The 144179-nt window shown below is 36.0% G+C and overlaps 5 protein-coding genes across 9 annotated transcripts; 3 read left to right on the forward strand and 2 right to left on the reverse strand.

The window, feature by feature from the left end:
- Positions 1-2757: 2757 nt before the first annotated feature.
- Positions 2758-36824, reverse strand: LOC128027335 (proton-coupled amino acid transporter 1). 3 transcript variants are annotated; one of them, XM_052614872.1, is made up of 12 exons: positions 36781-36824; positions 34993-35102; positions 33881-33992; positions 33712-33802; positions 32001-32089; positions 30577-30666; positions 30144-30228; positions 29510-29728; positions 27879-27977; positions 27609-27775; positions 24144-24313; positions 2758-4442 (listed from the first exon to the last, which is right to left on the reverse strand). In XM_052614872.1, exons 2-12 carry the CDS (start codon positions 35018-35020, stop codon positions 4174-4176), a joined length of 1419 nt encoding a protein of 472 aa, XP_052470832.1. In that variant the 5' UTR covers positions 35021-35102; positions 36781-36824; the 3' UTR covers positions 2758-4173. The 3 variants fall into 3 exon arrangements, with proteins under 3 accessions (XP_052470832.1, XP_052470833.1, XP_052470834.1); XM_052614873.1 differs by having other exon boundaries at positions 36649-36798; XM_052614874.1 differs by lacking the exon at positions 36781-36824 and adding an exon at positions 36649-36769 and having other exon boundaries at positions 34993-35108.
- A 1665-nt stretch (positions 36825-38489) lies between these two features.
- On the forward strand, positions 38490-40452 carry atox1 (antioxidant 1 copper chaperone). Its single transcript, XM_052614430.1, has 4 exons — positions 38490-38606; positions 38795-38867; positions 39601-39736; positions 40207-40452. Exons 1-3 carry the CDS (start codon positions 38601-38603, stop codon positions 39723-39725), a joined length of 204 nt encoding a protein of 67 aa, XP_052470390.1. The 5' UTR covers positions 38490-38600; the 3' UTR covers positions 39726-39736; positions 40207-40452.
- Positions 40453-48279: 7827 nt separating this feature from the next.
- On the forward strand, positions 48280-57885 carry sparc (secreted protein, acidic, cysteine-rich (osteonectin)). Its single transcript, XM_052614875.1, has 10 exons — positions 48280-48377; positions 52862-52931; positions 53274-53300; positions 53684-53771; positions 54566-54687; positions 54888-55008; positions 55481-55614; positions 56941-57089; positions 57202-57350; positions 57433-57885. The coding sequence occupies exons 2-10, from the start codon at positions 52875-52877 to the stop codon at positions 57459-57461; spliced, it is 876 nt and encodes a 291-aa protein (XP_052470835.1). The 5' UTR covers positions 48280-48377; positions 52862-52874; the 3' UTR covers positions 57462-57885.
- Positions 57886-61819: 3934 nt separating this feature from the next.
- On the forward strand, positions 61820-68455 carry LOC128027337 (ras GTPase-activating protein-binding protein 1). Of its 2 annotated transcripts, none has more exons than XM_052614876.1 (12): positions 61820-62000; positions 63128-63244; positions 63361-63442; positions 63525-63698; positions 64658-64748; positions 64854-64944; positions 65186-65396; positions 65517-65618; positions 66895-67012; positions 67321-67449; positions 67549-67658; positions 67744-68455. In XM_052614876.1, exons 2-12 carry the CDS (start codon positions 63150-63152, stop codon positions 67972-67974), a joined length of 1434 nt encoding a protein of 477 aa, XP_052470836.1. In that variant the 5' UTR covers positions 61820-62000; positions 63128-63149; the 3' UTR covers positions 67975-68455. The 2 variants fall into 2 exon arrangements, with proteins under 2 accessions (XP_052470836.1, XP_052470837.1); XM_052614877.1 differs by having other exon boundaries at positions 61844-62000; positions 63115-63244.
- A 6742-nt stretch (positions 68456-75197) lies between these two features.
- LOC128027014 (glycine receptor subunit alphaZ1-like) lies at positions 75198-120425 on the reverse strand. 2 transcript variants are annotated; one of them, XM_052614336.1, is made up of 10 exons: positions 119645-120425; positions 113882-114006; positions 107427-107465; positions 100566-100633; positions 98327-98550; positions 94829-94911; positions 93156-93293; positions 88284-88498; positions 86190-86336; positions 75198-78609 (listed from the first exon to the last, which is right to left on the reverse strand). In XM_052614336.1, the coding sequence occupies exons 1-10, from the start codon at positions 119689-119691 to the stop codon at positions 78322-78324; spliced, it is 1374 nt and encodes a 457-aa protein (XP_052470296.1). In that variant the 5' UTR covers positions 119692-120425; the 3' UTR covers positions 75198-78321. The 2 variants fall into 2 exon arrangements, with proteins under 2 accessions (XP_052470296.1, XP_052470297.1); XM_052614337.1 differs by lacking the exon at positions 107427-107465.
- Positions 120426-144179: the final 23754 nt, after the last annotated feature.

Raw genomic sequence — 144179 nt, forward strand, 5'->3', positions numbered from 1 at the left:
TGAGGACAAATAGCTTGTAGACGGGGATTTATGCCTCAGGGGTTGAGAACAAAACAGGAAAATGTCACACAGATGCTGAGACTCAAATCACAGTAAACGTTAGCTTATAACACTGCTTAAATTATGCTCAAAAGAAAGTCTTTCAGGAAGAGCTATGTTCAGACATGCTTGTTAATGATAAAGGATTGTTCCAGGTCTAATGTAAGTTAAGCTATTGACAGTACAATACCTTTACAACAGAAAATCATTTAACATGGATTGCATTTACAGTGGAAATCTATGGGGGCTTCATGAAGCTTTGAAATTTTAGCATTTTTTTAAAAACAACAACAGTGATTCATGCATGCATCCAAACTACCCTTATGCCATAAGAGTTTCAACATTTTAATAGTTGGCAACTAGGGGCTATCTATGTGAACCCACACACCAGTTTTTACCTGATCTCGAACCAAATTTGTAGACAGTTTTTATTAAGCAAAGCTTTGTTTAACCAAAATGAAGAAAGGTAGTCTCTTATTGGCCAGATAAAAAAATAATGTTATTTTATTAATTTTCAAATTAATGAAATAACATATTATGCAGACACTTCATTTTTGGTATTAGAGGACGTCACTTGCATTTGGTTTGCAACAGGTGTTTTTAATGCATTTACAAGCTGATTTTTTCATTGCAACTCCACTGTTCTGACCATCACTATGTTGAGTGCTTTGAAAAAGTCAATTATTTTGCAGAGCATTTGGTTCAAGTGATTTAAAGTTTCAAAAAGTCGGTAACACTTTAATAAATAATTGTTATGCATGTTACGCATGCTTATTAGCATGCATAACACTAGCATATTGGCTGTTTATTAGTACTTACCAATGCACATAGCAATACTTTGCTCTGCATGACCATATTTTAGATCCCTTAATCATACCCCACTAATTTAACCTACTACCTTACTAACTATTAATAAGTAGCAAATTAGGAGTTTATTGAAGAAAAAGTCATAGTTAATTAGTTAATAATGAGAGTTCAACCTTAAAATAAAGTGTGACCAAAAAGTTTCTCCCATTATGATATGTTATAATAACACAAGTTTGATTGGATATAATCGCTTATTACAGGGTTCTCTCCAAAATCTGATTGGTCATTAACTTCATTCAGAGGTCAGATATTTCCAAATATTCAACATCGACTATGGCAGCGCTTCATAGTCAGAATGAGCTCAGAGAACTAGATTATTAATATTACTGACATTATTGAATAATCAAAGAGAAATGATGGAAGAGTTTCAGAAACCATTCTGAATAGTTCAAGGCAGAACAGAGATTTCAAGGTATAGAGAAAGCCTTGAAGAAACTCTGTTTTGTTGTTGGTGTTACTTATTAACCTTGTTCACAGCTGGTAGACCCTGCGACATGCTTCACATTTTGTTGATGTCAAAACGTACAAAATTCATCTGTCTCTTGGTAGATATTAGCCAAATTACACAGACTATATTAAATACAGCTTCACTTGCTGCGAGTATAAATATGGTTTGTGCCATCCACAATATGTTCTGTGTGGTGAATTTCTGCCTGCCGAGAGCATGAAACCGTGCAATTGCACAATAAACCATTTCTGTGTTGGGTCTCCACTTGATGTTCATCGTAAAAGCTGGGTTTGGAAGCTAAATCAGTTGATAATGTGACTCCTCAAATAACACTCACTATTGCATGGAAGAATGTCAAGAATTTGACAAAAATACGAGTCCCAATTGTTACTTTAAACTTAGACGAATACCTTTTCCCATGGCTCTCCAAAGTTACTGTGCATTGTAATGGACAGCATGGCACAGACGCTGTCAGTACAGCTTAACTTGCAATGTTGATGCAAGTCAGATATTACTCGACCTTCATTACTTCCTACAAACTGTTAGAAATTGGAGTTTCTTTTGTTGTTGTTTTGTAAAAACGAGCAGCTGGGGGGAAAAAAATCAAAGACATTCGAGGCCGAAACTACATGAGAGAACATGGTGAAAACTTGACTTTCGTCCACACTGTATTTTTTCCATTATAAATAATGACAGCCTACCATAGCAATTTCCTTCTGATCTGTCGAAGTACGAAACACTGTTACTGCAATCAGTGACACAGTATTGAAGATGTCAGCCTTTACCACACCAACCAATCAAAGGTTTGACACGATGCAACTTCAGTGAAAGAGTTGCAGATTATACAAATCAACATTCTCAGCAGAAGTCTTATTAGAAGAAAGGTGGTCAAAGTACAATGAACAAATAATCAAAGCTATAATTCACACAAACTGTTCATAAATGTCTGTAGTAGGCAAACACAGGTTATCACAGCTATGCTGATATTCAGTGATGAAATCTGCATTTTATTTCTTATTTATTTTTGCTCACGATAAGCCATATTCTATTGGTATACGTCACAGACAAGCTCCTACAGAGCCACTGATGAGAGCTAGATGAATGACTGCATGCGTTAAATTCATGAGCTTTTCACAGACACAAACATGGTTTGATTTTCTGTTCTGTCTATATACAGTAAACCGGCAACCAAGCAGTACCTTTACAAATGCACTTCTTGAAATGTTGCCCTTTCAAAAAACTTTTTACTAATGCAACATTTCAAAATACCTTCACCCTTAACAAAGCTAAATCTTCCCAGGTACCCTTGAAGCAAGCATATATACCCTTAGTTGGAAAACACTGCTTTGCAACAAAAGACTCAGTGAGAAAAATCACATGTGATGAAGAGTCAGAAGAATACAGACGGGCTATCGGTTCTTTAATTAAAACACACCGAGCACAGAGCAGCTCTCAAGGCCTGCGGATTTAAATCAACTAGAGAGACACAAAGAGGCAACTCAACAGCTGGACCATGAAACTCATTCTGATGATCAATAATAAATGAACTGTTTTTAGAATCAATATCAAATATTTGTAAGTTTTAAAATAGAGATATGTTCATTTTCCACAAGGTCAGCATGAATTAAAGACCTACAGCATGTGTACATCAAGGCGGAAATCCATGAAATCACAAAAAGTCAAATCACATATTACAGCAATTATGAAAGCTGCAGTTGAGTGAAAATAGAAAAAAAATACAGTAAATGATAAAACGGTCAATAACTTTGGCACTGCCATCAATATATATAGAGAATTCATACAACTAAAAATCAAAAAATAAAATTCAAGTACCCCAGTAAAAAGTGTTTGACACAGTACAAGTGTTTTAAAATTAAAGTTACTCAACGTACATGCACTTAACTCCTGTTGCTTAGCCTGAACTTGAAGTGTTTTGTGTGCTAAACATCATGAGATCTGGAGCCTGTTTTAAAACCATTATATACTGCACGCATCTGGATAAGAGAACTGGCCATGTGTGGATACTGAAATAAATATATCAACAGATTTCTCTGTAAGATGACTCACTGATGGCACCTGCTGATTATAAACGACTGTTTGATGAGCGAGATGGCACTATTAACAGAATAAACCTATGAAACATTACTTAAATATGTAAATCAATTTAAAAAAAAAAGACTAAAACAGCAGACACTGTGCAGATAAAATAGTTTCAAGACCACTGAATTGAGTGTTTTATGACTCAGTGAGACTGAGAGGTATTGGGTATTGTGTAATTGTGCAAACATAAAGCATTCTGTAGCTCGAATGGATTTTCCACATATTTCCAATCAAGTCTAGGTTGAGTCTGTGAGTAATACGCAGAAGTAAATAACTCGCTTTTGGTCATGAAACAAACACAAATACACAGTTCCAAGCAGAAATCACTGTTCACGTCACTTCTTTTCAATTTCAGCATGTAGAAACACTCAGAATGAGTAATCAACACATGAACCTGATCAGTCGAAATGAATGTGAAAAAACACTATAAACAAAACATTCAAATGAGCAACATTATTCCATTAATATTCACCGTACTGTTTGAATAAAAGGCTTCGGCCCCAAAAAGTTTGTAAAAATGAGTTTTCTGAAACCAGTGTAACTTGGGATACGAGGAGACTTCAGTGCAGCAAAAACCGAAGGACAAAAACACATAAAAAATCCATGAGCTAGGGACGTTCTGTAAGAGGAATCCCAAGCGGAATTCAGCAGAAATCAAAGGAGCATGTAGTAAGTAAATGATTCAGTGGGTCTGCATTTATTCTGTCGCTCGGTCAGCATCACAGCAGCTGCAGGTGTGTGCCGTTGTGTCTGCTGCTGTTCCGGGCCACAATCTCCTGGATGGAGATGTACGTCCCCGCCACAAAGCCCACAAAGCCAATGAGACTGATGCCGATGTCCTTGACCATCACCCAGCGCTTCATGTCTTCATTATGGAAGGTGATGATCTGAAGCAGGGGAGGGATGATGAGGGCCAGAGCGCTGCTGCTCACCGAGCCCACCAGAGAGATGACCAGGTCAAGCTCTGGGATCAGTACGGCCAGGGCACCTGCGGAGAGACAGCAGAGGAACATCAGGTTTGACCGTGACCACTTTCGCCTGCTCGGGAGAGTGTGAGCGCTCCTCATGCGGTTTAGATTGTAATGTTGTAGACGTTCGTAAGAGTGCATGTTTTATCCTCACAGGTTTACAATGAGCAGACGGTGACAGTAAAGCATAGACTTTTCATTTAACCTGTATCATGCATTGTAAAGAAATTCTTTTCTTGATATTTTAAGTAATTTTACTTCTCAAGTCCAAAATACCAAGTCTTGTTTTCTCTAAAATGTATACACATGCAGATGTTTATAATGTGTATTTGTACATAAGTATGTACGGATATTGTATGTTTCTGTGTATATATGCACTTATACATATGTATACATAGGTATTTATCATTATTGTTTTATTTTTTATTTTTTTACTTATTTGCTGGCATGGGGTGGGGGGTTCTGTAAAAATGTGGAAAGCTTTGAAAAAAAAATCTTAATTCATAGAGAACGCAAAATTATTTTTATTGCCCCACTGTCAGATATATTTTCTGGTTTTAAGCTAAAAAATATTATTATTATTATTATTATTATTATTATTATTATTATTTTCCAGAAAACAAGAATTCAAGTAATTTTGCTTCTCAAGTAAATGTATCTTGATTTAACAATGTTTAGATATTTTTAATGGAAAACAAGAAAAAATACTAAATTAGAAAATCTTTTTTTTTCCTCTTCATGTTTATTATTGCCATTTTGGTTACAGAACACATGGTTTAATTAATATATTTAATATATAAATTTGATTGAATGTAAACTCTTTTAGCTTCTGTTTCTTGTAGCCCGTCACAAGAAGGAAAGCGAATAACTAGCTCTGACCCCTAATAGTTGACTACACATTGGTTAATGAAAAGAGGCTTAGTCGACCATATTTAAATTAGTTAGTTGGCTGCAGAAAAAATTAAATAAAAATAAAAATCTCAACAGGAAATAGTGAAGTCACAGAATAATCTTTAACATGGCTGATAAATATTAATTTATTCATTTTTATGTAATGTAGTCTATAGAGCTTATGTTGCTCCGCCCCTTTTTTAGCACTGTGCTAAAAAGTCATTGACTGCATTCAGGTGAAGTCTTATGAATTTATGAATGAACTGCTCATTTTATAATCTTCCCGGTCTACTGACATTTGTTATGACATACACTTCATACATTAAATTACACATAACTTTTGTTAACTCTGCAATAAATAAATCTACTTCACCAGCTAATTTCTCTTCAACAGCGATGCTGTAGAGCTACAGAAAAAAAACAACAACAGAAATTCAAAGAAAATAAATTATAAGTCTACATTCTAAATGACTGTGCACTTGTTTCTCAGTCATAATGTGTATAGGCCTAATAATAATTCATAAAGAGTTTGAAGCAGAAATGTTTTAAAACCTAGCATAAGTTTTGTATTTTAATCAATAAAAAAAAATCCTTGTGACGGTCTCCTTGCATCCCTTTATAAAGGAAAAAAAACACATTATTTGATGCATTTTTACAGTGCCTCTAATGTTCCTTAATGCGCTCCTTGGGAAATAAGTAAGCGTTAAGCCCTGGAGAAGGAAAAAAGTAAAAAGCCAGAAGTCGAATGTAATGCTGATGAGTGCACTGGATGTTAAGGAGTGGACAGTGGTCATGCCGTGCGCTGCTTTGGGAACGAGTTATCTTGATCTGTCACTGAAGGGATTGAAGTGGGCATAGAAAAGCACTGTTCTCCACCAAACAAGCCGTCTCTGATGTCTGACGCTCTTCTCCTAACGCTCTGTGCACGGCGGGAACACCACAGCTTTTAAATCTTCAAACACTCACACTGCAAATTACTGTCTGTTACACATGAACACACACATTCGAGCACACACCCACTTCCTGTCACTTATTATTTTGTAGGGGTTGTCAGCTGTTTACTTTCTTCTCAGTTGACACACTATTCTTTTTGAACCAGGATATCTGATAAATCGAGATTGAAAGACTGATCTTTTGAACGCTGTGCCATAATGCATGCTCTCGAAGGCCTTGGAGAGTGAACCGAACCGAACTGAACCGAACTGGATGGCATGCTTTGTGATATGATGTTTTAAGAGGCCAAATTTTAAGCCCAAAGAAGACACGGACCAAAGAGGCTGAGATGTAGGTCACTTTGAAGATTTGAGCTGCAAACATCAAACAGATGAAGCAGACCCATGTGACAGATTCCCCCCGGGGACTGAGAGCAGAACAAGGCTTTAAAAGCTATTGCAAAGTAAATTCACATTAAGGACAAGTGCTGGATCAATTGATGGATCCTACTAAGCTCGGCTTTTCCAAAAAGCTAAATTGTAGAGGCCTCCATGAGTCCTCGGCCGGTGACTCGTGATGATAGAGAACATACATTAGTAGAAAGATTAGAAACACATTACAGAAAGACTATTGTATGGGTCAATGACTTGATGCTAACTGTTTTAATCAGGAACACTTTAAAAATGCAGTTTATACATCCGGGATTACAATGACTTGAATGAACTTCTATTAAGAGCATTACAATAGATTTAAATTAGGATTCATTTAAGATTTTGTTGTTGTTGTTACACCACATGACATTTTTGAGTCAGCAAATGCAAATATTTCTTGAAAATGGTATAAAAGTTTACAAAACAATTTGAAGACATCATAAAAAGTAAATTTTTTTAAATAATGTGTTTTAGGCTAGACTGCACACTCTCAAATGTGTTAATTATCAAAGCCAATCGGCTTTAGTAATATTGAGAAAATAGACCTGACGAGGTTCGAGATCCTCTGCACTGAACAGGTTGCAGTTGCCATCATTCAGTCAGAAAGATTTCACAGAGCACGTGTTTTGGACAACAGCTGGAGCTCTACTGCCACATCCTCACCTCTCTGCTCAGTGTTTAGTAATTCATGTCATTTCCCAAATTTCAGAGATCAAGGCCAGCGCTGTTTCGGAGACAGCTGCCATCTGTTCCTCTGTACTCAACCAGCCACGTCCACAGTCCTGTAACACTGGCTTCACATCCTAAACAAACCGTCCCTCACAAAATACACTCCCTTTCAAACGTTTGGGATCAGTACGATCGGTACGAGCCTCAGGCTCATCAAGGCTGTATTCATTTGATCAAAAATACAGAAAATACTGTGAAAATCGTATTGCAATTTAAAACATAATTTATTCTTGTGATCAAAGCTGAATTTTCAGCATTACTCCAGTCTTCATTGTCACATGACCCTTCAGAAATCATTCTTTATCAATGATTTTATCAATTTATTATCAATGTTTGAATCAGTTGTGCTGCTTAATAGCATTTGGATCCTAACTTTTTTCAGGATTCTTAAATGGACAAAAAGTACAAAAAGAATAGCATTTATGCAAAATGTCAATATTTTTTTACAACTATACACTATCATTCCAAATGTTTGGGGTCAAAAGTTTTTTATTTATTTAAAGAAATTAAAAAGTGTTAAATTGATCAAATGTGCTAGTGAAGACTTACTGTTAAAAATTATTTCTACTTTGAATAAGTGCTGATCTTTTTAATGTTATATTTATCAAAGAACGCTGAAAAAAGTATTAAGGTTCCAAAAATATTAAGCAGCATTTCTGAAGGATCAGTTGACACTGAAGACTGAAGAATAAATTACTTTATTATGTATTTTTGATCAAATAAATTCAGCCTTGATGTGAATAAGAGATTTGTACTGATCCCAATCTTTTGAACAGTGCAGAGAAATGGTATTTGATCAGACAGGCCCATCCTTCGGTCTGAGCGAGAGTCCCTCATCCATTTCAGGACTCACCTCTGGCTCACCTTGACAGGTCACTGAAGCCACATCTGCAGTCAGCACATTACTCCTCTTGGAAAAGAAAACGGCTATGCCTTGCCAATTGAAAGGCTTCTAAATTAATGAGGTCTGCCACTTTATTAAAGCTATTTTTATAAAGGCAATTCTCACACAGCAAGTATTTGATTTGCACACACAGCAACTTTGACATCTGTGCTTAGAGGCAACTTGATTTATGTATGGAAGAACATGAGAGAAGCCTACTATCAGACCTTTAGAGAAACTCAAAAAGTGTCAAGTGGAAAAGGTGTCAAACTACAGAGGATATAAAGCTGTTGGCAACGTAGATCATTTTCTATTAATCATATTTAACCCCAGAGCACGGTTTTACAGACTCAGCACAATATGAAAATCATTATCAGATCCAATCGACTTTTACTCTTGCTGAAGAAAACGTGAATGTGCACATGTAACCCGCCATGATGCTTTGATCACGTCTATTTTTCCTGTTTAAAAAAAAAAAAGTGAATCACAAAATCCCAGAAATCAATACAGATCACTTTTTTTTTTTTTTTAAATAACAATTAATAGGTCTTAACTGCAAATTATTAGACTACTAATACTATAAAAATGGTTTGACTTTCATTCTAAAGTTTGGGGTTAATATGTTTTTTTTTTTACTGTAAACTGTAACATTATGAAATATTATTATTATAATTTAAAATAACTCTTCAATACTCTAGCATCATTACTCCAGTCTTCAGTGTTACATGATCCTTTAAGAAATCATTTTAATATTGCTGCTCAAGAAACATTTACTATTATTGTCAATGTTGTGCTTCTAAAGATATTTGTGGAATACACACTACCGGTATATAAAGTTAAAACTAACAGCAACATAAATATATATATATATATATATATATATATAAAAAACATCTTTATTGTGACTTAAAATCTCTAGTCTTATATAACTTTGCCTTTATTTATTTCTTCTAAAAATAACTCCAGATGACGCATTTGTTAAAAACAGGATTGATTCCCTTGAAACAACATCATTATTGACAGTACTAAACAATATTTCAGGATGTATTTCTTTATACTCATAACCACATTTAGAGAAGGCAATAAACCACCAACAGCCTGTCTGGTGATTATTAGCCTTGGAGGTAACATTACGAGATCCAACAACGCAAACATCACCACTGGACCAGGGATGAGCTAAAATCAGTCTCAAGGCAACAATATCCAAGGCTATATAAATGTTATATATCCATAGTCTCTTAATTACCAAATGCAGTGAACCTCAGGGACACATTTCACAATTGTAAACAGAAGACATATGGTCATATCTGCACTCCCCAGACTCATCTGGTCAGAGCGAGGGAGTCCACATTTAAGCATTTTGCTTTTCACATCACATCTCTTCCCATCTCTGACGACCAGAACATTGGTTAGATGAATTTGGAGCATGGCCAGGCTTATTTGTTTATTTTATGCTTTAAAAGTTTCAGCGTATTCAGACCACACAAGTGAGATAATTTAATAACAATCCAATTTACATTTGTACACAGGGCAAATCCCCTTCGGCCATGTGAAGATTTCTAGGGGCGGACTGTGACAAAACTACAGAGGGGAGCGCAGACGCTGTGACAAATTACCCATTATCCCCTTGTGAACAATTCTTGACTGTCAGACAATGACTGTTTGAAATATAAATAGAGGCTCATCATGGGCTCATTGTCAGGAGACGGATGAAGCAGCCTGTATTTGAGCAGTAATGAATGTTTGCATCGATAAAAAGTAAATTGAAAACACTTGAAGTGCACTACGAATCTCCTTGGAAGAAATATCGTAAAAAATTTAACTATTTATACATTTCTGTCTTCTGAAGATCACAAAGCGCAACAACACAAACAGCAGGCAGCTGTTGTTTGACGCAACACAGGCCGGCATCTCTAATGAAAGTTTGATGCTGGCGATGTGATCGATGCATCCGGATGATTCACTGCTTACACTTCACACGAGAAGTCAGAATAATGTTTTAAAGGGGTCATATGATGCAATTTCAAGTTTTACTTTCTCTTTGGAGTGTTACAAGCTCTTGGTGCATAAAGAAGATCTGTAAAGTTGCAAAGACTAATAAATCTCAAATCCAAAGATATTCTTTATAAAGGTTGAGACTTGTCCACACCCTCCTAAAACGGCTCATTCTAACACGCCCCCACATCTCCACATCACTATGTGGGAATATTTGCATAACACCGCCCAAATGTTCATGCAAAAGAAAGAAGCCGTACCTTTTATTCTTGCTGTTGCCGCTGGCACCATGTTGTGGAGACAATGTTTTGTTGTGAAAGCGAAAATACTTCCAAAGTGGCCTTCCAAAAGAGGACACAACTAGATATCAGTGGTTAGTTGTAGTTACAACTTGAGTTTTTTTTTTCCTTAAACTGCATAAACACATTTAATTACACCGAATGCACAAAGTAATTTTCTTTTTAACAACATCATATGAGCCCTTTAACATGTGATCCTCAAAAACATGAGCCAGCGTTTATATAAATCATGCTGTTGTGTATTACGCCTCAAAAGCAAATAAACAGTTGCCTATTACGTTATTACAGACTGGCTGCAAAAAGATATCAGATTAATGTGAGGAAAATGTATTCCAAGGCTTTTGCCCATTCTTGCAAAAATGAATAGATAAATAAATGCATGCATATTGCCAGTAACAAGTCCATTGAGATGTTCTCAATGGATGTTTTCAGTCCATTAAGAAGGCCCGTTGTCAGTGGCCATTATACAAAATTAATAATTTCACCTCAGACATAGCAACCACAAAATAGCTATTTATTTCTCAGTAGAATTTAAAAATGAGCAACTATTACACTGTCAGAGGGACAGAGAAGCACATGGAATATGCTGTTCGGAATAAAAGAGCCTTCAAAGATGGGAGGGAACACCACATACCCACTCATTACAACGTCTAGGAAAGTTAGTGTCATGAACACTGTCATATTAGCCATGAAAAATTATGCGTTTCGGCCTCTCCTATAGCAGAGAAGAAAATAACTATGGTCAGAATGAGGAGACATAATGAAGCTGAGAGTATAATGTCATTATAAATTAAAATATGAGTTGTATCTTAGCTCCAAAAATACTCCAGGAAGGGAATGGCAGGTCTGCATGTACCATCTCATCAATGCATGCATCAATGTATATGCATAACAGCTGGAAAAAAAATCTTATAATTAGAATGTGTTTAGTGAATGTTGGGGGTTATATGTTTGTTCAGATTATTTGATTCAGATTTTTTTGTAAGGCAAAGTGTAACGGAGAGTTTGCAAAGAAACTTTTGTTGACATGAAGCAGTAAGTTGGACTGGATCTGACAGCAGCTGCATTACAAAACGTAAGTAAATAATTTCGTAATGCTTTGTCTGTAAATGATGGATGGTTGTATATGAATAATGTTTTAGAAACATTTACTCAAATGCAGCAGTGTTGATACTCCGGGCTGCCCCCCTAATAGTTGACTAAATGTCAGTCGACGAGAAGAGGCTTAGTCTACTAAAATTGTATTCGTTGGTTAGTCGCAGAAAAAATCAGACAGACTGTTAATGGCTGCTCCTTGAGGTAGTTACAGTATATTGGGTAGAAAATCCAAACATTCGCCTATCATTCGTCAACCTCAAATTTAACTTCTAATTGAAACATGTAAGTAGTAGCAAGTTTACATGACCAATAACTCTAATGTAAACTAGATACACTAACCATCCAAGTACTTGTACAGCATGTTATTAGCATGCTACTGCATGACATGACGGCGCGATCACTGGCATTTTTCCTTACACAAGTATAAACAAAATAAGCCATAATTGTTTTGCACATGCAGATAAGAGTAATGTATCATTCAAAACTGCCAAGGGTTTACTTGTATTTGTGTAGACTCATAACAACAACTAGACGTTGTGCTTTTGTAAAATAAAGAAAACAAACAGCATGTGCGTTCTGCCGTCTCAGTCTCGCTGAACTAGTGCAACTCACAAAAATGAACCCAAACTCAGTATGTAGGTTACTGGCCTCACAATATACCGTATATGTACAGGAAGCTTGAAATTTCTACTTTAAAATGAACAAATTCTAATCGAAAACAAATAGATTACCTTCTGATTCTGTAATCCGTATGAAAGGTGCATTTCTCTCTGAAGGCACGTCCACGGTGTTGAGTCAGCATCATCAGCTTCATCTTTGATTAGTCAACTAAGCACACGGTTAATCAGCTGTTATGATTCGCCCCTTAAAAAGGTCCAGAATGAGGATTAAAAATTATTGTTTCCTAATATAATATATACTGTGTATACTTCGTTCTTAAACATTAGGCTTGTGTTTGCAGCTCCTATGTTCACAGTAAATGTTACTCCACATGAGATAAGGTTGTTTTAACACTCATCTGAGAATGCAACATGCGCATAATAACCTAAAATCTGACTGTACATTATCCCTCACCTACCAGGGGAAGAATGTTAAATACAAATATATACATAAAAAGGTCAGATGTAAGGAACGGTAAGTGGGTCTCTAAATGATTAAAGGTCAAATTGAGCACAGTATCACGCGAGTTCATATAAGTAGTTCTGAAGACCTTCACTCTTTACTGGATGCCATTTTCAGAGACCTTTGGAGTCACATGGTTCAGGTGCATCCTTTTGTTTCAGCAGGACCGAAGGAAGCATGTTTGGAGCCTCCCTGGAGCTGCAGGAGGTCAATTTCAGCAGCTCCTGAGGTAAAGTAGAGGAATACGGCGCAGTCAGAATGCCCTGGTGCTCATGTGTCAGCATGCTGTCAATGGTAGCACTGCACTCCCGGAAAAAGCACAGGGCCAGAGGGGGCTCACGCACTGTCCATTCCACTTTCCATTAAGAGTGCACCCGGGCACGCTCGAAACCCTTGGAAACACAGTCATCCTGCTCTCATCATTTCCGAGCTTTGATGTGCTCTTCTGTGAAGTTGATTTGGAACAGGCACTCCACTGTGAGAATGGAGGATTTATAGGAAGCACAAATGGTTTGATTGTTAATTTGTGTCACACGCCCACTTCATTCCTACAGCTTTCTTCAGGAGATATTCCGAACTGAACCATTGGGGAGCAAAGCAAACAGAGGAACTTTCTGTACTTGATTCATCCAAACATGATTCACGCAGAGGGGATTCTTTGCAAAGTCTTACACAAATGAAAGAGAGACAGCTTGCTCACCTCGATAAATCAAAGCAAGACACAACACTGTGACACTTACAGAATTAAACAACTCAGAACCCTAAGCTCTAACCATACTCCAACAATGCTGTTTGAATGCAAAATGCGACCCCTGGCATTTACAAATGCACTCTGGACTTTTTTGAAAACACTGTTTACTCCGTAGGATTATAATTATAAATGTATAATGTATAAATTATTATAATGTAAAACAGATGCTGGCAGCTTAAAAAAAGACGCCTAACTTGTATGTGCCTGCCTCATACAAACCAAGTGTTTGTAAAGACTAGACAGGAACAATAATGTCACATCTTACAAGTTGCATATGCATGCTTGCTGTCATACACAAGAAGATTTTGTTTTTGTTTCTTTTTGACATTTAGGAATCTCTGCAGCTTTTAAACAGGACACTTTATGCTTTATTCAACCCCTCCATAAAGTGGAATTTACAGGTGATTTACAAAAAGTGCAAAGTTAAACAAACGGTGAAATGCATGTTTTGACAAATCGCATGCTAATATTAATCAGATAAATGCAGAAGCTAGGCAACATAAAGTTATGTTTTAAATGTGGCTCTGTTCTAAATCCTAAATTCTGTCTAGACAAAATTAGTCAGAAGGGCATCATAGGCTCCTTAAAGGAATAGTTCACACAAAAGTGAAAATTGTGTCATCATTTACTTGCATTCTTTCGCATGAAAGAAGTTATGAGAAATGTTTTAATGCTTTTCTATAAAAAGAAACTGGTTTTGGAGGCCACTGATTTACAATGTTTCCATAAAAAACATTTTTTTACTAAACCCACACATCACATGAATTAACTAAATTAAAATGATGCAACAGATTAGTACAAAATGGTTACAATTTACCTAAACAAGGGAGAAAATTTATAATTACAATCAATTTTTTCTTCCGCATATCACATGTGGAGCCTCATGTGGAGCCTCATAGCACACCTTGACATCATTTGAGGGCTTAAATGCTAGGCGAAAAACTGAAGCTATGCTTCACTTTATAGAATTTAATGCATTGACTAAAGCTGACACAAGCCATTGGGAAGTACACTACCCAATCAATTCCCGAAGGACGAAATCTAGTACTGCCCTCTCATTAAAAATACTGTTTCACTCAGATAGATGTCACAGTAGAGAAAAAAAGACTTGCTTCTTCCATTTCATGCCGACTGTGTTTGAACACAGTTGTGTGGATGCAGTGTGTCAAAAGAACCAGCCTATAATGGTAAATATCCACCCAGTCATTTTTTTATAATCCCAATAAATCATAAACAGTCTCTCCAAACAAGCGGTTCCAGATTTCTCCCTATAATGACGTCATGCTCGGGAAAGTCCCGTCCATTTGTGCTGCTCTCTGCCTTTTTAGCATAGACCCTGCCTTGAATGAGAAGCAGTGGTCCCCCATTACTGTGTACTTGCTGTAGCTGCTGGAAATATAATGTCAGCACCAAAGAGGCATTATAAGTGTTATGTTTCGAGATGCACCAACGAACTTTTTTTTTTTTTTTTTTTTTTTTTTTTTTCAAAGGGAAATGTACCAGAAAAAATATGAAAAGTCTTAAATGTTATATTTTAATACTACCTCACAAATGAGGCTCAGTTGTGCAAAGGTTGCTTCTGAAAGAGATACCAACATTTTGTGCGCAAACGACCAGACAAAGTATGCATCACAAGTCTTTTTATTTTTCCAAAAGAGCTTATTGGCTCTTTATAAGCCTAATGTTGCTAATGCTACCATTTCCTCTGCCTTTTTTCATTGATGATGCCTTTACGTGCTACCAGAATGATCGTAAATAGAAATGTGGTAGTTAAAAATCGCATTTGGAGACAAATCTGACGTCCACCAGTAAAACCGTAACACCGGTGGTATGCCTGCGAGCATGAAGCTCCACCCTCTTCTGAAAAGGGAGGCGGGAGCACCAGCTCATTTGCATTTAAAGAGACAAACACAAAAACAGTGCGCTTTGCCTCATACCTTAAAAGTGGCAATTTCAACAAGCTATTAAAATGTGTGGGCTATTTTGCGCTAAAACTTTACATAGACACTCTGGGGACATCAGAGAGTTATTTTACATTTGTAAAAAGGGGCTTAATAGGGCAACTTTAAGTCTGCTATGTGTGTTTTTAATGCAAGTTGTTTCAGTGAGGATGTAGACAGCAGACCATGTAACAGTGTTTTGTACCATTCATAATAGCTTGGTTGCATGATCTAATGTCTACACACTGTGCTCTTTTCTTCAACCTCAATAAAGGAAAAACATTAATTAGGCTCACAACAGATGAACAGGACAACAACTTTCATAAGACCTCATTAATCTGAAAGCAAACAGCATGAACACTTTACACAGCTAGGTCACTGATCTTGAGCCAAAGGACGAGGTAAACTAGGGATTTTAACTTCGTTAACATCCTCAGGCCAAATGCTAGATAAATCAAAATTTCTCAACATATTCTTGTTTCCTTAAATATAGCAGGATCTCATTTCTTAGGGACTTTTAGAGGGTGCATGATACCTTTATCTTTATGATACACACATCTGTTTTTGTAGAGTGACTGATGTTCTTAAAAGATTTAGTTATTTCAAGAACCACCACTTAACTGCTGCATGTTTTATAACCGCAGTCGGATCAAGTATCCTTCAGTTGAGACACTGGCAAACATAGATGGAGTGCATCATGGCCATGGTCTCTTCTCAGTCTGATAGTTTTAAACTGGATTGACTTCTAAGCGGTGACGTGACGAACAGCGTGCTGCTTTTTTATCTCCTGCTGTGCATTTCCTTGGCCTATGGTGTTCATCTAAGTACTGTATACAGCTGGGGTGATGGAGGAGTGTGGAGGGATGTGCAGATCTAGAAGCTCACTCATCTGGAGAGATTCAACTATACAGTCCCTACTGACACACCAATTACAGCCCAGCCTCAACTTCAAAAGACCTTGAGAAGCTCTCATTAGTTCCTAAGGTGAACAAGTTGATTGACAGTTTCAAGCTTTCAGAAAGAGGCCATATGAGGAGAGGGAAGTATAAGTTACTTCGCTTTAGTATGTTTTGCTGGGCACTACAGGCAAAATGAGCCTGATCATTTAATAAATGCTCATCTAACAAGCTAATGAAATGTCACATGCAACTCTACAAGAATAAAAATTTCTATTAATTGATGTTTCTATTAAAAATAAATAAAACCACTATTATGCTCTTTTCAAACTTGGCACTTTAACTTTGCTAATTCTAACTTGATTATTAGACAATGGGAAGAAAATTAACATGATGCATAACAGGATTTATACTACTGTAAAAAAAAAAAAAAAAAAAACGCCTGTGACGCCTGTGCTTCCCGGTCAGACAGCACCTGTCCATCAAAAGCTCACTATCCAATCAGAGTAGATCACTGTTAACCCCGCCCCCACGAGAGGTTTGTCAAAACTCCAAACGAAAAACTGCGAAGCAAAAGCAAAATCTGTGGCAATGCATTCAGAATCCACGATCAGCGAAAACGAATCTTTGAAAAACATTAACAAAAATTAAGCATATTTGAAGAGCCTGTTACATTTGTGCAACTGTGTTAATTTTTTTCATTTTCATTGTGTTTTTCTTATTTTGTAATGACCTATGTTTGATAGTTTCTGAAAACGTTACGTTCAGTTTTATAAAGTTACGTTCATTATTATTATTGAACTAAATGTAATTCCATAGTAAATGATGTCACTTCCTGAAGGATGATGACATTAAAGAAAAAGGACTTCAGGTAGTTAAAGGGGTATTAGAAAAGAGCGGTTCATGCCAAATACAATAAGTTGTTATCGTTTCAGTTTAATTGTTATAATTCTATGACCAAAAAAAAACCACACAGGAACAATATTTTTGGAAACACTTACAAAACGATTTTTAACAGCTAATGAACAGCAACAATAATAAAAAAAACTACTTCATGTTGTTCCAAATCTGTACGACGAAGATCATTTGAAGAATGTGTGTAACCAAACAGTTGACGGTAGCCATTGACCTCCATAGACAATGGCTACTGTTTGGTTACCAACATTCTATTTTTGAGTTTAACAGAAGAATTTCATACAGGTTTGGAACAACATGAGGGTGAGTAAATGATGACAGAAATTTCATTTTTGAGTGAACTATCCCTTTAAAAAAATGCAATTGCAAACTGCAAGTATGGCACCACTCAAACCATAGTAATGAAATGGTTTGAAATTCATCAATACGTTAACAATTAAAATATAATCAAATAATTGTAAAACTATTAATTAAAAGGATTCAACTTTTCTTCACAAATTTCCCCTTTTATGGAAAGAGTGAAGAATCATTTTATTCAACAAAGAATAAGCATTTTGGGAAATCTGTTTGAAATCTATCGTCGGCCTATAAATCAGCCTAATTTGCAGGACAAATTAGCCAATGCAGATTAATTTAAAAAAATCAGACGATTAATTGGCCGGCCGATCAGTCGGTTGACCTCTAACATCTGTCCCAACTGAAATACACACAGCCAGAATCAAACTATTCAGCTTTAAGAGGGATGAACAGACAATAAATGCTCCTGCTGCCCTTAACATCAATATTTCAGCAACTGTTCTCGTTCTGGTGAACGTGGAGGAGACTTCATTTAGCTATTGTCTCAGAGAATCGGTCTTGGTGTCACTTACTCTCACTGAAATGGAAAACACACTTTTCCTTTGAATCTGCATGTCAATTGAATCAAATTGTAAAGAATGATAGAGCCTAAAAGAGGAATTAGGAGAAAAGAGGAAAGCAGCATTTGCAAAGCATTTATGTATTGGCAAGCTGGTGTTTGTTCCTTTGAAGTCTGGTTTGATCAAATCACAACATGAGAGCCTGAGAAATGGCAAATAAGTCTTTAATCCGTTTTCAGTTTTCTGTACACCAAAACTAAGCACAGAGAGGAAAATAAAACATCAGATCAGACAGGAACAGTTTCCAGACAGTCCAAAATTAGTTTTAAGAGATTATCAGAAATTCTGAAGCAATTAAACTTGTTTAAAAAGAATATCGCAACACAAACTCATGAATTTATAAGAACTGATATAGCATGCAAAATAAACTTTATCAGTGTGTTTCAGATGATTTTTAAAGTGAATTGGGATTTTACACTCTGCTTACTGTATCCCTTTAAGGCATTTAAATCTTTAAACTGCTTGATTAGAAGCAATGAGCAATCCGTCCCATTTCTGCAGCGTTTGAACTGAACAAACCAGGACAGTTTCCCACAACGCTGAAGAATCTCTCATTTAAACAAAGACTGTCATTCTTTTGTGTTGTTAAAAGAATAGTTCACCCAAAAAAGTTAAACTTCTGTGAGAAATTACTCACTCTCATGTCGTCCCAAGCCTGTATGACTTACTTTTGCGAAACATACACAGAAGTGTGACGAGCTCTTTACTCATAGACACAAGTCGTGTGAATTATTGTGATGTTTTTATCAGCTGTTTGGACTATCATTCTGACGGCACCTATCCATTTATGAACAAGTCATGTCATGCTACATTTCTTTAATTCTGATGAAGAAACAAACAATCTTGGATGGAGCAAATTTTCATTTTTGAGTAATCTATTTCTTTAAAACATGTGAAAATCTTTAAATAAAGTCCTTGTGACAACTTTCCATAGGTACAACTAACCCCAAAATCAACTGATTTGGATTTTGTATAAACACGTGTTTCTGGCATGTATATATGTGTACGTTCTGGAACCAATCACTACTTTTGAAGTGACGCCACTCTTTTGCACGAGCAGCTCTATAAACTAATTCTGTATGCCAACTATATGTCAGTCAGCAGTGAAGCCCTTGAAGCACAAAGGATCAGTCCTCCTGCCAAACACAGTGTCTTATCTTCTGACGTTATTCTCTGCGACACATGCTTATTGCATCCGCACTATCAGCACAGCTCAGCCACCGCTGGCCTTTGATGGATTCTCCATACACTTGTGATCATACGAGGAGAAAGAGGAGCATCAGCTCTGCGCACTAGATGAAGCCCTCTAGCTACTCTCTGGAGATCTTTGAATCAGATGTCAGATGCTATACACTCTTGGTCTCTCTTCATCTACAAGACAAAGGCACTGTCAACTACATCCTGTCCGACCTCAATGAGCCAAAGCAGAGTGTTTGATTTTGAATTCAGAATTAAAAAAGAAGGAACTGACTTAAGACTCTATGCTAGAGAATGAATATTGATGCAAATTGCTGAGCAGACAGAAGAAGGCTGTACTTTATTCTATGCTTACACTGAGATCATCCAATGGACTGAAAACCGGGACAAAGGTTGGAAAACACAAAGACTGAGGTATCGAGAGGTGGATGCAATATGAAAGCTTAAGATATAGCACATATTACACACATTTTTATCCAGTTTTCTAGTAAAAAGTAAAATCTACACAACCTTAAAGCAAGTAAAAATTTGCATATTAATAACTGTGTGGATGTCTATATCTTGAATTAAGTTTGTTGTTTTTCCCCCAGTGATTGGGGAAAAGATTGTTCTTGTTTCAGGCATAATCCTCAAGAAACGCTGTTGCATTTATGTCTCAATGACCCATTAAAAACATAGCATTCATGATAAAAAAGGCAAAAACCTTTTTAAAATCTAATTTAATTATAGAAAAAAAAGAATAATAATCCTTGTCGTATTTATGTTTCATATGTAATATTTTAAATATGTCCAGTGATTTAATCTGAAAGTAAACACTCATTTTTAATGTACACTACCATTTAAAAGTTTGGGGTCTGCAAGATTTTAAACAACTCACCAAATTTTTATTTATTGAATCAAAAAATGCATTTAAAACAGTAATATTATGAAATAATAAAAATTACTGTTTTCTAATCCAATTTATTTTTAAATGTAATTTCTTCCTGAGATCAAAGCTGTATTTTCAGCATCATTCCTCCAGTCTTCAGTGTCACATGATCTTCAGAAATCATTCTAACATATTGATTTGCTGCTCAGGAAACTTTTCTGATTATTATCAGTGTTCAAACAGTTATTTTTCTGGAAACTGTGATGCATTTTTTAGGATCCTCAGATTAATCTTTTGCAAGATTAGAAATTTCACTTTTGGTTCACTGAATGCATCATTGCTGAATAAAATACTAGTTTAATTCAAAATTAAGAATCTAAGTTTCATTTTTTTTAAATTATTTTTTAAAAACAAAATCACGATTAAAATGTTACTATAAAAAAAAAAAAAACATTTGTATGCAGTTTTGCTTTTCAAGTACCTATAACATATGTTTAAAAACAAGACACAACAACAAAAAAATCTGACTTTGTCATCTGTGAGAGAAAGGACTGTCAACTTAGCTGTATTTGTTGGCTCCACAGTTTTGACCCGAAGTCAGTGACATTCAAATGGAGGGCATGATGAATGGCTAGCTGAAGACGTCTGAACTAAATGGTTAGTGGAGCGTCCAACACTCTGTCAAAGTATCATTCTGAGGAAATGACAACAGATTGCCGTCGGCACAAGCTTCGATGAGGTTCTCCTGGACATGCCCATTTGTAACCGCCTGATGTAAAGCGTGATGAACTGTGAAGGGGCTTTGATGGCATCTTCACCTCAGAGATGCACATCCCGTGTGAATCGGTGTGATTAATATTCAGAAAGCTGACCAACCCACAGTCAACCCTTACACCCTGTAACTGATCCGGAAAAAGAGCTGCACACAAACTTACCCAAAAATGGAAATTTGGTCATCATTTACTCACCCTCGAGCTGTTTTTTATGTTATTGTACTTTAGTAATATCCACTACTATGATAATCACACGTGTTCACACTGGGTCATGTATGAAAAAAAAAAAACATTCAGGAGATAAACATGCATTACATTTCACATCACATCTAATGCATCACATGACATTTTCATTCACTTCTATTGTCAAAAAGCCAAATAATAACATCAAGCACAATGCCTTGGGCGATTTACACTCAAAAAGGCCCCTCCCTGGTATCACATGGGAGATTGGAAAAAAACTATGTTTACAATGCTCAATTTAACTAATAACCAAATATAACCTCACATCTGCACATCCGACTCCATGCCAACCCCACAATGCTGATGTTTTTCCTCCACGCTTGAGTCATTCACATGACCGCGAAACTGCTTTAATGTTTCTGCTTTAAACCGGTTCAAAGCTACTAGGTTGACACAAGCAACAACACAGAAAAATGTAGCATATTGATTTCTCCAGTCCTTTATAGAGTCCTTTTCAAACCATTGACAAATTATTATTATTTTTTTTCAGACATGTTACACATGGTCAGATAATAGATGTACAAAGCGAATTTCCCAAAACCTGTCAAGAACATGTTTGAGTCGTATTTTACTCCAAAAATCGAACAAAATAATATATATATATATATATATATATATATATATATATATATATATATATATATATATATATAAACTGCACTTTTGTTCAAAAGTTTGGGTTTTACCATGATAACCGTGATGTTAAAGACCAGAGTAATTCTATGGAAGAATGTTTGTGCCACAGATAAAAAAAAAAAAAAATTGGTTTGTTGACATTTTCTCAGAATTTTTATAAAAAAAATAAAAATAAATTAGAATTGGGAGATATACATAAAGAGCCTTTTTTATTTTTATATTCTATATAATTCAGCTTAGCCTTGACAGTAATAAATTATATTTTTAAACCAAAAATAGAAGACTTGTTTTAAGTGCAACAATATGCCACAGTATTCCTGTTTTTACTTTAATTTAAATAAAAAAAATGCAGCCTTGGTGAGTATGAGAATCATATATGAATGTATTCTTCCATCTAAAGGATTTGTCCATATTTTTAAAATATATGTTCTTAACAGACGTTTTTCTCAAAACAGTAAGACAGAAAAGTGGTGTAAAGAAATATTGGGTAAATGATAAATAATAAAAATGAAACCTAGCAGTAACATGCATTAATATGTAATCTACATATATGGTCGTCATGTGACACCTGAGATTAAGGCTGCGGATGTAAGTGGGAGAAGGCATGATTTCTTTCATTTACAGATAAAGAGGGACACATTCAGGTTCACTACCCAACCACCCCTTGTGAGACCCACTTACATCATGCAATCAAAACACAAACCTCATTTCCAACACCCCGTCTGAACATCTATTGCACGGCTGAGTCACACGCGGAAAACATTCGCTGCTGTGTTCAAGGTCCGGCTTATTTCAGAAAGAGTGACAAAAGGTAAAAATAGACTTCTAACAATGACAAATGCTCTGTAAAGTGGCTGAACAACCTTGAGCCACAATTCGACACGCGCATGAACGCGTGCAGAAGTAAATGAGCCGTTGAAAACACTCCCGACTTTTGACGCAAGCGACTAAACGGCTGATGGTTTTAACTGAAAGACTGCTGGAGTGGAGAGGTTTTTGGTTGTTTTAAAGGGGGAGGGGGGGGGGTGAAATGCTTGTTTTCACTCAATATCCTGTTAATCTTGAGTACCTATAGAGTAGCACTGCATCCTTCATAACTCCAAAAAGTCTTTATTTTTATTATATTCATAAGAGAAAGATAGTCTGTACCGATTTTTCCCGGAAAAACACGACCGTCTGGAGGCGTAACGTGTGGGCGGAGCTAAAGAATCACGAGCGCCAGTAGGCTTTTGGGTTGAGATCGTTTGGAAGCTGTGACATTACCGTGAGGAAAAAAACATCCAAAACAAACCATGACTAACAGTCAGATTCAGCCATTTATTTATGATCCAGAATCAGATCCAGAGGCTGAAATTTAACAAGAGCAGCATCAACAACAGCGTCTCTATGTGGTATGTACTGAAACTGTATATATTTGCTTAGCGGTTTTGGAAAATGACTAAGTTCCACTTTATGTCGTCTTTTTTTTTTTTTTTTAAGCTGTAACGTTTCATGTGGAAAATGCAGTTTGATGACAACATCGCATGTTGTTTACTTGATGTGCTTACGCGCTGATAGCTAAGTTAACAACACAGAGATATTTGAAGCAGTTTTACTCACCGCATGCGGTTCCAACACACGATCGTGACCCTTTTTCGTTGGGACTGCATTATCCTTAAGAAATAAACGATGTGCAAATCCAGCGTCAAACTGGGCTTTGTTTGTAAAACAAGCATCTTCGGAATGCAGGGAACAAACAAAAACACTTGCACAACTCCGTTGATGCTCTGTAAAAATAAACTCCATCCACTGGTCCCTTAATGCGGTTTTTTTTTTGGTAATCTGTGCAGGGTTGTCTTGCCCTGGCAACCAAAAACACACTTCTTTTGTGAAAAATTTGGTCTCTCGCTCTGATCAGTGAATGCCTGTGCTCTCAGTGCTCTGCTATACGGGAGCGTGCGCTCTTCCGGCAGAAGTGCCTCAGGACCCATATAAGGAAATTCCGCTCCATCTAAAGTCACACAGAGCCATACTCGAAAAAAACTTTCCGAAACTTGTGATGAAACTTTTGTTCCAAAAATACTCCTTCAAACGTACAACTTAATTTTTGAAACTTTGTCCATGTTTAGCATGGGAATCCAGCTCTTTAACAGTCTAAAAAACTCAGTATGCATGAAATAGCATTTCACCCACCCTTTAAGGTGTTTTGTTGCAGTACGACTTACATGTGAGGCCTACGAGAGCCACGCGGATGCTGAGGTCCACCATCAACGCCCATCTGGGACCGCAGCGTGCCACCGCCGGAGGGATCAGGATCTCTGCTGACACGTAGAACTGCAGCGCATACGTGATGTAGATCCCAAAAGAGTAAAGCAGCTTCACGCTCTGATATAACCTACAGAACAGAATATAAACCACTTAGACTAGTCTTAAAAAGTTAGTCGTCTAAGACTGGTCATAACATTTTAAAGTCAGTTATAAAAAGGGAGAATGGTCTAATTTGGAAACTGGCAAATTAAAGGGATCAGGGCATCAATCTGGCAACCTGTGTGTGCGTCAAGTCAGAGGAGGAGGGGGCGTGTGAAAAAAAACTTTCTCCAATATTTTAAATTTGGTCTGCAATACCTAGTTCAACCACTCAGTGTCAATCATACATACAGCACCTTAAAATCTGACAATGCATCTGTAATATGGCTTTTTAAACATAACAACACACAAAACAGACAGAGTTTGGTTAATAGATGTCTCTGTCGATGGATATGCATTCTGGCTTCCCAAAACATCACAACAACATTTACAAAAAAAAAAACCACATGGACAAACCAGTCACTCATTGTCTACTTTGTTACCAAGTCAGTTATGCCATCATCACCCGAGTGTTGATATCATGTGTGCACGGGTGAGATCTGAACAGCACACGTTGCTATCTGTGTTTAAACTCATTAAGCCTTGCCAGATTAAGTAATCAAGAGCCAGAAGATGCAAATGAGAATTTGCATGTACAGTGAGAAGATTTGTGTGTGCGCTCATCCGAAGTGACAAACCAGTGTCTCAGAGAGTGTGCAAATACAGAGTCTAGTGCTTGAGCGAACAAATAGACAAAAATGATAACATGCCTGTCTTGGTGAGGATCCTAGAAGACAGCTGAACGTTCAGTATCAGTGTACTGGATCCATGCATTGACTTAAAGCTGCAGTAGGTAACTTTTGTAAAAATATATTTATTAAACCTGTCATTATGTCCTGACAGTAGAATATGAGACAGATAATCTGAGAAAAAATCAAGCTCCTCTGGCTCCTCCCAGTGCTCCTATTGCCATTTGCAGAAAGTCATCCGCTCCCGGTAAGAAACAACCAATCAGAGCTGCGGTCCGTAACTTTGTTTGTGTTCAAAATGTAGAAAAATGTATATAATAAGCGAGTACACCATGAATCCATTTTCCAAACCGTGTTTTTAGCTTGTCCTGAATCACTAGGGTGCACCTATAATAAGTGTTTATATTCAGACTATTTTAGATTGCTTCGGGGATACCGCGGCGGAGTAACCCAGTACCTTTGTGATTCTTCATAGACATAAACAGAGAGAAGTAGTTCCGGCTACAATGATCTTCCGCAAGACGCAAGCAGTTCTGTTTATTAACCGCTAGAGCGTCAAAAGTTACCAACCGCAGCTTTAAAGTTTTTAATGTTAGTCAAACCGAGAAAAGACAAGGAAATCACTCACTGCTGACACTCGACTGTTATTTAACTTTTGATTACTTTATTAAATTTCTGTACCTAAAAACTAATGGTAGACCCACCTAAAAAACAGAAAAGCACTGTTCATTTTATTTGTATCTTTGCTCTATTGTATTTATTTGTGTTGTTGCTTGAATTTAAATTATTAAATTATAGTCCTTTTTTCCCTAAACACAGCAATAACCCTATATGATAAATGACGCGCATCTTGTCAGTAAAGGCAGCTCTGTAATCAGCGGTAAATCTCCATCACATGCATGCTTTACATGCAGCAGCATTTACTACACAGAGCCGTTGTTCACTGCGCAAAGCCGTGATCATATATGAATGTGGTTTTGCACAGCTGTACAGCTAAACAGTTGTACTTTGCAGTCATTGAGTCGATCTTCTGCACTTCTATAAACAAATCAGACCTTAAAGTCCCCAGCGGAGACTCCAGACTGCTGAGCCAAGCACTGGCACAACCCTCCCCGCTCTCCAAGAACTGCACTCATCCAGAGTGAGCAAAAGAGCTGACAAAATCATCCTGGATCATCCCTCACACCCATGCCACTTCCTCTTCCTGCAGCTGTCTGTTCTGCGCTACAGAGAACTGAGCACCAGATTGGACAGGCATTTGAACAGTTTCGTCCCTTAGGAAATCCATCTCATGAACACTTAACTTGGTAATAACGTGTAATACACAACACTATCTATACATCTCTTTTTATATTTCCTTGCATTTGTTCATAAAACACCTGTAACCACAAACACCATCTATTGTCTACTTTGCATATTGTTTTTTTTTCTTCTTCTGTATATTCCTATTTCATATTTACTCATCATATTTCTATTCTTTTTATTATCTGTATCTTGTCAGTGTCATTCTGTTTGTGTAAACGTAGCTAGCATTGAAGCTCTTTCTGTTTCTGATTCTGATTCTGAAAGAGCATTTGTCTCTGGAGTGACACATCTATCACTAAAGTGTAATAGCAAAACAAGACGGACACTTCTGCAATTCAGCAATTCAGTCACAGCTTCTCCTTTGCACCCGGGTTTGTCGGCAGGAAATGATGTCAATGGGTGTATTTGGGTCTGTTCCCAGTTCCTTAGTAGTTTCAGTCAGCTTTTTTGTCACCTGAGCTCAGTGACCTGTTTATAATGTTTTCTTTGTATTCGCATGAAGTGAATAAACTTTATTTATTGAAAGGCTAGGTCTCGCTTGGTGTGAATAGATTTGGTACATAAAAAAATCCATATAAAAATACTATAAATATTATTACAATGTTTATTCTTGTGCACTTTTATAACTTACACTATTACAATATTTTTTATCAAAATATTAATTTAGTAAAAATACAGTAAAAGAAGTAATATTGTGAAATATTATTAATATTTAAAATATTTATTTACGTTTATTCATTTAAAAAAAAAAAACATTTTTTTGCATCAACACTCCAGTCTTCAGTAAAACAGAAATAAAAACAGTAATCTTGTGAAATATTATTACAGTTTAAAATAACAGTTTTCTACTTGAATATTTTTTATAATGCAATTTATTTCTGTGATGACAAAGCTGAATTTTCAGCATTATTACTCCAGTCTTCAGTGCGACATGACCCTTCAGAAATCATTCTAATATGCTAATATTAATAAATATTTATTATTATGATCAATGCTGAAAACAGTTGTGCTGCTTCATATGTTGGTGGAAACGTTTTTTTTTACGTTTTTTTTTTAAATAAAAACAAAATGTGCATGATAGTGCATGGATATTAGTCTCATGTCCATCCTAAAAATCAGGATAGCTTTTATGCATTATATTTTTATAATATCTTGTATAATTTCTGTTTTAACTTTTTCATAATAATCATCATATTCATCATGGTAAAAAAAAAAAAAAAAAAAAAAAAATCGATAAAACAATAAATAAATAAACAAACAAACAAAGATGAAAGCTCTCCAGGCACTCACCAGCACAATGGTAAGTTTAAAGTGATGCTGCCCCGGATATGCTCTCCGAAGCCAATGTAGCCGATGGTGCCCAGAGAGATGTAGAGGGTGGTGACGATGCCCATGCCCAGATACAGGACCCTGGGGAAGTCTCTGGGATTCTGCATCTTATTCTCAAGTGGGAGCACCTGATGAAGATTGAGTATGACACCTTTTTAAAATCAACTTTTTTCACTTTAAAGATTTTTTCTGTGGTGGCAAACAAAATATCAGAGCAAAAGAAAAACGTACAACTCCAATTCCCTCAAAGGCGAATATTGCTGTTCCAAAGAAGAGAGGATAGTCAACTCCTCTTCCTGCCAGCGGGAGGTTGATAGGGTATGGGATATTCTGACGAAGCAAAGAAACAGAAAAAACATTTTAAATGTTAAAATTTTATATATATATATATATATATATATATATATATATATATATATATATATATATATATATATATATATAAGTAAAGATTACATGGATATATAGTGGACTCCCAAAGTCTGAGATTATGAAAATGCTTCTTTTTTACATTTTATATTTTTTTCTGCTGCATTTACTTGATCAAAATTACAGTAATAATTGTGAAATATTATTGTTGTTTAAAATAACCAGTTTCTATTTGAATATATTTGAAAATGTAATTTATTCCTGTGATCATAGCTGTATTTTCAGCATTATTACTCCAGGCTTCAGAATCAAGTTCCTTCAGAAATCATTTTAATATGCTGATTTGCTGCTCAAGAAACATTTCAATGTATTATCAATTATTATCAATGTTGAAAACAGTTGTGCTTTCATATTTTTCGGTAAACCATGATACTTTTTTTTTTATTCAGGATTTATTAATGAATCAAAACTTTAATTAATAAAACAGCAAATATTAAAATAGAAATATTAATAAAATTATAGAAAGTCTTTATTGTCATTTGATAAATTCAAAGCACCTTTAAAATATTTTATATATATAAATATATAATAATCTTAATGACCCCAACGTTTGTACGGTATTGTTAAAACGTCATAATATTAAATATAAATATTTTTTATTAATTATTCATGCAAATATTTATTTACATGTCAAATTTTGTTATAAAAATATTATATAATAGAAATATAATATTTAAAAAGTCTCAAATACTTTGAACACATTGCATAAATCAGATCTTTAAAAAATATTTGGAGCAGAAATGTTGACTATAATTCACAGTATTAATTTACAGTGATTGTATGTGTTGATTCAAGATGCATTTAGAGGAAATGCTTTATGTCCAGCCATGTAAGCATTTTGGAAACCCTTGACTCTTCAATTCAGTCAATCTCAAACCAGCTGGACAAAGAAAAACTAATTTCTTTCCTCACTGAAACATTCTGTTACCTTCTTGCTAGTTTCTCAGCTCAGCTGGCTTGCAGATTACAGGAGGAGGGTCCGATTTAAAGCATTTAAAGCTGTTCAATATAAAAAGGGCTCTAAAAAACAACACTGAAACCTGTCATCGACACTTAACTCTTCATCAATAACCTCTGAGACTCAATCAGCGGCCCGGGGAGAGCCCTTGGTCCTGAGGACTGCTTTTAGCAAAGTATCTATTGTTGTATCATTTCAAATCTAACAAACTTTTTTTAAACATTCCGTTTGAAAAGTGCATCTGTGCTACATGCTACTAATATTTTGTTTTCTAATGCATATATAGTGTTTTATATATTATATATGAATACACTATAGGCTATTCATTTATAGTGTGACTTTTTGTTCCACTCAGGATGATACAGAATTATACCTGACACTAATCACTATAAATAATGATGCAATATATGAAACGTAACTTGTTAGTAATTCAGGCCACACACTGAAAGCCTTTACCAGTTGAAGTGTGTCTTACCGTCAGACAGTAGTAGTATATGAAGACCAGGCTGGCGCACATGGAAATGTTTGCTACAAACGACAGAGGAGCCAAGTACTTGAGGTTGCGGATGAACACCAACACGATGATAAAGGGCAGGAAGAAGAGCATGTAGAGGCGAGAGTCGTAGCCGGGGACAATCACTGCGGTTTCGTTGTTGTGACAGTTCCCGGTCGTCCCGTTTGCGGTTTCAACCACCTACAACATGCAAGGAAAAGAAAAGATTATTTAATGGAAGTAACAATGCTCTTTTAACACCCGAACAGAGAATTGTACTTATGTGTAAATTCAAATTATAGAAAGGAAGAACATGTTTTTGTTGCACTAAAGCGCAATGCTGCCCTCTTGTGGTGAGTTAAGACAGTTGCATTTACTGATCTAAAAGAAACATATACTACTACTCTTTTAAAGTTAATGTCCACTGTGAATCAAATCTAGCAAATTGTATGTTCGACCTATGTGAACACTACTGCTTTATCTGGATTTTATTTTTTTAATATGACAGTAAAGGACATTATGCTGTGTGCGATTCACACAGAGTATTATTTGAATGTGAGCAAAGCCTTGATTGAAATCTGAAAAAAAGTCTCTTCTGTATTTCTAGCTCTCTTACCTGTTTGACATTGTCGCTGAGGAACACAAAGTAAACGCAGCAGAAGCCCAGCTGGGTTATGTTGAGGAACAGATTCACAATACGCCTGAAAGCCAAAAACAACACACAAATCACTGTTCAGCTACAACTCAAACTATTATTTTGGGTAATTACACAGTCTAAACGTCACAAATCCTGCCCTCTAATCACACATACATTAATTAATAATACTTAATAACATCTTCAGATTATCAGATGCATGGGTGATGTATCATCATGTGCAAGATGTGAAACGGTGACGTAGCACAGAGATCAGGTGACGAGAGAGTCATGTGACAAATGGTTAAAGATCATGCTGATAACAGCAGAAAGTGTTAAGTCAACTTTAACATACTGCTGAACTTAAAAACTGCTCTGTTAGCGCTGGAAACAGACAGCCGTTGAGTTACTGTACCTTCCCCACAGAGAGTGTCTGCTCAGCCACGACACGTTCTCCATGCCATACTCCACCGCATCTCCGTAGGAAAGAAAGGGCTTCCCCATCCTTAACAGACAGTATTTCATTAAAACTAATGTGTGCTTTAACAGTCTACTGCCTACAGAAACACAAGAATTTATTATTTCCAATAAACATTTTTTTTTTCCTGAACAATCAAATACATAAATTAATGAATAGAACCTGGGGGAATGTATAAATAAATGTATATGTATATATACATATATAAATACATATATGTATACACATATATGTGTGTGTGTACATATATACAGTACAGACCAAAAGTTTGGAAACATTACTATTTTTAATGTTTTTGAAAGAAGTTTCTTCTGCTCATCAAGCCTGCATTTATTTGATCAAAAATATAGAAAAAAAACTGTAATATTGTGAAATATTATTACAACTTAAAATAATAGTTTTCTATTTGAATATACTTTTAAAAAATAATATATTCCTGTGATGCAAAGCTGAATTATTTTCAGCATCATTCCTCCAGCCTTCAGTGTCACATGTAACATCCAGTCGATCACATGATCATTTAGAAATCATTCTAATATTCTGATTTATTATGAGTGTTGGAAACAGTTCTGCTGCTTGATATATTTGATGAATAAAAGGTTAAAAAGACCTGCATTTATTCAAAATAAAAATAAAAATTCTAATAATATATATTCTAATAATACATTTCTTTACTATCACTTTTTATCAATTTAACACATCCTTGCTGAATAAAAGTATTGATTTTATTTAAGAAAAAAAAGAAAGAAAAAAAACGGACCCCAACCAGTAGTATATATTGTTGTTGCAAAATATTTATATTTTAAAAACATAGCTTCTTTTTTATTATTATTATTCATCAAAGTATCCTAAAAAAGTATCACATGTTCTGAAAAAATATTAAGCAGCAGAACTGTTTCCAACTTTGATAATGAATCATCATATTAGAATGATTTCTAAAGGATCATGTGATAATGATCCTAAAAATCCAGCTTTGCATCACAGAAATAAATGATAATTTAAAGTATAATACATTTAAAAACAATTATTTTAAATTTTAATAATATTTCACAATATTAAATTTTGTTCTATATTTTTGATCAAATAAATGCAGGCTTGCTGAGCAGAAGAAACTTCTTTCAAGAACATTAAAAATAGTAATGTTTCCAAACTTTTGGTCTGTACTGTATATCTGAATGGATAGATAAATACACATACAAATAAACAGATAGATAAATGAACAGAGATGAATAAATATCTCCATATAACTATGTAGGCCTAATGCAAAAGAATAAAGGAACCTACACTAAAATTGACCGTGACAGAATAAAAACAAAAAACAGATGTTAGGTATCAAAAACATTCAAGCTGTTTATTCTTACTTTGCGCTTAGATGATGTGCACATTTGACGAGGAGGTTCATGCAGTGAACAGCCACAATCCCCATAACCAGAAGACTCAAAGGCCCCAGCTGCAGAAAGAGAGGAGACAGAGAGCATCAGACCACTGAGAAAGCATTTAATCAACTACTACATGAAGTCTTTTAAAGAACGTGGATGTCAAACACAGCCCACCAGGAACAGTCTGAAATCTTGTGCTTTAACATGGCACTCAACATGTCGGTCATGACTCTTCTACTGATTATAACTGATCTAATTCTCTCATTTAAAGTGTAATCATTCCTGTGATGCACAGCTGTATTTTCAGCATCATTACTCCAGTCTTCAGTGTCACATGATCTTCAGAAATCATTCTGATATGATGATTTGCTGCTCAAGAAACATTTCTATTATTATCAGTGTTCAAACCGTTGTGTGGTCTTCAGAGGCTGAAAATAATGACACAAGCATATCTTAATGCTGCAGCTGTGCCATACACACAGACAGGAGACAAAGAAAGTGATCGCTTTCAAAAACAAAACAAAAACACGTCAGATGCTAGTAATGTTTAAGGCTCAGACCTATAGTTAGGGACTTAAACATTACTCTGCTATAATCATGAATGAGGCCCCCTCAAAAAAAAGAGGACTGTTGAGAAAGGGCATGCTGTTACTCTTACATGTGACCATAAAATGGAAAGAATAAAATCTACATTTACTTCTGTTCAAAGTTTGGGGTCAGTAATATATTTTCTAAGAAATAAATACATTATACACAAAGAAGGGCATATCGATATGATCTGAAGTTACAATAAAAACATTTATAATGACACAAAATATTAATATTTTATATAAATGCTGTTCTTTTGGACTTTCTATTCATCAAAGAATCCTGGAGAGAAAAAAAGTATCATGCTTTTCACAACACTTTGAAGCAAACCAACCGTTTTCAACATTAATAATAATAAAAAAAAATGTTTCTTGAGCAGCAAATCATCATATCAGAATGATTTCTGAAGATCACGTGACACTGAAGCCTGGAGGAATGATGCTGAAAATACAGCTTTGATCACAGGAATAAATTACATTTTAAAATATATTAAAATAGAAAAATGTCATTTTAAATAGTAATAATATTTCACATTAGATAAAAACAGCCTTGGTGATCATAAGACAAAAAAATCTTGCAAAATCTTGAGAAGAGAAAATAAAATATTAAATTATTTAGAATTAAAAATCGAAGTAATCCTTAAACTTTTTTGTTTCTTTAAACTGCAACAAGACAGCACTTGTATTTACTCATCAATTCTTAATTGTTCGTGGAAAGTGTTAATTCTGCACCCTGACTGTAGCTTTTCTATATTATTAATGAATGCATGTACTGTATGTGCTGCTCCTGTGAGCGCTACATCACACATGAACGAACACATTCTCTCTTCAGAAACCAAAACCTGTCCTAGGTGTGCAAGTTCTTAAAAATCACAAGACTTACGGGAAACCTGAGAGAAACGAAAATGAAAGGCTGACATGATACTGACAAAATCAGATCATGTTCAGATAAGTACATACAATTATAAAACAGCAATCTCAAAGAGAAGCGTACGTGCAGCGATACACATTTTAAAGCAATTATTCTGATTTTATTAAAGGTAACCAGAACATTCGAGAACATAACATCATGAGCGTTTATCTCCAAATTAAATGTTCTGTCCTACCACGAGTCCTGCATTCTTGACAGCCAGAGGCAAGCCGAGGAGTCCCGTACCGATATTTCCTTTAAGTAAATGAATTAAGGTCTGAAGAAACCTAAACAAAAAACATATTAACTCAAAATTAAAGCAGGCCTATGAACATGAAGGTTTAAAAGGTGATCACAGTGCTTACGAGGATCCTGTTCTTCCTCCGATTCGTTCGTATTCTGTCTGTCGTGGGGAACCGGGGGAATGGATGGGCTCATCTTCAGCGGGACTCTCATCTCTTCTGGAAAAGTCTGGGCCTAGGGTCAACACATAAATATAGCTTTCACATAATCTTAAACAATGAACAAAAAACACTTCTGCTGCTCTTCAAACCTTTATGAAAAAGTCTCGTGTTCTTCAAAGCTGCATTTATTTGATCAAAAATAGTGTGAAAACAGTAATATTATTACAATTTCAAATAACTGATTTCCATTTTAATATATTTTCATAAGTAATTTATTTGTGGGATGCAAAGCTGAATTTTAAGCATCTTTACTCGGGTCTTCAGTGCAACGTTATTTTAGTTAACTATATAGACACATAAAAAAATAAAAAAAATTACTAAAACTTCATTTAAATGAAAAGATGAAAAGTAAAAATAAAAAAGATTTTCAATTCAATTCAATTCAAGTTTATTTGTATAGCGCTTTTTACAAAATAAATCGTTACAAAGCAACTTTACAGAAAATTATGTTTCTACAATATTTAGTAGTAGCTAGTAGTTTGTGCACATTTGACAGGATTTTAGAAAAAATAATAATAATAATACAAGACGTAGTCAGCTAGACGATGAACTATCAATATTATTAAGTTATTATATGATTCAGTCATACATTTAGCAATAATTGTTAGTTCTGTAGATTAGCATCTCATTCATACATATAGAAATCATTCTAATATACTGATTTGCAGTGGAAGAAATATTTTAATGGATACCATGATACTTTTTGATCACATTTGTTTAATGTCTTTGAAAAATAATCATTAAATGTTTGTTAATTTATTTATGGCATTTTTTTAAAAGCTTAGCCACAAAACAAAGTAAAATAAAACAAAATAAAATAAGTTAATAAAATAAAATAAAAATAATAAAAAAAAATAAAAAATAAATAAATAAATTAAATTAAATTCTAAAATAAAACAAAAACAAGATAAAAATAAATAAATAAATAAAAATTTATAAAAATAAAATATAATAAAATATAATAAAATAAAGGTCACCATCAGTGTCACATAATGAAAAGGAAATTGGTTTACCATCCTGATAGTTGATATCAGAAGCCATGCTTGATTTGGTGGGGTGTAATTTGCCACTGATAGCTTCACTGATCAAAAGCTTCCCTGAGGAGACGCTGCATCTACAGGCTCTGTGACTGCAGACAAATGAACAGTTAATAGCCCTCCCAGAACACACCAATGACGCACAATGTGCCCTTTCTGCGTCATTATATTCTCTATCATCTCCTGGGGCTAAAAACAATATGAGGATATTTTATATCTAAAACAGCTGCGAGGATTTCACAGAGCTACTTCATCATTCACAGCCTCCATCTGTATTATTACGCATGCAGAATAAACGATTATGAATTATATTGTCAAATATGCTTTTTATGTCAGCTGTGAACACTAGCTATATGTTTTTGGTGCTGAAGACAGGGTGCTCACATGAGGGTGAAATACACCAGCTGTATGAGTCAAAAAGATGTTTCAACTATTCCAAACCACATACGTGCAGAACCATCTGATCCAATACAGCCACTGAACAGTAAACGCTAACTAACATTAACACACAACAACAAAAAGACTTGGCTTTTACAAACACGCAACTCCACCAGTACACAATGTAGTGATAAACTGAAGCAGTGAATAAGTTAAAAAAGAAAGCTTGATTATTTTGCTAGTTATGTGTGTGCATAAGATAATGCAAAGCAGCTCTATTCAATTCTGTCAAATCTAAAATCAATGTTTGACTTTGGAGTGGCCGCTGCTTTGCCTTCAACACATTTCCCATAGACTACTTAATGTCTCGGGTATGTAAAAGTCAAATCAATAGAAATACAGGTCAATGGAAAAGAAAAGCCTTCCATGACCATGCAGTTCACTTGCTATTTAATAAACATGCTGCATATAAAAACATGCTTTAAACAGAAGTCTTTATCAACAAAGTAAAACTACATTTCTTAGCTGTAACTGTTTGTGCAGCTTAAGATTTCAGAAAGGACACTGACAAGCTGGACATGCAAAGTTGTTTTACTAACTATCGTAACATATTGCATTAAAAAAAAACGTGCTTTAAACAGAAGTCTTAATCAACAATAAAAAAACATGCTTAAAAATTATAAATAATAAAAAAGGCAATAAAAAACATGCAATAAATAAGATCCCATTTGTTTATTAAAACATGCATTAGCTAGCATGACCTAACTAATTTCTTAAAACATTTCTTAATATTTATAAATGTCAGCAACGTTAAACTGTTCTATGCTTGTTTCATGCAGTTCATTCAATTAGTGTATTAACTAAAAACAATGTTTGCTTTTAACAATATATATTGGTAGGCCTACAAACTGCAATTCACACTAATATTAATAAAGGGTTTAGAAGTATTGTTAATCCGTGTAAACTGATTTTAAGTAACGCTAACATTAACAAATGAAAGCTTACGGTAAGATTACCAAGCATAACAGGTAAATATAGTACAGAAGAGCCATATACTGAATACCTGGATACTGTATAATAACTGACATGCATGTTTACATCGATCACGACAATAACCCGTAAAGAGTAAACTCATAAATAGCAATAATTTCATAAATAGCCAGTGATATGTCCTTTAGACGTCGACAGTCAGTGGTGTCACAATAACAACAACAACAACAGCTGTGCTACATGAAATGGCAGATTTGTACTTACAGTAAGCACAGTTAAATGATGTACACATACTATATAGACCTCATAAAGTCCATATCTGAACCCGGACGTGCTGTGACAGCTCAGAAGTGCACAGATGAGCTGAAATGCTATGATTTGAAAAGGCACTCCTACCGAGATTGTGTTTATCCGCGTCTCCAGTCACATGACCATCGACGACGTGTCGGTCAGCTGATCTCACTTCTGTTCAGCAAACCTACAAACATTTCTCATAATTGTGTTTCTGATCCTACAATTAAGAATTTAACGTTTAAAGTGTATGTAAATGCAGTGTTGCGACCTTGATAAAAATTAAACCATCGTAAATAATAATTAAAACAAATGGAATCTGTTGTAATACCTCGATCCACACTTATTTTATCGTATATTTTATTTTGTTGTTATGTTTAATTTGATTTAAATGCATTGTTTTATTTTCTGGCAGCAGAAGTCGTTTCGAAAAAAAGGGAACGTCTAAAAATGAAGTATTTTAATTACTCCCTTTTTTATGTATAATGGTTATGTCTGTGTATCATTTTTGTGTCAGAATGATAACATCTGAGCTCTTGTAATGTAAAATTTGACAGTATCAGCTCTTTAAACTGCATTAATTATATGTCACAAGGTAAATTCATGCATTATGCAGTTTTATTTATGATTTAGAGCTTTTTCGCATTTGGCTTCCAAACTCTGGAATAGCCTTCCTTATAATGTTCGGGGTTCAGACACACTCTCTAAGTTTAAATCTAGATCTCTTTGGTCAAGCATTCAAATAATGCATCTCATAATTTGTGACTGCAGTTGTATCTGATCAAATCCGCATTCTTATTCTTTAGCCTTGGTTAAACAAATTAATTTTACTTGGTTGGAACAGCAGCTACTCTAATTATATCTCTATTTGTTTCTCTGTTTTGCCATAACCAGGATTTACAAAAGCTCCAGTCTGGATCCAGAGATGATGCCAACTCTGAAACAATTGTACATAACTAACAAATTTTGCTATAAGTGTGATTTGCATCATATAATTATTCCTGTTAATAGTGTTCATCATCTGTTTGACTATGTCTTTGATTAATTTTTCAGAAAGTTTCTGCCATATGCACATAAACTGACACCACAGATAAGCTACTACTAAGTATTTTAGAAACATAACTTTCTGTAAAGTTGCTTTGCAATGATTTGTATCGTAAAAAGCACGATACAAATAAACTTGAATTGAATTGAATTTATGTAGAACTACACAGTTCACTATCGTCACTGGAACACAATCATCATCAGCATCATTAAATCATATATCACTCGTATCATTGTTGTGTTAAAATATTTGCATGCAATTCGTATCCCAAATCTGTGTGTTCATCCATTGATCAGAGACCAACCTCAGCCTGGAGGTCAGCATTCACTGACTGTGTCAAGTGTTCAGCCCCAACGGTCATTCAAAAGACAAAGTAATACATTATTAAATAACCAATGAGTGATTATTAAAATAAACGTTAACATGTTCATCAGTAGTTAAAGCAAAATTTAAATACCTGAAATGATTTTTATAAATCTAGTGGTCAAATGCTGTATATCCACCTGACTAACTGTCCACAAAATTAAAAGACTTTCTGAATGTATATAAATGACAGGCTTATTTAAAAAGAAACATTTAAATGACAAAAAATTAGGGAATTAGGGAGAAAGAAAATAATGTATGAATAATTTATTGGCATTGTGTGAATAATATGCAATCAAGTAATCAACAAAAAGTAACTGTAGTTTGATTACGAGTATTGTGAAATGTAATTTTTAAACTATTTACTGTACGTTTACTTAGTTCCAATGAACTCTTTGTAAGAAAAAAGTAATTTAGAGATGGTCCCTTAATTGAACAGCGCGTCATCTGACTGAACAGCAACAGTGCCGCAGAAGCCATTCATTTGAGCTTGCAGCGACAATCAATCTGATCGATCATGACGGTATTTCCACATTTTATCTACAATATAACTCATAAAGATATGTTTATAGATATGTTTATATTTTTCTTGCAAATTTATGGGCATCCAAAATCACTTTTTGTTTAGCATAACTCCCCAGACACTTAGCTTTGTAGCTAGCTGGTGAATGAAGATTGGTTCCTGTTAGATGTTTTCTTTTCTCATGACAGACTCACGAGTTTTTTGTTGACATGACATGTGAAGGATGCTCTGGTGCGGTCACTCGAGTGCTTCAAAAACTGGGTATGCTTTTTATTTTTCAGATTTCACACAGCTTCCAACACAGTCCTCCTGTAAGACATTTTAACTTTTTTTTATTAATTAAGTGAAACTATTTTGGTTAAACGCATCAAAGTAAACAAAAATAGTGCTGTCAAAATGATTAATCGCATCCAAAATAAAAGTTTTTGTTTACATAATATATGTGTGTATGCTGTGTATATTTATTATGTATATATAAAATCACACACATACAGTATATATTCAGAAAATATTAGCATGTATATATTTATATTCATATAATTTATATTACATATATATATATATATATATATATATATATATATATATATATATATATATTATATATAAACATTGCATATTTTTCTTAAATATATTCACGCATGTGTTTGTGTTTACATGTACATAATAAATATACACAATACACACTCATATATTGTGTTAACAAAACTTTTATTTTGGATGCGATTAATCGCGATTAATCATTTGAAAGCACTACTAAAAATATATTATATATTATATTACATTTAAATATATTTAATATATAGACATTGCATATACATTGCATATACATTGCACATTGCATATCATATGTGAACAAGACTTTTATTTTGGATGCGATTAATTACGATTAATCGGTTGACAGCACTACTATATATATATATATATATATATATATATATATATTGTAGATGTGCTTTGCCATAGTTCTTTGTTCAGCTGTGTTTCTAAACAGATGTCAAGTTTGAGATTGATCTGCCCAACAAGAAGGTCTTCATTGAGTCAGACAAAGGCACGGATGTCCTTCTAGAAACACTGAAAAAGACTGGGAAAACTGTGACCTACATCGGTATGAAATGAAACATTCTAAGGTGAGAAGCAGCTGTTTAATACAAATAAGACAATTAATACATTTGTTGTTAACTGAAGCATTACCTCAAATAAATATCTTTTGGTCCGATATCAGAGAAGTTTCATTTGAACAGCCCTGAAGTTTTCGGTTTTTGATCAGTTTTTGTGTTGTTGTTTTTTTTTTTATGTTACATTGTAACATAATGGTTTCATGATCAGTTTCCATCCTGCTGATAAGCTCGCACAAGTAAATTGTGTCTCTGCTTTTGTATATTTAAATACCCTTACCCGGATATATTTGTTTTTACGAGTGCATGGCCTTTTTTTTGCTTTCAGGTAGTGAAGATTTTAGTTTTTCTTTAATTGTCATTTTTCTTCTGATCCTACTTCTCATGGTGAAGATCCTGCAACACACAAACACAGCATTTGAAATGACCTAAAGTGGACTTGTGTTAAGCTCTACTTTAATCTTTGAACTGTGTTTTAATAGGTTTGAAAATGATGCCGCGGGACTCCCTGATTGGACAAATTATTACATATCTTCGGGACCACTGAAGGAAATCGGTTCAGCAGGGCCTAATGAAGAGCAGCTACCAGGCTTTATATCATCTGTATTATGAGAATGTTGTAATATAACCGTTTACAATGTAGTTGTTTTCCTGCCACACATACTTGTAATTGTATAAGTGTCTAGAACTTAAAATAAAGGTTCCTGTATTCAGGAAAGAAAACTGTGTGTTTGGCTATAGCTAGTGTTATTATAGTTTAAATTAAAATGCTACTATAGTTATTATTCATATTTTGATTTTATTTTATATTGCTTTATTAATTTTAATTTCAATTTTAGTTATTTTAATACATCAAGTTAAACTAATAACTGTTATTAGTTAAACTAACTGTTATATAAATTCAGTGTCATGGAGTCCTTCAGAAATCATTAAAATATGCTGATTTATCAACTGGAAACAGTTGTGCAGCATTTATTTAGAATATAATATTTTCTAACAATATAAGTCTTTATCTCTTTTTATCAATTTAACTAATATTTGCGGAATAAAATCATTAATTTCTTTAAATAAATAAATAAATACTGAACCCAAACTTTTGAATGGTAGTGTATATTGTTACAAAAGATTTATATTTTGAATAAATGTTGTTCTTTTTATTCATCAAATTATATATCCATCTAAAGAGTCCACAGCAAAACTGTAATAAATCAGCACTCAATAATTATTTCTGAAGGATCATGGAGACTGGAGTAATGATGCTGATGAAAATTCAGCTCTGCATCACAGGAATAAATTACATTTTAAAGTATATTAAAATAGAAATCCATTATTTTAAAATGAAATAATATTTCACAATTTTACAGGTTTTTTTCTGCAACTTTGATGCACCGAAGAAAAACTTTTTGAAATAATTTTCAGCTTCAGTTCTAAGGCTCCTACTGGAGTAATATACCTACAGTGAAGAAGTACATTTTGTGAACTGGACGTCACTGAACTGGGCTTAGATTTTAAATTGCCCTCAGTTCGCCAGTAGGGGGCAATGATACCCTGTCAACAAAACAAAGCTATTTCTCCAAGCAGCATTCTTTAAATCTGCTATCTGCCTGTTTTTTCAGGCCAAGGACAGAGCTGTACAGAGATATATTAATATCATTACTGTTGTACAATATACTTTTGTACACATTTGAATGTGGGAGAGACAATTAAACACTATATAAGTTTTAGCTTTCAAACTTGAAGTTACCTTACATTGCATTCTCTTTTAATGCATAATTAAAAAAATAATAATGAAAAATGATGAAAATAAAAATGTGTTCTCATTGCAGTTAAAGATTTCTCTTAAATGTAAACTGGACATACTCCACATCTAAGAAGGCAAAAAGCATGAAAAAAATAAAAACAACAACCGCTGTACATCTACTTTATGGTGTTTGTTGGATACCAATACCAGTTTTGTGTATTATCAGCACCGTCTAGTGTGTGGAATACAGATCCACAAAAATAACAGTGAGTGTAATAATTGTTCTCATTGATGCAGAACAGGTTCGTACCTGAACAGAATCTGAAAGAGTGAACCAGAGGCTTGCTTTCTATTGTTCAAGCTGGTATCATTGCTAAGGGAGTAGCTTATAAAAGCACAAGGCATGCTGACAGATAATGCAGCTGTACTGAACCAGGGCCGTCATCAGGGGTAAAAAAAAAAAAAAACACTGTCATGAGGGGCTCTTTGAGGTCCTTTATGAATTTTAGCAACTGCACTGTATATAGAAGATAATTATTTATTTACTGATGAAACAATGCCATTTAATTCCACAAAAAGATTCCAGTCTGGATAGAATGCAGCAATATTGCAGTTGTATATCACTGAACAATTAACCGAAAGACGATTAAAAGCGTCTTCTGCCATTCTTTACACTTTGCCATGGAAACTCACTCATGCTACTGTGGTGTCAACACAACTGATCTTTTGTTTTTTGTGGAATGGCTTGTGAAAAGAGTAAACCTTGCTTGCTAGGAGGAGCTTTGTCTCAAGCCCATTCATTTCTCTGAGGTAATGAATCACTGTTAGAGACTGACTGTGTTTTCAGTGTGATGCTGCAGATCACAAATAGAGGCCATTAGCAAGTTATTACTGGAATCTTTGTTTGTTTGATTAGACCTAATTTTAAATAAGAAGCTTTTTTTTTTAAAGTCTTTCTCTAAGTCCAAGTCTGTGGTTTTCCTGCAGAATTGGGATACTTTAACACTGTTGATGTGGGTTGTTTTTCATTCCCGCGTGTTTGAAGCGACTCCAATAACATGATGTTTATCCCCTGTAATGTGAATTTTAGCAGGTGGATCCCTCCAACAAAATGTGTATTTTAACCCCCAGAACACAAGGGACCCCCTCGAATGGCAATTGGGCTAGTTTTGAGCAGCGATTGGGTGGGTTTTCTTGTGAAAACCTGGCAACCCAGACTTCAATCATAACGTTATATAGTTCCTTTCCACGTATGTGACTTAGCTATGTGGGCAAATGTTAAATTAATCTAAACCAACCATATTTTAGGCTTTATTTCAGAAATCTGTTTTTTAATATCCACTTTTTAGTATCCAATCAGTTTCTATTGGACAAAAGTCGAGCGATATATTTTTGCAACTAACCAATCCAGCAACTATTTACAACCTGAATATGCAAGGCTTCCGGTGATGCTTGCAAAGTTATCTGTCTGTACAAAAACAATGCATTATGCTGCTTTATCTTATCTTTATACAACACATTATCAAGAATCACAAACACAACACAAGCAACACAAGTTACGTAATCAGATTACTTTTTTCACGTTATTTGTTTGTAAAATAATTAATGCCATTTACTTTGTTTTACTATTTATTGATTTTAAAAGTAACTTTCCCAAACACTGCACAGTGGTTTGTAGCGCATTTATTGATTTACAGTTTACTGCACTTTTTATTCAGGCGCTAATGCATCGGAAGTCTTGCGCATTCAAAGAAAATAGCCAACTAATTTACTTCCATGATGCAAAATAAAATAGATATTACATTCATAAATATATCAAATTACTTAAGTAAGATGCAAACAGCAATTCACACACTTACTAATAAGACAGCAGGTAGAGTAGAGCTGCTACAGAAAATGTGAACATGACAGTAGTTCTCAGACAGCCTGACCAAATCCAGTCACAAGCGACAGCTGCTTGATAGAATATTTGGACTTTTCGCCTTGGTGCTACTGAAAACAGTAAAACATTTTTGCAAAGAATAAAATCTGCAGATAAATGTCAAATGGGGCATTGAAAAGAATTCCTTCTTTTCTCAAGATTTTGAGCCTGAAAGACGTGACTAAAGGGAGATGCCATGCATGTAGAGACAAGTGCAATCATGCACTCATCAAGGTAAGAAGCATCCAATGTAGCAGAAGCACAGCAGTACAGCACAGCCTGTTACAATTCATCTGCAGACTTCAGAATGCCCAGCGTTTTCAAAAATAAGAAAAAATAATAATTATAAACAGATTTATGAACAACTTATGCACTTTATTGTGTACCCAAAGCTCTTTACAATCATATGGGTCTGTTTCTCTCCTCAATCACCACCAGCTTTAAATGTTTATGCTTAAAACAACTGTGCTGGGGTGTGTTTCCCTTAAGCATCATTAGTTGACTATAGTCTGTTGTTACCAACATAGTCCAACCTCTAAAAGTGTAACCTATAAAACCGTAGTTCAAGTGAACATTTGCGAACTGCATCTCAAGCATATGTGGTTGGAGCTCTCCACCTGTCGTTGGAAGCATATAATATAGCACAAGTTTTGTACAAATGTGCCAGAGCTGGTTTTCATACAGTAACCCTGGGTGAAAAGCAGTGCTAACCATATTTCTAAATTATGAATATGAACATACCTTTACCCACAGATACAAGTGGGGTTTGGATGACGATGACCCAGAGTTAAGCTCAGTGTTATAATGAAAATGATTATGAAAAATCACCCTGTGATGCCAAAATGATTATTTTTAATGACAGCCTGTTATCCAAGCCCTGTGCATGTGCTTGTTTGATTTTTATGAATTTAAATACAACCTGGGGCCGGTTGCATAAAAGCTTAAGATCAGTCTTAAAAGTTAGTCAGCTATTTATTTATTTCTTTAAATCCAAAAATTAGACTGATTTCCCTTTGGCTAACTGTTAGCTGGTCAAACTTTCACTGACTTACGTATAGAGGCTAAGTTTATACAAATGGCCCCTGAACATAATTCCTAAGCTTTATCCAGCTTTTAGCCTCTCGTCACCAGGTCACTGTAACCAGCAGATCTGGACCAAGACCTAACAACCCAATCATCACACAATCCCAGCCTGCTCACTATCAGTCCATTTGCTCCATCTGTCAGCTCACCATCTTCCTGATGTTTTCCATCCATGTCTATCCGTCCATCTGTGGAGGAAAAGATCAAAGGGATACAAAGGAAGCGCTATTGTATTTTGTCTAGTACGCATTTCTGCCTTCTGCTTCTTCACCCATACAGAGTTCTCACCACAACACGGTTTTCTTTAATACCTCAGCATCTCTTCACTGTCAGATAAAATGGACACTTTATAGTCACAGATTCAATCTAATCTTACATGCAAATGGATTTGTGGCATCACTGACAGTGCTGTTAAATCCATATGGAGCTTAACCATAAAACCATATGGAGATTAATAACGCATGTACACTCCACAGGCAACACAAAGAAATTACAATTGCAAAAAAAAATAATAATAATAATAAAAATATTGGGCATTTAATAAATTAACACTTAATTGTTTTTACAACTTTATTTGTGGACCTCATCCGAGTAACTGAAACTGGCACTACTTTTATGTCTCTATTTTCATACAATTACAATTTATTTTAATATTTTATATACAGTGTGTGTGTGTGTGTGAGTGAGTGTGTGTATTAATTCTGTAATATAGTGTTCATCTTAATGCAAGGCACATCAATGTCACACACTGTAATGGATATTTTGTCTTAAAGGAATGTTTAAGACAATGAACAGTCAAGATTTCAAAGCAATGTCAACCTTGAATATGTAGGATTTTTTTTTTTTTTACATGCTGCTTGCTAAAAACCGAGCCATAAACTAAAAATTCCCAGGGTGTTCATTTTTATTATCAACTCTTCAATTTTCACTATAGTTAAAATGATCTTTCTTGATTTCAGGGACTGAAATTTTACTACTAAAAATTCAATTCCTGATATCAAGAATTCCAATTGTTCCTAGTGAAAATTCCATTCATGATATTAAGAGTTATCACTTTATCAAGTGAAATTCGAATCGTTGATATCAAAGATTCATACCCTGGGAATGATTCAGTCAGAAGGGCTTGCCACAGCCAGGGTTTATTTTGGGGATAGTAACAGGATGGCCGTACATTAGTCCCTATATAAATCATGCATACATCTTACAGTCGAGAGTAGTTCTGTGTAGAGGACACTTAGGTTTTATGTTTTGAATCAAGGAAGTTAATTAGCAAAAACCACTGTGCCATTAAGCAAGCGAACCTGTCCTCAAAGTCTACTTCTAGACTGAAGCTGAATTGAGTGTCTTTATACTGTAATATTATGCACTTGAATCTCATAAATAGTGTGTGTGTGTGTTTTGTGGCAGTAGTTTACACAGTAGCCACACTGACAAAAATGATAGGGTCTATTTCCAAATGACAGAGCAGCTCTTGAGACAATGAGATGGTTCACTGTGAAAAGACACATTCAGTTTGTGTGGGCTTCTTTCAGCTGACGTAATGACAACGACAGATTTCTCTTGCCAAACACATTCTGTCATTGCATTTGCCATCACAACTTTTTCTGAGGATGAAAACGCATTGCTTTACTTACTGATGTTATAAGTTACATAATCCTGTATGCTGGACTCTAGCAGTTTTAATTCTATTTCAGCTCTATGACCTCTGACCTGTAAAGTATATGATTTATGCACACATCATCCAGTGTAGATGAACAGTAAACTAAGGTGTGATGATATTCCTGTCCAGCGTTGATGTTATTAGCTGATTCAGTTTATTAGGATTCAGGAATTAGGATGAAAAGAAACCTTACTCCTAATTATTTAAGTTCAATTACAAAATATTTGCACATTTCTAGTAATATTTTTATGATAATACTAAAAATCTGATATGTTTTCTTTTTACTGTGTATGTACACACACACACACACACACACATAGGTTTAGTTTTTTTTCTCTCTATTTTATATTCTTAGTAATACAAATGTGTTTCAAATCCTGTTATAAGTTTCAAGGAGTCTGTGACCCTCTGTGATCTTCTTAGATCCCACAGACAGCGCCACGTCTGCAGTGTATAAAATAATTACACCTCCTCCGTGGCCCTGCTTTCGGTGTCTGCAGAGGCCAGAATGGAAAATGCCACGTTGCAGAGAAACTATTTTTTTCCAGCGTTGTCTCATCCAGATGTTTCTCTGCTTACTGTTCTGTACACTCAGAAAGTACAGACATTAGCAATCTATAGCAGAGTGAATCTCTTCAGCTGTGTACTTCATGTGACGTCTCACGGGTGGAATGAAACGGCAGGCGTGATTAGTTTAGTCTGCTGGTCACACAAAACTAAGAGAATGGGCCCCTGGAATCTCAGACAGGATTTTTTTTAGAGGATTCAATGATGTTGACACTCTCTGTCCAAAAAAAGAAGAAGAAGAAGAAAAAAGTTATTCCAATCTGAAATGCATGCTACATTTGCAGTCAGCCACTATAGACTGTGATGACAAGTTTCAATGGCCATCATCATTGTAAATCCTCCAAAGTTTTTGTGTTTATTTATTTTTGTTATTATTATTTTTTTGCATCAAATAACACACATGCACAAACCTAGTTAAAGATAATACAAGGGTGCTTCTAATACAGCGTTTATGGATGTGACAGTAAATTTGACATCGATCTCTCACACTGGCTGCCTTCATCAGTCTCTATTTTTTCCCCCTTTTTTTGAAAGTCATGAAAACGTTATCATGGACCTTTAGCTATTTGAGAAAATGTGATTGCAAAAATTATATTTATGGTAGTCTCCCATTCACTACTGTAAAAGTTTACCCAACTATGAGAACTTCTGCTGCTGAGAAACCTGGAAATATGAAAAAGGTCAATAGATTATTTGTGCACCATTGTCGGATCATTAATGAGTTTACTTAAGAGTGAATCAGTCAATTGAACTTAATGAGTGAACACCAGAGAGGTTCTACCAGGTCTTTTTGTTTTCCCTTTTAATGAAACAAAGATGATGAAGTGCATATAGCGTATAATAACACATAGGAATAATACATTAAATATATTGTGCAACAGATTTATACAATGATTAATAAATGTTATCTTTCGATCACGTAAAACAAGTGCAGTTGTATGTACAGTATACTGGTTCTAATTATATCGGTGCATTTAATATGTATTTTAAATGTTAAGGCATTTCATTTATGTATTTTTTAATTGGTGCATCTGTAACTAAATAAGGACATTTATATGAATAGTTTTAACCTAATTTTGCCTAGTACTAAGTCTAACTAAAGCAATGATACATTTAGGGTATTTTTAGTTTTAACAAAAGAATAAAAGGCAGATCCGGGCAAACAAACCCAAACCAGTTTTCCTTGTTATTCAGTCTTGTCTTGCTTCAGCACATGATCTGACATGAAGCTTAATTCAATAATACTTCGCTGGAAGGAAGAGTTTTTGTAGATCAGGCACAAATCATGATCTGGACTGTTATGCTATAGCTTATGTTCACGTCAATTAAAAGCACTTAAATATATTACAACTATTTTAGTTTTAGTCTTTTTAGCAATAAAATGTTATGAGATAAACCAGTTAGTTTTCCTAAACTATTGGACCAAGTAATGTTTAATACTTTGAGATGATGAATATAGTGGTCTAAAGTTCAAACAGGAGTGTGGTGGAGAGTATAGATTGAGTATAACGCTCCACATGAGTTGGATGCACAGAGTTAACTGTGGGACGTCCCACCCTAACCGAGAAGGGGGTTGACCGGATCTGCCCACAGCAAATGTCTTCTGAGTGAACTGTTAGATAGTTTCAGACCCTTTCACCAGCTGACTTCTCCTCTGGCTTCTCTGTTAGACGGACAGAAGGTAAGATCATTCATTCGTGTCCTCTTCTCATTCTTACATAGACTGAATAATCAAAACGAATAAAGTCTCACAGTCAAGTGTTGATTTACTAATAGCATACTTTTCAAGCCATCACCAAAACAAGTCTTTCTAACAGTAGCTTGATTTTAGTTTTTGTTCTACTACTAGCTTGTTAAAACGATTACAAGGTTTTAAAGATCACATTCCCATGTGCATGTGATGAAAGCACAGATTTATTTAAAGCTCTGGCTTTGCTCTGAAACTTCCATTGGAAGCAGGTGTCTGTTGTTTTATGTGAACTTTGTGTGCTGCTTATTTATTAATGATGAAATCATTGTATAATGAATGCAAACTGATTATTTACCAAGCTAATGTTCTTATTCAAAGTTTGAACCTAAACCGTGCAGTCTATGGCTCAGAGCAACACAATATTGAGGTATTGTGTGCCACATATGCAGCAGGAGGGGTGAAGACGGAGTCTGGGATGGAGGGGGAGGGGAGACAGTCGGCGATAGGCCCCTCCCCTTCCAATCACTCCCATCAAAAGGCGATTTTTCACCAGCTGTTTAAGGCCATGTTGCTGCTGTAGACAAACAAGAATCGTTTGAACTGTCATCCTACAGCTACTGGAAGGGCCCGTATATCTCTATAAAGATGAGAGAAAACTTTACTGGAAAAAGTTGGAAAATCCTTTTTTTTTTTTTTTTTTTTTATAAAACTTTATTGCTAAATTTACCATACCAACTGCGTTATCTTACAATATTTTATAAGTAATGTGTGCACCAATATGGATAATATTTTTCCCCTGGTCTGCCGAAAAGATTTCCACAAGAGCGAGATGACATAAACATTTTATTGAAACTCAGAAAGTTTTGATGTGCCTTTGGGTGAAACAGAAAAGGTTAAATGTGTGTGTGTGTGTTGTTGTTTTTTTCATCAATTCTGTGTGCCTTATATTTCCAATGCATATGGATTAGAGAATCGAAGAAAGAAACAAAATTGAAAACAGTGAAGTTGTAGAAACTGCAAAGAGCAACGAATCAGGTTAAGAATGTGGATCTGGTTTTAACCTCATTTTTTACTCGGCGGTTCGTGACTCGCTCTCACCTTGAGGATCAGATGTGGAATATAAATATAAATGAGTCATATTTTCTCGGCCACAGATAAGGTCTTTTCAAGGTGATACGCTCATATTTATAGGATGGAATTCATTTCCTTTCTCACAGACAGTTGCTCTTTGCACTGAATAAAGGAGAGAGCTTTAACAGAGTGGTTTAACTTACAAACAGCGGCGAGGGGGAAGGGCGGGCGACTTAAAAAGGTCAGGTGATTGTTAACTCGGGTTACATGGATCCTTTTATGCTCAGTCACTCTCTTGTGACTGTCTTTTGTCTTCTTCAGAGGACCCTGTACTCCCTTTCAGCAGAGGATGAAATTTCCTCTTCCCTCCCACCTCGTTTCTGGACACAAGCTTCAGCTTTGTAATAGCGATTCCTCAGTACTACTACGAAAAACAAGATTGGGTTCCAGAGAGATGAGTTTTAATTTCCTGTGAAACAAAACCTCGGGATTAAAACGTGTTGCTTTGGCACATTTCGGCATTAGCATGTCAATGCAGATTTGTTTTGAAACCTCACTTTTTGTCACGTTAACTCAAAGTGCTGGCAGGTTCACTGTTTGTTTCAAGTTGCTTTCAGTAAGAAGGGGTCTGTTTTTCTGCTTAGCGCTGAACGTCACACAGATGCAAGCATGTAATTGTGCAATAATGGACAGGTGGCTCATGCAGAGGTCTAGTGCTCCTGCCAAGTGGTTTCCTGCGCCATAAATCAAGCACGGCCACAACGCCACTATCTCAGCGTTGGGCACTGATAATGATATTTTGTGTGTGTTTAACATGCTAAGGCTACATCGGATGATATTAGAGTAAGCAAACCAAAGGTATGTTTGTTAGAGAAATCATATGCCATGTATTGTGTAGTATTTAAATGAGCAAGACGTGCATTGGCATCAAGTCAAATGTTGTGGATCTAGTTTTGTTTATGTAGAGATTGAACCACCTGTTCTGTCACTCTGGAGAGAGGGAAGGAGAAAAGTCTTTCTGCAGAGCTTCTGGAAAATGACTCTTTGGGAAAAAAGGCAGAGTACTGAGCTGCTGTTTTCCTCCCGGTTTACGCCCCACAACCTGCTTACCTAACTAAACTCTAAATTAAATATTGGGTTGAAAAGGGATCCTTTATACCGCTGACTTTGCTTCAGTTCAGGCGTGTTTGATTTTGAATGCGACCTTCCAAATAAAATAAGTTGTTTTGCTCTAAAGTGACTCCACCAGAGTAATAGACTTATACTTCAGCCAAAAAATGACATGCCAAGACGTGTCCTGAAATGAACAGAGTGCACCTCCAAATTAAAATGAATTAATTCATCCTATGACTCACATAGCCTCAGGCAGTAAAAAAAAGGGATGTTTTTTTTTTAGTTGACGGAAAGCAAAAAGATTCTTTGTCTGCCACATTAAAAGACGTCAACATTTGACGAAGGTGACAAAGTCTCTGTAGTTTTCCACGATTAAGTCTGGAGATGTGGGGTGTCCTTTCTTTTCCTTTCCCAAAGAAAACATTGAAGGGCTATTGAAGGGTTCACACACCTGCTAACATGGTTGTTATGTGCTGAAAACAAGAGATTGTGTCGTGCACTCAACAAAAACAGCTCTTTGGTGAAACTATCAACAATATTTCCTCAAAAATCAATTCTAATGTAGGACCTATGGATCTCCATGACATATTTGAAAATTATTTGAAACCTAAAACCATTTGGCAACACTTAATGTGGTCAATCAGAGCCAAAATGTGCATCCAACTCATTTTGTATCCAATGTAAGATGGTGTTGTATCCATTAGTTGTTGATGGGATAGAAGCAGATCTGAATGCAAACTTGAGATCCATTGTAAGAAATGAACAGGGTTTAAGAAGACAAAATGATTTGAGTCCGGTACATGTCACCAGAGAAAATTCTGTCATGTTATGAAATTTTGATTAATAATTACAAACTAAAAATTAATAGATAGATAGAAAAATAGATGGATAGACAGAATTTCTCAACCTTGAACAATAAGCCAAGGGGAATTTCAGCAGTTGCTGGGCAAATTATATTCAGGTCACTGGTTTCAAGAAGACCCCTTAACTCCCATAGGAATTCTACAACACTGCTAATTATAAATGCACAGAAATTATGCAGCATTATCCACTAATGCACAAATGCACAGCTTGAGGGGTAGGACTTAACTTTGATTTCAATCGCTTACAAAGTCAAACACAAAATATGTCGCGATGCATCTTCATCATACTCACAACAAGAATTTGGCTGATGGATACTCCATCAGTAACCAATATCTTTCATAACCACACATAGTCATAACAGTTTTTCTGCAACATTAGCATCTCAAATGCATAACATTCAAAAAGGCCCTTTTATATTCAGAACTGGATATCTGTTGTTATGTGGCTGGTGTCTTTAGTGCTTTTGTGTTTTTTTAGAGAAACAATAGTGTCTGGCTTTGATCGTTAGTGCACCAAAAATGCAAGTTTGATAGAATCACCCACTGATGGTCTACCTGTGGCTGCTTTGAACTTCCCAGCCATAAACAAAATATATCTATATTGAAACAGAGAGATAAGGAAGAGGGATCTTTGGTACAGAGAAAATGGACTAGAGAATGAGTGCTTTCAGACGAACAGCCCCTATCTCCCCGCAGGAGAGTGTCGTTTCTCAACAAGAGCATATCACATCAGTCAGTCTTCCGGATGCCCTTTAAGTGAGAGGCAAGCAGAACAAATACAGACTGAGCTCTTATCTCAGTCAGCTTCTGTCTGGAGAGACTGACTTCTGTAGGTTAGCTATCCGTCGTAGAGCATACAGAGCAGGTTTGGTGGCCCGAACGCGTGTGGTTCAGCACCTGAGGTCTTGAACTGATGTGCTATTGATCTCAAGCCACCGGTGAGAGACCCCAGTAGCATGCACGTGTGTCATTCTGATGTCTACAATTTTCCTACTCCATGAAAATACACATTACATGCATGATACCAAAGACTGTAGAACTTGTCACTCGTATAGTTTTGAATGGGGAAAAATGCAATGCTCCAATCGCTAATCTGTAAAGTCTTCATGTCACTGCAGCTGCCGATAGAAGTCCCGTCTGCTATAGAAACGGTCAGCGTTCAGAGACACGCACTTTATATGCTACTGAGCAAAGGAAACAACATTTATGAGACAGCTGTTGAGGGATTTCATAGGTGATTTCAAATATGAAATGCAATCTTAAGCTTGGCGAAGAGTTTTGGAGAATTTGATGTTTCCCCATTCCACTTTCAAGGAACTTTGATAATACTTACATGATAATGTGATGCAGTGTAAGTCTTAATCAGATTACCTTCAGTTTTTGGTGTTGTAGATATAGAGGATGATGTGAGTTTTTATTTTTGCTTAGGCTGAAACTCAAGATGAGGGTTTGGATCTTCTTCTTGTTCTGCCTCGCTGGCAAGACTTTTGCTGCTCCAGTAAGTAAACCTGTAAAGAAAAAAAAAAAAAATATATATATTTAGATTATTAGTAATAAAAAAAGAAAAATCTAATATATATATATATATATATATATATATATATATATATATATATATATATATATATATATATATATATATATATATATATATATTAGATTTTTCTATATTTATTTTTTTATTACTAAATTGATATTTAGAAATATAATACAATTGCATGAATAGGGGAAAAAAAGTAAAACAAGATTTTAAAATTCAAAACCAGAGAGCATTTACCCTTTTTAATGCCACTTTGTGACTAAACTTTTTTCTAAATTCTATATAAATTTCATTTTTCAGACTGAAGAGGAGCCAGTTGTTGAAGAGGTATGCTGTATTAAATACATTTTAAAAATCTCTTAGCTTAAGGCCAAACTGCATTTTAAGCAGACTTTGACGAACCCATCACTGGACAAAAATAGAAAACGCGCCCCCATTATGGGACCAGATGTGTTTACATATGCAGCTTCCTGTTACATTCCCCCGGGGGACTGAAATCCATAAAGTTTGAAAATATATCTGAAAGGGACTAATTACAATTCACTGGTTCCCCACATGAGCAAACAGATGCCAGTTGTGTTGGACACAAAAGCAAAACTCTTGTTGTGGCTGTGCAGTAAAGTCTCCTCACACAAAAGAAGAAAGCGGTGTTTAAACTGGACTTGATTGTACAGGCCATACCCGTAATACTTTTCTGTCTCATAATTCAGGAGCTGGAAGTGGGAGCCAACCCAGTCCAGGTGGAGACCGGAGAGTTTGACGAGGCCATTGAAGTCGTGGAGGATGTTATTGCTGAGAGTGAGTTTAATGGCTTTTCCACACCTCAAACTATTTGCCATTGTTTAGAGGCTGTGTTTCATGCACTAAAGTTACAGATTTATTTCCTTTTGAGAGATTTATCTGCTGTTTGCATCATGTGTTCTGTCCCTGTGCACACAAGTGAAGTTGTGTTGACGTGTGTAGATTATGTAGATGTACATTGTAGAAGTACACAAGGCTGTGGGTAATAACAGGCTGCAGCTAAGTCAAAAGTAGACAGCTGTAATTATAGGACTAAGTTGATTCCAGTGCCAGTCTTCCAGCCACATGCCTACCACAAAACATCTAGGAAGAGCGAAGGGGTAAGAAATGTAAACCCATTGGTGAAAAACATTTTTGAATATGTGCCCTTAAAAGCAATCAAACAAAATCAAATAAAAATAAAAAAAATTGACAAAAAAGAAAAAAAAAATCCTTTAAATCTATTGGAGAATATTTTTTATTAGATTCCCTTTAAAGCAATGACATAAAATATAAATTAATAACAAAACAAATATAAATAATTAAAATATAATGCAGAAGGAATAAATTAAAGTAAAATGTAAAATATAAATAACACAATAAAATAAAATAATTTAAAATACATTGTAGATAAACTTGTTTGAATATTAGCCCTGTAAACGAATAAAAGTTAATAATATAAAATATATATTAATAACATAATGTAAAAAAACATTTTGAGTATTAAATAAAAAATATTAAATATATACTAGAAATTATTTAAAAAAAAATTATTATAATTATTTTTTGTCTTTAATGCATTTTCTTTACAGACCCCTGCCTAAACCATCACTGCAAGAAGGGCAAAGTGTGTGAGGTTGATGACAGCAACCAGCCCATGTGTGTGTGCCAGGACCCTCTGACATGCCCCGCCCCAATCGGAGATTTCGAGCATGTGCGTGTCTTTAGTCATTTCCTTCATTTCACGTCTGTCTCATGTCTCTGCATGTGTAGTGACAGAAGTCCCTAGAAGCATATGTGCACCCTGTGAGCAGATTGATTGAAATGTTGGTTTATGCATTTGGCATTAGCATGACACCGTGGGGAAATCAAACCTGACAATGGTTGCTCATATTTATGGCTTTTATTTCGCAGGTCTGTGGCACTGACAACAAGACCTACGAGTCCTCCTGCCACTTCTTTGCCACTAAATGCGCCCTGGAGGGCACCAAGAAGGGCCACAAGCTGCACCTGGACTACATCGGACCCTGCAAATGTGAGCACATAACAGTGAAGTAAAAAAGGCAGACTTTGAAAGTAGACAACTCACAAACTCAGCCGTGAATGTAAGTGGAATTGAGTGCTCTGGAATGATTGATGGCTTGTAGCTTTGAGGCGACCCTGTGCCCCTTCAAACACTGAGCACAGGACGAGTCTGAGCTTGTCAGTGCTGCTCCACAAAGCAGACCCAATCCCTCTCAATCTTCCTCATCCACAGCCGTGGTGCGCCTGATGGGATGAGTCAGGAGTGAAGGGCTCAAATGGAGCTCCTGCTGTGGTGTGGTCTCATCGCTGAGCAGGGTGTCTCAGTCAGAGACTCGGCATAAACGAATTAGATCCTAACAGCTATGACACTAATATTAGCCAGAGGGCTGCAATTTGGCCCCTTTATGATACGATAGGTGCATGCTGTTAGTGTTTATTATTTTTTTCAAAACAAATGTGTTAATGTTTGAATGTTTCCCCAGACATCGCCGCCTGCTTGGACAACGAGCTGAACGAGTTTCCCCTGCGCATGAGGGACTGGCTGAAGAACGTGCTGGTGACCCTGTATGAGCGTGATGAAGACAATAACCTGCTCACCGAGAAGCAGAAACTCAGGGTCAGTTCACCTGTTTGCTCTTTATAGTCTGAAAAACCTCTGAAAATATTCTAGTACAAAAAAAAAAAAAAGAAAAGAAAACTTATGCAATTATTTATTTCTAAGCATACTATAAAGTATATTTCAAATCCATTAACATTTATTGACATAAGACTCAATGATATAAAATTATAATAAAACTTTATTTGGAGTATTACTTTATTGCACAATGCACATTTCTTAATATTATGCTTAATATGTGTTTTAATATCATTATTAAAAAGGTTCCACTTTAGCATGATCAGATATACTGAAGTATTTTAGCTGGACCTCAGCACTACTTCCACACAATTAAAGCGCATTAAGTGCAAAATTAGTTGTTAAAATACCAGTTCAGTATACTAAAAGTATACTTTTTTATTTTTATTTTTTTTATAAAGCACATAAAATTTAAATGTATTTGTAGTATACTTAGCACAAAATAAATGTATTTCAAACCCCCCCCCCAACCCCCCTTTTTTTTTTACTAAGGTAGGTCAATTGGAAAAAAAGTGCCTCTACCTACATTTTCGCTCTAAACTCTGAAAACATATATATTCAATTAACTGAAGTTTCCAGCTGAACACTAGAGGCAATAAAACACCAACAACCTTTATTACTTTCAACACTAATTATGATTACAGGTGCAGATTATTATTATTATTTGTTAACTAATATATTTTCATGATTGTATCGCATAACCAGCTCCATATGTATGTCTTGTCTTACATAGTAAACTTGCTCTGTAGCTCACCCGGTACAGACCTGTGATATAACGATAAAAAAAAAAACTAAGACATATACAGTAAAATCATGCTAAAAGTGCATGGCTGCTTTAGTTAATGCATTTTTAACATTATCGGTTATGTCTTGTGTTGGTGGCACAGACAACATTTTTGTACAACCCACCAGACAGTTTGTTTCTGAACTGCTGCCATGTTTACAATAACCAATGTTAATGTAATACAACTTTGCCAGATTTATGTTCATCCAGGAACTCCCTGGAAATTTCACTTTCTACGTACTGTGAAACATGCAAGAAGCAACATAATATAATTCAGCAGAAATGCCGCCAGCAGCACGTTTTTCCAATGAGCCTGGGTCACAAAATGCTTTTTTTGGCCTACTGAACACTCCATTGTCCTCTACATAACAATGTAAACAACATTTGAACTAAAGAGAAGTTCGACAGCAGCCTTATCTTAGGGAAGGAAAAAGAAAAGGAGTGTAAGCATAACTGAACAATATATTCATACCCAGATGGCAAAGACTTCTGAAATGCCTGCAAACTTTATTCTGTGTTTGTAGGTGAAGAAGATTTACGAGAATGAGAAGAGGCTGGAGGCTGGTGATCATTCTCTGGACCTTCTGGCCCTGGACTTTGAGAAGAACTACAACATGTACATCTTCCCCGTTCACTGGCAGTTTGGCCAGCTTGACCAGCACCCCGTCGATGGGTATGTTAACTCATTTTCACAGCTATCAACACTCTGCCTATCTGCTGTTAGCTTTTATGACAATAATACGAGATAACAATTGTAATGTGCACGTGTTTGTGTGTTATATCAGCTTCCTGTCCCACACTGAGCTGGCTCCTCTGCGCGCTCCTCTCATCCCAATGGAGCACTGCACCACCAGCTTCTTTGAGCAGTGCGATGCTGACCAAGACAAGTACATCGCTCTCGAGGAGTGGGCCAACTGCTTTGGAATCAAAGAGCGTGAGTTTTTCACCATGCCGTTTATATATTTATTATGCTCGGTTGATTTGATTTGCTAACTTTAGCTGTTTTCTGCTTTCAGAGGACATCGACAACGACCTTGTCATCTAAGCACGTCTACCATTGACGCTTCCTAGTTACTATCGGGGCGAGGTGCTAACCCTTAAGTTAAAATCAAAGTAAAGGTGCTAATTGCGATTTCTTAAACAACCTGCATATACCACTAAACATTCATTATGTTTAAAAAAGATATAAGTGCGCAATCCACACAGTAACTATCACAATGAGTGACTGAACACTATGGTTTTTAAGTTGGCCAAGCAGCTGTTGCACAGGCTATATTAAAGAGAGTTGAATATAATGAACAATGTATGTTGCAAGATACACCTTTTTTTGTTTTGGAAATGGATCCGCAAATGTTTTTTACACTCGGAATCAGGGCTTGAATTGTAAGTTTGGAGTTTTGATGGTGAAAATGTACAAAAACAGAATAAAGTTTCCAAATAAATGTTCTTTCTGCTTGCTTTATAAACTTTTTGATTTGTTTGGTGGTGGATTTATTGTTTTGATTTCTTTATTAAATTTGAATTTGAGCCCTGAGTATCTGCAGGCTGATGTTTTTATTTGCATATTGTTTCCTGTCAGAAACCAGGGCCAAATGTTGAGTGTTTTAAAAGTTGAAATATTACTTGAATTCAAGAGGACAGAATCTCGCAGGATGAGAGGATTTTTTTTTTCTCCCTCTAACATGTTCACATACATTTGAGGTATTTGCCACAATGTGAGCACTCTGAATCTCTTTACATGAATAAAAGCTACTGAAATTTCCAAACTCAATCTTTGCATGCATTTCTCCATTTATCTTGATCTGTTTCCCCCATGTATATAATTGCATAACCCATTTATACTTTAATGCTTGCCATGGGCAAAATGAAAAACATTGTCAAACATGATGTTTGCAGATCATTTGTTTTATTCAGGCACCCAAATTAACTTTAGCATTGAAGTAAATATGAATTTGACTACATAAACACTGTATATGTGCAAAGGAAACAATGCTGCAATGGTCAATGAGGCAAAAAATCTGGAGCACATATGTTAGTAGTTTCTTTGAGGGTGGAGTGAATGTTTACGTAATTTCCTTTTTGCCTTTTTTTCAGGACCCTGTATTTATTTATTTCAGGACCCTGTATTTAAAGGATTATTTTTAAGCCTACGTGCCAATGTGGCTTCTGGACTGAACAGTTAAATGCTGAAAAACAAGAAACGGTCCTTTCAACAAGCATGCATTTATAGATTCGTGATAATCCTTTAGGCTAAGAACAGAGGTCTCATGTAGAGAACATTTTGGATTATTCTAGATTCAGAAAGCAGGGAAATTATGACAGTCTTAATGTTTGTTTTTGTGTGCTGTAATGTTTCTATTTATTCATATGCTATGTTCATACTTCTAAACTCTCAGTCAGGCTCTATACTATTGTTCAAACTAAAGCAGATTTACATTTGAAGTATGTTGCATGTGCTGCACTGCATGAAGCAGTGGGGAAAACAGTGTATGGTCTCAGTGGGGATAGCCAGTCACGGGAAAGCAGAGCTAGAGAGAGCAGGATTTACCCCGTCTCCAGGCTTACCCTTCCAGCCAGACTCTCGCGTCAGGAATCTCAAACAATGGCAGAGCTCCAGCCAGAACACTGCGCTGCAGTCCAGCCCTCTTCTGCACCGGGGAGGGGGAAAAACACTCTTCTCCACTGCTTCTTAACCCTAAAAACAGATCACAAAAAAATTAAACATTACCAACCCAAGCCCTAAAGTCCCAGCATGAATCATTAGACATAAATCCCATCCTATTTCAGTTGATTTTCACTTTATTTGATCAAAATTATGACATATATGGTCACTCACTAGTCACTACTACAATTACTGAGAGAGATTTTTTTTTTTTATGTTTTAAAGTCGATTTCATTGTTTTTATCCAAAGAACTTTCAGTATGCTACACATTCATCATCATTAATTAACTTTTAAATACAGAAATCCATCACAGATCTGGAATAAAAGGTGTGAAATGTGGCATTTCTGCCCTGCGTCTTCTTTAATTTGGAACTAGTTCACTACTCATAAAACAACCTGTGCTCTGACAATACTACATATAGCCCATATTATACACTTGAATTAAAATATAAGCATGTCTTATTGAAAGAAGCAAGTGGTGTGTTTAAAACAAATGTGTCTAATTTCTGTTAAAACATCAGATATTTATACAAACCTTTTTCCACTTACCTGTAGATCTGCTGATGTTTAAAGTAAGTATATGACACATTATATTATATCAGACAGAATTTGTGCATATTTAATGATAGGAAGGATCATTCCAGCACTGGTGAATACCGCAGAACATGTTGAACAGATTAATACAAAATTATTTATTTATTTATTTAGTTTGCATAATTTTTTTCCGCCCAGTTGTTGTTGGTAGATATTCTTTAAAACATTTTAAAACGTATGTATTTTTTTCAACTTAAAATTGTTGCTTGTATGAGAAGCGTGTCGCCCCCTAATGGACATTTTATTATGTCACTGTATTAACATTTACAAAATAAAATTGTATACAATTTCTAATGCAGTTCTGCGTGTGACAGGATTTAGACTAAATTAATGTTAAGGATATAAATATGTTATAAATAAAACAATGTTATAAATTGTTATAAAATTATATCTGTGGTGTATTTGTATGTTAAATGTAGCAATAATATTGTTAAAATGTGTCAAGAATATTTTTTATTTGAAGCAATCTTTATCATCCCACTTTAGAAAAGGAATTTTCAAACATGTTTTGACTATCAATATAATGTTATTAAATTTATAAAATGTGTATTAATAAAGTTTAATGCTATACATGCATTTATGATACACTTTTGGGCTTTTAATGCAGAAACATTATTAGTTTTAAGATCCAGATTCAACCAGAATTTAGAGACTAGAGGAAAATGGGATCCTGAACCACGATGAGTCCATGACTGGTAAGGACTGTTTATTACTGTTATGAAGTGTTTTTATCATTTCAATTTGCTTGAAGGGATAGTTGACCGTCAGTTGCAGATCTCTATTGACTATTGGCACAGTGTTTCTTTTTTCCATACTATGGAGATCAATGGGAAGAATCACTATTCTTACCATGCACTGAGTAACAGCTTTGAAGACATTCCATGTTCCATAGTGTATTTTTTTTATCATATTTTAATTTATTTTGCTTTTTTAGTCCAGTTTTACATTTTGACATAATAACATGGTTATTATTGCTACTTTAAATAGGATATGATTTCTGCGATTTAAAATTTCACATGTGAATGTATAGGATACTAGTTTTTTAGACAGCAAACACACTTTAGGCCTGCTAAATTAATTAACCAAACATAAGCACATTTAACCAGGAGTGATAATGTGAAGATTGCGTTGTAAAAAATACATAATTTCTAATTCTAACCCAGAACATAGTGTCCCAGATTTGAGCACAAGCTGAAAATTCACATAATTGAATTCTTAAATTGTCACAAGGAGCACTAATCGATTTGCCATTTCCCCTTTAAGTACAATATCTGAAAAAAATTCTTCTGATTTTAAAAGCGAACATCTTGGGGATTTCATAAAGATAGAAGATTTTGATGTATAGTTTTGGCTTCATGTGGAAAAATGATTGAAATTATGATTCAAAATTGCAAAAAGTGTCCCACATTGTTCTAATCTGCAGTAAAGCAATTGTTAGCCAAATGAATATAACAGAGCATAAATTAAAGTCTGTAAAACAAATATTAACATGATATATAAACAGATCTAGGGGCAGATACTTCAATTGAAATTATTCTCAAATTTCGGTAAATAAAGTGCTTTTGAAATGTATTATTATTATTACTATTATCATCTAGTATTTTAATAAAAAGAAAGAGGTAAATGTTTAGTTGTAATAAAACTAATATCACACACACACACACACAAAAGGTTAATGTTGTTTAAAAAAGGGCTTGGTTTAATTTTTTTTTAAAAATGTATTTTGATTTTTGAAGTAAATAAGACTTGCACTGCACATCTCATTCACACGCGTCCTAAGCATCACCTAACCACGCTCTTTCTTCATTTTAACGTTTTCTCTCATGACTAAGAATGCAAGTTGAATGTTTGTGTTGCACAGTTTCTATTATACATAAACATCACCTGGCAACTCGTTCGTTTGGCAAACAAAAATGCTCAAAGCAAAAACAACACGACCAGCTGCTGCGTAAAACTATTATTCTCCACATCGATTGTTCACGTCCGTGGTTACTGCGCGCCTAACAACCTTGTTCTGAGCCTTCATCCGTCCTTTCACTCCCGTTTTTAATTGGTTGCGAGAGGTCCGTGTAGTTGACGTTAATTGGTTGATTTGGGGGGCTCTGCGAGAGTTCAAATGCTGATAGGATGCGCCAATCCACTGCGTCGATCTGATTGGCTGTCGGGTTCTGTTCAGTAGTAAGTAGTGAAACCGGCGTTTCTCCGCCACACGCGCTCGCGCTGTTTGCCAGTGTCTGAGCTGAACGTCTCACAGCTACCGGGGCAGGAGCTGCTACAGTCAAATCCCTACAAATTCAACCCCAACACACCTTACTGATTCTCTCTCGGTAAGTTTATGTATTGGATTTAATTTTGTATTTAAAAATAAATATATCGGAAGTCTTTTTTGTGTATGTTGTAACGTTAGCGGTTACGCAGCTAGCAAATAGCATGTGCCTTAAGTGCGAAATTATTTAATGTAACGCTACGATTTTGCCGGTTGCCATCATAAAACCTCCCGGATGGTAAACGTCAAACTTTAATCGAGGTTTGAAGCGGTAAAACACACCGTTAGGCCGCTGATTGGGTTTTCGTCGGTCGACGCTCTGAGGATTGTTAGCTTTAGCTGCGTTTCCCTGACGTTTCCGTTAAAGAGAGGTCCCGCGTTTAACTTTACTGGGCTAATGAAGTACGTTACCCGTCTTTTATGAGGCGTATTCCTCCTTTAAGATCACTTAAATTCATTTCCGTGTATAATTTGGCTATTTACTTTAGATAACGATCATCTCATCCGAGCTAATGCGACAAAGTGCTGTGCACGTGCCTTATTCATTAACGACGATTTCAAGAATCAAGGGTTTGGCTTAAATTGTGAACGTAACGTTACCTTAAATTGTTTATTAGTTATATATAACATAATGTCTCAGTGTTATCTCAAAGGAAACGGGTTTATGATAGTAACGGGGCGTGTGGCGGTCGGGCCTAACGTCACGTTAACTTCAGTCCATTTCGCAATGGATCCGTCTCATTAACCTCAGTTTTCCATTGGCAGAAATGTCCCACCCTACACGAGCAACTAAACCAGCAGATCTGTGAGGATTCAAATGTTCTTCGTATAAGGGTGTGACGTTATTTCCCATAAATAGAAATTAAACAAACCGTCTCAGCCTCGTTGCGACTCGATCTTGATGGGCTTAACAAAGGGATTTGTTTCAGTTTCACTTGAACGGTCTGTCCTGGGTTTCCCTCATCACATGTAGTTTACCTCGATAGCAGCTGAAGTGTTAAAAAACAGGAATGTGAATTGTCATACCTATCATGTTCAAACCCATAATATGAGTTTTTGAGGAACACAAAAGGAGTGGTTCCCTTTGTGTTCATCAGGAGAAATTCATATGGGTTAGGAACAACATAGGGTTATAAAAAGGCAATTTTCTACTTTTAGAGTTGATTTTTAAGCAGTCTTTTGTTTTAGTTGAAACCAGTTGACCAAAGAAATGGTGATGGAGAAGCCAAGTGCCCAGCTTGTCGGGCGGGAGTTTGTCCGACAGTATTACACCCTTCTGAACCAGGCTCCTGATTACCTGCACAGGTCAGAATTTGCAGTTGTGTTCAGATTTCCTTTGACATGAGTCAAGTGAGTTTGCAGAAATCCCTTTCATGTGGTACTTAACTGCAGTACAGCTGAACATTTCTGTTGTCTTTCAGGTTTTATGGCAAGAACTCGTCTTATGTGCACGGTGGTCTGGACAACAATGGCAAACCGGTTGAAGCGGTCTATGGGCAGTCTGTGAGTTTGAATACAAGTGTTGTGAATTCTGTTTTTGACTGGGTGCAGTGGCTAAATGCAATATTTATTTTGTTCTGAACAGGAAATCCATAAGAAGGTGATGGCTATGAGCTTCCGTGACTGTCACACTAAGATCAGGCATGTCGATGCTCACGCCACTCTGAACGAGGGAGTTGTGGTGCAAGTGTTGGGGGAGCTGTCCAATAACATGCAGCCCATGAGGAAGTTCATGCAGACATTTGTTCTGGCACCTGAGGTATGGACATCTCTTCATAAACGTGCCATCAGATCGAATTGTTAACATGACCTTGGGTGATTTTTAAATGGATGTCTTTGAGCATATGCCAGTGCAGATGTAGATCATTTTAAATGTGAGGTTGCACAGTGCAAAGCCTGAATTCCAAAGACCTGCAAAGTGAGTTGTTAGGTGTCATTGTAGGATTAATTGGAAACAATAGTCATGGAAATATATGAAAGTCTGCTTGAATTGGAAATTACAAGCCATTTCTGAAACTGAATAGTGAATGAGAAAAATAAAGAGAACTTGGCACCCCTTCATCACCTATAACTTTAGACTTATTTAAGGATGTCCTCCCTGTCCAAGCCATCAAATTGAGGCCAATTGAAGGAATGCCATTCCAGAGGGAAAACATTTTAGAAAGGCAAATGTTTTCTTTCAGTTAAAACCGATGAATTGTTCACCACGAGACTGGTAATGTGCACTAACAAAGTGAATGGGATCGATCTGTGATTTCATGTTGACTTAAAGAAAAAAAATCATTGGTTAGATGTTGATCCCGTGAGGAGTAAAGCATCCTTGCAAGCTGTAGCGTCCAGTTTTTACACACTCCATTTCCACATTGAGTCTTCTCCATTCATTGACTCAATTGAGCTTGTACATATTGATCTGGGTGATTTTATTAGCATCGGTTTGAGTTCAAATAATGAATAGTCCCTGACTAGTATACTCGCATGACTAAAAATGTTAGACATTCAGAGGCTGACCATTGTGGTAACCTCGGCCTTAAACCTTTTAAGTTGGTTTTTAAGATCCATATTTTCTAGGATTCTATGGAATCATCAGTTTGTTCTGATGTTTAATATTTGATTAGTGCAAGCAGTAGCTCAATGTGTAGGCCAAAAAAGTATGTTTATCCTTCACACTAACACAAAATGTTTCCTTTCACATAATTATTCTTTGCTGTAATTTTTTAGGGAACAGTTGCAAACAAGTTCTACGTACACAATGATATCTTCCGGTACCAAGATGAAGTGTTTGGGGACTCCGACTCAGAACCTCCCGAGGGTGAGCAGCTGATATTTTTGGTGTATTTCATGGATCTTCCCAGTAATGTCTCTCAGTTGCTCCTGCTGTGAGCAGATGACTTCATTTATCTCCTGTTGTTCACAGAGTCTGAGGAGGATGTGGAGGAGCTGGAGCGGGTGCACTCGCCTGAAGTGGTCCAGGAGGAGTCTACTGGGTACTACGAACAGCCGCCTTGGTAACTAGCATTCGTTTTTCGGCTCATTTAATCTAGTTGTTTGGTAGTCATTAGAGTAAGGCGGGATGCAAACTATGCAGGTGTGGTGTAGGTCAAATACCATACACATTTTATTTTTGATCGGTCATTACATAAGAAACACTTCAGTAACCTGTAGTTTGTCAAGTTGCCATTCAATATGATGCCCTCAAGAAAGAGGGGTGACAGTTTGCAGGTTTCATACAAGTTTGTGCGTTTACAGTGTGGAGCCCGAGGGGCAGCAAGAAGAGGTGTCCGTAACCCCAGAGCCCCAGCCTGAACCAGAAGCAGAGGTGGAGCCTGAGCCAGCAGCTGTGGAGCTGAAACCAGAGCCTGTCAGCGAGCCTGAGGTTCACATTGAGGAACCGATTCAGAGATCTCCCCCTTCACCCACACCTGCTGACACAGCACCTGCCATGCCAGAGGACAACAGGGTAAGACCACCCTCATTCATCACTGTCTCTTGTCAGAAGACCTGTATTTGTGAAGATGTACACTCATCACAAACCGGATAAATGAGATCACCTGTGAAGTCAATTGCTTTTAATTTTCAGCCGTCGTCTTGGGCTTCAGTCACTAGCAAGAATCTCCCACCAGGAGGAGTGGTCCCCATCACAGGAGTCCCTCCGCATGTTGTCCGAGTCCCATCTGCACAGGTAGATGCAGTTAGGGGTTTAATCAATCTCTAGCTGGCTGGCAGCACAAGCCACTGGCAAGTCACCTGAGCTGCCAGCGGTCAGTGGCACCTGGAAGTCTGATAGTCCACTTCCTTTGCAAGTGTCAGGGACCATTGATTTATGGCAGACTTTGTGTTTTGCTCTCCTTTCATTCTAGCTCCGGGAATAATAATATTTTGGTAACACTTTACAATAAGTTTCCATTAGTTAATGTAAGTCGATGCATTAACAAACGATGAACAATAAAATAAAAGTAAAGTTTAATTCACAATGCATTTAAGCACAACGTTTGATTTTAGTGCATTAGTAAATGTTGAAATTAACATTAGCTAACATTTAATAAATGCTGTAGAAGTATTGTTCATGCTTAGTTCGTTAACTAAAGAACCTTATTGTAAATTCATATTTATAATAATGAAACGAATGTATTTCCTTGCATTAGGGAACACGTTATACTCGCTGCTCAGTAAGCAACCAGTTGGGATCACTGCTATCTGACTGTTTTCGATCAACGATCATATTCTCTAAAACATCAATCAACTCATGTAAAATAATATATCCGCAGATGCACAATAATAAATTAATGAAGTTTGGTAGAAACACACAAAACAAAATCTCCCACAGATCAATGGTTGCTGAGACTTGCCATGGTGGCCTGACGGTTCACATGACCTGCCAGAATCAGACCCCAGCTGTCATGTGACCTGTCAGGCGGCTCCTGCCAGACAGCTCAAGATAGATCCCCCACTCGGTAGATTTTCACAACCAACTCTTTCACACTCGAGGAATATTATAAGGTTATCCTGGCTTTTAGACTGGAAATTAGCTTTTTCTTTTATATTAAGTGTTTTTATTGACTGCTCTGCTTTTAATGCAAGTAGATGACGATTTTAAGGCCTCTTAACAATTTTGTCTTTAAAATATCATCACTTTCAATATTGTAGGTTTATTGTTAGGTTTTATCTTTTCTTTTATACAAAAAACTCCTATGACCATCTGTTTTTAAGTCCTCAGCAATTGGCAAAATCAATGGGAGCAGTGTCTAAACAAACTGTATGAACTACTGTGGGTAAAAGTGTTTTTCAGTCAATGATCAGACCCCAAATTTCTATTACTTGCGTTAGGCTATATTGCTTTTCTATAAACTAATGCTGCTACATTAAAACTTGCTGTAGGTTGTAGATTTAAATTTTTTGCATGAAACCACTATATAGTTTTATTGCATTAGGTGATTAACTGTATTTGTGATCTGTAGTCGCGTGTGGAGGTGAAAGCAGAAACACAGACCACAGCACAGAGACCCCAGAGAGACCAGAGACCACGCGATCAAAGACCAGGACCCTCTCCAGCCAACAGAACACCAAGGCCAGGAGGTGTGCAAAAGTGTAATCAATCTAGTATGAGTGCATATCAACGTTTAGATGTATTTTAATTTTTTTTACGGAAGACCTGATTTGTTGATTTATCAAAATCTCATTGGCTCTGGAAAACTTCTAAAGGCTGCCTGAGCTATTTAATGAACCTCATGTCTGCATATAAATAGCATCTCCCACAAAATCGAAAGTTAAATTATGCTTTTAAATTAAAAGCACAAATCATGGCTGGTCCACTAGCAACCTGAAAGGACATGCATCATATGCAGATGGCAGCGTCATTCATCTAATGTTTAATCTCTGGTTAGCACCGCGGGAGGGTGAGAGCGGGGAGACAGAGGTGCGGAGAACAGTCCGCTATCCTGACAGCCACCAACTCTTTGTGGGAAACGTACCTCACGACGTGGATAAGAACGAGCTCAAGGAATTCTTTGAACGTAAGTGATACAAGCATCATTTTTTTTCAACTCGTACTGAATTTAAAATGTAGATCAAATCCCGCCGCATTGACCTGCCTGCTTATTTCTCCCGCACAGAGTTTGGCACTGTCCTCGAGCTGAGAATCAACAGCGGCGGAAAGCTGCCTAACTTTGGATTCGTGGTGTTTGACGACGCTGAGCCCGTGCAGAAGATCCTCAGCAGTCGGGTATGTGTGGCTTCCAGATGTTGAGCAGTACAGGATGTTCTGACTAATGCAGGATCATCAGAATGACCTTTTATTTATTCCTTAGCCTATTAAACTGCGAGGAGATGTTCGGCTGAATGTAGAGGAGAAGAAGACCCGCTCGGCCCGTGAAGGTGACCGGCGGGACATCCGCCCCAGAGGTCCGGGGGGACCACGTGACAGGGTAGGCGGGTCAAGGGGACCGCCCACCCGTGGAGGCATGGCTCAGAAACCCAGTTTTGGAGCCGGTCGAGGCACAGGACCCAGCGAGGGCCGCTATGCTGGACCACGTCAGTGAGGCAGCTCCCACATCATTCACTGCTGATGCAAGTCACCCTGGTTAACACCGATGGCTTCCCTGTTCCCCGTCTCCATCCTTCACTCCAGGACCCAGGAGTTGTGATTTATTCTTCTTTATCTGGACTCTTCCTTTTATTTCTGAGATTGAACTTGAATTTGTTGTAGAAAAACAAAACTACTTGAATTGGGGAAAGGAGAAACCTGTCATTTGGTTTTAGCGTTCTCTCCCTGTTTCTTAAAGGAACGTGTTTTTACTGCTTGGGCAATCCTGTGTATTGCTAGCACCCGCTTTCAGGTCAAGTGCAAGTATGGTTTTATTTGGATTTGTTGCCAAGTCAAATCATGGTTGTGTGTGAGTGACTATCTAGCATGTAAAGAATCCTGTTTGCCTTCTACTGTTGCACTTCATCAAGAATGACAACATATTTTAACAACTCCACTGTTGAGAGAACAAAATAAACTCTATGTACTATTTTGAAGCATGGGTGTGTCTTGACTGGGGGAGGAAAAATTCATTTTTAAATGTTGATTATTATTGAAAATTTGACACGGGGGGAAAATCTAAACATTTCTTATATTTAAGTGTTTTTAAGAGCAGTTAAAGTATTGTGTGCCCACATATAGGAGAATATCTCTTTGGTTAAAATTGCTCAAAGTTGATTTTAAAATGCTTAAGCAGGAGTACCGAATAATATAAGTCAAGGAAACTGCAGGTGTTTTCATTAGTAAAGTACTAATTAAGTTTTCCACCTTAAGAAATTGTGAAGAGTCATCTGAATTGTCATTGAAATCATGTGATTAATGCTTCATTGAAAGAGGCTCTAGTAGCATAGTGTTTGGTAATGCAAAGAACTAAAAAAATAATTACTGTGCTAATTTACTATTCCTTTTTTTTTTATATCAACATTTCAAAATCATGTAATCCATAAAGTAACTCATTTTATGAATGTTTTAAAAAATGCAATATACTCTAATTACAAGTATTTAATGTATTAGATAATCCAGATTGCGTGTAATCCGTTACTACCCAGCACTGGTTTTAAACAATATATAAAAATATATGATGCTGATCCGCTTTAATAGATGGCAGTGCAACGTCAAACACCTTTTTGGTTTTGTTACTTAAAGTATCACTAGCCGAAGAACTACTGAATGCATCTTTAATTGACCAAAAGTTGGGGAACCCTTGGATAATATATATATATATAGTTAGGCTCAATCTTTTCTTCCATTACTGCTGGGGAGTGCTGGTCATAACAGAAAAGTCAAGTTTGCACTTACAGACATCCATCAGCCAGCCACCAGAATTATGAAATTAAGCAATATTGTGCTGCCACTCTCATCAATATGTAATACTGTCCCAGCAGTTTTCTTTATGGATACCTTATCCTGAGGCACACACCGGCCAATCATATTACTATTTTCTCAGTGTGATTGCATTGCTGAGATTACTGGGCCTAATTGTGAATTCATGTGCTTGCGTCAGATTGAAACTCACGACTGGATTAACCGTGAGTATGATTAGCTGTAGCCGATGTAGGGGATGCCAGCAGGTGGCCCAGCATTAATATTCATGAGAAGGAAAGTGCAGAGTCTCTCCGCCAATTTATTTTGAAGCCCCATGACCCACCTGAGCTTAAGATGTCCTCCTCCAGCAGGCAAAAACCCACCAAACGTACGGCCCCCAGCTGGACCCTCACAAAACCTTGGGCTTTGAACAGTGCTGAGGAGCGCTATCTTGACCCCCTCTCAAATGTTCAGCCCCTGTTAGTTTGTCAGGTTGTCAAGGAGGGGTCAAGTGTCAGATGCCTCCAATCCTGTGATTGGTCAATAGAAGATCGAAACGCTTGATTGTCACGTGATTCAAATAAGACTTCAGATAGTTCCAGAAAGTTCATTGAAGTCAATCGGATACTTTAGAGAGACAGAACTGCGATTTTCTTGTAATTAGTAGACTATAAATCCATTTATTTTTTTAATATTTATAAAATACATTGACATTAATCAAATAACTGTCGTTAGGTAAACATCAGGTTCTAACTAACAAACGTTACCTGCCTTGTTGACATGTTTTAGGCTAAAGTTACCTTGGTTAAAAACTGTTTGCTATTGTTTTGAATTATATATATATATATATATATATATATATCTATATGTGTGTGTGTGTGTGTGTGTATATATATATATATATATATATACACACACACACACACACACACACACACACACACACACACACACACACACACACACACATATATATATATATATATATATATATATATATATATATATACACACACACACACACACACACACACACACACATATATATATACAGGGGTGGTTCTAGGGTGAGTGGAGATGCGGGGCTTAGCCCAGAAAAATCCATGTATGTGACTTGTGTATGTAATAAATCAGAAAGATTTACCTTGTTTAAAATATACAAAAACAAAAACAAATGTAAAACATTTGATTTAAAGTATTGAGGAAAATAGATTTGCTTTTTGCAAACAAAAATTAAGAATTGCAAAACAAATGAAACAGCGCGAAAGCAATGATTTTGCAATACATATTTTCCATGGTCATATCTATTAATTTATTTGCAACGCTGCTTTTATTTTGCGTGTCAGTCTAGTTCGAGCTTGCGATACCATTTTTCCTTTGCTCTTCACTTTTCTGCACGACTCTCTTTGTGGCAGTGTTTTGACGTGGGGGCGGAGTCAATGGACGGGGGCGTGTACAACACATAGACAGTAAAAGAAACATGCCTCCATGGAAGTGACGTCATCGGCCCGAGACGCAGCTCACTGATCCAGGTCCTGTCATGATGAGCAGAGACTTTCGAGTGGATCATTTATTTTTATTCAGTAGCATTAAACATTCATGTTTTCTTTTATTATTAACAAATGTATGTGTATTAGCAGCGTTGGCTCAAGTTAAAGAAGTTGTTAACATGAACATCTCCTGTTTATGTCTCTCCATGTGCACATTTATATAGCATTATGTGATCGCAAATCATGTGAGTCAGTTCGGGAGTTCATAGCGGGTTCGCGAATCATTTGAATAAGTTCGGGAGTTCGTAGCAGGATCGCGAATTACTTGAGTCAGTTCGGGAGTTCGTAGCGGGAACGCGAATCATTTGAGTCAGTTTGAGGATCGCGAATCATTTGAATCAGTTCGGGAGTTCGTAGCGAGTTCGCGAATCATTAGAGTCAGTTCGGGAGTTCGGAGCGGAATCGCTAAACATTTGAGTCAATTTGGGGATCGCGAATCATTTGAATCAGTTCGGGAGTTCGTAGCGGGATCGCGAATCATTTGAGTCAATTTGGGGATCGCGAATCATTTGAGTCAGTTCGGGAGTTCGTAGCGGGATCGCGAATCATTTGAGTCAGTTTGAGGATCGCAAATCATTTGAGTCAGCATATTCAAAACTAAACAAATCATGCCTAATAAGTGCATGCATCGCGTGTGCATTTTTAGTGCGTTCTTTCACTGCATTATTCGGTGTATTCAAATGCATTTATGAATGCATGTGAATGATCACAAAATTCAAGATATGAACCCTTTGTGCCAAAAGGGTTCTTTCTTGTCATTATAGAACCTTTTTAGCATAAAAGGTTCTTTGGAGTTGAGTAAAGAACCCTATGGTTCTATATAGAACCCCAATGATCCCTTTCGTCTAGGCCGGGTGTCAAAATTACTCAACCCCCTAGAGACTGCAGTACTTCACAAATACAAGCTTTTCTGAAGATCCAGGATAAAATAAAAATGTATCTATAACAGTTCACTGGAATATTAAAAGTGATATTGTCAATATATAATGTAATACTTTTGAGTTATGAGATTTTTTAATAATACTGCTATGTCATAATTATTAAACCCCTATTCAACATTGCTGTTTTTAAATCACTTATTTGCATGGTGGGGAATAAAACACAATTAAGCTTTTAGAAACTCTATTAAAAACAGAATTAGCTTGAGCCGTTACACATACAGTTAGCCCATGCATGTGTTGAAGTTAAGTAGCAAATATATCAACAGAGATCACACAAAAAGCTAAAGAGAATAAATATTGTATTACTTTAGAAAGGCTAAGGCTATATGAAGATTTCCAAGACATTGAAAGTTCCTAGAAACAGCTCTCAGCCTTATTCCTTAGCTTTAAGTGTAATTTACCAGAAAACATTTGAGGTTGTGGAAGAAAAAGCACAATATCATAAAATGTTTAATCAGCGCAACTGAGAAAAATCTGCAATGTTAAGCCAAAGACTTGCAAGATGACCCAATGAAAGGAGGAAAACCATTTCAAAGCAGTGTGTAAGAAGAACACTAGACAAGTATTGCCTTTATGTCGAGACATCTTGCAGAATACCACTCTTGATCAAGAAGAACAAAGGACAACTTGAACTTGATAAAATACATTTGTGTAGACTGGTGGAGCTCTGGAGGAATGTTATATGGAGTGATGTGACCAAACTGGAACTTTCTGTACCCATGGATCAGCGGTATGTCTGCTGCAAAAGAGGCAAAGCTCATAAGCAGAAGAACACCATCTCCATCCTCAAACTTGGTGGTGGATCAGTCCTGTTATGGGGTTTCTCTACTGTAGAAGGAAGTGGAAATCATGACTGTTTGAAGGACATCATGGATTCTTTAAAGTATCAGGCCATTTTGACAAGAATTGTGATGCATTTGGTGCAAAAACTGAAGCTGATGATCAATGGACTTTCCTGCAGGACAGTCATCCCAAAGTACACATCCAAATCTACCTCTGCTTGGTTCAGAGAACAGTCATAGAATGTACTTGAGTGACCTGTTCAGTCTCCAGGCTTAATTCTCATTTCAAATATCTGGTTGAATTTGAAGAAAGCAGTGGCAGTGTGAAAACCAAAGATTATCAGTGATCTGGAAGCTCTTTCAGGCGTGGAATGGGCCAAAACTGTAGTAGAGAGGTGACAGAAGCTTCTAAACACTTACAGACAGCGTTTATTGGTGATTTTAAAGAATAAAATATTCTGCACAAAGGGGGTTGAATAATTTTGAACATGAATGTTTAGAGCCAATTCAAATTTTATCATGATTCATCAATGTTCCAATCTCAGAATCACTCAAAAGTGTATTAACAAACTTTCTCTAATACTTTACTGATGCCTTTGTTAAATTGATTTCATAAAATGTTATCCTGCGCAACAAATTGTCTTGCAAGTCAAGGGGGTTGAATAATTTTGATTGCAACTGTATATATATATATATATATATATATATATATATATATATATATATATATATATATATAAATTTATACTATATTCAAATCTAAAACAACTTAAAACGTTGCACATTTAATCATATATTTTATGTATGTTGACTTATGCACTTATTTACAGCAATGGATTATTATATGTATAAGCTGAAAAGCACGTCGTCCTTGTATAGTCTCTGTCATGGATTGATGTGCTGCTTGGGAATGCTCCAGTCACTCATGATTGTATGCTTTCCCTACTGAGGAGGAAAAAAAATTATGCATCAAATTTGATTCATTCACATTTTTTTAATAGCACGTTTTATTATACACATTGTTTCAAATCAGCTTTACAGAGCATTGGGCAGTTTTGTGTGCTTATTCAGAGTTGGCATCCTCTGAAATCCTCTCAAGGGCTGGTTTTGGGTCACCTGAAGTCTTCGTAAGAGGCAGGATATAGTCAGCAGGAGCAATCTAAATGTAGCTATAGGTTACAAAATTGTATTCTTACCTTTTAAAAGTTTATCACAGCACAGGTGTTTCACATTTTATATCTGTTCCTTATATTCTAAAGCAAAGATGTATTTCTGTTGCCATGTTTTTTGTACATGATTAATAATAATAAAAAACAAACAAACAAATACTAATATATATATATATATATATATATATATATATATATATATATATATATTAATCGCCATCCAGTTCACCCAAAATAAAAACCCTGCCGTTAATTAATCACCCTCAAATTGTTCCGAATTGTATAATTTAAAAGTACATTTTGAAGAACTGCATTGGTTGCTTTTGTCCTTGCAATTAGGTTAGTCCCCAAGGGTGCTGACGCTTAAAAAAAGAAAAGAAGAATATATATATATATATATATATATATATATATATATATATATATATATATATATATATATATATATATATATATATTATACGAGTCTTCTGAAGCATTAGATTAGAAAATTAGAGTCATTACTCAATGGGAATCATTCATTTCTTTCCCGGTCCTTTCAGATGTCTGAGCACTGATATATAAGCCATTAAGTGAATGTAAACAGCTCAGAAACAAACAGATACAGAAGCTGAAATTATTAAATTCCCATGTAAAAGAGTGACCTTCACATTCTTCATTATGCATCCATTTGTGTTCCACGAACACATCGATGCAAACTTGGATCAACATGATGGTGAGCAAATAATGACCGATTTCATTCCATTTTTGACTGAGCTATCCCTTTAAATACATTTTACCCCCAGAGTTTTTATCGTATTGCAAAGTTGCTAATAAAACAAAATGCTCAAAATTCCCAGCTCAGACTGAAAATATTCATTTCTCATATATTGAAGGAAAAAGCATTCTGTCAAAGCCTTCATGATTCACTGGCTTCAGGCCCCGCGGCGGTTTTCAGTGTCAGCTGTAATGTAATTCCAGTCCCACTGTAAAGTGTGGGCCGAGGCAGTCAGAGGGGTCGGGTGGTCCTGAGATGGGGGAGGGGGGCTCCTCCAGACGACTCAAACCAGGGAAAAAATTGACTGAGCCTTTGTGGTTCATAATCCACTTGTATAATTTAAAAGCCTGAGCGAGGATGGCCATAAGGCCGAGTATGGATGGATTTAAATGCAGCTATACAGGGCCTCTGGGAAATTTGTGCAAAGTGAGTGTACTTTCCAGTGCCTGAATCTGCTTAATAGACTTTCCTCTAAAACTAGAGGGGGAAAATAACAATTCCAAACAAAAAACAAATGCTTCAAACTAAGATTATTATCATTACAGCAACCCTGTCGTTTTTTACATACATTCCCCACAGAAACATAAAAAATGATTTTAATTGAGAAGTTGAAAACATGTTCATCATAGAAGAGGTGAATTCAAGTCATCGTAGGTGTGGAATGGTTTTCTTGGAATAAAAGAAATTTAACACGTCACTGAAACAGGTCGAGGTGATTCACAAACCCTTCAGATGTTTTAGTTCAGAAAACCTTTAATAGTAGAATTCGATTTAGCATTATGACATATTTCAATAAATATCGTGTTATATACAGATATAGCAGAAATGGTACATTCCTTTTTTTTCTTCAAATTGCTCACATTTCTGTACAAGCCAAAAAATATCTGCCATTTAAATTTGATTCATGCAAAATTCCATGTTTTAGTATTGGAACATAAAAATAAGAATTTGCTGTTCTTTTCACTGCTTGGAAGTGCGCTCGGATTATGACAAGAAGCAAATGAAGAGATGCACTTTGTGCCAATACACAATAAATAGAAGCAAATAAACTTCCCAAAAATTAAGGCCATACCAACTTGTGCAAAAATAAAATTTTACCCACAGTTTTGCGTACAAGTTACATATGATCGCCATGTCCATCGTCACTCAGAGATCAACATTTCCAATGTGGCATTAATCAAAATAAAAGAATAAATGAATGCTAAAAAAAATAAATAATCATGCCTCCAATTAAAAAACAATAAATTGATATTTTCATGATTATTTAGCCAAAGAACAAATCGTATTTGCATATAGCACGTTTCACATCACACTGTCTTTATGTTCCCGAGCCAGTGTAATTATTAGTTATACGTTGTCTTGTATATTGCGTTTAGCATGTGGTGTGTGTAAAGGCCCGGGGCATCACTGCTGTCATTTACACACGGTCATCGTGAATAGCCTTAAGAAATCGGTCATTAACAGCGACATGAAGCTGAACATACTTCTACAAATGTTCTCTAAGTGTGTTTTTGACTACATATTTGAGTTTCGAGAATGAGCACATCAAATGTATAAGCAACTCGATCACTTTCCACACTGTGATGTATATTATACATCGTGTGCCTCTATCAGTCTCACAGATGAAGTGTTAGCTGCTGGAAGAATGACTCGTTTGGCGACTAGTTGAAATAAGGATGATTCATATTGTTTGTAATGTCACAAATCCGCTCGTGAACGCTCCTTTCAGCACAACTGATCGTGTGTGAACATCCGAATGATGTGTGAAATGTGCTCTTGCTACATTGTGCTGCCCGTGGAGGTAAGCGTGTGGATAGCGTTTCACATTACAATGTTCTTCCTGCTCGAGCACAATTCAGCTTCTGCTTAATGTATCGTACAGCGAGCTCTAATATATCGTGTAAAATCCAGTGTCTTCATCGGTGAGGTGTAAACCAGTTTTTTACAGCACTGTAAATAAAAGCCAATTCATTTGAGGGAGAAGATTTGACATTAATAATCAAAAATAGCCCTTCAAATTTAACATGGTGCATGGTCATTTTGATGAAATTTAAATTAAATTGATAAAAAAATTTTTTTATACATTTTTAAATTATATATATATATATATATATTTAATATTAAATAAAATGTTTCCATCAATAAACTATTTACTTCAAGCTTCACTGTTGACCAAAATTATACATGTGCAACAAAACATTATACCATTATTTAGATCTAAATTAAAGTTTGTGTTTCTTGTTATTTTACTGTCACAAAATGACTGACTAGTTGATGTATAAAGACATACATTTGTAGGTAAATACATGTTTGAAAAACTGAATAAATTACAAATGTTACAGGTCGTACAAAATCTGTAAATGTCCACAATGTCACATCAAACTGGATGAAATGAAGACAAAAAAAAAAAGGGTAACATTTGAAAACCTGAAAGGCAATGACAATAGAGTAACAAAACTGCTCTTTGGTTTTAAACAAACAACACATACACATAAACACAAAAAAGTATGTTACGCATGGCAAAATCTTGCATATCCTGCACAGAGCATCGATCACACAGCCTGACACATGCTCACTTTATATAATGGTGTTTCTCTTCAGTTCGGCAGTCAAACAAAACATTACAAAAGTAACAAATGACATCTAAATCATCTGCGCCACAAAACCTAGCCATGCATAGACAGCAAATGAGCATGACTGTAAGAGAGAATTGAACATGTACGAAATAGCATTTTTTGAGGGGCCTCCAGAATAAAATGTCCATATTCAACAAGATGAACACTGAAAATAATTGCATATCCGGTTATTGCATAGAGAAGCCAGATGAAGATGCATCCTAAATTTCATAAACTAAACCTTTGTGCATTGTTTATTCTGCTGCACAATGCAGTGTTTTTACATATAGATTGAAAAATCACTGTAACATACATTTGGTTGGAAATATAGATCTATTATCATGGCACTGGCTGTACTGCTAAACCACGCTTAGAAAAATAACACTGTATGAAATATGAATTATGAAAGATCCCTTCGCTTTTCTTTCTGCCCATGATGAAAATGGAAAAATTAAGAACAAAAAAATATGCTAAGATTTAAAAGTATATTTTATTTACATATATTTATCGTTATTGTTCACACCCCTATATATTTTAGCTTTAGTTTATTTCGGTTATATATATCAAAAGGTGAACGCATGAATAAATCAATGGAATTGTGGAGTCATTTTTTGGTGATGTTTGGCACATGAGTAGAACATAATCTGATGTTTTAAACAAAGATTAAGAAACCTGAAAATGAGCACAGATAGAGGAACACATTGACCACAGCTCGAATAAATATATATATTTTTTCACCGGCACTCATCAAGATCCATTAATAATCGATATCAGAATGAAACATCATGAGACCACAGGACACATGTACCAAAGCACATTTTCATTGTGTATTCATGGAAGCCCCAAACTGCCTGGAGACGCCCGAAAATGTTTCATTTTCAATGGCTGAAGTATTATCATTTAAATATATGATATATTACAGCAGTAACGTTTTTCCGTATTCTCGCAATGCAGTACGTCTTCAAGTTGCAAAAAAAGTTTGACAAGTATTCCTCTCGGATTCCCAGTCATGAGTTCAGAAGTTCTTAAGTTGAATATTTACTTTGAGTCATTTTCATTTTTTTAGTAAATATATTGCCACATTCATATATCATGCATTTTACTGCATTGCTATTGCACAGGTCCGGATTATTCAGGAGGACGGGAGAGAAAGAGATGAAAAAAAGGAATAAATACCTCTGCTGGGGACTCGAGTGAGAGGAAGGCGGCGTGGTGGGACGTGGGGAGGGGGTATTCGCATCTCTTTACTGCTTGTGAACATCCTCGCTGCGTACGATCTTGTAAATGATCCAGTAAAAAATGTTAAAAATGAGGAAGACCAGTGGAAAGGCAACGCGCGACACCGTGTCGATCCGTTTGGCGCGGCTGATGAAGAGCTTGCGCATTTCGTCCACGGTCTTCTCAGGGGGGTTGGCGGAGGTGGGCGCGTTGTTGTTGTTACCCTTGATGGCCATGCCGTCTTTGGCCTGGAGGCACGCCGGACCCATGCCATAGCCGGCGAAGTTAAATCGGCCGTCTCCCGCTTCGTCCTCCTGTCAATCGGTCAAGAAACCAATTAATCACACACCTCATGCACTGTTTTAAAGCAACCTTAGTTTCTTTACCTTAAAATATCATTTTACCATTCTGATGATAAACTGAGGTTTTAATTAGGTTTCTTTCCCACGATTTCCCCCCAGAAAGTTGATAAAGCAAATAAAGTTGGGGACAGGCACAAGTCAGGAGATGGATACAAAAACCAAAAACAAATCAAAAGCTTTATCAATGCCTAGAAGCACAGTGAAGTTATTATTAGGAAAGTGGAAGGTGTTTGGTAAAACACAGACCCTCCCTGGATCAGGATGTCACTCCAAACTGGATGAAAGAGGCGACAATGAGGCCTACAGCCACTCTGAAGCAGCTGCAGGAGTCTATGACAAAGAGTGGTCACTGTGTGCATGTTCTCATCAATTCTTCTCAAATGTGGCTTGCATGAGAGGGTTGCAAGAAAAAAGCCACTCCTTTCACATGAAGTCACGACTGAGCGTTGAAGATTGTGAGGCAGATGAGACTCAAGTATGAGATATTTGGCCTCAACACCAAACAATGGGTCTCGAAGAAATCCAATCCAGCAAACAGCATTGCTCCAGTAAAGCACAGATTTGGTGATGTTCTTTAATGGGGTGTTTCTCTGCAGCAGGGGCTAGAGAACATGTTAAGATAGAGGCAAAAATGGCTCTAAATATAAGAGTACCACTTGGGTCAAACGATCCGGGTACGGGCTTCAGTGTAAAGCCTGTTCAGACCTCTAGCTCCAACACACTTGCCTGGAAGTTTCTCCTGGTCTTAAGACCTTGATATCTTTAGCTCAAGTGTGTTTAGTTGGAGTTGGCACTGAAATGTGCAGGACAGTGGCCCTACAGTAAAAGGTTTGGACACCCCTGCTATAAATCATCATTTCAGGCCAACTGTCATCCATGGGTTCATTAGTTACACAAAAACAGCAGCATATTGTGCACCATGGAGGACGTGCATTGTTAACAGCTACAGGGGTGTTAAACACTTATTTTTCTCACCCACCTATTACTTTTTTTCTATCAACCTTTGGGTTACCATCCTTGGATTTTTCTTAAAAAAAATAAAAACATCTTCATTCATGTTCCATCTAAAGAAAGAAACTCTAAACTATATATATATATATATATCTGGGATGGCATGAGGGTGATAGAATTTCAATTTTGTGGAGGAGTACCCTTTAAAATCCTTCAGTCTTGTTGGATGGATTACATGTGTGTATTGACATATGTGAGCTAGACGGGCACAGGGTGAAGTCAGAGGTCACAATATCTCACACAAGGTAATGGACTGACCTTGCCCTGCTCCCCGCCTCCACACACTCTTCAGATGGACTCGATCGTACACGTTAATGAAAACAGCCAAAATAACCACCCCAGTTAATTACATTTCAGTGCGGGTAGATATTTCACCGTGATTGTGTCTGTTTAAACACAAAACGCCGATGCGAAACAGGATCATTATGTTCATAATGCATGTTTCCAATTTGCAGGTGCAAACATCTAGCGCGGGGAACTATCCCGCACGCTTTTCCTGAAAGATCAGCCATTTTCTATGCAGGACTCCATTTTTAGACACTTAGTCCTCCTCCTGTCCTTGTCTTTCAGCCATCCCATTTATAACTGGTAATGTGTGTCGGGGTAAATGGAAGAGCACGCGAGGATGTGTGTGTGTGTGAGGGGTGATGTTATTCCACTGCCTCTTTGTTTTTGTATACGACGCTATCTTTGATGCCAGGGTGCTACGACCTTTCCTTGTCCTTCAGTTGCACTGGCTCACCATTTGTAAGTATTACAGATGCTCGGCTTTATTTCTGCTGCCATATGATTAATGTGGTGGCTCCGAGACGTGACGTGGAGCTGTAAAGAGAAGCCAGGCTGCAGCACCGCTGTGTCCTGCGTCACTTTCCCTCCCGGCCCGGCCCCTGCCAGATTCATTACCCTCCCTTCCTAATTAAAAATCCACCATTACTGCATTAGTCGTGCCAGCCGTGTTCCCAGTCCGACTGTTAGAGGGGAGGGAAAAAACAAGTCCACAAGGTTTACAGCGGAGTGCAATATTATGGCCGCACATCGGAATGCAGCTCACGCTAGCGTTTGCAAATCAGGGGTGTGGCCTCCACCGCTATATACAGGACCTCTCGGCTCCTTCATCAATCAAAGCCCGGAGATCTGACTGATGCTTTTATTGGGATGTAGTGATAAATGCTAGAAAGTGAAATAGCTGTAAGAAAGCAGCCCAAAACCTTTATCTTATATATATTTAAAATATTTAGCATCAGATGTACATTGCATTTACATATGTCTGCTGTTTTATCACCTATGGGTGAGCTGGAATTAACATTTTATGAATTGCGTGTGAAACCGATTCAGGCATTATACTGACGTGCCCAATGGTTATGAGTCTCAAATGAATATATGTTTACAAAAAATTAGATTTTTCTCCAATAAACATCTGTGCCCTCATAAATGCTGGGAATTTAAATGAGAAGCTGACAAACAGCATTTGCTTGGTGTATATCATGCAAGCATAATTATGCCTTTCAGGTTTTCTTTAATGGGCAGAATCATTTTCAGACCTGTTTCGAAACAGTCTCTGAAATCAGCTATAACAGGTCCAACCATATCTAAAAATCTCCATTCCTGTCGCCCTGTGCAGTGACCTCCAGTTTAATGAGGACCGCTGGCTCCAGAGCGACATTTCAAGCCAAGCATTGATTCTAACTATGCTTACTAAATGAACACTTCCCTTTTGCATTAATAGTGCTATGTATTTAGCCTTGTGCATTTTCTTAGAACAAAGAATTTGCCAAAATAAAACAAACAAACAAGGAAAATGCAAATGCTTGCCACTGCAAAAGTTACCACCTCAATTGAGGTCACTATAGGAATGTGTCCTAAAATCCAAAATCAATGTGTTTTTTAAATGGTTTTTTTGGTTAAATGCCTGAAATAAGGTCTGTAGGTAACACAAGCTCAAAATATTTAATGTTTTATTCTACCACATGAAATACATCAATAATATTCCATAATTATTTTTTTTTTACACATTTGCACAAGTCTTGCTGATGATCGGCTAAATTGGACTGTAGAAGATGTCAGGGACTTTTTTATTTTTATTTAATTGTTCTGCACGGATATCACATGGATACAGTACAAGGAGGGGAACGAAACCCAATTGGGTTTATACGGAGTTCCACTCCACTTGCATGAATAAACAGAAAAAGGCACTTTAAATATTACGCTGAACAGGTAAAGTCATCTACACACTAGTCTTTACAGCCTCATTAATAATTGCACTCTAGCTCAAACTTTTAAATTCGTAGATTATAAATAAAGACTAAAAGAGTTAAAGGGGTCATCAGATGCCCATTTTCCACAAGTTGATATGATTCTTTAGGGTCTTAATGAAAAGTCTTTAACATAGTTCGGTTGAAAGTTACTGAACACTACTAAATTATTAGCTTGTTATCAAATCATAAAACCCCTGCAGTTCTTTCATTTACCCCAGTCTGGGAAACCTGGAGTGATGCAATGTCAAAAGCGATCAGTTGCCCTGGTCGATGGACATTATTCAAAACTACCTGACATCTGAATGATTTGACTGAACAATAGGAATCAAGAATTCCAGAGTGTGGCGTAATAAGCAACAAGAAAAGACTGCAGTAGTTTGCAGCACGCTAAGAGTCCAGTGCCAAGTCCACTCAACACCTCTGGCTCTGTTAAACACTCCAGCACTCTGAGTTTCACTATAATTCAGGCTGCACCAAACGAATCCAAACAAGACCGGTCAGCCTTGCTCTGCACCTTTACCCACCCAACTCAGGACAGCAAGCCAGAGGAGCGCGACACTGGTTTACTTATCAGCTCATGCTTATTTGCACAGACAATCTCCCGTCATATGAACAGCAGCTGCAATGTTCAGAGCTTCACCCTGCATCACAATCAACCCTAACGAGGTGATTACTCTCCATCAATAGGCTAGTACTCGCTAATATACTCTTGTCATTATTAGGCAAAGCAAAGACATCTGCAGTCCTGAGGTCACACTGCTTCACCCAGTTATCAACACAGCTCGACCAGCCCATGCATTCTGGTAGTCTACTCAGGTTAAACCTGCATGGTGTAGCATTAAACTGGACTGGTTCCAGCAAATAATCAAACTATTAGTCAAACGCTTTTAAAGTACATTTCATTAAAGAATGAGAACTAAATTACAGTCTATTTATGCAAATGAGCTTGTTCTTGAGTAGTACATTTTTAAGATTAAACAGTGGGAATTGGGCTTGCATTTTCGTTTGAACTCTAAAGGCGCTGCATGCAATAATGATAAATCATATTTACATGTTTTATTTAGTTTTGCCTTTGTTCATTGACTGGTGTATTTTGCACATCAAACTGGAATATTTTTTCAGTAGTAATTTACATTAACAGTTAGTATATTAATTAGTACTAATAATTATTAGTTAGTACATTAGTAATTCATACTAATCACATTAGTAATTAGTTTCTTTCATATCTTTATGTGCTACTCAGAATTCAGCTTTTTATTCTTGATTTAACATCCTTCACTGTGATTGGTTGAAATAATTCATAGGTAAAACCTGAATGGCTGACTTTTGGGAGTAAACACACTTTTTTTTTTTTTTTTTTTGCTATTCTCTAACTGGAGGAGATTTCTGTGTTGAATCGTGGATTTTGTTATTTATTTTTTGTCACTGGAAATTCCATGATTGAACATAATTATTTAAAAAATAAGTTGAAATAACGCAGGCTGATGGCTTCAACAAAAGCATTGATTAATAATCTCATAGCTCACAGTAGGTCTGTCTTTAATGGTTTGTAAGTTAAAATCAGTTTCCTCGTAGTTAAGATTAATGGGATTTTTACTTCCGGAATCCAACTAGGGACTCTATGGACACTTTACTATCCCATGGGGCTACAGGAGAGGATTTGTGAAGGACGATAAATGCAGCACATCCAGATTTCATTCATACTATCTAGAACATTTTTTTTAATGATTGCAAATGACATACTTACTCAACAGAAGTACCTACACAGAAAATACAATTTTGGAAGCAGCCTAAGAGTTTGAGGCAAAAATAGGGTGATGGTGACACAAGCCAGATTCAGGTTACCCAATGTGCACTCCCTGGCAGGACTCAATACTTCATTTTAATACCAGTTTCGATATTTAAATATTAACACATATTCAGGTATTCCTCTGGGGTCAGTCCCTTCACTGCTGAGCACACATCTCTGCTTTGTCCAGCAGGGGGAATCCTCTTTCTACACCCGACGCCAGCTGCCTTTCAGAGGCACATGCAGGAGGAGGAGGAGGTGGATAAGCTCCTGTGGTGATGCCGTGGAGTTGTTTTATTGTGTAGTGCAGGGAGGTGACAGCTCCGGGCTGCAGTGCAGAGAGCAGGCACTGACTGATAGCCCCAGTGAGGCAGAATGAAGGGCTGAACCCCAGCCGTGGATCACTGTGGCCGGGGAATTTCATTAACCAGTGGGTGATAATGATAATGCAGCAAACCTACTGCTGAGCTGCGCCTCCAGAAATGAAAACACTACATATACACGCTAATATTTAAGCATGCAGCCATGGTCACGTGAGCTTCGTGAGAGCTGAGAGCATTCCCTTTAGCAACTATCCAAAGCCATGACGTCAAAAACAAAATGGAGAAACCGTTTTAATCAGCAAGGATGCATTAAATTAATCAAAAAAACACAGTGAAGACTTAAACTGTTACAAAAAGTCAGCTATTTGGTGTAGTTATCTGCACCATGCTAACCATCCAAACACTAGCTGCTTGGGTTGCACATCTATTGGATGGAAATCTGTGGCATTTATACCGAACAGCTGGATTTGCAGTTTGCACCATTTGCCCTTGGCGTCTGAATGGTGGAAGACTTGCTATCAGCGAGGGCTGTGTAGACCGTCTCTGTGGATTTACCTGTATTGGGCTAAGAGAACCAGAGACTAATCTCACTGCACCTATTACAAGCAGCCCAGAGGCAAACGGAGGATTACAACAGTGCGATTCAGGATTTATTCTGAGCTTTCTCAGCCACTTGAAAGATCTCACCATGCCAACTCACATTACTCTATGAATGGAAGGAGCCTTAATGTTTCAACTTCCATTCGCATTATGTTGGTTCAGTCTTAGCTTGCTAAGGTCAGGAGAGGAGATCAAACTGGCACTTCCAAATATCAAGATTTCATAATGGAAGACCCCTTTATAAAAATATTATGGCAATACACTACCATTCAAAAGTTTGAGGTCAGTGAGATTTTATTTTAAATAAATTAATACAATTATGCATGAACTGATCATAAGTGACATTAAATGCATTTATAATGCTACAAAAATATATATATATTTCAAATAAATGCTGTTTTTTTTACTTTATTTATTATTTATCAAAGAATTCTGAAAAAGGTAACATGGTTTCCAAAAATTAAAAAAATTAAAAAAATTAAAAAAAATTCCAGGATTAACAATTAGAAGAATTGTTTCTTGAGCAGCAAATCAGCATATTAGAATGATTTCTTTTTTTCTTTTATGCCAAAAATCATTAGTATGTAAGGATCATGTTCCATGAAGATATTTTGTAAATTTCCTACTGTAAACATATGAAAACTGAAGTTTCGATGAGTAATATGCATTGCTAAGAAATCATTTGGTTAACTTTAAAGCTGATTTTCTCAGTATTTTTGACACCCTCAGATTCCAGATTTTCAAATAGTTGTATCTCGACCAAATATTGTCAGATCCTAACAAACCATACATCAATGGAAAGATGATTTATTATGCAGAAAATGTATAAATCTCAATTTCCATCCAATGGCAATACACTACCATTCAAAAGTTTGGGGTCAGTGAGATTTTATTTTAAATAAATTAATACAATGATGCATGAACTGATCATAAGTGACATTAAATCCATTTATAATGCTACAAATATATATATATATATTTATTCAGCTTGCAGAAAATGTATAAATCTCAATTTCGAAAAATTTACTGGTTTTGTGGTGCAGGGTCACATACATAAACCACTATGTGAAATATTAATCTTAAATTAAACATAATAAAGACAAGTATTTTTTCTAAAAATACATGAAATAGTGGCATATATTATTATTTTATTAAAGCAATTTAAACAAAATGTTGAACTATTATATTTATTTTCAGCAATATTTATCAATTCTGTTAAATGTGTTAAACATATTTAATTAAGATGTTAGCAATAACCATCCCCTTAAGAACACTAGTTTGACTAGTATACTAGTGAATCTAGCTTGTGATTTGTATGTTCATCAGCAATAATGCACACGTTTTGAAAGCCCAATATGTGACATCATGTCATTTTTCATCAGCATCTGTTCTACGATGCCCTGATGAAATTTTTACTATATATTCTGAGTCCGAATGCAACCATGAGAACACTAAAGGTTTGAATCTCCAACACAGTGAATATTCCTCACAGTGCAATATTACCTCCGCAGGGCTTATACTGTAGATGAAGTGTGTTTGGACTGTAGGGCTCACCTTAAGATGCCTTCTCCTCCTATGGAAGCGCAGCAGCTCCTTGTGTTGGCGTGCAATGAAGTTGACCGCCGCATACTCCAGCAGTGCAGAGAAGACAAAGAGAAGGCACACTGCCATCCAAATGTCAATGGCTTTCACATACGAGACCTGCAGCGAGACGAAACCAACAGGACTTGCAATAAGCAACGAAGAAGAGTCGATTTTAAGAATTTAGACTCCACATTTACAGTCTTTATGCACATTTGTGTGACCGAGAAAGTGTACTCAAGGAGACACGCTGAGAGCTACTTCTTTGGCTTGGAAAAGAGCTCGGCTACCGGCCCGACAGCTTGGCTGAGACTCACTAAATTTGACAAACCAGTGACCAAAGTGGTTGTGGAGTTTGGGTGGCATTACAGAGCGCACGGTTCACAAAGCCCTGATGAAATACTCCACTCTGATCTTCAACGCTAATGCACTTACTGAAACGTTTCTCCTTTGTTAATTGAAACTTTAATAAGTATTCGCATCAATAACACCTACTATCAAAACCTAGTTGTCTTTTGAGCCTTATCCAAAAGACAAAGCCGTATCGATAAATGCAGCTGGATATAGCGGAGGTTCATCAAGCCAAAGACATGGTTGAGTGCTGCCACTAAAAACATGCGTGATCATTACTGTATGTACTATTGAGATTATCCAGACTGGAACAAGCCACTGATGTCTGTTGCACAATTTAAAACACAGTATTGCATTAAGCAATAAGTTGTGGAAATGGTTATTAAAACCTGAGTCACTACTAACACTATGCAGTCAAGAGCAGTAAGGGATTTTTTCATCTTTCGCAGTTTAATCTGCTTTTAATAGCAGTCACGTTTAATGATTTGACTGATTTGGATGTTAAGTTTAAGTGCATTTAAGGTCACAAATAGAGATTTTTGAAAAGATGGACATAATTTCTGTTCTGTTATAAAGTAATAAAATGTCAACAACCAGAATTAAAAATGAAATAAGCTGAATCAAAAAAAAAAGGTCAATAATAGAAGTTCATTGAAAAATCATCAACACAAACAGCTATCAATGCAAAGCATGAATGAATAATGAATCAGCTGTACATCCCAATGCCGCAGGCTAAATAGGTATAAAAGGACTTATTATTCTTCTTCTTATGATTATTCTTTATGAATTCCCAGGATTTTTTATTTTTCAGAGGCAGTCCCTTTGTCCCTTTTGAACACCGAACAACCATTTCAGTCCTACAGTGGGAATTTTGCAGTAGCCTCATATAGAAGTATTAAAAAATATGTGTTTAGAAATTATAAAATGTACTTGATGTTTCATTTTACTTTCTTACATGGCTGTACGATGATTGTGTTTTCTGTGCTTGTTTGTACTGTGCAGTCTAGCCTATTATTATTAATAATAATACATAAAGTAAATAAAAGAAAATATTAAAAAATGTTACTTTATTATTCTTTTGAACATTAACTAAATAAAAATATACAAATTACTAAATATAAAAAATACTATAGCAATCTCACTGTAAAATACAAATAGAGTATTTTAAAAAATGTAATAGAAGAAGAAGAAAATATTATATATATATTGTTTTTCATTTGTAATGGGAAACTGCATATCAACCAAAAACTCATTAGTTTGGCAATCTCTTCTCATTACAAGTATGTGAAGAAGGCTGGCACATGTTAAAGTGACCCAAACAGAAAAGATGCAGAGACAGAGTTTGTGTGGAGCAGCATTTACAAAAAAAATAAATAAATAAATAAAATTGATAATTGCACAAGTCATGTTAAATTTTACTTGATTAATGGTGCAGCCCTACTTTCTTTTCTATCTCAGTGTGGAAAGATACAAAGATGCATTATTTTCTAGCATGTGTGTGATTGTAAACAAAGCTGCTGCCTATTACGAGCATCTCAAAACTATTTACGAGGTTCCAGCATGGTCAGAATGAATGTTTATGTCGACAGCAATTGAACCTAGTACAGTCTATGACATACTGCAGTGGTACATCAATAATATACTTCTGAACAGAGGGAACGTTACACAATCAGGGATTTGTATTGTTGGGATGAGGATGACGGAGACCCTACTGACCTTAGGAAGAGAAGCTCTCGATCCTGAGCTCTGGGTGGTCATGGTCAGCACAGTAGTGATGCCCAAACCTACACGGGCAGGAGCAGCGTCCATGTTGATCCAGAAGGACACCCAAGACAAAATGACGATCAGGAGACTGGGAATGTACATCTGGATCAGATAATAGCCCATCTGTCTCTCCAGGTGGAAACGAGCCTCTATGCAGGTGAACTTCCCTGAAACACAAATAGTATGCTGTTTTCATCGTCAACTCATGTTTTATTTGATTCTCACGTGTTTTGTCTTTCCAGGAAAGAGACGTCATTTAAATAGGGCTGAGAAGCGAGAACTGGTTCTTATTCAAAAAAAAAAAAAGTTCCAAAATACCAGAACCAAATTATGTTTGATTCCATTAACAGTTTAATGACCTAGAATACATATGTGAACCTGGACCACAAAACCTTTTATTAAGTCTTAAGTGTACATTTTTATAATCTTTCCATTGATGTATGGTTGGTTAGGATAGGACAGGACAAAATTTAGCAGAGATACAACCATTGGAAAATCTGGAATCTGAGGGTGCGAAAAAAATCTAAATACTGAGAAAATCAGCTTTAAAGTTGTGTAAAAAATTAAGTCCTAAGCCATGCATATTACTAATCAAACATTGAGTTTTGATATATTTATGGTAGGAAATTTAGAAAATATCTTCATGGAACATGATCTTTACTCAATATCCTAATGATTTTTGATATAAAAGAAAAATCTATCATTTTGACCGATACAATGTTTTTTTTTGGCTATTACTCAAAATATACCCCAGACTTAAGACTGGTTTTTGTGCTCCAGGGTCACAAATACTGAATGTATGAGGCAAATCAGACAGCATGACCAGCGCAGTCCAATTACAGAAAGGATGACTCTTAAGAGTTGGTGCAAGTGCTGATTTTTAGTGAATCAAATATATAGAGTTTACAGACTCGGATCAGTGAATTTACTGACTGGTATGTAGTATGTGTTTGTCAGTAGTACTTTGTAAAAATAAATTAATTAAACGTTTCCACATTTTGGATTAGCAATTATCACCTAATTAAATAAATAAATAAATAACTGCAAAATCTTTGCAAAAGTCATTAAAAGTCTATTGAAACCTTTTGGGAGAATTGTTTAAAATTGATTTATTGATCAGGAACTGCTAACCAGGAATCTGTAATGTCAAAAATTAATAAATATGTTTTGACATTCTGGTTTGTTTAGTATTGCTTGTATGGTGCACCTCAAAAATAAATAGATCTGTAAAAAGTCACATTTTGGGAGAATTGTTAAAAACGTATTATTAAAATTATCTAATCATGCAGCAATACATAAAAAAAAAAAAACGCAACGTATGATTACAATTGCAATACAATTAAGATATATATAAAAAAGAGGAATTTTAAATTATAAACCAAGAATCGTAAATGCAACCATAATTGTCAAACTCATTCCTATATTTAAAGTAAAAAAAAAAGGATCCATTAAGGATCCAGAGCTGCTATAAGAAACAGGAAGTTGAACCAGAACTGTCAAATCTAGTTCCCCGTTTCAAAGGCTCGTGGCTCTTCCATGTTCCCACACTTTAACTAGACAGCTGAGCTGAAAATGGCACGGTCAAGGTTCATTTCACTTCTGCCATTTATTCAGCTGAATTGTTGAGTTTCTGCAGTTGTTATTGAGCTGATGCAGCATAAACCTCTAGATTATTCCCTTACCATTGGGAGTATTATGTATTGACTACATTGTTGCATTTATGAATATAGATAAAGACAAAGGAAAATGCTAGTATAAAAAGCAAACAGAGGAACTGACTCAAACACAAAGAGCAAACATCTTCTTTGGACTGCTATCTTTGTTGATCCTAAACAGCCAAGTGAGGAACAGGAGAGATGCAACTGACCAGCGCTAAAATTAAAAGCACATCTATTTCTCCCAAGGGACCTGGAGGATGGAATTGGATGAGGAAGACAAACCGAGAGGAGCTTAGGCCTGCTCTGCAAATCAAAATAGATTGCCATTAATAAATCTGAGAAAAACGACACTTTAATTTCCAGTTAATGCTTGACTGGGGAGCAGATCAGGGCCGACTGTCCAGAACAACAGGACTATACAGAGAGAGAGAGAGAGAGAGAGAGAGAGAGAGAGAGAGAGCGCACCAGGGCATCTTCAGGCTCTTCCATGGACTTTAATGCACACAAACACCAAGGTGATAGGTGAAGTGCAATCAAGCAAACCAAAGAAATATGATCGGTTCCTGCATATGAGATGCAGCTCAGACAGGAGTGAGAGAGAAAGAGAGAGGCAGAGATAATTGTCCAAATATTGATCCTTATTATGGTAATGAATTCTGACTGGTATTAGTTTGTTCTGGATTAACACATGGTCACATTTGCAAATACAGAGAAAAGTGATATTTAGATGAATAATACTTGATACAAAATGAAAATGATGGGTCTGCATGAGCAGAAATGTGTGTAAACGTTTTGTTAATAATTTTTTTTTATTTAATTAATTTAAAAATATTTTTTTAATAGCAAGAGCCTATACAGATAAATAACTTTTTGTAAATATCTTTTTATATTTAATTTTTAAACTTTAATTTTCCTTTAATACTTTACAAGAAGGGATGGCCAGTCCATCACAAAATATGAAATGCTAGGGACGCCCAAATGAGTTAATAATAAAAAAAAAAAAAGGTTTATAATTTTATTTTAATTAGGGATGCACTATATATCGAAATATAATCAATATTGCATTATAGCTTAATGCCATAGTCATATTGCGAAGACTGGAAACCACCAAAATAAAAGTAGTTTAATATTTGAATTGGAGAAGAGATGCACCGATCGACCATCAGCCATAAATCGTAATAAGAATTATTTATTTTGTTTTGTTATATTTCAGAGTCTATAAACTCAAAGAAGAGAAAAGGAAGAGTTCAGATGCAAACGCCTCGAAGTGCCTTCTGAAATATTCTTCTAAAATTATCACTTTTAAATTCAACTTATCTGGGTTTAGATTGCGTTATAAACACAAAGCTCGACCAGTCATCACAAAACAGATCATTTCTAATCTTCTTAACTGAGAATTTTTGTTTTGATTAAATCCATTTTTGTTGTTGTTTAGATAATTTTTTTTATTTAAATTAATTGCCTTTCTTCAACAGGAAAAATATACTTTGTGCCAGGTTTTATAAAATAGTTTTCAGATTTAGTTTTCACTGCCTCAAGTTATAAAATAAAGATTTTTTTTAATTGGATGAATGTTTTTTTTTTTTTCACAATGTATCTCTGTTTGTAACGATGCCTGTAATTGTTTGTTACCAACAATGAAAATTATGTAATTGTCTTGTTCTTGAGTAAATTCAATTTAAAGCAAACATTTAAATATTTAAAATTCAACTTTAATTCTGCTTATTTTTCGTGACTGAACATCAATGCTAGGAATAGTACTGCATTTTTTCCCCATTATAATTATAGAATTCAATTGGAATGGTAAAATTAGAATTACCTTTTTACTAAATGTAACGTTAATCTAATAATATTTAATGTAATTGTAACTAGTAACCTTATTAACCCTTACAAGTTCTCTTAGTTCTCAAGCCTGTTTGTTATGATTTCAGCAGACCTTCTTTAAAAAAAAGCCTAATGTTAATGCAAAAGTAAAGAAACTTTACTGAACACAACAAAATCACACAAACTTTCATTATCCCAATGAGAATAGTTCAGGAAATCTTTTCGGATCCTCTGCACTTCATCGCGAATGTGCTTGATCCGCGTTATAAAACCATTACTTAGATGCGGAAATAAGGCAGCGCGCACGAGAAATGATCCAGGCCGCGCTGTATGCGGAGAACCCGTGTGGAGACGGAGAAGCGCCAAGCGCAGGAGACAGATCAGAGCGCAGAAAAGACTCGTCTCTGCACCAGATGAGTGGCATGCACCATCGTTGTCTGATATGTTCAGTGAAATTCTGCAAGAAAGTGCCTCAAATAATAATAATACGTTGGCTATTTTGTTCTTAGGCTACTATATATATATATATATATATATATATATATATATATATATATATATATATATATATATATATATATATACACAAACATATGTACATAAATAATTTCAGATTGTACCCATATTTATGCTAGATTTTCTGCTAGATTTCTGCTTTAATTTGATAAAAATGTTTATTTATGCCCTGGCCCTATTTAAATACACTCTCAAATATTTCTCAAATGTCAGGCAGATGACAAGCTCAACTGCTCAACAGCTAGATGGTTATCTGTCTGAAGTCCCCATCCCCAGAAGTGACAACCCTCTTGCCTATACTGGAGAAGTGATGAACTTTCTAGTCCTACAGAGAACAATTTCAAATGCACTTCACCTAAATGCACTTTGTTTTTATGAGAGAACTGTTCATTTTAAACCTTTCTGCAGGCCAGTAGGCCAGTACATTATTATTAAATATACACATGAGAGGGATACATTTTTGGTTTGAATTTTATTTTATACTGTGCATTGTTGCAATATGCTTAATAAATATTTGCATCATTTGTAATTATGTATTTTATGTTTTTTTTTTTTTTTTAATAAGTTATGTAATTGTAATTATCTTTGAAACTTTATTAATTTATGCAATTGCAATGTCTTAATTTTAGTAAAGTTAGTACACGGTCATAGCAATAAATTCAATGGTACTAATAATTGGCATAATTTCTTTCGGTGTTTCGGTTTTCGGCCTTGGTTTTCTCTTTTTCGGTTTTCGGTATCGGCCAAGAATTTTCATTTCGGTGCATCCCTAATTTAGTGTTGTTTCAGCACTGAACAAACAGCACAGTAGATGAACCACACTCACCTGTGTTGTAGTGCTTGGTGCAGTAGCGCAGATCCTTCTCTTCCTTCAATATAAACTGAGGTAAAGTCAGTCCGTCTGCTACCTGCACGGCTCCCTTCTCATCCCACTCGAATATAAGATCGTTCATCGTGTAGCCAACTAGTGGAGGAACAATGAAACTATAGATGAGTGTTGTCTATGGCAGAAAACAAAGCTCAGTTTGTGTCAGCAGGTCTGAAAATGGGTTTGAACCCTATTTTAGTGGATCCCCAAACTTTGAAAGAAACAATCTAAACATACACAGAGCTGGGTAGATTATTTACAATTTATAGTCCATTACTGATGGATACAGGATTACATGATGAAAACTGTAACATTAGTACTGTAATCTAATGCATTTAGCAGATGCTTTTATCCAAAGCGAGATATATATATATATATATATATATATATATATATATATATATATATATATATATATATATATATATATATATATATATATATTCCACTTTAAAATGCATTAAACATTAGTGAGTTGATAAAAAAACAAATCATTAATTACATCATAAAAATGTGAAATAAAAACACCAAAAACCGACATCAGAGGACTGTAAACATGTGCATGTATATTTATTGTTAAACTATTGAAATGCTAACTTTCTTACAGATATTTCAAGTACATATTTAATTTTACTTAAATTCAGAAGCATGGTTTGCAAATTGATTTACATGACATTAGTGAATATAGTCGAAGATAAATGTCATGACAGTAGGATTTTTTGAAAGGAAAAAATACACATTTTGGAGAATCAATAAATTATGAATAACTAACAGCAATTGTGTGAATCGTACGTGATCATGTAATCCATGAAAAAGTAATATGATTAGAAGTATTTTAAAATGTGATATACTGTAATTACAAGTACATCATTTCTGGAATCTGATTACGTAATCCAGATGACATTTAATCAGTTGCTACCCAGCACTGAACACACACTTCATGAAAAATCAATATATATATATAATGGCAAAATATGGAAATAAATCGCACAGACCTTAATCGAAGCTAGTGCGCTTGCCTGCTTGACATGCAGAAAATGTATTTTAATGGGAGAGATTTGTTCAAATATTACATAACCTCCTCTGTCACCCACTCTCTCCACTCTTACAAAATAAAGAAAAGGTGCTTCACGATGCCATACAAGAACCTTTAACATCTGAAGAACATTTCTGTTTCACAAAAGGTTCTTTGTGGTGAAAGAAGGTTCTTCAGATTATAAAAAGGTAAGAAAGAGATGCTTTTTTAAAGAACCTTTGACTGAATGGTTCTTCGTATGGCATCGCATAAAGAAACTTTCGAAGCACCTTTATTTTTAAGAGTGTTCCCCTCAACAAAAAACCCTGCCACATCTGTCATTTTCCTCATGGTGATCAATAAACTTCGATCAAAGTTTCCCCTGCAGAAGCATGCTATAATCTGGTGAATTTGCGAATCAATAGTAAACAGCAGAGAACTGTAAAGACAGGAAGGGCCAGTGCTGGAAGCGTCTCTCTGCTGACTGCTGAATCTACTCGAAGGTGGCCTTAAATCACTACGCTCTTCATCTGCTGGTGCCAGCCAGTACAACATCCATCACTGCACCGCTGAATAAATCCTCTCCATCTGGCTGAAAGGATCAGGGCATACTTACAGCTCTCCAGCTGCATTATACAGGTCTGCACATCCATAGGGAAATTCTTCAGGTCCATGGGGCAGGCCAGAATCAGTGTTATTCTGAGAAACACAACAGAACTAATTACTGTTTCAACATTGGTCAAAAGGTTTACATTTAAAGGAACACTTCACCCAATCAGTATTTTATTATTATTATTGTATAATATGGCATTTATTAATATTTTGAATTAGCTTTTATTTTTTATTTTCAGAAATAACATTTATTATTTGTATGAGTATTATTAATGATTTGCTTTTAGTGATTTTAATACTTTAGACATTCTTCACCAGCATTTAATTTTTTTATTTATTTTTTTATTTTTTTTTGCCAGGCACCACAAGCATTTTAATTTGATCATTTTCACATCATTTTCATTTTCTCCAGAATAGGGTCTTCATGCATTTCTTTTTTTTTAATTAACACTTGAACGTGGGTGAGTTTCATAAAAATAAAAAAAAGCAACATTTTGTTCAGAAAGCTGAAAAAAACACTTTATTGTTCTGGATTAGATTCAGATTGATGATCAAAACACAGATGGAGTAGATTGCTTCTCCCTCTTCACCCAAATGTTCACAGTCCAAAAACACTTCCTGGATCGACATTTTACTCGATAACGTTTGGCAGTTTTGATTTATATGCCATTTAAGATCTGATTATTGTGATATTTTACATATGCATCTGCTATTCTGCTTACATGTGCAATCATTTGCTTCTGCTTCATCTTCTGCGTGTTTTTATCCTGAGAGTCAACACTTGTGTGTAATAACGCCTCCTACCACATAATAGTGAACACACTGAAATGGAGGGAAAGCCTCGTCTCATTGATGGAAAATTCCATCAATGGCGGGAAAGAGTTAATAATTCATTTTACAATGTTAGTTAGTTAGCAACATTTATAATTCTCAGTTTTTTTTTTTTCATCTAATATTACAATACCCAGGCTTAAACCAAATGTGTGGAATAAGACTCCAGCAACAAGTAATTCATTTGTCAACAATGGACTACAATATAAATACAATACAATATCAAACCATTTAAAAATGATCCTAATATATACTGAGTAACTGATACAATATTTGTCTTGTCAGGTCACAACAAGTTCACAGTTGTAATGTTTATGCTTTCTTTTATTTATTTGTAAGATCTAAGGTAAATTATCCATAGTTGCTTTCAGTAAGGCTACAAAGGTGCCGCAAACTAACATTACAAAAGAACATAATCAGAACCTAAGATTATTATTGTCATAGTTAAGACAAAAACTCTGATTAACAAGGAAAAAAATACCTTTTTTCATGTGCATCTGGTTACAGTGCAATATTATTCAGATTTGATTCGATTTCAGCTTTACTTCAAATAACGCAAACATTTTTTTAACGGTTTTAGTTACGATTAACAATATCAACACTGCACCTGTAATAACAATTCTGCCATCAGTTGTTTTTCACTGATCATTTCCACCTCTGCTGCAGCTCTCAAATCAAATAAGCCATTTTGGTTTTATGAGACACCTGGTTATGAGACACTGGAAAACCAATAATGTTTGATGTTATTGATGTCCGACCTGGAACATAGATGGCAAACTTAAACTTCATTCTGCTCTTCACTTCAGACGACTAAAAGTATAGTGCTGAAGTTGTACAGACCATTTCTATGGTGCTTTCTGTCAGCTTGTGGTCACTATGAATCGTTATTATCATAGAAATAACAGCATACAGGACGGGGCCAACATTAATATAAGCAAATATTGAGAGATGTGTCATTTATGGGTGGCTATCTCTTTAAGAAATGCACCCAGAGTGTATTAAATCTATGATTATTAACTCGGTCTCGAACGATCCTAAAGCTAGATAAAGAAACTCACTCAAGGCTGCAATCATGTCACTATCACAATATAGAGGTTATTTACCTGAAATGTTCAATTTAACTGTGCACTGTGGCTGGTGCAATCTAGAGGGAGTTCACAGCTGAGACCAAACTGATCTGAAAGGTTCATCTGATAGTGTCAAGTTAAGAGATGAGGCTTCCCAATCCACATGGCTATTAAGTAATAAGTTCAGTCCTCTTTAATGCTACAATGATAAGACATAAAATGAATGGAAACATGCTTAGAAGGATACTCACATACAAGGTTTAAGCCTAGTCCCAGACGAAAGTGTAAATCTAAGCCGTTTTATTTGAAATAAACTTGCACTCATTGATCTTGAAATATATCAGTGCCTTTGTTTTGTCTTAAGATGCACACAAGCAATGTTTTTTTCTAAGGCATGTTAATAAAAATTAGTTAAATGTCCTAATTGAACTATGGGCTAATCCTGGCTTAGTCTGTGACTAATCCTGTCTGTGAAACCGGGCCATAATCTTTTTGCTTTAAGCCTTTTCATTCTTTAATAATAAAATAATTTTCAATTACACCACACAACTGCTGTGCAGTTTAAACTGTGTGATGTATGAAGATTCAGAACCGTTCAAATTTATTTGATTAAAACAATAGTAGTTAAAACAGTTATAATTTGAAATATTATTTAATTTTAAAATAACTGTTTTCTGTTTCACTATATTTACAAATTAAATTTATTCATGTGATGCGCAGCTGTATTTTCAGCATCACTATTCCAGTCTTCAGTGTCACATGATCCATCAGAAATCATTTTAATATACTGATTTCCTGATCAAGAAACACTTCTGATTAAAAAACTAATATTTTTCTGGAAACGGTAATAATGTGTTTTTTTGTTGTTGTTTATACACACACACACGCGCACACACACACACGCACACACACACACACACACACATATATATATATAGAAAGCATTTATTAGAAATAAAAATCTTTTGTAACATTAAAATAAGTCTTTACTGTCACCTGTGGATGAATTTAATTAATTAGTTAATAACCGAATTGAATTAATTAATTAGATTAAATTAATGCTTCCTTACTAAATAAAAGTAATCATTTCTTTAATAAAATGTAGCAAATATAATGCACGTATATGATAGCACAATTTTTTGTTAAAAGAGACAAACAAGTTGGTATACATTTTATTTTATTTAATCTATTTACAACAATATTTGTTGGATTTTTTGTCATCTTTTACATTTTTGCTGATGAATAATGATTTTATTTAATTATATATATATATATATATATATATATATATATATATATATATATATATATATATATAGTATTTTTTTTTATTCTATAATATGCATTTAATGGCAGGCTCCACTGTGACAACTTACCTCATGTATTGTGACAAAATGACCTGAACCATGTAATCCAAAAGGTCAACGTGTGTTTAATGAACTGTATGTCCTTTTTTCAAAGGGCACAAAGAAATAAATCCACCCTGAGAAATACAGACTGCTGTAAACACTGTTGTGACAACTTGCCCCGGTCTCCCTAACAAGTGTGCAAACACACCGTATAATATATTTCTAACAGAATAAGGTTATATATGGCCCTCTTACCTTATACTGTACAAAACATTCCCGTTTTTGGAGATCCTCAAAAGCTTGTTGTCAGTAGTAACCTCGTGGAAATTGGCTCCCTTTTCATTGGCAAAGAACAGATCGGGTTTCCAAATGGAGTCCAACATGGAGGGATCAAGGTCAAGGGAGTCATCGGGATACTCGCTGTAGGCCAGCCGAGGGTCGTTCCACTGCTGTCTCAGGAAAATGTTCACTCTGTAATCCTGTGGCACACAACGACAGCCATGTCAACAGATCACAGGTGAGAAAGCAAGCAAGCACTTTTTATCAGCTTCAGGAACCTGTGAAGCTTCACAAGAACATGCTACTATTTCTAATATCAGCCTAGGTCAATTCGATGTCGTCTCAGTATGTATTTAGCTTGAGATAATTGTTATCCATGCAGGCAGACAGGTGAGATGGCCAGTGTGAAAGCAGACATCGTAAAGCAGTGGCATTTCTCCCCAACACACTGCCATAATTGTCAATTCTTCTCCAAAACAGGCATGCGGTCATATCATTTCAGGAAGACCATTAAACTGTCTGGACACTAATGTACCTTGGGGTGACTTGGGGTGATCGGCAAAGCACAGAATATAGTGGATGACCTTTGCAATGGCAATCAGTTTCAACATTCAAGGATATTTCAGGGCAATTATCCTAATGTAAGGTGACCCAAGACTTTAGAAATATTCTGATGGAGGTGAATCATCTGTCTCGGGTTATTAGATTTCCCTCTCGGAGAGCGCAGCCACCGTAGCACGGGAAAAGAACAAGTCCCATCGATTTAACTTTGTCAATATTTCTCCTTTATGATAAACAGCCCACGGATGCAAAATGAACCCTGCAAAAACAACAGAGCGCTACATTGCGGCTTCATTAACGGTAGCATTATCTCAGGTGTTATGCAAACACATCGGTTCTCCTCAGCAAGCAAACATTACACACATTTAACGTCACAGAAATCATGCATATATATATATGTTGCAAAATTAGTAAAACCTTTTGCTCTTGTCTAATGCAAATATCTTACATCCATTACTACAACAGAACAGCTTCAAATATACAGCTAGTTTCCGACACAATGATTTTGCAAACAAGCGAGGAGTGGGCGCACATTCATCAGCGCGCATGCAGCTTTTTTCTGATTTGATTTCTCTAGGCTAAGGAGAGTGATTTATGGCAACAACCCACTCATAATGCGATTCAAGCCCAAGGCCAGATCCTATCCTGACGGTGACATATTAGAAAAAGTTTGCACGACTCTCGCGCGCCCAACTCTGCTAACAAATGACGGACGTTGAAATGTACACGTTCAGTCTCTCATGCTTCCTCAAGAAAATGAAAGAGCTGGCGAGCTAATTAATTAGCCACTCGCCTCTCCCGTGGGCCCCGTGCCTTACAAAAAAGGTTTTGTAACCATCTAGCAATGCATGGACATGCATTATAAACAGCGCTGTACAAGACGTACTTACAGGCATATAATCAATGGGTTCACATATTCAATTGACCATCTTTCCATTACTATGCAAAGAGTGGTGATCACATAAAGCATCAGGAATGATAATTATATTAGCCTTGGATGATAATGGTCTGGTTATTATAAGCTTGTGCTGCAGTTTACTCTCCTGCCTCTTGAAATTCTCCAGCTGTTTAAAAAAAGATGGATTCTGATTGGGTGTAAATTATTTTACCGATTTTTACTGAATTTGATTGCAACAATATTGTTTCTCTGTGTCGTTATTGTAACCTTGTAGTAAAAAAAATGCCATAATTTATTTAAAATACATGTATTTAAAATCCATTAACATATTTTTTTTCACATATCACTTATGACTAATATAATATTTTGGAGTATTTCTTTACTGCACAATGCACATTTATGCATATCACTATTAATACAATATCTTTAAACGCAATATATTTAAAGTGAACCCTATAGTATACTTGCAACAGTTCCACTTTTGCACAATCAAAAATACTTCAGTATATCGCTAATTAGATCTCAGCACATCTTTGTACAATTAAAGTGCATTCATAGACTTTAATTATTCCAGTTCAGTATAACAAAAGTACAATTTCAGGGTATTTTTATTAAGCACATAAACACTTAAATGTATTTGTAGCATACAAAATCAATGTATTTAAAATTGTTTTCACTAAAATAGTGTGAACTCTCCTATTTAAACAGACATCAGATTTTTTCTTCGGGCTGCATCACATTAATCAACATACTCACCATTGTTGTTTCCGCAATAGATCCAAAACTGTTAATAAAAATGTTGCATGTTACGTTCACAGGTGGACCTGTGGGAAAAGAAAAAGGATAGAAAAAGGACAAATAAGTTAACTAATACTGATAACATTAAACGAGTTATCCCCTAAATTTGTATCTTAAAAAAAAAAACAACTACTAATGCTAACCAAAACTTACCTGTTACTGCTTTATAAGCACATTGTTATTGACATAAAGCATGAAAAATTAATTTTTAAGATATTTGCATCATCTTAGCATACAAAACAAAGATATTGTAAAATATGGAGTAAAATGATTTATACAGGATGTTGAGGTGAGTCTTCTGTAAAGACAAGACAAGTGTTTTTATTATTGGGACAAGGCAAGCCACTGTTCCTCCAATTTCTGTTTTAGAAATATTTAAGGGAATCTCTTGCTGGTGCACAAATGAAAGCTTGCAGTCAAAGAGACGCTGAACAGAAACCATACGTCTGTTGTTAAAAACAACCGAGCGATCCATCACATACGGCTCTGTAAACACAGAAAGGGGGGTATTCTGAGTGACACGGCGCTCATGGCCTCGTAAAGACCCCGTCAGGCTTCTCCAGACTTCTGATTTAGTTAGATACAGAGCCGCTGCACAGCATGAAGAAACCCTCAACCCCATTTCTCTGCCTGCTGACGAGCCACTCGCAGCATCCTAAGGTGCTGAATGAGTAGATTACTGCAAAGAAACATATTGCAATCTGCAAAGTCTGGCAAAATCTGTTAGTCCTTCTATAAAGGCTGCGAATTTCTCCTGACGTGCAACCCCTAGAAAACTATTACCTGGAAATAAATCCACCTTACATTTGACAAAATGTGAAAAAATAATAATAATTGACAAATAGCATGTAGTCAGGGTAGCACTATATAAAATCTTCAACAGGAATGAAAATGAGGCTGTGAGGGACAGAAGTACATACTCCATAAAACTTAAAAATAAAGTCGAGTTGTGAAAATGACATGATTTAGGACCTTCATACAGTGCGTGAACTGTTAAAGACTTAATCCAACCAATCACTGCATTGTTTTCATCTGTGTTAAATTCAATACAGTGCCTAGTCTGACTAAAGGTTATATCTCCCTTAAGAACATTAACCATGGGGTTTGATTGGACAAACATTTGATGGTCCCACACCTTCCACAGATGATATACAAGAGCCTTTTTCTACTAAAGAACATGAAAATGTTTTATGGATGTTAAAGGTTCTTCATAGATTCCAACAAAGACCCTTTATTCTTAAGAGAGTGTGTACTGAAGCAATCTTTGCAGGAAACTAACTAGGTTTGGACCTGGCTCAGATCGTAGCACATTATCTGGCAGTTCCCGTTTGAGCCTCTGTACAGTGTCAGACCTCGTAGTTTCTTGCTCCTGGCTTATTTCTTCCACTGGGTATTATACCGGCTGTAATCATTTGTCTCTTCTTGGCTTTCCTTGCCGTATGTGACGCAGCGCAGAGGAAATCTAATGTCCTCACCCCCACTGCAGTTCATTTGTGAGCTCAGCCTCCAATAAGGAGAGAAGAGAGAGAACGACAGAGCTCATTAACTGTCAGGAAAGGGTGAGTCATCGCCAAGAATGATTTGCTTTGCCATGTCTTTGCCAAACAATCTCGCTCTGCTGTCCTAAGAGCGTCTCAATGCAGCCAGCCAGCGAAGGGACGTTCGGGTTATTTATACATTTTTTACTCCGCTGTCTTTCCCAACGAATCAGACCTTAATTTCTGAGCCGTGCCTCCGTCCTCGTCTCGTAGAGGTGACGGTAGTTTAAAAGCCTCACACGTTTCACTGCGCTTCTCTTTTATTACACAGACACAAGCAGGACACGTGAGTCGGGCTGGAGAAAGTGAGGGACGAGCGTTTTTTTTGGTACTGTATTGGCGTTGAACAATTAAATATTTATGGAGAAAAGAAAGACATTCAGAGAGTCATTACCGTGATTAATTTTGTGCATAAACATAACAGTCATTAATCAAAAGTCCCCTGGGTAAGTATAACCTCTGTAGAGCTCCCATAAATTACAACCAACACACAAAAAAAAACAGTGAGCTTAGAGACCAATTACTTCTTCATAAACCAACAACCACAACTCATCTTTACAGTTACCAGTTTATAGTCATTCATTAACAAGGTCCATGTCTGAACTGATCAATAGCAGAGTCCAACTCTTTACCTAGAATGAAACGGCCTCAAAAGCCATCGGTCGGTTTTACGCCGGTCAGCTGGTGGGAAAATGGCGTACGAGATGTTGTACCCGGAGGACACTCTCAAAACAGATTTATTACAAACAACGGGCACTTAAGATGCCTCCCGGGTAAGTGGACCACCACAAATGAAAGTGTCTGATATAAATAAAGAAAGCTTAATGATATTGCTCATGTTAAAAATCGAGCTGCTCTCAGCAGAAATACAATGGCACTGAGGCATTAAATATTTATATGCTTGGGTAGCACCTACAGTATAAGGTCTTGGCAAAGCAGCTTGCGATTGGAGAGAGATCTACTGGTAACAGAGGGACAGCAAAGTGCCCTACCGGCTTTTCCATGTTAGCACACTATTTTCATCACACCTCACTGAATCAACGCCGGGGCAAATGTCAAAGGGCTTCCTCTTACTCCTCAAACGCTGACATCCGGGCTGATGCGGAGTAAATCTATTGGCATGGGGCAATTTTCAATCTGCGCTGCTCTAGTTACACTGACGTTGTAAAAAAGGTTTTAAGCTCTAGTGAAGGAGCGGAGCTTCATGTTGCTACATAATCCAAAATCCATCTCTATTGAGATTTTGGTGTTTGATGTTGTGATGGCATCAGCAATGGGATATCTTCAAGTTTGAAAGAATTTAGTGCACAACAAAAAACATTTTAGTACTTAGTAATATAACAAGTAGAGTAGATTTATAGTACACATAAGTATACAGTATAGAATATTACAAGAAGAGAATATAGTATAGATTACAATAAAACTGACAGAATTAATAGAATACTATTAAAAAACAGAACACAGTAACGTTTACTCCAGAAATGACAACATATATATTGTTTAATACAAGAATACTATAGTATATAATACTTCTAAAAACTACAGTACTACAGAAAATAGTGTAAAACTGTACAAATTTAAATACAAATATTACAATACAGAATACTACAAAATAAAGAATTGAATAGCGCACAAAAATAATAATATACTGGACTACTACTAAAAAAAACATGTATAGCAGGGCTACACGATTATGCCAAAAATCATAACTGTTGATTATTTCCTTGATATTGTAATTGCGATTATTAATTACGATTATCACAATTTACATTGAATGATGTTCATAATGTTGTGTGATGCAACTGCATGCCGTATTTTTATATGAAAATAAACAAGTTGAAAACACTTACTCAAAACCTTAGATTGTTTTTTATCTTATTATAAGTAAATAAAAACGTAAATGGTATTATAATGTTAAATTAAAATTAAAGTAAGGAGAAAACCCCTTAAAATGACATGTAGAAAGAAAAAAACACAACTTAAGCATGCAGAATAACATAAGTGGACTTTGAACAATTAATTGGTTACGCAATTGTGGCATCCATAACTGTAAATGCGATTTATTGTGCAGCCCTACTGTATAGACTAGTAAAAAAAAAACAACTACTTCAAAGAATAATAAACAATATATCACAGAATAGTACAAAGACAGAATACTACAAATTAAAATAGTACACTAAAATAATAATATACAGGACTACTACTTAAAACTGTATGCTGTGAATAATGTAAAAAAACAATGCACATAATAGTAAAAAAAAACAGAATGCTATCTAAAACAACAATTACAAAATACTATTTTAGAATACTACAAAAACGGAACATAATATAGAACAGTAAAGCAGAATACTATATCAGAATACTGCAAAAACAGAATATAGTATAGGATATAAACAGTGCACTATAATAGACTAACATTAAAACCAGAATTATGGTAGAGTAGTACAAAAACATAATACTAAAAATACAGAATATACTATTGAATGGTACACAAAAAAACAGACTAATACTAAAACAGAATATAGTATAAAAATACTATTTTAGAAATAAAACAGTAGTAAAAAAATACTACAACACACACAAAAAAACTTCTATGCATAAAAAATGCATTATAGCACAACAAGCCCTGAAATGTGTTAGCAAAGGACTACTACAAAACAACAATTAGCAAAACAGCCTGCCTAATGAACAACAATAAAGCAGCTATATGGATCCCAGACTGAAACATCATTTCAGATTCCATGCGTTCTTTACTTAAAACAACCCATTCCAGCAAAACCAAATCCAGATTGAGCAGGAGTCACAGCCATCCATCACTCCAGGTTCAGTTCAGCTAGAGGCGACCCTAACCATTAAGGGGATTGTATTAAAATTCATAAGAGTCGGACAGCGGCGGCTCAGACGGGGAGAGATGCCCGTGCAGTGACAGCTAGTTTCAGAGAGAGTCTGAGTTAGCATTGTCACATGCCTATAAGTAATGACACCCTGCTAAATTACCAGGATCTCTTCCTGCCCCTGAGGCTAGCATCACTGATAGGGGAAACATGACAGCCTTGGAGGAGAGAGACATAAATCAATAGGAGGGCTGAGGCTCTGAGTCCAGAATAGAGAATGAGTCGACTACAGTTTGATTACACTGGATTACCTGTGTAGCTGCGGCCGCAGAAGTCATGAGATAAAATGGTCAATATCGCAGCAAAATTGATTCACAATGAGGTTTACTGATGCTTTTAACGATATGAGAGACTGTTTCATAATACAGAGCAGCCATGCATGTGAAATAAGAAGATTTGAAATAAGAAGAAAATTAGATTAATGTGACGAGTCTCTTTTAAACTCACCAAAATCTCAGTTGGGGTAGAGATGGCACTGTACTACTTAATGTCCAATACAGGATTCAGGGGTCACACTACTGAAATGCTACAGGGGTTATTTACATTCAGATATTTAATAATCATACTACAGTCCTACCAGTGTTAAGAATAACTAGCTAGAAGTAGGAATGATGCTAGCAGATTTTTTCAAACATTTTGAAAATTTTATTATCAAAATAGTGTATTTTTTTTCCATTAACAAGCACTTCTTTAAGCGGTGTAGCTGACAAAATGGCAAATATGCTTTTGAAGCTCTGTTTTTATGAGCAAACAGAGGTAATACTCAAACATGCTCTGCTAGAAATGTCTTTTTCTTTTAAATAAATTTGAATTTCTAAATTAAATTAGAATTTTATAGACACACACACACACACACACATATACATATGTCCCAGTAAGAGGATGTTAAATGCCTGAAAACTGATTGATGAACAATGAAATTCATAAATATTTTGATATATAAGGCAATACCAATTGGAATTCTATAAACCAGGTTATAGAATTTAAATTATATTGCCTTATATATTGTAATATGAAAGCATTTCATTGTTTGCATAGCTGGAAGTGTAGTTAAAAATATAAAATAGCTTGATTTCAACATTAAACTATGATTAAAAAATCCTCAGAGTCCACAGAGTCCTACAAATTGTGAAAAAAAAAAAGCGACTAAAGTAACAGAAAAATTGTGAAGAACCTAAATGTTGCAGTCAAAACGACCTGGTTCCTCATCCCCAGCAAATAAAAAAAAATCCTAAGCAAAGACATCTACAAGCCTTACATGGTCAAGCCATACAAGGTGTCAAGGCTTGAAAAACTCCAAAAGAATATGACTAATAACTAACATTATGAGCATGGTTCTTAATGCACTGCTAATATATGCATACAATACACATTAAACCCACCGCAGACATATTTTACCATACACCATTAGCTAGCAGTAATCTCAGCTGGGATAAATGATGATTAAACATTGTGTGATAAATGCAGTATAATACTGTAGTAATATGATTTGTGATCGAAGACTGAGAACACTGGAGCCATGATAAACATCCAGAAGGCTAGACATAAGTCTACATATAGGGGGTGAGCGGTTACAGTAATATTTCCTTTAATAAAGCTAAATAACAGGGCTCTAGCAGCAGTGTGTGGTCCACAGGACTAAAACTGCATCTCTGCAGCCTCAATACTCACAACAACAACATTACATGCAGTATGGGAGTGACCGTACATCAGAATCAGATATGATCATTTTTAAATGCAATATCTGAAAGCATGGCTTGTTATCTAAAAGCAACACAATTTAGCCGAATAACAGCGTCAACTTTTTTTTTTTCAGTCAGGTGTATACATTTATTTCCTCTCCTGATTTAATTATAATTTAAGCCAAGATTAGAAGAAAAATCAATGCTGCACAAATGAAAAGCATGCCCGGTTACACAAAGGGATGCACTGGCACTAAATAGCGGCAGTCAATAAGCTCCAAAGCTAAATCAACAACTGGAGGCTACATCCGAAATTAAAGAAATACTCATTTCCCCAGCAAAAGCAAAGGAAAGCGGATTAATAATTAAATGCATGCTTTTTTGCAAGCCTGATAACTATATTCCTCCCACCAGTAAATAAAGGTCAAGCAATGATACCCAATTATACCACAAAGTAAACTAAAACTACTATTCCCATGTGAATGTGTCATTTGGTGTTAGCATGCCATTTCTGAGAAGAAGAAAAAAAACAGCTGCATGTCTGATGTACGTCTGATTGCATTAGTTGGGTAACTCTCAACCATTGACAAAACACACAGACATCTCTAACTCATTGTATAATTTAGCCCGTTCTCAGATGTGATATTGCCCGGATTGCATGAATCATTATGCTTGTACAATCCTGGATAAATAAAAAGAAAGTACCTTTCTTGTGAGTACCATCCGATTTGGAGCCTTGTGGGTCTAATGAAAAAAAGATCAGGATTAATAACATGATATTCTAACAGCAAGATGTTTAGCCTTTTTTTTTTTTTTTTGCGGGGTCAACAACAACAAAAAAATAACATGAGCTCACTTATTCTACTTTACACTTGCCAACACTTGAAGTGTGTGGCAGGGAATATTGGGTGCTAAGAGCATACTAAGGGCAAGAGCAGGTAAGGAGGGATGCACTTATTCGTCCAAAACTTCAGAGCGGGCAGGACAAGAGGCAAAGCACTGGAATGAAAGAAAGGATGGAGGTTGCAATGCATATCTGGTCATGGGAGGCAAAATGCACTATTAAATGCAATACACTAGAAAGAGGGGGAAAATGCTAAGACTACATGTCAAACTGGCTTCACTTTTAGTTTTAGTTTTTATGTCATTTTGTAGATTTAATTGATTTGCCTGGCTGGCATTGGGTTGCAGAATTGTGCAATACAAAAGGAATTGGGAACGTACTTTGGGAACTACAAAACAGTCTTTTTTTTTTCTTTACAAAGAGAACCAGATTGGGGCATTTTCCCTACTGTTCAACCTAGAAAACATACGGCAGGTCACAGTGCACTGTATTCCAGTCAGATTTCTCTTGTGATGTTCATCAGAACCAGACAGAAAATACAACAACAGTGCATCTCTTGTGCAGTTCTGCATGATAATCACAAGGTTAATGATGCTACTCATAAAACACTACCATGCACATGTGTGACCACAGATATCGTGTACAGTAATGCTTCACAGTGAATGCAGTACAGTCTATACCAATGATGAAACACACCGTGGGAGGACGTCATTTATGTGTTACCCTAAACAGAAACCACTCATCCTATGGATCCTAATTAAAATACACAAACATGAAAGATATTGAGTGATTTAAGGACTTCAACATCAGGCTGTTCTTCTTCAGCCCAACCGAATGTTCACCAATAACGCAGACGTCGGCATAATCCAGGATTTCCCAAGAGGCTTATCCTTTGTGAGAAAGCTACTTTAACCATTCAACTCCATGACCCGCCATTGATTATCCCATCTAAAGCTCTTAGATAAATGACATTACCAGCAAATATTTTAGAGGAGCACATTTCTGTCGGTGCATTTCCATCACCAATCATACACAGCTAATATTGAGAGAGATAAGAGAAGAAAAAGGCATATTAAATTTATAAAAGAAAAAATATATATTCATACTTTTAACTGAAAACCAATCTGGAAATGAAACATTTAGATGCACTGATATCTAAATATGAACAATTATCTAAAAGCAATCTCAACTGAATCTCAATTTGTATATAAAACAAAGATTATTGGAGTATGTTTTATAAGAAAATACTATTTCAGTCTTCAAATTTGACATTTAATTGCTTTGTAATAATTTATAAATTAATAAGCAAATTCTGATTGAAAATAATTTCAAAGTTCAGTTTAATTCAAGGTTATTTGCATAGCGCTTTTCTTGATACAAATCACTGCAAAGCAGCTTTACAGAAAATTGAGTTTTATACAATATTTTAGTAGTAGCTTGTCAGTGGTCAAATTGATGTATATATGGCAGATTATAGATTTTTTTTTTCAGTGTGCAGACAGACAGTGACAAATCGCTCTGAAGTTCAAACGTGAATAACAGAAGTTTTTTAATGAAATTTCCAAGGATGATCATCTCCGCCGCCCTGTGAGAATTGCAACAATTTGTAGGCGACGAGGTAAAACGTGTATGAAAAATTAAAATCACATCTAACCTTGCTCCGTCTCTGCGTCGTTTGATTGTTCTGTTGTGATGTTTCTCGAAGGCCCACATCCACACACTGCCTTCTCTCTCTACCCATGAGATAAAAACGCAATTATCTAGCGCGATCCAGAGACGCTTCGTTACCCTCATGGTGGAAATACAGTTCATAGCATCTCTGAAAAAGCTTACAAAATCGTTTACAGCAGCCTCTTAAAGCAGATTGTGAAAGGAACATATATTCTACTACTCTCTGAAGACAGCAGATAAGTTATCCAGACATCGCACGAGAAACACTCTTGATCAGGATTTCAGTCATCTGTCATCATTTAAACCAAGCATCTGTAGGTTCACCATTGCTGTTCGTATGTGAACGCTGCACCCCGACTCATTAGAGAATTCCCATTAATCCTATTAAAATCCCATTAAGCATGTGCTGATAGCACCAAATTAACATCAAGCTCCACCAGCTAATAAAGCTTCGCTTCTGCACTTTACATGAATGAGGAGGAGATGCAAAGAGGTAACAGAGACATACAGGACATCCAAAAAGAAATTAAAAAAGCAATCAGTAAATATACCGCAGGCAGCAGATTGTATATTTACAAATGTACACTTGTCTCATCGAAACCCATTCAGAAGCAAAGTGACACAGTATTCAGAAAGCATTACATGATCATGACTGTAATGCATGGTGGCGGCTCATTGGAAACGGGGCGGGAGGGAGACTGCTGGTCTATGGGTTGATTGTTGACGGCCGATGATTGTGCTATTTGGGCAGAATCTGTAGCACCTCGTGGCTGTCAGCCTCATTGCTCTTCACTGGGACTGACTGATGAGAAGGGACAAGGTTAAGGTGGATACGGGAGGCGCAGCTGCACTCCAAACCATTCATCACTAGCAGCAGCAGATTACAGCTCGAGCTACTAACCAACAGTCCCTGCTCCTCTCAGCTTCACACCTCCCTAATTTGTCTAACCCAGCACTTTGACTCTATCGGCCAGCTCTACGAATTGGTCTGTTGGGGGGGGTGGGGGTGATTTTAAAAACTGTAATATCGGTGGTACCAAACGGAATTTGAAAAAAAAAAAAAATAATAATAATAATTATAATCAATTTTCAAACAGGTTTCTGTTTTCTGTTCGCTATTAGTCAGACAGATAGCCCAAACTGAGCCAATAACACTGTGTTGAGCTGCTCAGGATGCATGATATATTTGCATACGATATGCATATTTTGGGAGGAATTCATGTGAAACTGGTTTAGGAGAAAGTATGGTAATACTGATCAGCAAGATGTAAATGGTTAACAACAGTTAATGCAGGTATCATGAGGATTAATATTTTTTAATTAACTAATAAAACTTTAAATTTGGACTACCATTTATAAGGTTGGGTTCAGTAAGTTATTTTATTTTATTTTTTAATTAATACTTATTAATAAAATTAATACTTCTATTTAGCAAGGACACATTACATTGATCAAACAAGACATTTAAAATGTTATAAATATTTTTCCTGATAAAAAAAAAAAAAGTATCAAACTTTCCCCAAATATGTGAAGCAGCACAGCTGTTTTCAAAATTGATCAATTCTGAACATGTGACACTAAAAGCTAAAGAAATGATGCAGAAAATTCAGTTTCACATCACAGGAACAAAATTAAATTTTACTAAATATTTAAATAGAAAACAGTTATTTTAATCTATAAATATGTCACATTATTACTGTTATTACTATTTTCTCATGAGCATAAAATACTTCTTTAAAAACATAAAATACTAACTTTTACATGGTTGTGTCAATCATATTTGTTTAGAATAAAGTTAATTTATACAACTCGATTACATTAAATTAATTAAAATAAACCTGGATTAATAAATCCTATGTTATCAATTGTTAGCTTATGATAACTAATGTAAAAAATAAAAAACAAAAAAAAATTCACACATACAATCCTAACATAATTCAGTGACTGAAGAGAGACACGTGAAAGATCTGAAAATCTATCAATCCCTGTCCTAGCTGCATGGGCTGCCCCAAATATGCCACGCTATGAGCTTTCCGTTTTAAATGGTCCCAACTAAATCAGCTGGAAGGATTTCCCACAGCGAGTCCCAGTCATGATCAGTGTAATTTCTTCTCACGCTATCACTTTGGGAGCTTCAGGCAATTCTTATGTTTTCCACTCCCTTTTTTCACTATACGATCAAATTTGCAGGAGAAGCCGAGTAATCAGAGGAGGTGAACTCCTCCTCATCATGAGCTGGAACAATGTCTTCTCACATCAGATAAGGTTTATGCAGGAATGTTGGATCTTTAAATGTTATCTCTCTGCTTTTTCTGTCGAAATTTGTGGAGAGATGCTGTCAGCGTGCTTGCTGTTTGAATTTAAGGGATGCGGTCTATAGTGGAGCAGAGAAAACGGTCCGAAAACGCGCAAGCTTCCGGCTCAGAGTGCAGTTACACACTTGACCTGACAGCCGTGACCAACCTTTGTATTTCATAATGTCTAGTCTGTCCATGTGACAACACAGAGCCATGTGCCCTCATGAAATGAACTGTATGGATTACATAATGAGTTCACGTGTTAATCCAGACAGTGGCTATTGTAACTTTTTTAGTTTTCAATGAACTCGATTTCTGGCAGCTAGGGTTTAAATGACACATCGAAAGCATAAAGGCAATGCGGTGTTTGTGATGTTGAGAATATCTGCTACTTCAGGGTAAATTAAAGTGAGAAAACAATCAGCCAACTATGCAGTTTGATGCCGGTCACCATAAACAAGGTTGCAGCAAAACTCAGCAAAGATCAAATTTAAGATGTCAGAAATCATTCATCATATCACAGCACTTGACTGTCAACAGAAATAAAGAAAGAAAGAAATCCGTCGCCACGAGCAAGGTTAAGATGCAAGGTCTCAAGATCAGACAGGGGTCCTCTGCCATTTGAGCAGGTTTAACAGTCTCAGCATACATCACTCTAATATTTCTATCATTAAGAAATGCTTTTACCTACCTACAGCTTCGAAGGAAGAGTGAGACTGTCCACATATAAACTGTACACATTTTCTGATATTTTACTCAGTGTAAGTGTCTTGCATTACATGAAACATATCTTGGTCAGAAGACAACACTTTATAATCAAAAATTCAACATTTATATATTGCTTAACAAATCAGTAGTTCATATTTCAATGTGCTGAAATGATTTGTTAAGCATTATATAATATTACGCTTGCTAAATGTATTATAAAGTGTTATTGGTCAACACACATGCAACATATCAAACATCTAATCCATTCAGATTATTCCAATAAACTAGAAGCATTCAAACATTATTTTTGGGAGTCAAGATTCAAATTGAATCAAATATATACACAAACATAATACATAAGCAGTGAATATATAACATTATTTGAAACAACGCTGAACATTGTGAAGTAACTACCATTTAATCTCCCGACGCATTCATGTGTACACAATGTCCAAAATATTCGATTTTAACATACATGTTTTAGTTTTATTATTTAGTTGTGTTTAGTGTTTAATGCAATTCCTATATATAATAAAATAATACTAAAAATACTACTTTTAAACCTTTTTTACACTTCTTGTTTTTACTCATATTCTTTTTTTTGGGGGGGGGGGTGTATTTCCTAGAATAGCTAAGGAACAGGCAGACTATAATTTGCAGTGATTGACATAAATATATTGTTGAATATTAGGAAACCCCTGACATGTATCTTGCAGGGGCTATTTCTGACTCTCCGGCACACGTCACACACACTAATATACAGGATACCGAGTCCCACCATAGATATTCACTCAGGATAATGAGTCAAGATCATGGACCTAAAAACAGGAATGTAGCCAGCTTGGGGACAGGTTTCTTAATATAACGAGTTATCCTTAGTAAATCAGAAAAAACAACACAATATGTGTCCCTGGAGCACTAAAGCAGTCTAAAGTCGCTGGGGTACATTTGTAGCAATAGCCAAAAAATAACATTGCATGGGTCAGAATTATCCATTTTTCTTTTATACCAAAGATCATTAGGATATTAAGTAAAGATCATGTTCCATGAAGATATTTTGGAAATTTTCTACTGTAAATATATCAAAACATAATTTTTTATGAATAATATGCATTGCAAAGAATTCATTTTGCTGATTTTCTCAGTATTTCGATTCTTTTGCACCCTCAGATTCCAGATTTTCATATAGTTGCATCTCGGCCAAATATTGTCCGATCCTAATAAACCATACATCAATGGAAAGATGATTTATTCAGCTTGCAGATGTATAAATCTCAGTTTCAAATTATGACTGGTTTTATGGTCCAGTGTCACATATTGTGTGTCAACCACTGAGGTATATAGCAGGCTGCGGTTCTTTGATTACTAAATAACCTTCGGAGTGAATAATTCAGATTTGTGTGCGGCGTTGAATGGCTTTAAAATTTGAATTTGAATGTGTTGGTGAAAACTTGTTTTTCATTATAACAACATATCACTTGTTCCTACCAATTGACAAATACTCAATCGTCTATATTCACTTACCACATATATATATTTGTGCACGTCAACTCTTTAAATATGTGTTTGAAATAGCTTTTTAAAGTAGCGCTTGGCTACATTCCTGTGATATCCAGCAGTGTCTTGGTGGATGCACCAACCTTTGAAATTAGGTCTGATTCTTGCATCATAACCGGACACTTTTCCCATAAGCTTGTCCAGGAATTCTGACGGGGGCATTGGGGTGGCAGCTTTCCGAGCCGCTGCTTGTTGGGACGCTGCCAAGCTGTGGATTGGGACAAGACAGGTGCGTTACAGAACAGAGGAGGACAAGCGTTATGCATAATGAGACATTTTTTTCATTATTAGATTCTCTGACCTGAGGCAAATGGATGTTCATTTCAAGCTGACGTTATATGCTGTCATTTTCAATAATAACAATTGATTAAAAATAGCTTTGGATTTAAAGTCCATGTAAAAGCACGTTACAAAGACTGTGAACTATGTAGTACTGAATTGTTTTTATTTCAAATTTGAATTAGTTTGAAATTAATTCGAATTTGTTTTTCAACCGCTTTCCTGCAAGTGGGCGTGGTTTCAGCACCGACAGCGGACACGCCCCCAGTGTCTGAGAGCCGATAATACTGCCGTTTTTTCACGATCTGGATACTTTAATATATTTACTTGCCTTTTTTAGTATTCAAATTTGGTTGGGTGGTTAAAAACACATTTGTCTGTTGTGTAACAAACTGAAAACACATATTGCTTTACACAGACTTTAAAACTCCAGAGCTGAAGCTCACTGACTCTAGACTAAAGGAGCTAAATGAACATGGAAATTAATTAAGACCTTGTCATACAATATCTGTGTCCTCATTAGCATTAGAAGTCGCTAGAACTTAATTAGTGATAATAGGGTGCATGTCTGTTGCTTTGACACCGGCCTGTGAGTCACATTATGAACTTTTAGCCTGCAGCCATATTAGTGCTGATCAGTAACAATTTTAGTGCTTCCAGGGATCTTTATCTGTCCTTCATGATGGACTTTAATATGCATCGACTTGTTTAAGTCTTCCACATACAGCTGGAAACCCAAAGGAACAATGGACTTTTTTTTTAATCTAGCATCAGTGCGTCTGACAAAAATGGAGGATAATAATCATAAAATAGCCTGTGGTATATTGATTTCATCTAAGTCCTTGAGACATGGTCCTCTTCTTGCCAATTTCATGGGTCTTTCTTTGTGGGGAATTGCTCTATTTTCTTAACCAGCCACTGAATCCCGAGTCTAACTGTTTTGGCAGCATATCCATTATTCTTTCATAGCCATTGACTTTCTGTGTCACCAGCTATCCTTTGTTTTCAGAGTATCCAATAGTCTGGCTTTTTCCGTTCTCGCACATCATTATTCTTTTTGCTCATTAACATTTACTGGTGTCTGGTCTAAATTGGAGAAGTGTTTGGCATTTAAATGTGGATGCATCAAAGGAAAAACTTTTCTTGGAAGTGCTGCTCCACATCTCTCTTTTGGAAGAAAAAAAAGTTTATGATTTATATATATATATATATAAGTGAGAATAAAGCATTCGCTATTTTGGTATCATTGAGAAATTATCATGATAATTTATCATGATAATATTCATGATAATTTCTTTTGACATTTTTGTGTTTTTGTAATTTTTATCAGTTTTTGTTGGATTTAAAAGTCTATTTAGTTTTAATTCATTGTTTATTTTCATTGTGTATTTCTGTTTTTATCATTTAAATATAGAAGCAGTTTAGTCTCAAATATAATTCACGCAAAAAACACGATTCACACAGGTGCGCAGAATCGTGCTCCTTTTGATATGATTGGTTGAATGGTAAGCTCGAATCTGATTGGCTAAAGAGTACGACAGATCCACGTGGGAAGAGAGCTCTGTCAGGAAAATCTCAAAAACACACACACACAAATCCGAGTGTATTCGTAGTAAATGAAGATTCGTACATTCAGACACTGTTACATTTTAAACATTCAAAGGTTTTTGTGCGCAGTTGTATATCTACAAATTGTTTTTTGCATTTGTGAAACTTATTTTATAAATATATAATTTTATTTTGCGCATGTGAATTGCTTTTTGTGAATATATTTTTTTTTCACGCACGTGAATTTTTTTTTGTGTGTACGTGAATTGGGTTTCATGCATGTGAAATTTTCAACGCATGTGTGAATCGTGTTTTTTGCGTGAATTATATTTGAGACTAAACTGCTTCCATATTTATAATATGATTTCTGTTTTTACTGAAGCCAAATGTTTCATTAGTTATTTCAGAGTATTACTTATTTATTCCAGCCTTAGTGATATATATATACACAATGCATGAATTGTCTCTCATTGTGAGAAATCCATTTCTTTGTTTTTACTGTAAAATTGTCCAATGCAAACATAATAAGATTAGTCGCGGTGTGCCAGATTATGGAGTCTCTTCCAGAGCCATTCTCTGTCACTACAGACTCTTTACATGAACGCGCCATTGAAAGAAATCTTTGTGACACTGTGAAATCTGTGGATACAGTCTCTATTAGTTTTGCTTCCCTGCAAATCCGTCTCATCGCAACCAGCAGCCGGATACGTAACGCGGGCTTTAATCTGCGTCTTTAGTAATTAATGGCTTCACTAATCAAGGCAGCGCTGAACAAATGAACCTGGATCGATGCTGGTCATGGCAGTGGAGACGGTCTGATCCTTCTGCTGATGCAGCAGGAACCAAAGCAGAGCATCCTGCCAGAAAAGATATGCAAACAACCCAGAGACCTGCATACTTTAATGTGAGCATCCAATCATTAGCTTTAAGTGTAGCTCATTATGTTCTTTGGACCACTGATGAACACAATCCTTATTGATCTTGTAACACTCGAGAAACCAAAGGCCTCTCTGGCACCAAAATGGCATTTCTTCAAGCCGCTCTTAATTTGTCAGTGTGGCTACAGAACTGAAGGACAGAAGAGAACAAATCACAATAAGCCCAAAAAACCTTGATCTTCAAACATTGTTGCATGTATACAACAGACCTAAATTTAAAGGAGGTGGATCCAAAATCAAAATGAGCATAGCTAGTGACAGGAAAGTGCTATTTAGGGTACAGTCCTGTCTTTGATTATTAATTATGCATTAGGAGTTAAACTTATGTAAAACTCAACTCGGAAAATCAATGAAAAGAATTTGAGATCATGCATCTGCTTATTTCAATGCTTTCACTACCTGTGCATATATAATTACCAAAGAGACTGAAACTAAACTCTGACACTAATCTCTATTAGCAGATATTAACCCTTGAGGCAAGTGTGATTTTAATCGCCAAGCTTTTAGCAGTAATATGCAGTAACGTCCTAAAGCAATGCAACTCCTTTCAAAGTGAGTGCAGGGGCACATCTGGGTCTCATGCAAACCAGAAGAGATGACGTAGTAAAAATTTTTAAATAATAATAATAATGAAAAAAGAATTAAATAAAAATGACACACTACAAATCGAGTGCTTGCTTGGTTTCATTTTATATATTTTTTCTGACTCTGGCTGAAAAAAAATAATTTTAAAACAAATAATTTATTTGTATATATTTTAATCATTTAATCTTTCATACGTTGTTTTTTTTTATTTTATTTGACTATTATGATTTATTATTATTATTATTAGTTTCTTTAGTCATTTTAAAATATTTAATATTTTATTATAGTTTTATCATTAAATATTATATTATTATATTTTAAGATTATATTATATCATTAAAATATATTTTTTTTATTATGAAATATATTATAATATATTTAGAGTTTATTATTTTGTATTATTAGGATGTTTCCTCAAATATTCTTTTATCTTGTAATATGTTGCTTTCGTTAAATAAAGGATTAAATTAAGGATTATTTTGTCATTTTAAATCATGTTTCTGACTTATTTAGATGTTTTTTTCTACAGTGCATAAACTACATGCACACTGTTGTCTCTGCCATTAATTGGATTAGCCATTCACGGTTTTACCTGCATATTTTAGTGTGATAGTGTTATAACATAACATCATGTCTGCTTTATGCATGTGCTGCATTTTAATTGCTATGCCTCAGTGACATACAGCAGCCTCTCACATGACAAATGCGCAGGCTAATATGGGAATCAATTAGAGAGATGCAATTCATAGAGCAAATTATGTTTGTGTACAATTTGTATTCGTCAGTGGCATTAGCATTGACAGAGTGATCAATGTCTAGTAATAAGTCTGCATGTGAAATGAGCTGGGGGTGTAGGCTGAAACTGGGAAAGAGATATCAAATAACAAGCTCTGTAAAAGTTCAACAGCAAGAGCTGAGACTGCAATATCCTGATTCTAGTTCATTAACTAAACACGGGCCGTAGGATGCAATATAAATGCTGCAAACCACTGGCAAGATAAGGTGAATGTTTCTTTGGTACATTTATTGTTATTGAGGATTCTTATATTTGAGATAATCAGTGTTATGAAAGAATAATCCATATGTGGATCGAAATTGCATCTGTCAAATTAAATATTCATTTTTAATTAAACTGGAAAATATTAATTAAAAACATTGTAAATCTGCATAAACATGGGAGCATAACGGTGGTGTAAAACTTTTACAGGCCTATAATTTGTCATATAATTGCACTCAGTCATTTAATGCATTGTTCCTGGAATTAACAAATGGATAATGGATGGATTGATATATATCATTATTATTATTAAATCAAATTATTATTATTATTAAATCAAACTTTTATTATTTGACAATAATCTAAATTAAATAATCATAATAATAATAATTATTATTAACATTTAATTATGTTTTTATCATAATTTTGTCATAATAAACCATCATTTATGCTGGGAATTTTATTTTGTTTGTTTTTGAGAGGTTCCCAAAGAAACAGGACAGTGTATTCATTAGGTATTTATTGCTTTTACATAATTATATATTTTAATATCGTTTTCAAATATACTTCACTAAGAACAAAAGTTTGCAACGCACGCTAAATGTAATAATTTACGAAATGTCATCATTTTTTCACATAAAATTCAAGGCATTAATATTTGCCTACAAAACCACAAATGGCTCTGCACCCCTTTACCTAAATTAATTACTTCAGCATTATGTGCCCTCCAGAAGCTTCAGAAACTATGCATTATTGTGCCATTTGAAAGAGGTACAAAATCACTTTCACACACTTTTTCATTAACTGTTCCCTTCTGGTGGAATGACCAGCCCAACTCAATCTCAGCAGATGAGTCCTTAGCCAGGTAGAAGAATATAAACACCTTGCTACGTGTTCTGCATTAGACTAACCAAGACTTGTTCATTTGCACTTACACATATTGTTGCTCTTTTGTTAATTTAGTTTTGTTAGTTAAGTTGCTTTGAATAAAAGCATATGATAAATGACTAAATGTCAATGTCGTCTTCGAAAACTATTTTACGAATCTCAACCCAGAACATTACTGACAAAATTATTATTTAGCCTACTTTAAAAAAAAAAAAAAACAACATCGCACAAACTTTTTAATAACAGCCCAATTCATTAGAAACAGTGAGTTGCACTTCATGCCTGTTGATAACATTTCATTCGTCAAATCACCACTAGTGCTCGCTGTTTAGCCGATTTTAAAGGGAATCCTTTCCATTTCTGACTAGGTTCCCTGAATGACACGGAATTCTGGTTTATTTTTAATTAGCATACATGAGATTACAGTTGATGAATTAGCATACCAGCGAGTCAATCAGTACTTGAAATGAACATAACTATTTCCTTGAAAACAATATTCCGAGCAAAAGTAAAGAAACCTAACGTCATATCGTTGAAACAAAAGAATATCATAAACAAAATAATAAATAATAAAAAAAAACACTCCTGCATTATAACAGCGCGAGACGTACCTGAAAAATACAATAGTTTCCCACAAATAAATCCCGAGTGCGAACATCGTGTCAGGTTGGAGATGAGAGGACGGATGTAGTTCGCTACAGCTCAGTGCACGCTACAATTCCTTCTTCTCTCACTTCTGAGGTGAACAATTCGTCCTTTGCTCGTTTCAGATTCCCAGGAAGGCCAAACACATCTCAGGAGCATACAGACAAGGAGCTGGTCATCTTCCCGACAGCGGCTGTGCAGGTGAAGCGGAGCTGCGGAATTTCAGGTGGAAGCAGCGCTGTGAAAAACAACTCGATGAGACCAATTGAGATGTTCATTCCGGACGATCCATAGCAGCATTACGTGCGCAGTCGCCAATATTCAAAGACGCTCCATCGCAAAGATTTAAAACAACCGAAACTATGCACAATATCTCCTCAGAGCGCCGGGATGTCTCCAAAGTCACTGGAAATATATACAGTCGCGTTGGTTATTTTTGGTCCGCGCTCCCTTTCACGCGCGTCCCTATGAACAAACGTGCCGCTTTTACGAGCCACGCGACAGTTTTAGCTACCTCTGGCTGAGGTAGTCTGATTTAGTGCGTTCTCGTTTCCCAGGGGTGAAATGTTAGCGCTGCATGAAGCTACTTCCATTGTCTGGTCCAGTTAGGAGACGCTGATCATTTTCGGTTTCAATGCCTTTCTTGAATCCTCGTCAGAAAAGCCCAAACGTTGATATTTCGGCACACAGAGACTGTTCCATCGCTCATAAGCCCCTCAGCCCCGCTGTATTTCTTGCTGCAGTCATTTACTAAACTCAAAAAGCACCACACACTCTCTCAACACACGCCCACATGCTGCTGTCATTGGCCTGAATGGCACTCCAGACAAATGCCTCCTCCTCGGATTGGAGATGTGCACTGCCATATGTTGGACTTCGAGGACTACGCTGATTTGGGGATGTATATGTGCATTTATGCATGGCACAATTTTCAAAAACATACTACAAAAAGACATTGCATGGCAGAGAGCTTCTGTGCCTATAACTCAGTTCGCGCCACTGCCAATTATGTTTATTAGATTGTCGAAGATAGAATCTGTTTTGTTTATTTTTAAGCAAAACTTTAAAAAAGTATAACAAACAACTATTATTTTTAAAAACATTTATTCATTCACCTTTTGTATGGCATGTTGTCACAACAAGGTACAACAAAGCCATCCATAAAAAGCATTTGATGTGGTTTTCATCAAAATTTGAACAACAACCATGAAACAAAAACAATTCATAAACCAGCAAAAAAATAATAATAATAATAAAAAAAAAATTATATATATATATATATATATATATATATATATATATATATATATATATATATATATATTAATAATAAGTAAACACATGCACTGCAAAAAAATTTAAACACGTTGTTATGTGCAACTGAAAATTACAAGAAACTGCAAATTAATGCACAACAAAAAATAAAAAAATTGACCAACCTTTTGTAAATCTACAAAATCAAAATGGCCAGATATAACGATTCATTTATAACGATATAACGATTATGACGATATAACGATTCATTTATGGTCAAATGTTGTCAGGGTAGATATCAATGCACGCACACAGGCACATTAAAATGTTTTATATCTCAATTGCATAAAAAATGATCATATATATATGTGTGTGTGTGTGTGTGTGTGTGTGTGTGTAAAACCACTAAATTCTCCTGAAACGTTTTAATAAATACATTTTTAATAACACAACAAAACTAAATCAGCACTAGCTAATCACACACAAAACCATATGACCTTCAACTGCGATCAGCTGTGGTCCTTTTGATCAGCTCAGCATGAAAGGACCTTTCCTGGAGTGTTTCAGTCTTCGGTAGTGCAACTGAAGCAAACAATGCTATCAACACAATAATGTGTGTTATTTTTTGACACGTTTTTGCAGTGTGCAGTTTTAGCATAATGTTCCTAAAAATGTTCTGTTCTATTCTAAAAATGTTCTATTTTATTCTAAAATGTTCTATTCTATTGATATCACAAAATTCTAGGAACATTGATTCGGAACATTCCAAAAACGTTTAAAATGTCCAGTTTCTTTAATATTAACAGAATGTTATTTAGAGGTTAGTATGATGTTCCTGAAATGTTCCTTCAACTAAACTGTTCTCAACAACTCATCATTTTAGGATGTTGATCTGGAACTTTCAAAGAACGTCTGGTTTCTAACAGAACATTATTTTCATGTTCACTTCTTTAACCAGGTACAATTGAGAATAAAAGTTTCATATTTACGATTATAAAGAATTATAACTCAACAAACAAAACATTAAAAAATGCGCTTAATCATATTTCTAATTTAGAAGACAAAATTCGAAACTAATTTCAAAGGGTTTTGAACTAAACATTTATAACTAAATCACTAACTGTTAGAAAACATGGAGAAAACATACTTTGGTGAAATTAAAGACTTATGTGTCAAAATTGGAATTACTGAGATTTATTCCATGTGACAACTAGCCCCGGCCTCCCCCTCATCATTCCTGCTACAGACATCAGGAGTGAAGTTCACTGCAGCTCAATGTCAGTTCACTGCAGGCATAATAACATGTACAATGTTTGCCAGCACAAAGCAGCGAGTGTAAAAACAAACATGACATAATCATGTCAAACATGCATTTCAAATAAACACTCTCAGTGTATACAGTCAGCATCAAATGAATATGATACCCGAGAATAGAATTGTGAATCATGGTTTATTAAATGTTAAGTATTAAATATCTTAAAGTAATGTTTTAGCACATGAGCATTCACTGTTATCAGTTTGAATAAAGACAGGGGCTGATCTACAGGGGTGGCATAGGGTGGCAGTTGGCAGCAACGAATTAAAGATTGGTCAATTTGAAAATTTACAAGCGCGAATCTTTTGTGATTGGTGATCCCGCTCCGAACTCCCGAACTGATTCAAATGATTTGTGATCCCCAGACTGACTCAAATGATTCACGAACCCGCTTTGAACTCCCGATCTGACTCAAATGATTCGCGAACACGCTATGAACTCCCGATCTGATTCAAATGATTCGCGATCCCGCTCTGAACTCTCGAATTGATTCAAATGATCCGCGAAGCCTATCTGAACTCCCGAACTCCTCAAATTATTCGCGATCCCCATAACTGACTCAAATGATTCGCGAACACGCTACGAACTCCCGAACTGACTCAAATGATTCGCGAACACGCTACGAACTCCCGATCTGACTCATATGATTCGCGAACCCGCTCCGAACTCTCGAATTGATTCAAATGATCCGCGAAGCCGCTCCGAACTCCCGAACTCCTCAAATTATACGCGATCCCCATAACTGACTCAAATGATTCGCGAACACGCTACGAACTCCCGAACTGACTCAAATGATTCGCGAACCCGCTCCGAACTCCCGAACTGATAAGCAATACACGTTAAAACCTTTGAATAGGAGGTTCAGATTACAATGTTATATACAACGCAAAATTGCTAACACTAGCATTAAATGCTGAACAGGATGACAGAATGACAGGACTAATGCAATAAAATACAACTTTAAAATGTTTATTTCCATTCACGTGCCTGTGTTATGCATTACCAGAGAGCCAGATCATTTTATATAGGATAAACAACAGATCCTTCCACTTATTATACATTCGGACATGTATCTATCAATGAAAGCCAAATCAAAAAAATGCATTAGTCAGATACCAATGAAGAGAAATGTCTAAAATATACTGTAACTAAGCACTGAATTAACATATCTAATTGTTATCTAATGAGAAAATGCTCCTAATTTAATCCACTTGTTTCAAATTATCAGTGTGACGAATGTCAGTTTTCAATGGTGCTATGCACACCCCGTCACTTATTGTTCAGGCGCAGAAAGCTCTTACTTTCATCTCACATCTCCATCAGTGGAAGGTGAATGAGCTGACTGAATCATCTAGATTAGTATTTCCCAATCCATGGACCGTGAACTGATTCAACACTGCACATTTCTTTTGAATATCTCTTTGATAATTCAACTCGGAAAGATTACTTTACAACATAAATGAATTTTCAATAACTAAATGCATCAGCAGAGATCACTAGCCTGTATACCTTTTAAATACACAGACAGACAGACAGACAGATTTTTATTTTATTTTATACAATACAGTTTTATGAAGCTGGGTTAGATTCTAGGTGTAATCAAGGTCGTGTTTCCTCTAGAAAGGCCATGAAATGAAAAAGATGAAAATGTGTTATATGCTTCATCATAAACGAGAAGCTTTTTCAGTAGGAGACACAAACTCATACAGTAAGTTCAATGTAGCGTGTTCATATTATCTCTCTTGATGAAACAGCTTGCTGGTAATCATCTTTATACATGTGGTTCAGCAGCAATAGAAATGCACAATAAAACATCTTCCGCATGCATTTACAGCCGATAAATTAAACTGGTAAATAATGTGAAGATAGTGATGTGACTGACCTTTGGTGGTACGCTATTCTATTCAGCTGGTGTCAGACTGACGTATACTATTGAAGTAATAGTTAACGCAATGAAAAGTTTTGCTGAAAATGTGCTCACTCTAAGGCCATCCATGATGTAGATGAGTTTGTTTCTTCATCAGCTTAGGTTTTGGGGAAATGTATCATTACATCACTTGCTCACCAATTGATCCTCCAAACAGCTGATAAAACCATCACAATAATACACAAGTAATCCACACCACTCCAGTCCAACAGTTATAAGAAACAAATTTATCATTGAAGTGTTTTAACTGTAAATGGTCGTTTCTGGCAAAAATACCAGTCCATAATCCATAATAACACTCCAGTGAAAATCTCCTGTTGTCCTCTCACATTAGAATCTACTTATATATTAGTTTAGATCTGTTTTGGACTTGTAAACTGCACTTGATCTGTGAATATTTCTATCCTGATGCAGATTTTTTTTTTACTGGAGAAAGCAATATCATGGATAGAAAACATCTTAATGGTGGATTTGTTTCTCACAAACATGCAACTTTTCACTTCACAAGATGTTAACTGATGGACTGGAGAGGTGTGGATTATTGTGATGTTATTATCAGCTGTTTGGACTCTCGTTCTGACGGCACCCATTCACTGCAGAGCATCCATTGGTGAGCAAATGATGCAATGCAAAATTTCTCCAAATCGTTGAAGAAACAAACTCATCTACATCTCGAATGGCCTGAGGGTGAGAACATTTTCAGTAAATGTTCATTTTTGGGCTAACTATTCCTTTAAAAATAAAGGTTCCAAAAGAACATTTTATTCAGTGGAACCTATTTATATCCATTTAAAATGAGCTGGAAAAGCTATCCTTTGGGGAAAATATAGATGTTATTTTGCTTCCTCGCTTTCTGTCTAGACTGATCATATTAAAACACAGACCCATTTTACCAACTGGGAAACACTTTCCATGTCTGTATACAACAGGATGGCACATAACGGTGATCATTCATGCTGAATGGGCACACCTGTGTTTGGGATCGAGTCTCTAGGAGCAAGGATGCATTGGAGAGCCAATGTTAGCAGGTCACACATGCCAATTCTGGGATCTGTCAGCGATTTTTCAGCCCTCGCTGCTGCATTGATGCCGATTTCTCTTTAGAAGGAACACTCTGCTACAGAAACGGGACGAGAGACAATTTGCTAGTTATGATTCCTTCCTCCATCTGGCTTCAGTTTTATGGGAATTATGTGTCTAGCATTTTTAATGGGGATGATAAATCCACCTGTCTCTGAAGTGAAAGAGCACATCCTCTGGTTCTCATCCAGGCTCAAAATGATCAGAGGGAGCGCGTGCCGCTGATGCCGCGTGACAAATCGGCAGAAGCTGTTGCAAGATTATTTGTCTGTTCTGACAAATTTGTTTATGTGTTAACCGAGTGGCTTATGAATGATTCTACCAACTTGTCGGAGTAAATTACCACATTCTGTATCGGATGTGAGAGCGCTACCATCGTGTCTTCAGAAGTATCTCATGCATATGAAGAGAGGAGAGCTGGCTCATTAATTTTAACAGGTGCTATTTCAAAGCATCCACATGTACTGTTGTCGCACACTTAAGATAGCTATGAAACCACTCCCTGACCGCAAACTCCCAGCCCTAACCTTGACTGATGGCACAACCACCTCCGGCAATCACATTAAAAGCCACATTTGTTCATATTCGCACAGGGAACCACATTTTGCAATCTCCTTAATTTAGCCAGACTGATAAATCGCAGGGCTGGTGCTTTACTGCCACAGCGTGTTATGTCCCCAGCATTGACTGCCCTTGAAATGAGCACTGTCCTATTTCAAAAATAATACTAGTGATGCATGTTTTGAGGTTGCAAAGACCTCTGAATTTGACCGCTTGGGGGGGGGGGATCAATGGGAATCTGAAAATCTGAGGAATGGACCGTGTATTAATTCATTAATTGTCATGATACCAAGGACCCCCAGATATGATGATCTGTTTGCAAGGTATCCCCTTCTTAATTGATAAAGACAGCTATAGTTTTGTGCATTTCAACGCATTTATACAGTATGAGAAAAATATTAAGTGTGATAGTGTGATATTACATTAAAAAAAAATAACAATAATAATAAAAATAATAATTTGGGTTTAAAAGCATAGGGTCAGTAATTTTTTTCTTTGAGAAATTAGTACTTTTGACATAATTGACAAATTGACAGTAAAGATATTTATAATGGTGTGAAAAGATTTCTATAAATAAATAACGTTCTTTTGAACTTTTCATCAATGAAACATGGGGGGAAAGTGTGTCACGTTTCCACAAAATTGTTAAGCAGCACAAATGTTTTCAACATTGATAATAATAAGAGATCAGTATGATTTCTGAAGGATCATGTGACACTGAAGATCGGGGTAATGATGCTGAAAATTCAGCTTTGATCGCAGGTATAAATTACATGTAAAAATATATTCAAGTAGAAAACATTAATTTTAAACAATATTAATATTTCACAATATTAATTAATTTTTATTTTTTTTTGTATGTGTGTGTGTTTCTGATCAACTTAATGCATCCTTGGTGAGCTTGAAAGATTTATTTCAAAAACATAAAAAAGCATCCGAATTTACAGGTGCTTCTCAATAAAGTAGAATGTCATGTCATGTTCATTTATTTTAGTAATTCAACTCAAATTGTGAAACTTGTGTATTAAATCAATTCAATGCACACAGACTGAAGTAGTCTTTGGTTCTTTTAATTGTGATGATTTTGGTTCACATTTAACAAAAACCCACCAATTCACAATCTCAACAAATTATAATACTTCATAAGACCAATATTAGTGAATTGTTGGCCTTCTGAAAGGTATGTTCATTTACTGTACATGTACTCAATACTTGGTAGGGACTCCTTTTGCTGCAATTACTGCCTCAATTTGGCGTGACATGGAGGTCATCAGTTTGTGGCACTGCTGAGTTGGTATAGAAGCCCAGGTTTCTTTGACAGTGGTCTTCACCGTCATCTGCATTTTTTTTGGTCTCTTGTTTCTAATTTTCCTCTGGACAATAGCCCATAGATTCTCTCTGGGGTTCAGGTCTGGTGAGTTTGCTGGCCAGTCAAGTACACCAACACCATGGTCATTTTACCAACTTTTGGTGCGGTGCTTATGGCCGTGTGGGCAGGTGCCAAATCCTGCTGGAAAATGAAATCAGCATCTTCAAAAAGCTGATCAGCAGAAGGAAGCATGAAGTGCTCCGAAATTTTTTGGTAAACGGGTGCAGTGACTTTGGTTTTCAAAAAAAAAAAACGGACCAACACCATCAGATGACATTAGATTAGATTAGATTAGATTAGATTAGATTTGATTAGATTAGATTAAACTTTATTGTCATTATGCAGAGTACAAGTACAGAGCTAATGAAATGCAGTTAGCATCTAACCAGAAGTGCAAGAATATAGTGTTTTATATGCATATAAGTGCAGAGTAAATGAAGTTATGATTTACAGAGTTGCTATATACAGTACTGAGCAGAGTATATACAGAATACAAATAGAAATGCAATGTAGATATTGTATGTACATTATGAACAGAGCAATGAAGGATTATATATATATATATATATATATATATATATATATATATATATATATATATATATATATATATATATATATATACATTATGAACAGCAGCAACGTGAGAATAGTGATAATAAATGCAGTTGGATGAGTGTGCAAAAGTAATGTCAAACAGTGTATTCTATGGAAAATAACAATAGTGCAATGATATTTTTGTAGAAATAGTTTACTGTGATTTGTACAGTAACAACTTTAGACAGTTTACAGTGCGATAGCTAGAACAGTGTGCAGTCTGTGCAAAATATGAGTAGTGCAAAAAAATGTATGTAAAGTACTGTGACCAGTGCAGTAATAACGAAGGTGTCGGTTAGATGGTGTGGAGTTCAGAAGTGTCACAGCCTCACATTGCAACCCAAATCATCACAGACTGTGGAAACTTAACACTGGACTTCAAGCAACTTGGGCTATGAGCTTCTCCACCCTTCCTACAGACTCTAGGACATTGTTTTCCAAATGAAATACAAAACTTGCTCTCATCTGAAAAGAGTACTTTGGACCACTGGGCAACAAACAGTCCAGTTCTTCTTCTCCTTAGCCCAGGTAAGACACTTCTGACGTTGTCTGTGGTTCAGCAAATTCCTCGACACGTCTGTGTGTGGTGGCTCTTGATGCCTTGACCCAAGCCTCAGTCCATTCCTTGTGAAGTTCACTCAAATTCTTGAATTTATTTTTGCTTGACAATCCTTATAAGGCTGCGGTTCTCTAGATTGGTTGTGCATCTTTTTCTTCAACATTTTTTCCTTACACTCAACTTTCTGTTAACATGCTTGGATACAGCACTCTGTGAACAGCCCACGTCTTTGGCAATGACTTTTTGTGGCTTACTCTCCTTGTGAAGGGTGTCAATGATTGTCTTGTGGACAACTGTTAGATCAGCAGTCTTCCCCATGATTGTGTAGCCTAGTGAACCAAACTGAGAGAACATTTTGAAGGCTCAGGAAACCTTGTTGAGATTCTAATTTGTTCGGTTTTTGTTAAATGTGAGCCAAAATCATCACAATTAAAAAAACAAAAGACTTCTTTAGTCTGTGTGCATTGAATTTATTTAATACACAAGTTTCACAATTTGTTTTGAATTACTGAAATAAATGAACTTCACCAAGACATTCTAATTTATTGAGAAGCACCTGTCCTTTTAGATATTTATGTGTTTTATTAATATTAATTAATTAAAATTGTTGCATCCCCTTATGACCACAAAGTTTGAAACCCACCACTCTAAATGACAAGGGTCTGAAAACAGATCAGAAAAACACTGAAAAGCCCTTATAACAACATGTCTTCTTGGTGCATTTATGGAGAGCCCAACAGATTTGTAATACACCACTATCTGTTTGTACTGATAATATCTGTGCCTTCACTACCCCAGCGTATGAATTTCAATGATCAACTTCATTCTAGAGAAGAGAAATGAGAGTGTCTCTGTCGTTAATTGCGCTCTTAAGGTGTTAGGGTGAGCCTGCTGAGTTATTGAGCTCTCTCGCTTCAGCAGAATCAATGATCAGGGAGCGTTCCTGCAGCGTTTCAAGGTGGGGAGATTATGACAGTTAAGAAAGTGAGAGCTGGACAGAAAACACCTTGTAAAGTATCTAAACCACATGGTGGTACTTGTAAATACAATGAAGGTTTTATGGTTCTCCTTCCCACCACAGTAGGAGTTTATTTCCAGTGGGCTAGTGTAATATCATCCCGTCCACTGCTAGATGATGACCTCTAATTTGAACTACAACTAAAGCAAAGGGAATGCAGATGAATTATGCATAAGTCTTGTCTGCTGGTATTGTTGGTCTGAGGCGAATGCAATTACACGTCCCTCAGGAACTAACCTAAAGTTACTGTATAGGGAGGATTCATGTATGAGGAGTGGAGTGTATCCTGAGTGAAACAGAGACATACTGTAACTATTCAGCTGAGTTTTAAATAAACCATGGTGGATTTTTAGTGCAGAAATCCAAAGTAAATTAAATCATGACTTGTACTGCTTTCAAGGTAATTCATTTCCTAGAAATCAAACCTATGCCCTTTACATTGTTAGCACCACAGTCTACTGCTCTTATCTAACTATATATATATTTTTAAATACAGTAGGTTTATACATTTAACATGTGTACATTAAATTGATACATCTTCATATTTATACATTATTTTTTTGTTGTTTGATTAACATCGATGACACAGACAGGTATTTAATTAGGCTGCTGTTCCTTTAAGACCCAATGCATGGATGTAATATACCGACAAATACCCGGTTTCACCCACCTGTTTACTTTCACTTAAGTCATAAGCGACTGCATTTACGTGAGATACTCCACTAAATGGACATACTGACAACTGTGTGTATTTGACAATTCAGGTGCAAGGAGAACTGATCGTGTGTCATTCAGCGTGATTCCACCTGTCCCGCCCACACTAACTGCAAGTTAATCGATAACGAATTGTGATTGGATGGTAATTTGGATCAATGATGGCCCTGGCTACCTTTTGGTTAGGCTGTTTTCACGTGACAGAACTCTACTACTACTCGTTCTGATCTCCTTGTTGTAAAGAAATTTTGTAATATGGGACAAAACATGATTTTTCTGAATATGTCAAGGTTTTTTGGGATGATACCCACTAGCCGAAAGCATGTAGTGTACAGCTAACCTCAAATGCACTATGCACTAAAAGCCAGAAAAGTCGGGTTTGATTTCACGAGCTCTTAATAGCTCTCTCTCTACGTGGAGAGATTCAGTGATTCAGGACACCGAGCATGTGAGCAATCTACCGATCGATGAACCTGACCGTCTGCTGAGATCAAGCATTGTGCATCTTCTGCATTAACATCATTGATCAGCAAACGCCCCTGTGCTGACCAACGGCAGAGAGGCTGTTGAAGCCAGTCTCCCTAAATGCTTCAAGAAAGACAGTTTGCATAATCCAGTTGTCAGTCTGAAGAATCTGTCCAAAACCAAGTCATTCAGTAATGAATACGGCCTTCTTTATCAGGTTTTCAGACCTTCGAATACATGCAAATCCCTGCATAGATTAAAATAACATAATGGCAGCTTTCAGGTTTTCAGAGTAGGAGTGAATAGAAATGCTGTCTTTCTGTTGGAGTAATAATTGGCAAGGTCAGCAGCGGTTGACATCTGCTTGTCCCACTCAATGCTATCAAACAGATCTGACTTGCCCCGGAGAGGAGAGTCAGCCAGCCAAGGGACCCGGGGAGCCAAGACAACCCTAATTCATCGACTGCCTTGTCTACACCTTCCTGTGGAGAGCGAATTTGCAGTATTAAAACCGGTTTGACATCCCAGGTGTCTAATGTATAAGAAACACATGAGTATTTCTAAGAGTCCCTCATTTACCTACCGAGTACTGTTTACAGAAGCACACTGATTACATGCTGTGCATGATGGGTGATTATGCAATTAGTCTAAATACAACAGCAGTAAACATGAAATTGCAACTGGCTTCCAAAACAATAGAAGAATGCAACTAGCCAGGCGTTTAGAATATTTTCTTGCTGCTTTTTTTGTAGTATTGTTTCATGTAGGCCACAGCCCAGCTGGATTTCCAGAGGGCATTACAAGCAGATGCAGTATGCAAGAAGTCGGAATGAGCAAAAGCTGTGTGCCGCAAAATCAAATTGAAAGCATCAAACAGCACTTGATGAGTCATATGGCAGGATATATGTAGAGTTCTCTGTGCAAACACATTTCATGACTGAACACTTGAGCTTTTAATGAAATGCGTATATGAACAAGCGATTAGCGGCAAGTTTCGTATGACAGAGAGCTAAGTACAACTTTTCTGTTTGAATAGAAGCTGCTTAAACAGACCCATCATTACACCCTTTTGGGGCATGATTACCAGTAAAATATTTTTGATAACCCCTTATGTGTCAATGGGATTGACGTTTACCTTCCTGAGAATTATTTTCTCTGATAATATTTTATCAACTGAGTCATGTGTCTATATATATATATATATATATATATATATATATATATATATATATATATATATATATATATATATGTATGCATACCCATTAGTGAGTGATATGCATGATATGCATGATATGCATTTTAAAATGCTTATTTTGCTAAGCTGCAATGTAAAGGACAATAAATGGTTGCATGGCACATGAAATGACAACGTTGAAAGCTAAGCAGTAGGCTTTGCCAACCGGTTTCTTTGGCAGTCAGTGAAAGCTCAGGTGATAAATGGTTTAACGCTTGTACCAACATTCGCCTTTCAGGAAATCAGTTCAGGTCAATGTCACATGACGTAAATAATATTCATGACCAAAGCTGCCTTCACACTTTTCTACACCTCGCTAACAGTATACTTCAATGTCCGAATAATTAGCAGTCTCTTTTTAGATGGTTTTTGCATTTATTTTTAATTCCCAGAGGTCAATATTAATGCTGGTAATAATTCAGCAGCAGTTTATAGTAATGAATCCCAGTCCTTCAGACTGATAGAAGCTGGTAGAAGTTTAATCACAGCTGGGATTATACATGAAAAACTAGGTAATTGATTATTGGTAACACTTTACAATTTCATTAGTTAACTACACAATTTAAAAGGTTAGGTTATGCTACTTTATCTATACACGCAGGTAAATTTGTCTTGCAGTAAAATGACAGTGACAACCATCCATAACACAAATTCAAAAACACAGTTAAAAATATAACACAACACACCTGTATAAAAAAGTATAATACAAGATACATGATATAAATTCTCCTAGATTCCCTTATCCTTCAGGTTAATTAACAGGAACTATATAATAAATAACATGAACTTACCTGTATTTTGAATTTTGCAGTCCATTGACGTGTTTAAGGGTTAATGGAAATTATGTAAAAAAAAAATGATTTAAAGGGATGGTTTTTTACATAATTTCCATTTATTTGCTAGTGCTCATAACACTAGCATAGAATCAGTTCAGAATCAATCACCAAAAGAATCAGTTCGGTTCAGGTGCTCTGTGTATCGGTTTGCTTCACACTGAATCACACATGCACAGTATCATCAGCTCCTCGGTTCATGAATCGGACACGTCTGACAGAAACTGTTCTTGACTCGTGAATGAGTCAATGTTTTGTTCGTTAGCCACATTAAAAAATTTAACAGCTTAAGTCATTTGTGGATTAATGCGTATTGGAGACTCGAACCGTTTAAAACGATTCAGTTGGATTTGGTGAACTGGTTCAAGAAGATCCGGTTACATCGAATGATTCGTTCGTGAACCGGATATCACTACACTTTTGTGTTTTGAACTCTCACAACAGACAAGAAAGAGAAGACAATGCTGAATAAAGTTGCAGTTTTTGTTATTTTTGGACCAAAATTTATTTTCGATGCTTCAAAAAATTCTAACTGACCCTCTGATGTCACATGGACTACTTTGATGTTTTTCGTCTTTAAGTCTTTAAGTCTTACTAGTGATATACATATTTATTTAGTGTTACATCATTCTATTGGAGGCTATTTCTGACTAAAAGGGAACTAACAAGTTCACTTTATTTGCCTGTTGATTGATTATATTATGAAATGCACACATTTTTTTTATATATTAAAATATAATGTTTGAATATTTAAATGATGTTTGCATTTAAATGAACTATGCATTTTCATAAATTAGTGCAAAAATATGAACATTGGATAAAGCCAGGTTCATAAAAATATGAATAGAATGCTGTATAAAATCAGGCACATTATATATGAACAACATCTTTTGTAAAAAAACAAACAAACAAACAAACAAAAAAACTTTAGATAGGAATAAAACGGGAAAGTTTGGTATAGGAAAGTGCCACTGAAGTGGAGACTCCTGGCTCATGCAGAAGAAAAAATAAATAAATACAAATCTTGTTTTCATGTTTTGTAATTGAAATCGAAATCAATAAAGTGCAACAACAAAAACACTTAAAAGTGTATTTTTTCGTGTTTTCTTTCCACTAGTCTGTAGAAACTTGAAAAGCAGCAAGAAAAGCCAAATGGCCCAAACAATTGCATGAAAAACCTTTTTATTTTTTTATTTTTTGCCTTGCCTCTAGAAAACATGTGCAGTGAAAATTAAACATCGCAACAATACAACCTGAAAAGACTCTATATCACAGCAGCCTTGTTTCCATTACATGAAATAACATATTGCATCTACTCTGACTAAGATATATTGCTCGGTGTATATACAAGAATAATAATATTTGTGGACCTCAATGGAAAAAATCTTCCCATACGGCTAAACAGTAAATATTACTAACAAGTTCCCTTGATGAGATTATAACCCAGCTTGTGTTTGATCAGTGTTCGTGCTGCAGTACTGTTACAACATGAAACGCATCTCAGCTGTGTCGTGCTTCAGATTCATTGCACCGTCACTCCTGTTTTCATCAGAGTGATTTCATAGGATGGAGGCAAGGGCTCCTTGCTAATTACACTGAGTGCTTTGTTGTGCGATCTGCAGTTCAGCTCTCTGTGATGGTCTCTCACTGGTCTTGACGTTCACATCAATAGCAGTTTGAGAATTATGGATTTTCAATGCCTGCAACACAAGTTGCCTCTTGATTAGAAATTCTGCATGTCTTGTGATCACAAAGTGCATGTGGAAGGTCAGATGTAGGAAGCGTAATGCAGGCGAATCTGGGTTTCAAAGTCTGTGTTACTCGTTCAGGTGGAATCAACAGTATCCTCTGACATGTCAGAGCTGTGAGACTCAAAGGCCTTTAGTCAAAATGAGTAATCCTGCATTTGTAAGGTGATGTCCTAGTTTAGTGGAAGATTCCCTTTGAGACCTTTTCCGTGATTTACCTGCAAATAAAAATGTTTGCTGAGAATTATGCCCATAAATGTGGTGTTTTGGTGCGAAACAAATGCATATTAAGCCATGATCACACTGGACACTGAGCATTCAAAATCTCTTAGGACATCATACGAACAAGTCATGTGCTAGAGATTCTGTTTAAATGAATCGTATACAGTACTGTTCAGTTAGGTGTCTACAAATTGTTTATACTTTTTAAATAATTATCTTATGCTCACCAAGGCTGCATTTATTTGATAAAAATACTGTAAAACACTTAAATATTATTACAATTTAAAATAACTATCTTCTATTTAAATATATTTTTAAATGTAATTTATTCCTGTGATGCAAAGCTGAATTTTCAGCATCATTACTCCAGTCTTCAGTGTCACATGATCCTTCAGAAATCATTATGATATGCTGGTTTTCTGCTCAAGAAATATTGATACATAATATATAATGTTTGATATTTTTGTGGAAACTGGTGCTGTACAGTTCTAGAAAAGCAAGGCAGATCATGCTACTCTTCTACATTCTTCACCTCCAACCCAAAAGATGGAGAACTATGCCGTTCAAATTACATTCAGCACTCACTTTGTGTGCATGTTTGCCTGATTTGCATAATTCCTTTAGTGAACTGGGGATTAAAACCAAAAAAAAAACTAGTAATTTCGAGTAAATTCTGCAATTGATCTTTTATGAAGTTCTGGATATATGACCACACCGTGAACGCATAAAAACCATGCTGATAAGTCTTGCTGTGCTCTATTAAGAACGGAAGGAGACAGAATGGGGGAAGGAAAGAACATGTTTTCTCAGAAGACAGTGCTTCCAGGAAGAAGAAAAAAAGGGAGGGTGCTTCCTCAACACCGAGGTGTGTATTTTATGACTTCATTTGGTCTGGGACAGGCTTCAGTTGCAAGCCATATCCAGCCTAGCATCATGATGAATTGTGGTAGGCGGCTGGCCAGGATGAATGCAATTCACCGAACAGCTTTTCTGGTGACCCTGCTATTGATACCAAGGACTCCTCCAAATTATTCAACATCTTCGCTCGCATTAGTTTCGTGGCCAAGACTGTCAGAGTGAGAGACTGCAAATTCTGAGCGCTAACTACAGAGATGTTGTAAATAAAGGTCTGAGGACATATTGGAGAGGGAGCGTCCCCCCGTCCCCCCCATCCCGTCTCGATCGCTGCACTGCTGCATTCAATCTATGTAGGTCTGAACTGCAGCTAAATTTAAATTCTATATCCTGTGACTGTCACAGGCTCCTGCCTTCAGGTTTATTGCCATCAGATTCTCAGCTGAACATGCTGCTGCATGAATATACTTCATTTGGAAACTTTTTTACTTGATGTCAACCTGTCAGCGTGTTCCTTATTCCCCAAATGTACATTCTGGGAATACTCGGCCACATTCAGCTCACCATTCTTCCTACCTGACTGTGGGGCAAATTCACTATGTGTGCTACTTTTGCCCAGGACTAATAAGACTAGTGGGACATATACTGTATGTCATAACAATGTTTCTGCAACATTGTGAAAACACATATTTATGATGTTCAAATAGCCCAGGTATTTGTTGCATTAGGTGCCTAAGACAAAAACATGATTATCAAACATTTCGCAACATGCAATATTGTCCCAAGTGTCCCAGTTAAGTACATTTTAAAACCTAGATAAAACATCCACAAATATTACAGCTTGGAGTAGTTTTATCGCTGTAGTAAAAAAAAAAAAATGATGTTTTTATACTGAGATTTTGAGTCCGCTTTAAGGTATAGTTCTTCCTAAAAAATGAAAATTTACAGAAAATGTACTCATCCTTAAGGCATCTAAGAGGTACACTGTAGATGAGTTTGTTTCTTTATCGGAACAGATAAAAGTGAGAAAAATTGGAGAAATGTAGCATTACATCACTTGCTCAGTAATGGATCCTCTGCAGTGAATGGGTGCCGTCAGAATGAGAGTTCAACTGATAATAAAAAAACATAGATCATAAGTAATCCACGCGACTTCTGTTCATCAGTTACCATCTTGTGGAGTTAAATTTGCGTGTTGGTTTTAAATGCATCCACCATATCTATAATATTGTGTTTTCAAGTGAAAAGGTAGTCTTGTCTGAATCAGGAGAGAAATATGCACAGAACAAGTGAAAAGAGTTCTAAAGAGATATGTGGGTGGATTTTGATGTGAGAGGACAACAGGAGACTTTTTTTCACAAAAGGGAAGAGTTATTAATGGATTCAAGCAATGGCTAAAATGTAAAATGTCTTGATGGATCTGTTTCTTACAAACACACAGCTTTTCACTTTACAAAACGTTGATAGACTGGAGTGGTGTGGATTACTTGTGATGTTTTTATCAGATGTTTGGACTCTCATTCTGACGGCACCCATTCACTGCAGAGCATCCATTGCTGGGCAAGTGATGAAATGCTACATTTAGTATTTGTTGGTAAAATGCTACAAAAATGCAGTGCAGTACTGCATATTTCTGTTTATTCTCATAAGTTAATTGCATGTCAACACATTATTTGTTACATTACTTTTTAAACCACAAAACTGGTTTCTTTAACATTTTTAAAACATTGTACTGCATATATATATATATATATATATATATATATATATATATATATATATATATATATATAGTTAGTATTAGCTAGATTAGCTGTATTTTATTTAAAAGAGATTGCATCTATTAAATTATTTCCATAATTCCTTTTGTGAATTGGGTCCTTAAACAACACAGTGTGTGCAACTGTGTAAACTCTGTGATTCATCTTGTTAATTATAGAAAATACTGTGAGGCTAGTTGATTTTGCTCAAACATGAGTGATATTACATTTTTTAAATCAAAGCAAGTAAGCAATTTAGGGTTTTACTTTCCCAATTGTATGTTTGTAAAAATAGAACAAGCTTCCAAGGGTCTTTTTTTATTTATTTATTTTTTTTAAGAAAGAGAATCAAATTCAAATGGATGTTGTCTGGGAACAAAGAAAAGCCTCCGCAAAAGTCAACCTTGGTATAAGAGCTGCTGTTTTGTTTCCACAGCTTGGAAACCTGTAGTTGCCAATGAATATACTTCTTGAATACTGATCAAGCAAGCCTTGTAGAAACATACTTTAATCGTCCCACCTGCAGTTCTGATAACTACACAGAGACATAGGAAGTTTGTTTGCTCATTTCAGGAATGTTTCAACCATTTGTTTTACACAATTTGAGTGTGTAGCGGCGTCAATAGTCTGTGGTCACGCTTTGAACATTACATTGCCAGTTTAAGGCTGTCTTAACATAATACGGCAGATGTTCATGGACGGTCTGTTTGCTGAAGTGAGGGAGTACCTGTCTAAGGACGTACTGTGAGCATGAAAACATCGAGACAGAAAGACAAAACAGTATTTTGAATTATTTGCTTCAGAGACTGATTCCATGGATGTCTGTCAGGGGTTTTGCAGGCACTTCCTCATTTCTGATGAGCATACTCTTGTTTTCAATAGGTTCAATTCTGGAATCTGGCTACACTGGTCATACTGCATGTTTCTAAATAATTAAAAAGGATCATCTCAAATGAGTCGTATGTTTTTGAATCATTGTAATGCAGTCCTGATGCAGGTCAGCTCAGAGTTCAAGTTTTACCTGGGTACATTACGAAAACCTTAATTAAAAGAATGTACAACATGCATCATACGAGTTAAAGCAGAACACGTGATGTGAAGCCTTATGTGTCATCACAGAGCCACTAAAAAAAAATGTGAAAGATTGATCCAAGGACTTTAAGAAGCGTGATTAACTGACAATTGAGATTAATCAGAAAGGGATCATTTTACTCAGCCCTATATATATGAGGCAATATATGTCATAATCCACTGCTTCAAAACCGAACCACTGTAAGCAACCAATCACAAACTATGCTGCTGCTTCACAGACACGATTATTTAATGGTACATGCCAAGCTGTTTAGCTAAGGTTGAAACAATGTTACATGCATCACTGCATAAATTATCTTTAAATGCATACAATATATAAGCCATAATGCCATTCTGTTTTCATCGTATTGAGGTCTAAGAAAGCAACAAACAGTTGTCAGTTGGACGAGATGCATCTGTTGGCTCACATCCAGACCACATGTCCTAAAGGTGCCTGATCACTTCATTAGGCCGCCACCTGGGACTATAACTCACTTTATTTTTCAGTTAGATGTGGCAAAATCAAATTCATTGTGGATTAATCATAAAAGTGGACCTCTCTCAAGCTAACAGCTCTCAAATAGTGTGTAAAATGCACAGCAATTTAGTGGGAGTTAGAAATCTGAGGGTGCAGAAATGATCAGCACTGAGAATTCTCCATCTTTTCCAAAATGGCTGATTAAAGAGATTAATTAGCATGCAAATGAACTTGCTTTAGTGCTGACTTCAGTGGAGTGGCTAAAACCCTTTTGAATCAATAAAGTACACTGGGATTGGGCTGCCATTATAGCTTGGTAATATCTAAATAAAACGAGAGTCTGCGGAATGAAAGGTGGAAAACACATTTATAAGGCATGGGAAGGTAATAATCAAATATTCATAGCAGGAATTAAAGCCTAGATTTAAAAAAAAATAGAATAGTTGAATAGTTTCACTGAAATTTAGTTTCATTAAAATGGCTTTAATATACAGTAACCATACAAATGTCCCTTATTTACTAGACACACAATCATGAATATGCTAATTAGCCCCGCCTCCACTACCTGCTCCACTTTCACTCGGTTAAATGAAGTGAAATGTTACACAATGGCAATACTGAGTTAATTTAGCAATACATGTTTGAAGCAGTAACTGATTCCAAAGAAGAAGACGAAAGGCAAATAATTCAAGGTCATCTACAAGTCTGGACGTATCAGAATGGTGATGCATTTTATACATCGCTCTCGACAAAGTCAGACATGTTAAAGTTATTGATATCATTAGCCTTTGGCTTGACTAGATTATCGAACAGCTAGTAATGTGTTTGCTAATGTAACCCTTACGAAAATTTACCATGGTTTTATTACAGTAAAAGTGTAGTATCCTTTTGTTTTTTGGCATGCTAATTACAATATGTATAACCGTAATTTATTGGTTAAATCATGTTAATGTAAAATAATGGTTACCATGGTTTAGTTTTATTATTTAATTTTTAGTAAAAACATGGTTAATTTTCATAAGGGAAACCACATACCCATTTCCTATCTTAGACAGCAACCATCTTAATAAAAAAAAACGCTTTGATAATGGTACAAAACAAATAGCCCCATCCCTTAAATTGACAGGTTTGGTACACTGCACTTTAAAGGGGAAATGCTCAGCAATGCTGTTGACTGATGAAATCTACACACACACGGTCTGAAAGCATATAAAAAAGAAATAAATAAAAAACACCAGATAGACATGTAAACAACAATAAAAACCTGATTTTCACCACAGGGGTACTTTAAGCTCTGCATGGTGGTGTTCCCTGTAAGAAGAGCTTTGATACAAGGTCTTTTTTCTGGACTCTCTTTGGTATCATTTAGCACTCTTTCACTCTTCCCACCGCAATCCTCCACAACACAACCACTCTCTGCTCTCCCTCTCTCTTTCTCCATCCGTCACTCACAGAAACGCCCCACACACAATCACAGACCCCAAATACAGCCATGCTCAAAACAGAAAGATGCACAATTGGTTTCCAGATTGAGCTAAATTCGTACATTTCCACTGGATTCAAAACGCCGTGGCTTATTAATCATTCCATCGATGGGAAGATTTTGCAGCACCTTTGCAGGCAATTAATCATTCTGTCAAAAGCGATGCTTGTTATTCACTGCATGTGCATTTTAAAGGCATATCTAGGCAGGGATTGCTGGCTCAGACGCAGCACCGCACTGGCCATGCACAATAGATCCTGGCCACAGCTCAGCGCTGGGTATAATTATATACATTCATAGCCGTCTCGAGAGGAGCAGCACTGGATTTCACGAGGCATGTGCACTCAGAGGCCTCCGTACTCTGGCAGTGCATGAGGAATTACCCTCTCTGCCCAGCATGGCAGCCACAGATTCTGGTGGCGATGGAGGTCATGTCCTCATGCAGCAGTTTTGACAATGTGCCTGGAGTAAGTTGCTAATTCAGTCCCATCTCCCTCCCTCCCTACCTCTCTCACTGCCCCATCTCTTTTCTTCCCCTCTCTTTTCATCATTTTCTTTTTATGTTGGATATATACATGCACTTAAGGTTATGAAACCTTCAGCTGAACAATGCTTCTGTGTAAGGCTCCTGTACAGGCTCCAGGAAAAGAGCGAAGTCGCCACACCTTTTTAATTTGTCCTGGCCTTAGTGGGAGGTTTCGGTGACAGCTTCATTTGGTAGCTGTCATTCCAGTGTATAGGACACTTAGACCAGGGTGTTGTCACCTTGTAGGTCATATTTGACTTGAATCTTGAATCTCTTATTATGACTCTGGGCCACTGAGGTGTTATTGCTCAAGGTGAATAGACCCAGAACCTTTGAAATAGAAAGAAATCCCATTTTAATCCCTGTTTTGAGAGCATTTTCCAGACACACACTTAAACAGCATCTCAAAAAAAAAAAAAAAAAAAGAAAAATCATTTTTTAGGCATTCCTAAGCAATGGTAATGCATTGAATGCATAAATAAAAATAAAAAATAAGAATGCACTATTTGATGGGGAACTAATGGCACCCTTGATGTAAAATGTGCCTATATCTGGTCCCAGATTATATGAGGATCAAAACATATACTTTGTTTTTATTGAATATTGATTGAGCAACACAAATTGTGAAATAAGAAATTTGTGTTAAAATAGAAAGTAGAAGACAAATTTGAACAGTATTTCGCAATATTACTGTTTTTACAGTATTTTGACCAAATAAATGCAGCCTCAGTGAGCAAAGGATAGAAAAAAACATCAAATTTTTTTCTTACAAAATACAATAAAAGGAATGCAAAATAATAGATAAATAAATAAATACCTTTGCAGCTGTTAATGAAAAACATTAAATAAAAAAAAAAAATCATAAATACATTTTGGACAATGCAACATTTTTAAAACTACTAATGACCTCAAATCATCTATCATTGTAGGCAATGACCTCATGGGTTCACAGTGAAAAACAGGTATTTGGAAAAGTAAACAAAGCGCTGCTCCTCAAATCAAGTGAAGGTTAAGTACTTGTTTTCCCTCACAGAAGACCTCAGTTTCTATTAGGGATGCACGATATTGGATTTTGGCCGATATTCGATATGCCGATATTTTCAAAATAATTTTGGCCGATGCCGATATCGATATATATACAAATATATACTGATATATTTAAACTTTAATTTTACTGAAGAGAAATCCATGTATCTCTTCTGTACTGATTTTACCATAAATTTATTATTTTACAAATGTAGACAGACATTCACATCTGAGAAACAGGTCAATTATTTCACTTGGAGAATATCGGTTTGGCTCATCGGCAGAAATATTCATATCGGCCGATACCGATAATGGTCATTTTAAGCTTTTATCGGCCGATACCGATATTGTGCCGATATTATCGTGCATCCCTAGTTTCTATTGCTTTATTTTTCTTTACACTGTAGCAGGTCTCGGCTCGGGCTCATCCTGGGCTCACTTTCTTTCCAGCAGTCATCATCCAATCAGCATGCAATGCTCACAAGTCAAAAGGTCAGAGCAGATCTGACATAAAGAGAAGATCTCTGCTGTAGACACTTTAGTGCAGCTCCATTTACTGGGACTAAACGGCCTTGCTTAACCTTGCATACCAGCAACTGGGTGAGAAACAACATGAACAGAGCGTAGCTTTTGTCTCTGAATTCTACAATCAGACAGGCTCAGTACAAGGTGCTAAATGTATTACCTCTAATCCAGATGAAATTACAGTTTCCAGGCCAGGATAATGTCTCAGAATGTGACAGTGGCAGAATCCCTCTTATCTGAGTTGTACATAAGTGCTGATTTTTCTGCTCTGTGCCAGAACCGGAATTGCTTGAGATTTGAAGTTCACAGACCTTTGGATTTGTGGGATTTGTACCTTGCTTTACATGTATAAATATGTGGGAATACAATGCTGAACGGGAGGTTTAGGCCTCAAATAGAGATAAATAAAGGAAAGTGAAAGTCTCGACAGGCATTCAGTCAGAAATGAGTCAGCGTTGCAAACTAGAGAACCATCACAGACACATTCAGAGCTGTTTGGAGAAGGGATTACAGTTCACTTCCATTCATTTGTGCATTAAAATCTAAAATTGGGCATCTATTCAGACATGGACTCCTTCATTTTTTTCCATTCCTCATTTGACTTCACTAACCAGCAGGGGCGGATCTAGAAGAATATTGATGGGGTGGCGAGAAGGGGGCAGGAATTTTTGAGGGGTGGCAACATATGGCAGACGTATATATACTGAATTTAGTCACAGTTATCACAGTTTGATGATAAATATATGTGCACACAACAAAAGGACACAGGCTGCCATTTACAAACTTAATCTCATGCAATCAATGTCTTGCATTTGAAACAGTTCATATAAGGAATAAGTGACCATACCCCATAAGCACCACCACACTCACTAATGCATACAGTATGCATCGACATGTAATTAAGAGCATTATAAAAGGTTCAGTGTTATCAATATGTCAATTTATCATAAGAAACACAAGATTTTAACAGCCAATGACATTTCCAGCTGGGGAGACTCAACTGATTTTCTACAGTTTACTGTTAATCACCATCTAACTCAACCAGTCTTAGATGTTATATGAATATGGTCCCTGAAGCATAGGTTTTATTAGCTGACAATAATAATAAATAAATAAACATTATAGTTACAAATACAAATGAACTTTTAGAAATTCTTTTTGGAAAATATGGTGTTATTGATTTGGCAAGCTTAAATTAAAACTTCTATGAAAACTTGTGTGATATTCCATTAAAATAATGTTTTAGTATATCTTTTAAGTATATTTTGCTAAGCAAATAGCATAATCTACATATGATTTACAGATTATGTTAATAAATATCAAACATTTAATTCAATTGTGCATTATAGCTGACACCTACATGAACAATTACAGTTGTTTTTATGACTATAAGTCATTCTCCTCAAATGCTACTGACGTTAGAAAATTGTATACCAATATCGCATGTAACTTTAGAGACGGTCCCTAAATTTGATACTCTTCAAACGTCAAGCCAACTTTATGTCTGTTTTTTTTTTTTTTTTTACTTTTAGTTTTCTTTTCTCCTCGCTGGATTGGATTCATCCATCAATTATGAACATTCAGCCGCAAACATGAGGTGCGAGCGGTCGCGAGCGCGGATGGGAGAATGGAACGACTGGGATGGTGCCCCCTCAAGGAGTTGTTGCCCTAGGCAGATTGCGTCATTTCGGGAGTTCGGAGCGGGATCGGGAATCATTTGAGTCAGTTATGGGAATCGAAAATCATTTGAAACAGTTCGGGAATTCGGAGCGGTTTAGCGGATCATTTGAATGTATTCGAGAGTTCGATGGGGGTTCGCGAATCATTTGAGTCAGTTCGCGAGTTCGGAGCGGGATGGCGAATCATTTGAGTCAGTTC

This window comes from Carassius gibelio, chromosome A14 (assembly GCF_023724105.1).
Source record: "Carassius gibelio isolate Cgi1373 ecotype wild population from Czech Republic chromosome A14, carGib1.2-hapl.c, whole genome shotgun sequence".
NCBI classification, from domain to species: domain Eukaryota; kingdom Metazoa; phylum Chordata; class Actinopteri; order Cypriniformes; family Cyprinidae; genus Carassius; species Carassius gibelio.

Excerpts from the sequence above, each read along its gene's own strand:
- LOC128027335 (XM_052614872.1), bottom strand. The coding sequence starts at position 35,020 with ATGGCTTCTGATATCAACTATCAGGATG. Across the intron at positions 33,803-33,880 it reads GGAGGAAGAACAGGATCCTC|GTTTCTTCAGACCTTAATTC; the intron begins GTAAGCACTGTG and ends TTTTTTGTTTAG. Across the intron at positions 32,090-33,711 it reads TCAAGAATGCAGGACTCGTG|CTGGGGCCTTTGAGTCTTCT; the intron begins GTAGGACAGAAC and ends CTCTTTCTGCAG.
- atox1 (XM_052614430.1), top strand. Across the intron at positions 38,868-39,600 it reads TCGAGTGCTTCAAAAACTGG|ATGTCAAGTTTGAGATTGAT; the intron begins GTATGCTTTTTA and ends GTTTCTAAACAG.
- sparc (XM_052614875.1), top strand. The coding sequence starts at position 52,875 with ATGAGGGTTTGGATCTTCTTCTTGTTCTGCCTCGCTGGCAAGACTTTT. Across the intron at positions 53,772-54,565 it reads GGAGGATGTTATTGCTGAGA|ACCCCTGCCTAAACCATCAC; the intron begins GTGAGTTTAATG and ends TTTTCTTTACAG. Across the intron at positions 55,009-55,480 it reads CTACATCGGACCCTGCAAAT|ACATCGCCGCCTGCTTGGAC; the intron begins GTGAGCACATAA and ends ATGTTTCCCCAG.
- LOC128027337 (XM_052614876.1), top strand. The coding sequence starts at position 63,150 with ATGGTGATGGAGAAGCCAAGTGCCCAGCTTGTCGGGCGGGAGTTTGTC. Across the intron at positions 63,699-64,657 it reads CATTTGTTCTGGCACCTGAG|GGAACAGTTGCAAACAAGTT; the intron begins GTATGGACATCT and ends GTAATTTTTTAG. Across the intron at positions 67,013-67,320 it reads CAGAACACCAAGGCCAGGAG|CACCGCGGGAGGGTGAGAGC; the intron begins GTGTGCAAAAGT and ends ATCTCTGGTTAG.
- LOC128027014 (XM_052614336.1), bottom strand. The coding sequence starts at position 119,691 with ATGTTCGCACTCGGGATTTATTTGTGGGAAACTATTGTATTTTTCAG. Across the intron at positions 107,466-113,881 it reads AATCAGACCTAATTTCAAAG|ACCCACAAGGCTCCAAATCG; the intron begins GTTGGTGCATCC and ends TTTTTTCATTAG. Across the intron at positions 98,551-100,565 it reads CTATTGCGGAAACAACAATG|GATTACAGAGTGAACATTTT; the intron begins GTGAGTATGTTG and ends TGTGTGCCACAG.